This window comes from Myotis yumanensis, unplaced genomic scaffold, assembly GCF_028538775.1.
Source record: "Myotis yumanensis isolate MYYU_CA2020_CCGP unplaced genomic scaffold, mMyoYum1.0.hap1 SCAF_3, whole genome shotgun sequence".
Classification (NCBI taxonomy): Eukaryota; Metazoa; Chordata; class Mammalia; order Chiroptera; family Vespertilionidae; genus Myotis; species Myotis yumanensis.
In genome coordinates, this window is record NW_027223754.1 from 113,767,095 (window position 1) to 113,902,326 (window position 135,232).

At 44.9% G+C, this 135,232-nt stretch overlaps 1 long non-coding RNA gene across 3 annotated transcripts; it reads left to right on the forward strand.

Moving 5' to 3' along the window:
• Window positions 1-25,301: 25,301 nt before the first annotated feature.
• LOC139005216 (uncharacterized) lies at window positions 25,302-116,784 on the forward strand. Of its 3 annotated transcripts, none has more exons than XR_011470646.1 (4): window positions 25,302-25,398; window positions 57,709-57,804; window positions 91,071-91,129; window positions 116,408-116,784. It is a non-coding gene; the product is annotated as an uncharacterized lncRNA (long non-coding RNA). The 3 variants fall into 3 exon arrangements; XR_011470645.1 differs by lacking the exon at window positions 116,408-116,784 and adding an exon at window positions 96,859-96,943; XR_011470647.1 differs by lacking the exons at window positions 91,071-91,129; window positions 116,408-116,784 and adding an exon at window positions 66,995-67,085.
• Window positions 116,785-135,232: the final 18,448 nt, after the last annotated feature.

The window sequence follows — 135,232 nt, forward strand, 5'->3', positions numbered from 1 at the left end:
TGAAGCTCACTGAAGATACAGAACAGGACAAGGCTAAGGGGAGAAAGCAGCTTGTGGTTCCCAGGACCACAACCCTTCTACAGGGCCCCTTGGAAGCTCTTTTCATGGTGGCCCATGGCCTCAGCCCTCAGCCCCATCCTGCTCACTGTGTGCAGAGGCTTGGCCATCACTAAATCTATTTACCTGTTTCTCAGAATGTTGCTCTGTCCTAGCAGAACTTTATAGGAATGTCCCTAAATTAGCCAATGATTCATTGTCATTTTTGTTTCCTAAAATGGTAGCCATTCTTTTTAATACCCTACCAGGAAATTCCTTAGCTCTCTATGCCCACAGCTAACCTAAATCTCACTGGGGACCCCTGCTTAGGGCCTGATGGACCAATCACAGTCTGGCTACTGTCTGGCTACTGGAGGAGATGGGGAAGTGTGGTGGGTGGTCAATATAGGGCAGAGTAACTACAAGGACTCTGGGATCTGACAGGCATGAAATCAGATCTAGGCTCCATCACTTGCTAGCTTTATAGTCTCTCTAAATCCGTACTTTATCTATGAAGTGGGAATAGTAATAGTCCCATCTCATAGGGTGTCTTACAAAGATTATAGAGAAATATAGGGAAGGCAAATGTCCAACGCTACAAGATAGCATATCGTGATTAACACAGTTCTAGCTTTATTATAATGCTACAATAATTATAGTTGTTTTCAGGGGCACAGAATTTGATTCATCATGATATAGTATCATAATTGTTCCTTCCCTGTCCCCTGCTCCTGTTTTCCTGCCCCAGAGCTCCCATTTTTTCAACATATTTATCCATTCCCTTGTTTTATTTTCTATTGTCCTTTTTTAGCGCATGTACTATATTAACAATAGATTGCTTAGTTTGACTTTATAAGAAGAGTACCATGCTCTATGTAGTTCCTGGAACTTATTGTTTCGGCTCAGTGTTATCAACCAGTGTTATACCCACGTTACCAACATTCACCTAAGTTGCTGTAGGTAGCTGGCTCATTCATTTTTCATTGTTATGTAATATTCTGTTATAGAAATATAGTACTGTATAAGTTTAGACTCCTATTTGTGGGCATTTGAGGGATTTTTGGTAAACCGCTTTATTGGGATATAATTCACATACCTATGTACAAGTCACCTATTTAGAGTATACAATTTAATGTTTTGTGTGTGTTTTTTTTTCAGATTTGTATAACCATCACTGTGATCAATTTTAGAACATTTACTTCATCCTAAGAGGAAAGAAACCTTGTATATCTATTAGCAGTTATACACCAGTCTCTCCAATCTCTCAGACCCTAGCAACCAAAAATCTACTTTATGTCTCAATAGATTTGCCTATTCTGAGCATTTCTGATACATGGAGTCATAATATGTGGCCTTTTTTTGACTTGCTTTTTTCATTTAATGTAATATTTTTAAGGTCTATCTATGTTTTAGTGTGCACTGGTACTTCACTTTATTGCCAAATAATATTCCATATTTTACTTATTAATTTATGAGTTTACTAGAGGCCTAGTGCATGAATTCATGCACGAGTGGGGTCCCTTGCCATGGCCTATGGGATTGGGCTGAAACCAGCTCTCCAACATCCCCCAAGAGGTCCCGGATTGTGAGAGGGTGCAGGCCAGGTCAAGGGATCCCACTGGTGCACGATCAGGGCCAGGGAGGGATGCAGGAGGTTGGCCAGCCAGGGAGAGACCATGGGAGGGAGAGCTCCAGGGCGTGTCTGGCCTGTCACACTCAGTCCGGATCAGCTGGACCCCAGCAGCAAGCTAACCTACCAGTCAGAGCATCTACCCCCTGGTGGTCAGTGCACATCATAGGGACTGGTTGACCAGTCAATTTTTTGCCCTCTGGTGGTTAGTGCACCTCATAGTGAGCGGTTGAGCAGCCTTAGCATATCATTAGCATATTACACTTTGATTGGTTGAACTGATGACCAGATGACCAGACACTTAGCATATTAGGCTTTTATTATATTGGGCTGTTTGTTGAAATCTTTTGCTCTTACTAACAGTGTTATTATGAACATTACACCCATTATCTCCTGGGCACACATGCAAAAGTTTCTCTGGCATGTATTCTTGGGGTGGAGCTGTTGAAATATAGGGAAGGCAAATGTCCAACACTACAGGTTAATGAAAATTGCCTCCCAAGTGTTTTAACAGTTTCCATTCCCACAGCAAAATAACCATTGACCTACATCCTTGCTAATATTTGGTATGACCAGAATTGCTAGTTTTTTTAAAGTTTATTTATTTTATTTTGTGTTTTTAAGCAGTCAAACTACTGCTCTGCATTGGACTTGTTGCTGATAATAACATTCTAATAGAGATTCTCCCTCCATAATTATCAGTTGTCCTCTGTAATAGTTGTAGCTTTTACTTCCTGCCTGAACTCCGATGTTACTGTTAATACTAATGTTCTTTCTTCCTTCCCAGATGGGCTCATGTTTCGTCTCCTGGCTGGTCCCCAGTCCCACTCTACCTCTCCCAGGCAGAGAGCAGACAGGCTGTCCTGTGTGCTTGGTCCTGGTAATAAACACCTCACACATACACACATGGACACACAAATGCATTCATACCCCTGGCCTCTGGCCACATCTACATGGGAGGATAACAGCGCAAGAAGCTGATTCAATTGTTCTAACCCAGAGAGGAAAACCTGGCTCTTCACTGGCAAAGGCTCACCCTGCATGCGCTGGGAAAGGAGGGGTCTCGCAGCTTTGCTTTTCTGCCGTTATCCATCCCTCTCCTTTGCCCGATCCATCAAATTCAAGTTGAAATGAATGTAGCTATAATTCCTGTGCACTGAATTCTCTGCAGAATCTCATTTTATTTACTTGCTATCCTTCCCATTAATTAAAGTTCAATAGCATTTTCCCTCCAGAGGGCTCTACAAATAATGTCTACAACAAACACTTCATAGAAAGACTAACGTTGGAGATCAGTGGAGACAATAGAAATAGAAAAGAGAGCACAGAAATTAAAGGGGCAGAGAAGCAGAGGCTTTTATGATGCTGGTGGACAAGGAGATACTCACTGTTTGGATGCTCCTGGAAGAAAGACGCATTGCTCAGCTGAGTGGCTCCCCCAGAGCGAGGGCATGGAAGCTCCTCACCATTTCCCCACACCTTGCCCTGTGCATCTCTCCCATCTGACTGTTCCTGAGTTAAATCCTTTTATAATAAACCAGCCATTTAGTAAGTAAGCTGTTTCCCTAAATTCTATGAAATGTTACAACAACTTAATTGTACCAAGGAAGGGGCCACAGGAACCTCCAGTTTATAGCCAATCAGTAAAAAGCCCAGATGACTACCTGCTCTTGAGATTGGTGTCTGAAGTGGGGGAAGGAAGCCAGTCTTATGGGACTGAGCCCTTTACCTATGGTCTCTCCAGGCCAGGGGTGGGCAAACTTTTTGACTCGAGGGCCACAATGGGTTCTTAAACTGGACCGGAGGGCCGGAACAAAAGCATGGATGGAGTGTTTGTGTGAACTAATATAAATTCAAAGTAAACATCATTACATAAAAGGGTACGGTCTTTTTTTTTTTTTTAGTTTTATTCATTTCAAACGGGCTGGATCCGGTCCGCGGGCCATAGTTTGCCCACGGCTGCTCCAGGCAGATAGTGTCAGACTTGAGATAAACAAGTACGTGCAGCTAGTGTCACATAATTGCTTGGAGTGGGAGGATCCCTGCGTTGAGTGAGCAGAGTGGAGTATTCAGTGAGTACTGAGTAAAGGAAAAGTTTTCCTTTATAAGGGCTCCAGGGAGAGTCTATTTCTTTGAGTCCACATTTCATATTTGTAAACTTTTTCCATATGTGTGGAGATGGTTATATTGTTTTTGTTTTAATTTTTATATCTTTGATTATTTGGGAAACTGAATATTTTTAAAGTGGAAATGCAGCAAAAGATAATGTTGAAATAAGAACAGATTCTTTAATAGCTCTGTTGACCTACAATAAACTGTATATATTGATAGTGTACAACTGGGTAAGTTTTGATACATGGATAGAGCTGTGAAACCATAATTAAGATAATTAACATATCTGTGACCTGATAAACTTTTCTCAGCCCTTACACCCTCTCATTCCCACACCACTCCCCCACCCACTACTCCCCAGGCAACCATTGATCTACTTTCTGTCACTGTAAAGTTAGTTTTCATTTTCAGGTATTTCATATAAAAGAAATGTAGTTTGAACTGTACTTTTCTCTAGCTTGTTTCACTACATGTAACTATTTCACTGTTGTTTCATGGATCGATAGTTCATTGCTTTTCATTGCTGAGCAGTATTCCATGATATGGCTGCACCACCATTTTTTACTCACTCATCCCCTGATGGACATCGGGGTTGTTCCCATTTTTTATATTACTTATAAAATGAACATAAACATGCATGTTCCAGAATGTGTGTGGACACATGGTTTTATTTTTTCCTGGACAAATAGAGTGGCGTGGCTGTGCCACATTCTGTGGTTGTTTCAGGTGGTGAGGTCAATCCCACTATTTCATCGGGGCCAGAAGCCTACTGGAGCATTTTTTGGAGTGCATGTTCTTAAGGCAAGTAAATTGAAGGTAAGGTTCCTGAGCTCTCATGCAGAACACTCAAAAAATGTTTACATTCGTACTTCATCTCTTCTTTGCCTGCACAATTAATGGAATTCCCCTCCTTCCCACTCAAGGATATTCAGCTATTGCCCTTGCAGAGAAATGGGGTTGTTCCCCTTGGAGTAACAGCCTTCAGTCTCAAGGGTTATACAGTCTAGGGGTACGAGTAGTCTGGGCTGGAAGCTTCAGGAAGAGCTCCCCGGGACCTTCAAGCTAGGCTACAAGAGAACAGTTTTGACATGGACCTGTAGTCCTCATTGAAGCCAGCTCTGAGCCTCACTTCTGTCCCCATAAAACTTTTATTTTGTGAGACTATTCTGGATACACAAGTACATATCTGAAACTAGAGAAAATGTCTGGGTTTACTAGTAGGCCTGGCAATGAGGGCAATGTTTAGATTCCAGAAAGTTTTGTCAATTTTGGGGTTGCTTTGGGCCCTTGCCACTGCCCTCCCCTATCCCTTTCAGTGAATTTGTAACCAGTCTAGGAAGGACGTGAGTGCCTTCATCCTACCAACCAGAGACTTTATCTGATGGACCTAAGGTGCAAGGTCCATCACTCTGCCTGCTCAGCGACAGCCTTGCCTCTGTTTCATGGAACGCACTAGCCACCATCACCCATCAATACTTGCCAGACACTGTACAAAGCATGACCTCATTTCAGCCTCACTATATTCTACAACACATAGCTACTATTCCCATTATATAGCTAAGGAAACTAAGGCTCAAAAAGTTTACCCAAGATCATTCCTCTAGTAAATGGCAGAAGCAGGATTTAAAATCCAGCCTAAAGTAATAGCTGCGAATTTCCAAAAATAAATGACAGGCACCAAATCAAAGGCCCAGGAAGCTCAAAGAATACTAGGCAGTAAAAATACCAAAAAACTACACTTAAGTATATCACATTCAAATTGCAGAAAACAAAGACAGAAAGAACATCTTTGAAAAAGCCAGAGGGAGAAAAAAAATCTTACTTTTCGGATCAAGGATAAGAATTATATTCGATAACTCATCAGAATCCATGCAAGCAAGAAGAGAGTAAAATAAAATATTTATCTGATATTAGTACAGCCATTCCTGCTTTCTTTTGATTGTTAGCATAATGTATTTTTTTTCTATCCTTTTATTTTTAACCTGTCCATATTGTTCTATTTGAAGTAAATTTACTATACATAGTAGATAGTTGGGTCAATTTTTTTAATCTACTCTGCCAATTTTTGTCTTTTAATTGATATATTAAGATAATTTATATCTAATGAAATCATTGATATGTTAGTACTTAAACCTGCCATTTGTATAAATTCTTCCAGTATGATCTAGGGGAATATTTTTACAAACTCTTTTGTAACTAGATATTTTGTAGTCCTAAGAAGAAATAAAATCTATGTTGTATCAGTCAGAGTTCTAGGAGGGTGTCTTGTGGCTAAAAAATTTATGTTAAGGAATTGGTTTACACAATTGTGGGGACTGGCAGGTCTGAAATATGTGGGGCAGCCAGCAAGCTGGAAACTCAGGCAGGAGGTAATGTACAGTCATTTAAAAAAAAAGTTTTGTATTGATTTTAGAGAGAGGAAGGGAGAGGGAGGGAGAGGGAGAGAGGGATAGAAACATCAATGATGAGAGAGAATCATTGATTGGCTGCCTCCTGCATGCCCCCAACTGGGGATCGAGCTAGCAACCCGGGCATGTGCCTAGACTGGGAACCATAACCTCCTGGTTTATGGGTCAATGCTCAACCACTAAGCCACACCAGCTGGTGCTACAGTCTTTTTTTTAAACAAGTTATTTAAATTGATTTGAGAGAGAGAGAGAGAGAAACATTGATTTATTGTTCCATTTATTTGTGCATTCATTGGTTGATTCTTGTATGTGCCCTGACCAGGTATCAAACCTGCAATCATTGGCATATCAGGACAGCACTCTAACCAACTGAGTCACCCAGTCAGGGCAAGGCTACTGGCTTGAGACAGAATTCCTTCGTCTCCAGAAAAACCTTTGTTTTTGCTGTTAAGGCCTTCAACTGATTGGATGAGGCACCATCCACATTATCAAGGATATTTACCTTTCCTTAAAGACAACTAATTGTAACTATTAACCAATCTACAAAATGCAGGTATGTCTCATTTTATTGTGCTTCATTTGATTACTGTAGGGCGCGGCTATAGGGTTAAGCCACAGATTGACGGGTTGGCAAAGCCACAAACAAGTCCCAGCTTAGAGGGCACAGTCCTCTTAGCATAATTAGGCTTGACCTTATGATGCTCCCTAGATCCTTCCTAGGAAGCTAATGGGCTGTGGGAGGTGCAGCAAGTGCTGCTAAAACAAGTGAAACTCACAAGAACATTGTAACTATGGCCACCACTACCTTGTTTACCTCTGGCTATAAAATTAAGGCTCAGCTTGCCTCTGGATCTCTCTCTGTGGCCTCAGCCAGGCACAGGAAGATCCACCTAGACCCAGCTTAATCTCTTTGTTTGTCATTTCTTCATCCTTCACCGCCCTCACTCAGGCTTGTGAACCCTTCGCTGAGCTGGCTCGGCCCAGATTGCACTTCACAGATACTGCGTTTTTTTATAAATTGAAGGTAAGACCCTCCAGCAGCAAAAAGATTACAACTCGCTGAAAGCTCAGATGATGGTTAGCATTTTTAGCAATACAGTATTTTAAAATTAAGATATGCACATAGTTTTTTAGACAGAACACTATTTAATCCACACTTACTAGACCACAGAATAGTGTAATGTAACTTTTATATGCACTGGGAAACAAATAATTCCTGGGACTGGCCTTAGTTTGAGATCTGCTTTATTGCAGTGCTCTGGAACTGACACCGGAATATCTTCAAGGTATGCCTGTACCTTCACAGCAACACCTAGGTTAGTGTTTAGTCAAATAATGGGTACTATAAGCTAGCTGACTTGACACATAAAGCTAACCATCACACACTTCATCTTTTTTTTTCGATTTAGCTAAGTGTGGAAGCTTTTTTAGAGGTGAAATCACATCCTCGTTACTAGGACCTAGTAGGTTGTTTTTCTGTTCAACTTAAACAGCAGGCTATTGAATTGTGGGAGGCTTTGACAGTCTCAGGTGTTGACCTAACATTCCATAAAGTAGTGAGGTGGGGCATTTTTTAAAGTCCATAAGGTAAAGCATAACTGAATGGTAATTTGGAATCTGAATCTTGTATTTGATATATCTGGAGCATTTTAATTGCTATTTTATATATCCAAACTACTTTTTTACTACAATTGCTTTTGGGGGGGAAAAACACTCCCTAATCTTGGCTCTCCCAGTCAGAATCCGGTGCTACCTGTGTTGTCTTTTTTAAAGATAGCATAATTTTTTTCTAGTATCTTTATCAGTTTTCTGTAACAAACTGGACACTTATAAGTATGTGATGTGCATGACATCCTATATAATAAAAGGGTAGTATGCAAATTGTCCCCTCGACCAGAGTTCTTCCTAGAGTTCAACCAGGGGGCAGGCTGGCCTGCAGGGGGAAAGGAGGGAGGCCCTGGCAGCAACAGGCAACCAGGGGAAGGGAGGGAGGCCCTGGCTGGCAGCCCGCAGCCAGCAGCTGCTAGGGACCCTACCATTGCATGAATTTTGTGCAATGAGCCTCTAGTTAAATTATAAGTTAGTGGGGCTTTCGAGCAAACAACCTGCCAACATTTGAAAATACTGGTCGTCAATAACCTCTTTTCAAGGTAAGTTTTCTTCTAAATTTCAGTTGAAGAATAACTTGGATAATTGTTTGGAAAAGTAGTACAACTATGTGGCCTTGTGGATTTTAGTGCTTGCATTAGAAATTATGCATATATTGTTCATAATGTCTTTATCATGACAATAAAAAAAAAACAGTGAAGTTTCAGTTATGAAAATATACCCCCCAAAGTTAATAATTTCATTAGGGGAAGTAAGACCTTCTCATTTGAAGCAATTAGAGAATTCAAGAAAAATAAGTGACTAAATGCAAAATATATGCTATGAAAGTGAGAGAAGGGACAGGATGCTGTGGAAGTGAGAGATACATGTCCTGTAGCCGGAGACCTTGTAAAGGGACTCAGAGGAGGTAGAAATTGAGTGAGAATTTGAAAAAAGAATGAAGGCTTTGATTGGGCTGAAAGTGAAAAGAAGGTGTCCCAGGTAGGGTTAATGGCATGGGCAAAGGTGTGGGAGGCAGAGTGTTGGATGGGCAAAAGGAGGTGTGATGGACAAAAGACACACTGCTGGAGGCAGGGCCAACCCACTAAGGAGAGGGCACTGTATTGGTGGTATGACGTGGGTCTCCGGGGAGTAGTGGGGGGATTGATCCACCCCAATCAATTCCTCCACCCAAATTTCACTGGATCTCAATGTCACCAATAGAGGTGTGTAAAGATTTTTCATTCTTCTTGAGATCCCAATAAAATTGCACATAGTACTTAGAGGAGAAATACCCTGGTCATGCCTCAGCTGGGATATTCTCTGAGAAGAAGCTCCAAGGGTTTCTTAGGGTATGGGTGGAGCCAGGAGAAGAAGTGGAAAATTTCAGTTTCCCAGAGTCTACCTTGCTTGACTGCTATGAAGAGGGCTTGGCAGTGAAGACCATTTGGGACTTGAAGATGGACAGGACAAAGAGGGGAGTTGGGATTTAAAAGCATAGTCTGACCCCTGAGTGTAGGAGCAAAGACTAAAGGTGAGAACCACTCTGTGTAAAGTATTTCACTTGGAGCCACAGGGTCTGAGGCATAGAATGGCTTCAATAAACCCCTGTTGAATGAATGGATGAATGAATGATCAGTTCAGGGCAGGTAGATTAGAAAGCAGGCCATTTGCCCCATAGGATCTTGTCATTCTATTACAGGAGCATGTAAATTTTTTAGGTCCAACCCCTTCTGAGGATCTGATCCAGTTTATGGGTTTCTCTCCCTGCCAAATAAACACATTTGCAGTATTATCCATTTCAGAATATTCAGAGCCCTCTTCTGCCCCAGGGACAATCCATGAAACCCTCCAGATCATCTTCAGATATGTAAAGAAATGTTATGAGGAAAAGGAACAAGTCTACAAGTTGGAGGCCAAGAGAGCTGATGTGTGGTTCCCGTTCAAATTCAAGCCTGGAAGCAGGAGAAAACTGATGTCTCGGCTGGAGGACAGTCAGGCAGGCAGTGAATTCTCCTTTCTCAGCCTTTTGTTCTAGGCAGGCCTTCAACTGTTTAGACAAAGCCCTCCAACATTGGGGAGGGCCATCTACTTTACTCAGTTTACTGATTCAAATGTTAATCATATCCAGAAATACCCTCACAGGAACACCCAGAATAATGTTAACCAAATATATGAGCACCCTGTGACCCAGTCAAATTGACACATAAAGTCAACTATCACACTCTTCTTCAAAGGCTGTGGGTTGAATTACTAGAAAGGGGAAATATTCATTTTAGTTAGTCAAAACAGTCTGAAGAAAATTCAGGATAATTTCTCAATAGGCTGTTGTGTCACATTAGACTATTAATAAATCATCTGCCATGTATGAAATAAGCCTGGGCTATAGAAGTCCCTCAGGGGATATGGAGAAGTGAAAAGGAGGAAAGGGGGGCGGGGAGGGCAAGGGTTGAATGCAGCTTTTTAGAGCATCAACCAGACCCATATTTTCTCTATGTACATGGCCATAATTTTTAATTTTTATTTTTAATTACAACTTATATTCAATATTAATTTGTATTGGTTTCAAGTGTACATCATAGTGGTTAGACAATCATATATTTTACATTTCCCTCAAATTTTTAAGTACCCACCTGGCACCATACATCCATACTAATAAAAGGGTAATATGCTAATTAGACTGGGAGACCTTCCAGGAGACCTTCTGGATGTTCTTCCGGACAAAGCCATGGTGGTGGGGCCAAGGCAGAGGCAGTTAGGGGCAATCAGGCCAGCAGGGGAGGACAGTTGGGGGAAGCAGGCTGGTGGGGGGGGGGGCAATTGGGGGCAAGCAGGCCTGCAAGGGAGTAGTTGGGGGCAAGCAGGCTGAAAGTGGGTAGTTGGGGGCAAGCAGGCTGAAAGGGGGGGGCAGGTAAGGGCAAGCAGGCCTGCAAAGGAGTAGTTGGGGGCAAGCAGGCTGCAAGGGGGTAGTTGGGGGCAAGCAGGCTGAAAGGGGGGGCAGTTGGGGGCAAGCAGGCTGAAAGGGGGGGCAGTTGGGGGCAAGCAGGCTGGTGGGGGGGCAGTTGGAAGTGAGCAGGCTGGAAGGGGGGTGGGCAGTTGGAGTTGATCAGGCCGGCAGGCAGAGTGGTTAGGGGCAATCAGGCAGGCAGGAAGGTGAGCGGCTGGAGCCAGCAGTCCCAGATTGTGAGAGGGATGTCCAACTGCCGGTTTAGGCCTGATCCCAAAACTAGCAGTTGGACATCCCCCGAGTGGTTCCAGATTGGAGAGGGTGCAGGCCGGGCTGAGGGACAACCCCCCCCCCCCCCCACATGCACGAATTTCATGCACCAGGCCATTAGTAGTTATTATAAAACTAGAGGCCCAGTGCACAAATTCATGCATGCGTGGGGTCCAGCCGGCCCGGCCCCTATCAGGGCAGATCAGGGCCAGGCCTGTCAGGAGGAGGAGACAGCAGGAGGTTGGCCGGTGAGTCTGCCCTGATCCAGGCCCGATCAGGGCCCAGCCAGCTTTGGGGAGGGGCCAAGGGCGATTGGCCAGTGGATCCCACCTCCAATTGGGGTGGGGGGCTGACTGGGTGGGGCTGGCCCTGGGGAAGGACTGTGGGTGGTGTGCCGGCCACCCCCACCCCCGAATGGGGAAGAGGGGGCCGATTGGGGCCAGTGGCCTGGGGGAGGGGCCATGGGTGGTTGGCTGGCGAGCCCTGCGCCTGATCAGAGTAGGGGGGTTGATTGGGGATGGAGCTGACTCGGGGGAGGGGCTGTGGGCCGCTTGGGGTGGGGCCAGGCAGGGGAAGGGGCTGCAGGAGGTTGGCCAGCCAGCCCCACTCCCTATTGGGGTAAAGGGGGTGATCAGAGGTGGGGTCGGCCAGGGGGAGGGGCTGTGAGAGGTTGGCCAGCTGGCCCCACCCCCTGATCAGGCCAGTTCACTGGTGGCAGTGGCGTCATAGCAACCGGTCGTTCAGGCCGTTGTGGCATTCCGGTCACTGGCTTTTTATATGTATAGACTAGAGGCCCGGTGCACAAAAATTTGTGCACTCGGGGGGGTGGGGATGGGGATCCCCCAGCCCGGCCTGTGTCCTCTTGCAGTCTGGGAACCCTCGGGAGATAACGACCTGCTGGCTTAGGCCTGCTCCTGGGTGGCAGAGGGCAGACCCAATCCCTCAGTGCAGCCCCTGGTCAGGCTCAGAGCAGGGCCAATTGGGGAGTTGGGGCGCCGCCCCGTCATGCACAGAGCAGGGCAGATCGGGAGGTTGTGATGCCACCCTCAGTCATGCTCAGGGTAGGGCCGATTGGGGGGTTGGGGCACTGGCCCCTGTCACACTCAAGGCAGGGTTGATGGGGAGGTTGTGGCGCCACCCCCTGTCACTCACAAAGCAGGGCCCATCAGGGGGGTTGGGGCTCCGTACCTTGTCACACACAGAGCAAGGTCGATCAGGGGGTTGGGGAGCTCCCCGCTGTCACTCACAGAGTAGGGCCGATAGGGGAGTTGGGGCACTGCCACTGTCACATTCGGGGCAGCGCCGATGGAGAGGTTATGGCTCTACCCTGTCACACACAGAGCAGGGCCCATGGGTGGTTGGCTGGCGAGGGCTGGGGCACCACCCCCTGTCACACACAGAGCAGGGCCGATCAGGGGGTTGGGGAGCTCACCCCTGTCAAACACAGAGCCGCAGGGCGATCAGGGGATTGGGGAGCTCCCCCCTATCAGGCACAGAGCAGGGCTGATCAGGGGGTTGGGGCGCCTTCCCCTGTCACGAACAGAGCAGGACGGATAGGCAGGTTGTGGCCCCGCCCCCTGTCACACACAGAGCCGCAGGGTGATCAGGGGGTTTGGGCGCTGCCCCCTGTCACGCTGATCCCAGTGCTGGGAGCCTCGCTGCTCCGCTGATCCCAATGCCGGGAGGCATATTACCCTTTTACTATATAGCATAGAGGCCTGGTGCACGGGTGGGGGCTGGCTGGTTTGCCCTGAAGGGTGTCCTGGATCAAGGTGGGGGTCCCCACTGGGGTACCTGGCCAGTCTGGGTGAGGGGCTGAGGGCTGTTTTCCAGAAGCGGGTGAATGAAGCTCCCAACCGCTCCTTGTTTTCTTTTTTTTTTTTTTATTCTGCGCTAGCTTTAGCTCTGAGGCCTCGCTGCTGAAAACATTGATACAATGTTGCGGTCCGGCTGGCTTTCAGTCCGGCTGGTTTCTGGAGTTTTGTTTAGCTTCTTATTTGCAACATAGTACATAGTTGCTTAGAGTTGCAGCTGAGAGGCTGGCAAGTTAGGCAGGGAACGTTGGAGAACGCAGTCACTGGAGTAAGCAAGCCTCCCTGCTCGCTTCAGTGCATGGCTGCTGGCCGCCATCTTGGCTGACAGTTAATTTGCATAAGGATATGCTGATTAGCCAATGGGAAGGGTAGCGTTCATACGCTAATTACCATGTTTCTCTTTTATTAGTGTAGATTATCCTAGCTAATAAAAGAGAAACATGGTAATTAATCGTAACTTCACTACCCTTCCCATTGGCTAATCAGGGCGATATGCAAATTAACTGCCAACCAAGATGGCGGCCTGCAGCCAGGCAGCTTGAAGCGAACAGGAGGCTTGCTTGCTTCAGTGATGGAGGAAGCCAACGTTCCCCGCCTGCCACCACCGGCCTCTGAGCTTGCAGTTTAAGAAACATTGTTGCAATTATAGAAGCTAAAATAAACCCAGAAACCTGCTTTTAGCCAGCCGGGATCTCAGAGCTGGAGTCACAACAAAGTTTCAAATACAGAAGGTAAACAAAGCCCAGAAACCTGCTTTCAGTAGCCGAGGTCTCAGAGCTTGAGCCGAGCCTCAGAGCTAAAGCTGGCTTTCAGCTCCAGTGAAAGCCATAGAAGGTAAATAAATCCCAGAATTAAAGAAGAAAAAAAAGAAAAAAAGGAGAGGTTGGGAGCTTCAGTCGCCCACCAGCCTGAAAATGGCCCTCAGCCTCTCACCCAGACTGGCCAGGCACCCCAGTGGGGACCCCCACCGTGAAGGGGGTGTGACCAGCTGCAAACAGCCATCATCCCCTCATCCAGGCTGGCCAGGCACCCCAGTGGGGACCCCACCCTGAAGGGGGTGTGACCAGCTGCAAACAGCCATCATCCCCTCATCCAGGCTGGCCAGGCACCCCAGTGGGGGCCCCCACCCTGATCCGGAACACCCTTCAGGGCAAACCAGCCAGCCCCCACCCGTGCACCAGGGCTCTATCCTATATAGTAAAAGGGTAATATGCCTCCCAGCACTGGGATCAGCGGAGCCGCGAGGCCTCACTGCCCCAGTGTCAAGCGGAGCCGCAAGACCTCCCAGCACTGGGATCAGCAGAGCCGCGAGGCCTCCTGGCCCCTGGAGCAGCATGACAGGGGGCAGCGCCCAAACCCCCTGATCGCCCTGCGGCTCTGTGTGTGACACGGGGCGGGGCCACAACCTCTCTATCCGCCCTGCTCTGTTCGTGACAGGGGAAGGCGCCCCAACCCCCTGATCAGCCCTGCTCTGTGCCTGATAGGGGGGAGCTCCCCAACCCCCTGATTGGCCCTGCTCTGTGTGTGACAGGGTATGGCGCCCCAACCCCCCCATGGGCCCTGCTCTGTGTGTGACAGGGGGGAGTGCCCCAACCCCCCAATCGGCCCTACCCTGAGCATGACTGAGGGTGGCGCCGCAACCTCCACATCAGCCTTGCTCTGTGCATGATGGGGGAGCTCCACAACCCCCTGATCGGTCCTGCTCTGTGTGTGACAAGGTACGGAGCCCCAACCCCCCTGATGGGCCCTGTTTTGTGCGTGACAGGGGGCAGCACCCCAACCCCCTGATCGGCTGGCTCTGTATGTGACAGGGGTGGTGGCACAACCCCCTGATCCACCCTGCTCTGTGCATGACAGGGGGCGGTGCCCCAACTCCCCAATCGGCCCTGCTCTGAGCCCGACCAGGGGCTGCACCTAGGGATTGGGCCTGCCCTCTGCCACACAGGAGCGGGCCTAAGCCAGCAGGTCATTATCTCCCAAGGGGTCCCAGACTGTGAGAGGGCACAAGTGGGGCTGAGGGACACCCCCCACCCTGCCTGTGCACAAATTTTTGTGCACTGGGCCTATAGTCCTATCTAATAAAAGAGAAACATACAAATTGACCATAACCCCAACACCCTTCCCATTGGCTAATCAGCATATCCTTATGCAAATTAACTGCCAACCAAGATGGCGGCTGGCAGCCAGTCACTGAAGCGAACAGTAGGCTTGCTTGCTCCAGTGATGGAGGAAGCCAAGGTTCCCCGCCTGCTGCTGCCGGCCTCTGAGGTTGCACTCTAAGAAACAATGTTGCAAGTATAGAAGCTAAACAAACTCTAGAAACCTGCTTTCAGCCAGCAGGGCTTCAGCCAGCAGGACCGCAACAGTGTTTCAATTATAGAACCCAAACAAACCCAGTACCTGCTCTCAGCAGCCGAGGTCTCAGAGCTGCAGCCGAGGTCTCAGAGCTGCAGCCGAGCCTCAGAGCTAAAGCTGGCTTTCAGCTCCAGTGACAGCCATAGAAGGTAAATAAATCCCAGAATAAAAGAAAAAAGAAAAAAAGAAGAGGTTGGGAGCTTCAGTCGCCCACCAGCCTGAAAACGGCCCTCAGCCCCTCACCCAGGCTGGCCAGGCACCCCAGTGGGGACCCCCACCGTAAAGGGGGTGTGACCAGCTGCAAACAGCCATCATCCCCTCATCCAGACTGGCCAGGTATCCCAGTGGGGACCCCCACCCTGAAGCAACAAGATGGCTGCTAATTTGCATACTGAAGGTGGGCGGCAGTGGGCAAGGCTGTCCGCTGTCCCGGGACCCAGATCTGTGACCCTGCTGGGCAGGGGGCAGTGCTTGAGGCTGTCCGCAGTCCAGAACCGGATCTGTAACCCTGCCGGGCAAGGGGCAGTGCTTAAAGCTGTCCACTGTCCCGGGACCTGGATCTGTGACCCTGCCGGGTCGGGGGCAGTGCTTAAAGCTGTCCGTGGTCCGGGACCAGATCTGTGACCCTGCCGGGCAGTGGGCAGTGCTTGAGGCTGTCCTCGGTCTGGGACCCTGATCCGTGACCTGGCGTGTGGGTGGCAGTGCTTGAGGCTGTCCGAGGTCCGGACCCGGATCCGTGACTTGGCAGGCGGGGGCCACCGCGGGAGGCTGTCTGCTGTCCCAGGACCGAATGTGTGACTCTGCCGGGAGGGGGGCAGCTCTTGAGGCTGTCGGCGGTCTGGGACCCAGATCCATGTCCTGGTGGGCAGGGGGCAGCGCTTGACGCTTTCCGTGGTCCCGAGACCCGGATCTGTGACCCTGCTGGGCGGGGGGCAGTGCTTGAGGCTGTCCGCCATCCCGGGACCTGGATCCGTGACCCTTCCCAGTGGGGCGGTGTTGGGGTCAAACCCCAACAGGTCCAGGGATCCCCAAAGGTGTGGACGGAGTTGGCGAAGAATGAATGACATGGAGACTGGTTTCAGTTCATCAGCATAGCGAGGTTCTCCCTCCAGTATCTCCAGCGAAGTTCTGGTTAGGAACTCCAACCAAGTTCTGGTCAGGATCTCCAACCAAGTTCTGGTGCCATGTTCTCTCGCTAGGTTCTCCAGGTTCTCCAGCCAGGTTCAGTCACCAGGTTCTTTAGCCAGGTTCTATCCAGGTTCTTTTGCCATGTTCTGTCTAGGTTCTCCAGTGAAGTTCTGTAGCCAGGTTCTGTCCAGGATCTTTTGCCATGTTCTCTGGCTAGGTTCTGGTTAGGATCTGATGAGGTTCTGATGAGGAGCTGATGAGGAGCTGATGAGGAGCTGATTAGGATCTGATGTGGATCTGATGTGGATCTGATGAGGAGCTGATGAGGAGCTGATGAGGAGCTGATCTTTATTGTCTTGTTACATCCGTATTTATACCAGCCGATTTTAATCCTGTCAATTTCTATTACAAAGGTTAGGGCGTTTCTTATCTCCATTCCAGGGAGTAAAGATTATGTAGCTCAAGCATGATTGTTTGTAGTTAAAGTGATTAACTACCCGCCTGGCACTTAGTTAAGGAGCTTTATCCCCTCCCTAACTTCAGGGGAAAATCCCTACCTGGGAAAACCACCTTTTTCGGAGAGGTGACCTTGGTTAAAACACATAGCGCCAAGAAGGTGAGCAAACATATTAAGAACAATATGCCATATATGCCAGGTCCCTTGAAACAGCAAGGATGGACCGGCTCCCGGCAAATTCCCCCTTTTTTATTTTTTAAATGATAGCGCATGCAAATCAGCGGCCACCTCTCAGATTGGGCTGTTTAAGACTTGGAAGAAGACTGGCAAGCAATGACAGTGAGCATAGCTATAAACATAGTGGATGGAGCGCACAAGGAGCCTTGTTCCTGTAGAAGGTTGATGGCCTCTTTAGTCAAGGGATTTTAGCTGTCCTCAAGTTGGTGGTTTGGTTGTCCTTGTTGAACTGGCTAGCGGGCAGCGTCATTGGCGACAGGCTTCCCGAAGCGTCAGCGAGTTGAAGGGCTGCATCAAAGGGTCCATCAGGGCAGAGTCAGCTGTGTCCTCTGGGTTGGCCGATATGGATGATACCAGGAGGAGGAGGATGAGGAGGAGACGGAGGGTGGTGTGATATAAGGTCGGATTAGACGGTCTGGAATCCACACAGGTAAGTCTGCATCCTGTGGAAATATACAAGCATCTCCTCTCCCCCAGGTTAAAAGTACATCAGGTCCTTTCCAGGCTCCAGTCAGTAAGTGTTTCCATTTGATGAAATAAGTGAGTTTCTGCTAAATGAAAGTTTCTTTTGCTGATTTACTCAGAGTCCTCGGACTTAGCTGAGAGAGTAGCTTCCACTTCTTGATTTTCTACCATCTGTTGGGCCTCACTTGTTAACTTCTTCAGCCGACCCCATGTTGGCACCTCAGTCCCTTCCATAGCTTTCTTTTCTTCTTTTTTCTGTTTTTCAGTCATCGGGGCAACTCTAAGTCTTTGGAACGATGGGACAAGGAGCTTCTCTGGGTCCATTGTGGTGATGCATGTAATGCATTTACTCAATCCAAGGCAGGCATTAAAAAGAAAAACCCCAAGTGCTTTCTTGTATCCATTTTAAGAGTAGGATTGGCACTTTCCTCTATTACCTGAGTCCTGATCTATCACCCCAGGGAGAGTTTGCCAATCCTGCACTTTTCCGGGGTAGAAAGGCTGCAGTGGGGTTAAGGATAAGGCTCCTTGGGCCTACCTTCTCCCATGCCTCTACATTTACCTTTCCGGCACCTTTCCTTCCTCAGAAAAGCATGGACATACCTGTATAAAACATTTCGTCTGACTGGGAGTAACCTTAACTCCTCTGCTAGCAAGCATATATGTTAAAAGATCAATACAGAGTCTTTTTTCTTTAGACTCAGTATGGCACATCTTCTTAATCTAAAGATCAATACAGAGTCTTCTTTCTTTGGACTCAGTATGGCACATCTTCTCAATCTAAGTTCTGTACTATCCACCTTCTTACCCTACTTATCCTCTATAGGGGGGTCTGTAGCACCCTGGTGGAGTCCTATCCATCCCGAGTGTGGGGGTTCTCAATGGGGGGGGGGCTTACCTAGGGGAATCCTGTTCCAGGGGTTCCCAAAGGTGTGGACGGAGTCAGTGAAAACTATCCACCCTCTTCCTACGGTGGAGTCCTATCCGTCCCGAGAGTGGGGCTTACCTAGGGGAATGGGGAGCTTACCTAAGGGTCCCTGTTTGGGCGCCAGATGCTGGGGTCCAACCCCAACAGGTCCAGGGATCCCCAAAGGTGTGGACGGAGTCGGCGAAGAATGAATGACATGGAGACTGGTTTCAGTTCATCAGCATAGCGAGGTTCTCCCTCCAGTATCTCCAGCGAAGTTCTGGTTAGGAACTCCAACCAAGTTCTGGTCAGGATCTCCAACCAAGTTCTGGTGCCATGTTCTCTCGCTAGGTTCTCCAGGTTCTCCAGCCAGGTTCAGTCACCAGGTTCTTTAGCCAGGTTCTATCCAGGTTCTTTTGCCATGTTCTGTCTAGGTTCTCCAGTGAAGTTCTGTAGCCAGGTTCTGTCCAGGATCTTTTGCCATGTTCTCTGGCTAGGTTCTGGTTAGGATCTGATGAGGTTCTGATGAGGTTCTGATGAGGAGCTGATGAGGAGCTGATGAGGAGCTGATGAGGAGCTGATGAGGAGCTGATGAGGAGCTGATCTTTATTGTCTTGTTACATCCATATTTATACCAGCCGATTTTAATCCTGTCAATTTCTATTACAAAGGTTAGGGCGTTTCTTATCTCCATTCCAGGGAGTAAAGATTATGTAGCTCAAGCATGATTGTTTGTAGTTAAAGTGATTAACTACCCGCCTGGCACTTAGTTAAGGAGCTTTATCCCCTCCCTAACTTCAGGGGAAAATCCCTACCTGGGAAAACCACCTTTTTCGGAGAGGTGACCTTGGTTAAAACACATAGCGCCAAGAAGGTGAGCAAACATATTAAGAACAATATGCCATATATGCCAGGTCCCTTGAAACAGCAAGGATGGACCGGCTCCCGGCAGGGCGGCAGCTCGCACAGGGGCGGATCGGCCAGGGTTGGGCAGGGCAGGACGCCTGGCTTCCGCCCAGCCCCAGTCACTCTGGGCAGGTGAGCAGCGCAGAGAGCCTCTGGACAGGGGAGGCAGGCCGGCGGAGGGTGGCCTGTACTCCCCACATGGCAGTGGTGACAGCTGTGAGCGCCCCAAGCGGAGCTTGTAGGCTGAGCTGAAGTAGAGCCTGCAGGCCATCAATGCCCAGGAGTGGCTGGGCAAGATCCGCCTCCTGGCCCAGAAGGTGCAGGATCTCAGGGACAGCCACCGTGGCGGGCCAGACTGATGTCTTCCTGGCCGCACCATGGGGGTTTGCGGATCTGCAAAGCCAGAGGCCTCTGGTGTGCACATCCCCCGCTGGCGTGCGAACATCCCCCAGCACACTGTCACCCTCCAACGCCTGCAACAGTTGCAAACCAAGGCGTGCACAAGTTCCCCCCGCCTCTCCACCGCACTTCCATCAACCCGGCATGCCTAACACCCCCCCAGGATGTGCACACATCCCCTCTGATGCGCTCACGTCCTTTGGAGAGTGTCTGGGTGTTCTGGGTGCTGAGGGTGGGCGCCTGTGAGATGACAGTGAGAGGGCGGAGTGGTGATGCCCTGTTCCCACGGAGGCCAGTGCAGCTATGAAATCACCTCGGGGGGGTTAATGCAGGTGCTGAGGCGGGAGCAGATGCAGATAGACACACCTGGTGGGCACAGATGGCCCTCGCTGAGGTGCCTTCGGTCAGCGTTCAAGATCAAGAACCCAGAGGTGGAGAGGAATTCCGTCCTCTCAGTGAAACAGTGGGATAGTCGGGGCGACTGTAGAGGAGGAATGTGCACTTTGGGTGCCAGCACCCATGAGCAAAGGCTGCCCTGACTGAGCCTCGCTTGCTTGGGGCCTAGCTCACTCCTGCCAGGCAACGGGTATCAGGACATGCTTTTCTGAATTAATGAGAGAAAATGTTGATTCTCCTGCTGCCCACGAAGGTGGAAAGTGAAATGGGGAGACATGTGGGGAGTGAGCGAGGTTCCCTGTCTGGGGGTTCCAAATCTGCTGTTGGTTTATTTCACCGCTGACGAGAGATATACAGGAGGAGAAAGGCAGGTCCCTTCACATGCCTCTCATTTTCTACCCCTGAGCCTGCAGACCCCACCCAGCTGATTAGCCAATGGGCTAATGTATACACACTTTCTCTGGTTTTCTCCTGTTCCAGCCAATCTTCCCTTTGTTCTACATGGAAAGCTATTCTCTGAAGCACCTGACTCCAGCATGTATACACACTTTGAATACCTACTAATTCTAATGGTTTTAAGCATAAGAAAGAAACAACAATGGAGCTGTTATCTGTTAAAAGTGTGGGCACAAACAGGTAGTTGGACATTCCCTGAGGGGTCTCAGATTAGAGAGGGTGAAGGCCAGACTAAGGCCCCCCCCCCCCCCCCCCAGTGCACGAATTTCGTGCGCCAGGCTACTAGTTGACTATGTTCCCTATGCTGTTCTCCATATCCCCATGACTATTTTGCAATGTGTGTGGTTGGGTTGCTCTGTTTTAAGTCCCAGTGAGCTGGAGTATCTGATCTGGACCATCAACCTCTTTGTGATGTTTTTTTTTAAACCAGGAACCCAGATCTTCAGGCAAGTTTAAGTGGTCCCAGTGTTCTCACACTTGGCTGCTCACCTGGAGAGTTAAAACAGACTGATTCCAAAAGTCTTGTGTCCATATGAAACTTGTTGAGGTTGGTACCTGTTCTGTGGTTTGGAGGAGAATGTCCCTTTCTTGGGAAGTACATACTGAGGTATTAAGAGAGAGCGAGAGCTAGAGAAAGAGAAATGATAAAGCAAATAGGTTAAAATGTTCACAGTCGGTGTAAAGGACAGGTAGATATTCTTTGACTTAGTCTTAGACTTGCAACTTTTCAAGAAGTTTGAAATTATTTCCAAATAAAAGTTAACAAAAATTTTTTTTTAAATATATTTTATTGATTTTTTACAGAGAGGAAGGGAGAGGGATAGAGAGCCAGAAACATCAATGAGAGAGAAACACTGATCAGCTGCCTCCTGCACGCCCCCCACTGGGGATGTGCCCGCAACCAAGGTACATGCCCTTGACCGGAATCGAACCCGGGACCCCTGAGTCCGCAGGCTGACACTCTATCCACTGAGCCAAACCGGTTCTGGCAACAAAAATTTTTAAAATCCAAATCCCCCAGTTTCAGAGTGTTCAATGTGTCGGCAGTTCTGCAAAGTCCTGGGTGACACCGCAGTGCCCCAGGCCCCGGCGGATAGAGGGGCCCACACCTCCTCTCCAGGCTGCCAGGAACCGGCTTGGTGCCCACTGGGGAAAGGACACAGTGAGAGGTAAGCATCCTCTTTAGAGACCTTTGCCACTTTGGGGGTGTGCAGTGCAGCTGCCACATACTTGTCACCTCCTGTTTCCTGTGGGCTCACACACTGTGTGTGACATCTGCCATTTTCTAACTGCTCAGCTGCTTGGGCTGCCTTTATCAGAGGTGGCTTTGCTGGGAAGCCCCGACAGAGGTGACCAGGGTCAGTGATCCTGTAACACCGAGACAATGGCTGGGTGGGGCGTGCAGGCTCAGGGGTAGAAAATGAGAGGCATGTGAAGGGACCTGCCTTTCTCCTCCTGGACAGCAGTTAGAGAATGAGCTGGGGGAGAGGGGTGAGCTCAGGTGGTGACTTGAGAAGTAGCCCCGGGGGACCCATGTTCCAACTGTATACTTTAGCTGAGAGCTGACTTGTCCTTCCCACTTTCAATTACCAGAAAAGCAGCATTGTCTAATCTATCCATCACTTCCTTTCACCGTCCCTTGAGACCAGTGACATGCATTTGTGAGGTGAGAGGGCAGTCTGGGCTGCATAACAGAGCCTTACTCTGAATGCCATTAGAAGCCCTAGAGGCAGCTCACCTGGAGCTCATTAATGCCTCTTAAAATCAAGGTGGCAGGTGTAGCTGGCTCAGATTCTGTGTGTGGTCCACTAAGGGCCTCCAGATCTTTGTTGGCCCTGTGTCTTCCTCAGCCCCTCAGTGGTAAGCTTGCAAGATTCCATTTTTGTGTCTGGAAGACTTGGAGGCACTGTCTTTACAGGACGGACTCTCCCTGCTCTGTGACCTGGGGCAGGACCCAGCAAATGACAATCAGGCTCCTAGAGGGTGGGGAGGCCCTGCTTCTGTTTCACTTTTTTTTTTTTAACCACAGGGTAGGCAACCAGTAAGTGATTATATTGGACCAGAGCAAACCTGGGAGCAGGCAGTGACAGTACATCAACCAGATATCAGGAGGGAACAGAGGTGGGGGTACTGGGAGCAGAGCAGCAAGGCAGACCCAGGCAGCAGATCAACAGAGGAATGGACAGATCTGAACTGTGTGAGGCAGGTCCTGTGTCCCTACCAGTCAAGTGCCACCAATAGTGCTCAGCACCCACCCCAGCAAAGCAGGGTGGTGGGGACACTCTGAGGAATCAAAGACAAATGGAACATTAAAACCTTCACACAGAACTGGGTGACATAAGTACTGAGAACTATGGAGCAGTTAGCACAGGACAGGGAAGGGACTGGGCAGGGCTGAGATGAGGTTGGGGCTTAGATGGCATCTCAGAGTAGGTTCGGGTGCAGTGGGGGAGTGGGGCTTTGCCTGTTGTCAGAGCAAAGCTCTAGACTTGACAAAGGAGACCTGGACCGATCTCCTGCACTGGCAGGTAGAACTGGCACAATCATTCAGGGCGTCTGCCTCTTCCCCTTACATGACTTCCAAGAATGATACAGCTTGAGATCTGGGGCTCTCACTGCTACAAAACCACCTTCTTTTTACTCTCCCGCAGGTTCACTCAAATACCACTCCAGGCTTGGTTGGGGAAGTGAGGAGTTGGTCCAGGTCCCTAACATATTGCAAGGGCACAGGCCATGAGATGGGGTGAAATTTTAGGAGGCAGCTTAGCAGCTCAACTCATTTGGGAGTGTCTGGATCTGGCTCTTCCAGGTAGGGCAGCTGCTGGCTCAGGATGGCTCTGATAGCCTGAGGATGAAGAAAAGCGCAGCAAAGCCAGGAGGCCAGAAGCAAACCTCTCTTTGCCCCTTCCCCTTAACCTCCTCCTCTTCCCCCTCCTCCTCCCCCTCCTCCTCCTCTTCCTCCTCTTCCTCCTCCTCTTCCTCCTCCTTCTCCTCCTCCTCTTCCTCCTCCTCTTCCCCCTCCCCCACCCCTCCTCCTCCTCCTCCTCCTCTTCCTCCTCCTCTTCCCCCTCTTCTTCCTCCTCCTCCTCCTCCTCCTCCTCCTTCTCCTTCTCCTCCTTCTCCTTTTCCTTCTTCCTTCTCTTTGCATTAGAAATGCACTTGAAAGCCCTTCTAATTCAAAACGTGTCAGCCCCTTCATTCCTATTTTGGGTCCATGGCTCATATTTTAGTTGTTTGTACATCTTAAAGGGTTGCAAATTAACCTTATTTCTCATGTGCATTCCATCACTGTAGCAAACTATCTTTGGGGGAAATGAAACCATGAGCACAATTCTTGGCTAGGGGAGCAGAAGAGCTGTGAGAGGCCAGCCTTCTGAGGTAGAGAAGAGTAGCACCACCCCAATAGAAGGAACAGAAGGTGGGGGATGGGGCAAGACTGGGAGTTGCACTGGGAGGAGGGGAGGCCAAGGTTTGCAGGCTGTGTACACACTTCCTATCTCAAGTCCAGGTGTCAAGAACAGAGGTGGGACCATCCCTGTGACTGGGTGAGCACTGGGCTCAGTGGGAAACTGGGACCATGGAGGGGGTGGTGGGTGGGTGGCCATGTCTGTCTCAGGACTGTCTTCCAAGATGGGAGAAGCAGCACCTCTTCTATGCCCCGGGCATTTGACACTGGATTATTATTACCTGTGACACGGCCTTCAATAACTTTGTGCATGTTGGCAGGTCTATGAGCTCCTTGGGGACAGGGACAGAGTGTGTTTTTCTTTTCTGAATCTCCCAGTGCTCAGGAGAGCGTTGAACCTGTATAAGGCACTCAATAAAATAAGCAAAATGAAGCACTTGCTGAACTGTTTCACCTTGAATGTGATGCACCTCCAACAATGTTTAGAGCTTTGCAGTAAAGGGTCCGAGCAAGGCGGGGAGGACTCACCGCTGTCCAGGCTTGCTAAAAGTGAGATGGAAAAAAGAAAAGACCAAAAAGCAGTTTGTTCTTGCTCTCTGGGATTAGTACTGAGTACCTTCATCGTCATTCATTTGTTTGTGGTATATTTAAGGACAATATATAGAAAAAAATCCCCATCTTGCTTCATTTCTCCAAGTCACTGGTGACTGTTCTGGCTCTGGTTCCACTGTGAGCAATATTCTATTTTCTTCTCAATTCTGGAAGCAGTGCAGGAGTCCTGAACTGTGGGGTGGGGGTTGGAGGGGCCACCCTCTCACACACTTCCCCCGGAAAATCCCTCTCTCGTGATACGTACTATACCTGACTGAATGTTCATTTAGGGTAAGGTTATTCTGCCCTTCGCTGGCCTCTGCTCTCTAAAATGGACTGGAATATTTAAAGCAGAGATGCCTCACAGGAATGGGTAGGTTGATAGAGCAGTCTTAATAAAGCTTCCTTCTGCCGGTTATTTTCCCAAGGTGTTAAAGCCCAGGCATGGTTTGATCTTGTTTTTTATGCTATTGATCTTTCCGCTTAGCAGCATCCTGCTCAGAGAGAATTGGACTCCCATTGTCGTCTGATTTCCTCCTCACGAGCTGAGCTGTTCCATTGGGCAAATCTCACAGGGCAATAGCGCTGCTCTCATCAAACCTTCTCTGCTCCACTGTCTCTGATGTGGAGTAGAAACCTAAGCTGCTAGTCCCCAACGCAGCAGGAGCAGAAAGCAGCAGAGTGAAATACCAACCACACCCTTTGCATACGACTTCTCTAACGTAAGCACAGGCCATGTTATGAATAATAAAATCATAGCTTTGTAATTCTCTTTCTCTCAGCAGCACAGAGAGTTTGCCAGCACGATCACACCAAGCCCTGCGATATTTCTCTCAAGCAGGCACGAAACCCTCTCTGGAGTCTCCTCTGGCCCCCATTTAAAGAGCGGAGGTAAGGATTGCATTGCACCTCAGCCCTCCTGTCTCCGCAGTTTGGGCTGGACCTTGCCCGGTTCATTCTTCATGTTGCCTCTATACAAAATACACCGTGTGGGTGGGGATAATTAGGCAACATTAAGTAGCTTGCTTTACCAATTGAGAAAGAGGAAGCGAAACATTCCCAGGAATGCATCTCAGAGGGATCAAATATGTCGCAGACACTAACTGCGTCTTGGCCATCTGCGCCTCTGCTCCGGTCCCCTTTGCACTTGGGCTACCCCAGCGTCAGTGTCTGCCATGTGGGCAGGATCCAGCTGGTGACATTCAATCCATCACTGGCCTCCAGCATCAGGGGACACTTCCCTGGGGACGCAGGCAGCTGGACAGCAGTGGCTCCCACAGATCAATAGGCAAACTTGCCTATTTTCCAGCAAGTTTCAGACAGAACTTAGTGACTAAGAAGTTTAGTTCCTCTTTTTTGTTATTTCTCACTTCCTCTTCCTTTCCTATCCACGGCGCCCTTCCTTCCAGCCTTTTATGACTTTAATTGTTCTTTGAGCTCTGCTGGACCTACCTACTTTATGCTTTCTCTTCTCAACTCCGTCCTTTCCATTTCTCTCATCACTTTCTTGGCATTCTTGTCTACATATATAATAGAGGAGGGCCCAATTTTTTAGTAACAAGATGACCCAATTTACAATCAGATTTTCTGTCGTGTGTTCTCAGTGACCCTTGCAAATCTCTCCCTATTTGCTGACCTGTACAAAACCCCTGGTGAGGAGGTGGCAGGTACAGAGAGAATGAGTCTCTGAACATGTGATAGTCAGAACAATTCCTCTTTATACTCTTCATAACAATGGCTTTGGTCAAGTCAAGTGTGAATGGTGTTTGTACATATTTTACTTTTTTGGCTTAAAAAAGTAGTTAAATCTTGGATCAGATCCTGTCAGGACTACTCAGCCTTCCTGGGCATGCCATGTGTTTGTGTTTATTCTTGTTATCAGGACATACTTTCTATCAAAGACATACCAAAGCACAGAAGACCTCCAATAGAGGTCTTTTGAAAGTGGTGTCCATTTGCTATCTCAGTATATCTCAATTGGTCATTTAAGAAAGAAACCTTCTTTCTGTTTAACTGATACTAGGTATTCAACCCTCACTGCCATTACTCCCCCGCCCACTGACACAGGAGGACAGTGTCCGGAAGCAGGGGCGTTACTGGTCTTGTTTATGTGTAGCCCAGCCCTAGCACGGTGCCTGGCACAAATAGGGTTCAATGAACATTTGTTGAGTAAATGAGCAAGCAAGTACGTCAACAGAGGTTGTCATGGAAGGTGCTAGAGGACCATATGCTGGAGTCAGGTGCTTCAGAGAATAGCTTTCCATGTAGAACAAAGGGAAGATTCGCTGGAACAACAGGAGAAAACCAAAGAAAGTCAAAATCATTGTGGTCTTGCCCAGATCCTTCAACCTACCAATCATCCAAAACATGCATTTCTGTTTAGTATACAAAATATTTATTGCAGTTTTTACTCTGCCAGATACTATGCTAAACTCCTGTGATAACAAAATAAATAGGGCATGTCCCCATCTTCAAAGAGTTCTTGGTGTAGCAAGGAAGCAAACAATCTTTTAAAGTTAAAATGTTCTACTCCCATGTACTGAACTGAACCAATGTACATATTTTTTTAATCTGATGAACCACCCTGGCCAGAGTGGCTCAGTTGGTTGGAGCATCATCCCATGCACAGAAAGGTGGTGGGTTCGATTCCTAGTCAGGAAACACCCTGGTTGCAAGTTCAATCCTTGGTTGGGGTGCGTACGGGAGGTAATGGACTGATGTTTCTCACATCTCTCTCTCAATAAAAATAAATAAATAAAACTAAAAAGATGAAAATCTGATGAAGCAGTCAATTTGAATTACCATTCTGTGTGTGTGTCTGTTTCCTGCATGTTCGCACTGGCATAGCACAAGGACAGCAGACCATTCTCACAGTCAGTGCCTGGAGGAAACACTCTATTTGGGTTGAGTTCATATGTCCTTCTTTTCTTCAATTGTTTGCTCTTGAGTTTTGCGTTTGTCAGCATCCTTTCTCCCTAGCTGCACCTAGCATCTTTGATGGGAGTTGTCACCAATAACCTAGCAACCCCTCATTCATATTTGTCACAGAAAGAGCACTCATTACATAAAGACCTGGCCAGTCTCACTCTCTGACCCCATTGTTACTTTAGAAAAAGGTCCCTTGTCTACAACTCTCTCTGAGAAACATGCTGGGACGTAAACTAATGCGTCTGGAATGGCCCGTCTGTTGACAGCACGCTAATCAATGAGCTCATGTATTTGTGTTCCATTTCCTGCCCTGGCTACCAGTGGTTCTTAGCAGATTGTAGGTCTGGCCCATCACAGAAACCTGGAATCTTAGAGATGGGTATGATAAGAGAAAACTTGGTTTTCCTATATTAAACTACAGCAGGCCGGAGAATAGGGGGGAGCATCAAGGGAGGTTAACCGGTTAACAGCTGTGGGCAAAAACAAAAGACTGTTTACATTCCTGAGTGGATGTTGAAACTTTGAATGAAGTTCCAGGTGGCCATTTCCATTAGCTAGAGAGAGCAGCCAACCATCAGAGGCCACTGCATCCCGCTTAAGTGTAAACTTGTCACACTGTGGCCTATAGCCAATTAAAAAATAACAAGTGCTTCTTCCTTTTGGACTGTGCACCTATCCCAGGTCCCAGCCCCTATCCCAGGTCCCAGCACCTATCCCAGGTCCCAGCACCTATCCCAGGTCCCAGCCCCTATCCCAGGTCCCAGCACCTATCCCAGGCCCCAGCACCTATCCCAGGTCCCAGCCCCTATCCCAGGTCCCAGCCCCTATCCCAGGTCCCAGCACCTATCCCAGGTCCCAGCCCCTATCCCAGAGTTGTCCCTGCCTCACCTTTTCCCATCCCACCCTTAGCCAATGTAAAGGCTTTCAAAACAACTTTCTTCTCCAAACTCATTGTATAAAAGAGCCCCATCAATCCCAGGACGGCAGACGTGTTCATCTTTTCCACCCGGCCCTGCTGGTGGCTCAGACTGTGTGCCCCAGGACCCGTCCTTTACTGGCTAGCGTGCGGCTAAATAAACCCTTTCTCTCAGAAAAGCCTTCAGCCGTGAAGCTTTATGCTTAACAAATAAGACCTTAGACAGCTAACATCTGCCTGATGCTAGAACTCTTTCCTCGCCGCCCCAACAAATGGCCATGTAACTTGTGTCCCGTTGGAGGACAAAGAGCTGTCTGTGTCTGGAGAGTGCCATTTCCAATACCGAGCCCTTTGGTTTGTGAGAAATCTGTTTTTAGAAAGCTGATTTCTTACATTGAGCTAAAAATCACCTCCTTCCTACTTCCTTCGTATTTACTTCCTTCTGCCCTCCCCTCGACATTTCCTCACTCTTTGCTCCTATTCTTTTACTAAAATAAATCCCAGGCATTACTTCTTCCTCACAACTATAATATTTGAAGATAATACTTCTTAGTTTTCTCCCCACCAAGGTAAACACTCAGAGCCTTCCAACATTTTATGTCTGGTGTTGTTTCTAAAGCCCTCAGCATCTACACCCTTCTCTAGATACATGTTATACATCTTACATTGCCTTGAATTGAACACATCTTTCAATTGTGCTTTGACCAATGTATATTATTATGATTACCTATTATTTGACACTATGTTTCCAATTAATGCAGCCTATAACTATAATAGCTTTTTAAAGCAACCGCATCACACTAGAAAATCTCCAGGTATTTTGAAAAAAGAAACTGCAGTGAAACCAGGTTTTCCCCGTTACGCCATTGTGTAATCAATTTCCGGACCTAAGTGTGTTGGCACAACATCTGCTCTATTGACACAGAGTGTTGTTTTCTTCAATGCTTCCAAAGCTCGTTTTGTCTTATTCCTCTAACCCCAGCCCTTCCTCTCTCCCCATACTTGCCAACAAGAATGTGAGGTCTCCAGCATCAGTGGTCCCACCTGGACTCAGATGACATTTCTGCTTCTTTTTAAATTTCACCTCATGCCATGCACAGACTGTGAGAAAAGTCAATTTCTAATTGCTTGTTGGGTGGCTGAATGAATGCATCGTATGAGGCTTTACCATCAACAGTTCCTTCCCAGAACAGCTCAATGTCACCATTTAATGCAGAATCTCCTCGCATGTTTTATGTCCTACTGTTTAGATGACGATGGGTTTATTCTGGTCATAGAAACCCCCATACTTTCTGGAAGACTGGGGAGGAATTTTCTCTCTTTAAAGGAAGGGCTGGCTGACAATGCTTATCATTATAATTTGGTTCCTAGAGCTGCTCTTTAAGCACCAGGATAGGAATATTATCATTCCAATATGTTGGCATAAGAAAAGATGGAGAGAAAAACACACTGAGCATAATGATAGCCTGAGGCACCAGCAATTTATATCCTATGGTGAGAACCATCTCTGTGAGTGCGTTTGTCTTGCTCAAGACCCACCAAGCTTTGAGAAAATATTTTCAAGTCATCTAAGCCAGCAAATATTGCTCCAAGAGAGGGGAGGGTGGGCAGAGTTTATTCTCCATCCGCATATCCATAATTGTCAGAGCAGTTCTTTTTTGAATATCATGTGGCTTCTAATACCACCACCCATGGCAGCGCCATTGAGCAAGCTGGTATTACAGATATTTTAGTGAGTTCTGGAATCTGCTCCAGCCACTGGTGACTCTAAACTGAAAATATTTTCAAGGAAAGGCTGGTAATTACTGGGTGGAGCAATGTTTATGCTCATATGAACCTTTGCCCAGGTTAGAACCAGGCTGCCCAAGTTATTCCCCTTCGCCGCCTAAAACTAGCATGGTGGTCTGCACAATGAGGCCACTTGTCTTCAGAAATCTGCAAGGGCTGTGCCTTATCTAGAAATGAAAAGGCAACAGGGAGTTTCTTAAACAAACAGAGAAGAAATTGTCAGAGAGCAAGAAAATAGATGCAGTTAGCTCTCAAAAGAAATAAAAAACATAAACGGGAGATGATTTTTCATTTTACTCTCTACTGTGCAGGCCATTCCGAACCTTGAGGTGGGAATTCTCAACATCTTGGCCAGTTGGGATGGGCAAAGGGAGCTTAATTTCCTCTTCTATGAAATTTGCCCAAACCTTAGAGTCGAGAAGACATGTGTAACATCAAGGGATATTGAATCACTAACTTGGAGTAAGGCTTACGCTGTCCATGCCTCAATATTTTTATTAAAAAGAAAGCAGGGAGTTTAATAAAAATGTAATGCTGCCTCCTGCCCTTCAGTGCCCTTTAGACACTATGGAAACTATTGGGGCATGCCGGGTTAAGTTGCAAGAAAAGAAAGCTGCAGGAGGGGTTTGGGACTCCTGTGTGTTTTGAAACAGCCACCACCTCTCTGTGAACTGCGTGGTTGACTATGTATCCTATGCTCTGGAGAGACCATGTTTACTTATAGTGGTTGAAGAGATACTATAAGCTTCAAGTCAGCTAGATGTGGGTTCAAATCACAGACACACCACTTACTAGCTATGAAATGGTAAGCAACACACTTAAGCCTTCTGGGCCTTGGTTTTTCACACTATAAGAAGGTGATGATAATATCTCCCAAGTCTGCTGTGAGAAATAAGCCAATTAATGCCTATTAAGTGCTCAATACAAAACCTGGCACACAGTAACATAATAAAATGCTTTCTAAAATGTTATTATTTTTAGAGTAGGAGCTGAGATACAATATAGTTTTGGCAGCATGAAGCTAAGCCCAGACCTGAATGTATTTAGTGAGATCTACTACGTTGTCAACCCTGCACTGTGCATCATGCAGTGTACGAAGGGAAAAGCACTCCAGCATCAACAGCTTTCCTCTGGGTTTTCTGTGTTCACGGAGTGCTGTTCATCAGGAAATTGAAGGTATAAACAGACTCCCCTTTTTGGGACTACGATGAAATACTCAGCATGGGTCATTCAAACCTAACACAATATCATATTTGTGTTATTGCTTTCAAAATCCTCCAGCTCTAAAACATTTTTATAAGAGCCGTGGCAAGAAAGATCTGTCTTTGAATATTCCTTTTCTCCCTGATCTTGTGTACCCACTTTCTGGAGAGCTACTGAGCTGCCCAGTGCAAGGACGTGCTGTGGGGCAGCAGTGAGTAAAAGCAGAAAGAAAGATCTAAATATTCCACACGCCAATTGTTCGCCTCTGAGAGGGTGGAGAGCATGAGGCTGTGACGACCAATAGGGCCACAGCATACGGACTCCTGAAGGTTCTTGTGTCTGTTTGGGAGCTAAAGAAGTCTGGTAGTTTGGAGCAAATTATGGGTGGTTTTTAATTTTGTTTTGAGTTACTGAGTAAATTATTAAGAGGAACTGAAAAGAGAATTATACATGAGACTGGATTGTGGGGGAGGCCCGGCAAAGGGGGGTGGGGTGGGGCGGCTGTGTAGATCAATGCAGAGTATCTGAGAGAAAGAGAGAAGCCGAGACAGAGACAGACAGAGATCCCTCGCAGGAACCCAGATCTGGGCCCTTTAGGACAGGGGTGGGGAACCTTTCTCCTGCCAAGGGCCATTTGGATATTTATAACATCATTCACAGGCCGTACAAAATTATCAGCTTAAAAATTAGCCTGCTATATTTAGTCAAACATTTACTAACTCACCCCTAATGCCTTGGCAGGGCCAGACCAAATGATTTTGCGGACCTTCTGTGGCCCGAGGGCCGGATGTTCCCCACCCCTGCTTTAGGACATAAGGCCAAAGTGGTTAATGTTGGGATGAAAGAGCAAGGGAAAGGAATCTAATATCTCACTTCCTTTAATAGTTAGAGCTTTTTTCCCCCTAGACATAGGACACACTCTAATGAGTTCATCCTGAGTTGCAAACACCCTGTTTTCTGTGGGCATATGGACTGTAGACCTGGGTGGGGCTGACACTCACCCACTTGCCAGCCCTGGGTATGTCAGATGGTGGAGCTCTAGTGGCTCCTCGCTCCAAAGGAACATTTGGAGTCTCCAAAGTCGGGCCCTCAGAGAGCACCAGACCCCTTCCTCTGGACCGGGTCAGTGGGGCAGGGACACAGGTCTTTGCAAGTCCAAGCCTATAATGTCCATGGTCAGGATGACACTCATTGAGAGAACACTAATAGTCTAACTCAGCAACTGAAAATGACACCCATAACTTACCTCTAGTTTCCAGATCTCCCTTAGCTCTCAAAACAGTTACTTTTGGCTTCAGAAATGTCTGCAGGCCAGTCTTGGTGTTTACCCCTTCCTGCCTGTGAGTCTGCCCTCTGAGCTGCCTCCTGCCGGGGAAGGATGGGGAAGATGGGAAAGGCCTGCTTTCCCTCCGCAGTGGCCTCCAGGGACCTGTCCTCTGTTAGCTGCTGTGTGGGCCGAGGCAGGGTGGGCCCAACATGTGGAAATGTAAAGGACGGTGCCTCTGGGGTGTGATGCCTGTTTCCTTTCAAGGCGAGTTTCATTTGGACTAAAAACAAGAGTACTTCTCTCCTTTCCTGCTCCCACTTTAAATTTAGGGCTGTGGGGTCTTCAGTCCTCAGCTGTGGATGTGGGAGGATGTCGTAGGAGCCACGGGCCCAGGAGGGAGAAGTGGCCAGCCTGTCCTCTCTGCCTGGAGGCTGACCACGATTTTGATCGGGACACAGCACAGAGGTGTCTGAGGACCTGGCAGGCCAGTGTGGAGAATTTCACTTACAAGCTGGATCAGGAGGTCTCCGGAGAGAAAACCCAGTGCTCCTGACCGTGGAAGAGAACGGGAGGAAGCCCCCTCCCCACCTGTTTCCCATCTGAAGCTGGACCTGCAAGGAATGGGGCGCAGGTAGAATGACAAAGATGAGCCAGACATATTCAGAGTTCCAGGCCACAGCACGTAAGAAGCAGAGCCAAGCCAACACGAAGGGAAGGGAGACCGTCTGAGTGGTTCTGAGGAATCCCTCCTCTGGGTGGGCTCGCAGCAGCTGCTCTCTGCACAGGGCGCCAGGCTGCTCTTACTGGTGCCCTTGGTCTGCTTGCTGGAGTGACCTGTCCAGAGCACACCACTGCGTCTCCACTGGCTGGGAATAAGATGGGTCGGTTAATCCTTAGACAAACCATGATGGGTCTGTGGGCTGACCCGCAACACATCCCTAGGGGGAGATACGAGCTAAGCCCTGAGCACAGCCCCGTCCGACACAGTGGGCATCGCCAACACTGCCCTCCCACCTGCAGGAGAGACCTGTTCCCAGGTGTCTGTACAGTGAGTTCACTGCCTCGCTGTGCAGGAGCGCGGTTTTAACACAAGGCAAATGGTTTGTCTGTTGGGCAGTTGTTCACCACATGCTTCCAAACATGGCCCTAGACGTGATGACCCTCAGGGACAGGCCAGGATGTGGCTGTGGAAACACACTGACCCAGACACAACGGGAGAGGCGCACGAGGCCTCTCCTGAGGGCAGGGCCTCGCAGGGGAGAGCAGGGAGCTGTGTGGCTTTGACCAGTCAGTTCTCATGCCTCTCCTTGTGTGAATGCCTCGTGGAGCTGATGTGCTGGTGTTTAGAGATCTGGGTAGTTTTCCCACAGTGAGATGTCACCTCATGCCTGTGAGAATGGCTAGCAACAAAAAGACAAAGGATGTGCACTGTTGGTGGGAATATAAATTGATGCAGAGGATGTGCACTATAGAAAACAGTATGGAGGTGCCTCAAAAAATTAACAACAGGATCACCGTATGATCCAGCAGTACCATTTCTGGGCATTTATCTGAAGGAGACAATACACTCTCCTGAAAAGGTATCAGCACCCATGTTCATTGCAGCATTATTTACAATATGGAAACAACATAAGTGTTTACTATGGATGAGAAAGAAGTGATATGCATGTATGTATATATGTATGTATGTAGGGAATGGGCAAAGTAGGTTTGCAACTGTTTATATGGAAAATACAGTAATCTATAATAATAAAAGGGTAATACGCTAATTAAACTGGACATCTTCCGGACACCCTTCCTGATGAAGCCAGGGCTGGAGGAAAGCCAATCAGGTCCTGGGTGCCTGCGGGTGGCCCGGGGAAGGGAAGCCCGGGTGCCAGGTGCCAGAGGGAAGCCGGTGCTGGCAGCTGAGGGAAGAAAGGCCTACTCTTGCACGAATTTTTGTGCATCGGGCCTCTAGTTAATAAATAAGTAATAATACAAGAATAGACTCTGTTTCACTCACTCACAACTGTAAATCTACTTTTTCTCACCCCTGTATGTATACACACAATGGAATATAATTCAGCCATAAGAAAGAAATCCTTTCATTTGCGACAACATGGATTGGAGGGCATTATGTTAAGTGAAATAATACGTCAGACAGGGAAAGACAAATACTACATGATCTCACCTATGTGGAATCTATAAGAACTGAAGGCATAGAAACAGAGGACATTGGTGGGTGCTTGAGGCAGAGGTTGGGGGGCAGAGAGGGAAATGGGTGAAGCCCAACTTAGAACCACAGTTCTCTCAACCACTTAAGAGCTGACTGCAACATCACTGGACACCAGCCATGGAACTCCCCTGCAGCCACTCCCAAGAGGGGCTCCGCCACTACTTCTGTTCTGAGTTCATCATTTTTTCTTTCCATATTTTACTTCATTTTGTCTGCCCATAACAGTAACACATAGTTATCACAGAAAATTTAGAAAATAAAATATAAAGAAACAAAGAAAAACCCTCACTGTTTCCAAAAAGCCAGCTTCCTCCTGGATTTCCCTGCCCCATCGGACCCTCTCCCTTCTCCTTGGCCAGCCTCCCTGCTCTTAATCCTTGTTAGCAGAAGAGTTCTCCATTAGCATTTTCAGGTCTTTCTATCCTAGGGGGCAAATATTAGCATACAAATTAGCATATTACAACCCAATTACTTTTCAATCACAAGCAATCCCAACCAGATTGGGGGTATTCTTAATTTGCATAAATTTGGCAAAGGGGTAAGAGGCACAGTGAGAAGCTGTGGGGTCTGATGTGTCTCCAGGTGAACACAGCCGGCCTTGTGTGGAGAGGAACGTGGCTTGGAAACAAGTAGAAAGAAGATGTAATAGGAGCATGAGGCCATTTAACAGCAAAGGAACCGTGCCCAGCACTCTGCCCCAGGTGAGCCCTGTTCTGCCCAGACAGAGAGACACGAACCATTTGATTTCTCAGGCTCCCTTCCAGCCCCCGCCTCCTAGGCGGCAGTGTGGCTTCAGGGCAATAGCGTTTACTGAAGGGGTTCAGTGGAGAGCGGCCATTTGCTGGCACTGTCTTCTCTGTATGTGAAGTTCACCCAGGCAGCCTGCCCAGGTCAAGTGGACATGCTAATAACTTTCGAGACTCTTCACCCCCAGCCTCCCAGGAAGCCGTGTGGCTCCCAGGACGATATGTTCTAAATAAAATCTCTGGGCAGATGGCCGTAAGTGGACTAGCACATGGATGGATGGTCAATGTAACAGAATAATTGAATGGCTGCCACCCCAAACAGGCATGTTGTTTAATCACCCTAAGATCTCAAGACTCTACTGTAAATCTACTACATGGAAAGAGCTATAGTAGGTGCTGCTAATCACAACCACCATTTTATGGATCAGCAGGAAAATGAGTTCAAGAAAATTCCTATTGAGGAATTAGAATCTAGGTATAGACAGCAGGATTTCCTCAGAGAAGCAAAATGGATTTTCCAGTGTTAACCCAGTGTTGGATAGCTACAGGTTTTCACCCCACCCCTATTCACCTTGAAACAGCACGATGCACCGAATTATATTCCCAAAGAGAAAACCAACTTCAAGAACTATTTGTGAGCACTGTGTGTTTGACTGAACACTGTTAGGGGGAAGCAGAGAAATTTATAGAGCACAACACACTCATTTCACATAAAATTTCTTATTGGAGATCTTTCACTTTTTTTTGTTTGTTCTTGGCATTAAGTATTTCCTCTTAAGTTGCTCATTGATTTAACCACCTTTGCCTGGGTTCAAACTCTGTTCCAGCACTGTGCTGAGAGCTCCTGATGTGGGAGCCAGATCCATGAGGGGCAGGACCAGAGGAGGGTGGAAGTTGCTGGAGGGGCTGGTGAAGGTGTGGACCTGTGTGGAAGGCTGGACCTGTGTGGAAGGCTGGACCTGTGTGGAAGGCGGGGCCTTGTGGAAGGCAGGACCTGGGTGGAAGGTGGGCCCTGGGTGGAAGGCGGGACCTGGGTGGAAGGCGGGGCCTGGGTGGAAGGTGGGGCCTGGGTGGAAGGCGGGACCTGGGTGGAAGGCGGGGCCTGGGTGGAAGGCGGGACCTGGGTGGAAGGCGGGGCCTGGGTGGAAGGCGGGACCTGGGTGGAAGGCGGGGCCTGGGTGGAAGGCGTGCACAGCAGAGGAGGGGCTTGCAGCAGGATGCCAGACTAACAAGAGCTGGGACCTTGCATACATTCTGAAGGTGCTTTGCCTTGGTCTGTAGGAAACAGGAAGCCAACAGAAGGTTTACTTATTGATCCGATTTCCATCTACATTTTTTTGTCCTGGCCTCCATATACTCAGGAAACACATGACTAGCATCCTCCTGCAAGAAACCTGCAATATGTTTGAGAACAATGACATTCCAGCAGTTGATCTTTTTTTGTTAGGCTAAATGGTCCTGATTCTTTAACCTTTCCTCATGGGACCTCTTTTCCATCTGCATTCTCTCTCTTCACGTGTGTCACTCTTTCTGGACTGTCTCAGGCTCTTCCCTATTTCTCAAACGGATAATAATCAAGATGGCATGCGATTTCATAAGTGTTCGACAGGAAAGCATAACAACGCGACTATTTCTCCTTTTCTCACGTCCAATTTTTTTTTTTTTTTAACACATTCTAGAATCAAGGTGGGATATTTCCCCCACGGTAACATGGTACAGTTGGCATGTTGGCCAGCTTGGCATTACTGTGGTACCCAGGCCCCTCTCCCATATTTCTACCTGCGCATCTCCAGCCGCCTTCCCATCAACCGGCACAGTTTGGTCACCGTGTACTGCTTGCATTTACCCCTAATTACTACTAACCACGAACCATTTTGTTTTCATCATCTTAGCTTACATTTTACTTTAAATCATAAGTCCTGGACCTCTTGCCTTCTACCCCCATCCCCAGTAACCTGGTCCTAAAAAATAAAGCGCTGGATTTGTTCTCATGAGTTGAACAGCACGTTGGCTAAACGCCTTCGAAATGGCTGACAACAAGCTCTGGCGCCCTGCATTTGCGTGTGAATCGCCAGTGTCAGCCTACTTTCTGACCGTGTGTCGTCCCTCTTTATAGACTCCTGTCACTTTGCATTTCTTAGGGAATATTCTGCTTTTGGGGTCTTTTTTGAAATGTTGCTGTCAGGACTTCTGGAGTTATTTTGAACCTTTCAAAGATCATGACCTCAGAATCTCTTGATTCAGAATTTTCCATGATCCCTAAAATGATTAATATTAAATTGTTGCTTTGGCAAGGCTATCTTTTTATTTTAATTGAGAAAAATAAATTTCCTTCCTTCCTGGTGTAAATTGAGTTTATCTCATTTACCCTTGTTGGGAAGTTGTGATGGTGCTAATTAAATTAAGGGTTTCACACTGATTTGGAGGCCCTTACCAAGAGATGTCCTCAGAGACTGGTGAGCAAGCTCAGGAGAGATGGAGAGTTAACAGTGATGCGAAGACAGAAATATGTGTAAGCAGCCATTAGGTTAAGGAAATTGGTTTGCATATGAATTTTAACTATGAATTGTGAATTTTTTACCATGTAATGTTCAATTGTGAGGAATTCAGAAAAGATGCTGCCATTTTTTTTTTTCAATTCTAACTAGAGAAAGGTGGAAAAGGAAAGAGCACACGGGTGTTTTTCTCCCTTTAAAAAAAAAAGGCGTAGCAAAGAGGGAGAGAGTTATAGGAAAAGCTAAGAGACTTGTCCCCAGGAAAATTCATTCACTAGAGATCACATTAAATAGAGGATTAAACTTCGCAAAGCGCCTCTGCATTTGTGGCACGGGAGCCCCGCAGGTGTCCGTGGAGGAGCAGCACTGGGCCTACTGTGGAGGGACTGGGGCAGAGAGGGCTGAGGGAGGGTGTCTCAGGGTCCTGAGGTGGTAGCAGAACTGGAAATGCCTTGTTGCCAGTACCACCTTCACTCAGCACCATTACCCTACCTGCGCCCCCCCCCCCCCCCCCCCGCACCTTACCTCATCCCCTCAGTTAATTCAAATAGAGCACCTGGCTTATGATGAGCACTCAGAAATGTCACTATTATGATGAAGAAAGGCAGGTATTGGGCAGGTTCACAAATGAACATGGCAACTCTTCTGTCCGCTAAGAACCCACTGGCTGAGCGCTGCCCTGAGGACCTGGGCACTGAACACACATGCAGGTGAGGGATCCCAAGGACCAGAAAGTCACAGGTGGGGCTGGGAGTTGGGCCGGGTCCCGTGTCTCCACCAGAAGCCTCCGGTAGCAGAAGGGAGGAAACCCTAAAAAGGGGGGGTCACTAAAATGAGGACTCAGGGGAAGACAAGCTTGACTCAGCCACTGGCACCTTTGTGTCCACTGGCACCAACAACTGGCTCCCTGCCTGTGACTATTCACATTTAGGGGGATTTGTGAGGGTGGGGAAGGTCTGCGCACAGCCAGGAGGACAGGGGAGCTGTTCCCTGGCTGAGTTGGGCTGGGTAATTAGAGAACGTGGATTCTGGTGCCCAATCGGTAGACGTGCCTGTTGTGCTGAGACAGGTTCACAGGACAGCAGGTGCATCTGTAGCGAGAGCTAACCGATTGGATGAGGCAGTTCTCACGTAAGGAGGTGAAGTATCAAACTTCCTGGGCCCCTCCCATCTGCCTTGTATCTGTCAGCTGTAGGGAAGGGCAAACATGGAATCCCCAAGCGATGCCACACACACTTCAGTACCCTAGCGAGGAAGCAACCAATATTGTCCTTTGCCTAAGGAAAAAACAGCCAAAACAGAGCATCCCAGAGCTGAGCTTGTAGACCATGTTATAAATATATACATATATATTTATATTTAAATTTTTTACACAAAGAATAATTTTCAATTTCATATATCTAAGCAAGGCCTAGGAGGCAGACCTACCAGATGCTCCCAGGACAGTCCTTCGTCCCCAGATATGTCCCTCCATCGGACTCTGCCATTCCAGACCTAAAGGGGTGGAGAGCTTTGCTGACAAGCCTCACGGGTCTGTTTCAGTACGTGAGGCTCTTATAGAGAAGACGTGGTCTGGACCACGGCTATTTCATTATTGCTGTCAATTTTCAGAATGTCTCCTGGGCTGGTGACATATGGTTAGATAATGAAGAGTTGTTGGTGAAATGCTTCAGGTATGGTTAGAGAAAAAGAAAGAAAGAAAAGAAACACACTATGGGATGGGGTGAGAGAGTGATGGGAGGGTGGAGACTGGGCAACTCTGATTTTTAGCCTACGGGGAAAAAAAGGAAAAAAATATAGTATAACTCATCTAAAGTGAGGCAGATTGGGTTCTAAATAACAGCACTTAACTCAGTAAAAGCTGTAATTCAAACAGCTCTCAACACAGAGTAGAATAGTATCACGTGTGAGACAGAACACAACTGAGCTAGGAAGTGCCCATCTTTATGGGGCTAACAGGCTAATAGTGGTATTGAAAGTAGGGAAGGCTCTTTAACTGCACTCAGAAAGTTAGAGGAATAAAATACTTCCCAAAGTGTGGCTCAGCGGTTATAGTTGGCCTGCAGAGGAAAGAGAAGAAAAGCTACACTTGTGTGCTTTATTGAAACAATTTCTGCCCTTGTTAGTGGAGTTATTTTGAGCATGTTAGAGACCAATAGTTCATTAGAAAGGGGACAGAGGATAGCAAAAATGCTAAGAAGAGAGGAGAATTACAGTGAGTAGGGTAGGGGGAAGGATTCTGGAGTACATAGGTGGGGGGCCTTGAGAGTCCATGAGCAGGAGTGAAAGAAACCACTAGAAGAATGCCAGATTCATTTGTTCTTTCAGCAAATATTTACTCTTTGTTGGCCCAGTAGTAGACCCAGTGGACACAGCATGAAACAAGCAGGGGGTGTCTTTGCCCTCATGGCACCCACATTCTAGGGAGGTGGCTGGCGAGGAGGGAGCAGGACTTCATGAACATTCCATTCTGCCTGTCTGCTGAGTTTGAGGATCCCAGCTTCCTAATTTAGTCCCTGCTGCTGCTTCTGGTCATCCCTTGATCCTTCTATCTGGGAGGCCATGAGTGAAGCAGGCAATTAGGACAACAGAAGGGGTGGGGAACTGAGTTCCAGCCACCAATGTCATCTTCTACTTAGACCTTAGGTCTTCCTCTCCCTTTCTTTTGAGAGGTTCATTAAAGCTGACCCACTTTCCTGGCCTACACACATTGGCCAAACCCTGAAAGGTTTGTTTCATAGCCCAAAACAATGTCTGACATCATAAGCACAGTACTGAAGGAAGCTGAGCCAGCACGCAAGGTGTACAGTGGAGGGGGGGTGGTGGTGGTGGTTGACAGTCCAAGACCTCCAGTGGATGCCTAAAACTGCAGCTATTACCAAACCCTATATATACTATGCTTGTCATACACACCTTTTCACTTAAAGGAAGCACTTCACAGCTTCTCTGCAGCATTTCTGAATTGCCAGCGTCACTGCTGCTGTGCTTTGGGGCCATTACTAAGTAAAATAAGGGTCACTTGAGCACAAGCACTGCAATACCACGACGGTGGACCTGACCACTGAGACGGTTACTAGGTGGCCAATGGGTGGAGTGTATGCAGCATGGAACATGGAACAAAGAGATGACTTATGTCCCAAACAGGATGAGCGGGCTGGTGCGAGATTGCATCATACTACTCAGAACAGTATGCAATTCAGAACGTATGAATTGTTTATTTCTGAAATTTTCCTTTTAATATTTTGGACCCTGGTTAAGAGTGGGTAAATGAAACCACAGAAAGCAAAACCTCTGAGAAGGGGGCGTGCTACTATATTGTATTTAATGCCAATCAGAACCTCATGCTGGTGATGAGAACATTTCACCCAGGCCAGGAAGCTGCTGCAGGGCAGTTTCTAAGTCCTGCCCTCCACACCTTGACCTTAACGGGATGCTCCTAGCCTTCAAGGGGAGGCTGTCTCACACCTGCTAGGTGCCCCAGCCTCTCTCTGTACCCACCGCCCACTGGGTGAGCTGGCCCTCTATCAGGAGGCTCTCCGCCTCTGCTGTGCTTTTGTCATCCTTCCCTGAAGCTTCCCTATTCGGGAAGGCTTTGATAGAGTGAAAACGTGACCAGCTCCCCAAACAGGCAGTTCTGAGAAGATATCTGCTTCCGGTCTGCTCCTGCTGCGCCAGGTCCAGCCGAAACGCTCGGATTAGAGCTTGACAGCCCATTGTTGAAAAACTGCAGTGGGGCCCATTTATAAGCACAAAAATGAGAAATCCCAGCATGGGAAGCCTGCTTTTATTTTTACCATTTCAGAGTTGACACCTCCAAACACCTATAAAATTGGCTGCTGCCCAGAAAAGGAACAAGCAGAACTTTGGGCTGTGGGTGACACCACTCACATAGTGGAAGGTGGTTTGGGGTCAAAGCATGGGCTGGAGAGAATGCTTGGTTCTCACTGCTCGGTCTTGGACATAAAGAAAAACAGCATGAGTTGTCAAACCCCATAGGAACCCTTGGGGGCACCTATGTAGGCTGGGGCACCTCCAGTGTCCTCTGTGCCACCACCAGCTTTGCCGTGTCATCGAGCTTAGTGTGTGCAGTGTGTCCATTCCTGGCTTTGGTGTTTGGCTCGCGGCATGTAGGCTTCACAGCTAGGCTCCAGCCTGGCTGGCTCATGACTCTCACTGTCACCAGGCACCCAGTCCAAGGGCTTTTCTCTGCCTTTCTTTACCCGTACCCTGTTCTCAGGCAGGCTGCTGCGCACCAGCGCTCTTCTGCTGCCTCCTCTACTGCCACTGGGCCACTTGTTCATCCCAGACAAATGTTCAAGAGGCATTCTGCTCTCCAGCTGAATGGCACACTCCTGTATTTAGCCACATTGTGTAATATGTGACAATAATACTTTGTACTCAAGGTGCACCTTTTATCAGAGGGACTCCATGCACTCTGCACACATCTTCAGCACAACACCCCTGGTGGAAGGAACATGCCAAGTTGTGATCTCAGGTTCCTAGCTGGAGAGACTGAGGCTGAGGAGAGGGGCGTGGCCCGGGTCTCCCAATGAGTCAGGAGCCAGCAAAGGACCATGCTCTGATCCCTAGGTTTTTTTTTTTTTTCTTTCTTCTTTTATTTCTGTTTGTTTTTTATTGTCTAAAGTTTTACATATGTCTCCCCCTTCCCCGATTGAACCCCACCCCTAAGCCATTCCCACCCCGAGCAAGCCCCTACCGCCCCAGTGGTCATGTTCATTGGCCATGCTAATATGCATGCATACACGTCCTTTGGCTGCTCCCTAACCTCTCCCACTCCCCTGCCATTTGTCTCTGGATCTATTTTTGTTCATCAAATTATGTTGATCATTATATCCCACATATGAGTGAGATCATGTGATATTTATCTTTCTCCGACTGGATTATTTCACTTAGCATAATGCTCTCCAGTTCCATCCATGCGGTTGCAAATGGTAAAAGTTCCTTCTTTTTTATAGCAGCGTAGTATTCCATTGTGTAGATGTACCACAGTTTTCCAATCCACTCATCTGCTGATGGGCACTTAGGTTGTTTCCAAATCTTATCTATTGTAAATTGTGCTGCTATGAACATAGGGATGCATATATCCTTTCTGATTGGTGTTTCTGGTTTCTTGGGATATAATCATAGAAATAGGATTACTGGATAAAATGGGAGTTCCATTTTCAACTTTTTGTGGAAACTCCATACTGTCTTCCACAGTGACTGTACCAGTCTGCATTCCCACCAGCAGTGCACAAGGGTTCCTTTTTTTCCACATCCTCACCAGCACTTGTCGTTTGTTGATTTGTTGATGATAGCCATTCTACAGGTGTGAGATGGTACCTCGTTGTTTTGATTTGCATGTCTCAGATGATTAGTGACTGAACATGTTTTCATATGTCTCTCAGCCTTCTGTATGTCCTCTTTTGAAAAGTGTCTATTTAGATCCTTTGCCCATTTTTTGATTGGATCATTTATCTTCCTTGTGTTAAGTTGTATGAGTTCTCTGTAAATTTTGGAGATCAAACCCTTATTGGAAATATCATTGGCAAATATGTTCTCCCATGCAGTGGGCTTTCTTATTGTTTTGTTGATGGTTTCTTTTGCTGTGCAGAAGCTTTTTATTTTGATGTAGTCTGATTTGTTTATTTTCTCCTTAGTCTCCTTTGACCTAGGAACTTGTGTCAGTAAAGATATCGCTATGACATATGTCTGCTATTTTGCTGCCTATGGAGTCTTGTAGGATTTTTATGGTTTCCCATCTTACATTTAAGTCCTTTAGCCATTTTGAGTTTGTTTTTGTGTATGGTGTAAGTTGGTGATCTAGTTTCATTTTTTTTGCATGTATCTGACCACATTTCCCAGCACCATTTATTGACGAGACTGTCTTGACTCCATTGTATGCTCCTGCCTCCTTTGGCAAATATTAATTGAGCATAGTGGCTTGGGTCCATTTCTGGGTTCTCTGTTCTGCTCTATTGGTTTATATGTCTGTTCTTGTGCCAGTACCAGGCACTTTTGAGAACTGCGGCTTTGTAGTATAGCTTGAAATCTGGTATTGTGATCCCTCCAACTTTGTTCTTCTTTCTCAGGATTGCTATGGCTATTTGGGGTCTTTTTTTTTATTCCAGATGAATTTTTGGAGTTTGTTCTAGATCTTAGAAATATGCTGTTGATATTTTAATGGGGATTGCATTGAATCTGTAGATTACTTTGGGTAGTATGGGCATTTTAATTATGTTGATTCTACCAATCCATGAACATGGTATGTTCTTCCATTTATTTATGTCTTCCTCTATCTCTTTTTTCAATGCACTGTAGTTTTCTGTCTTTTACCTCCTTAGTTAAGTTTATTCCTAAGTATCTTAATTTTTTTGTTGCAATGGTAAATGGGATTGTTTTTTTTAGTTTCACTTTCTGTGAGTTCATTATTGGTGTATAAAAAAGCCATAGATTTCTGGGTGTTAATTTTGTGTTTTGTGCTACATTGCCGAATTCACTTATTAGATCTAGTAGATTTTTGGTGGAGTCTTTGGGATTTTTTATGTACAGTATCATGTCATCTGCGAATAAGGACAGTTTTACTTCTTCTTTTCCAATTTGGATGCCTGTTTTTTCTTATTCATGTCTGATTGCTATGGCTAGCACTTCCAATACTATATCAAACAAGAGTGATGAAAGTGGGCATCTCTGTCTTGTTCCCGTTCTTAGGGGAAATGAGTTTAGTTTGGCACATTGAGTATGATGTTGGCTGTAGGTTTGTCATATATGGTTTTTATTATGTTGAGGTATTATTATCCTTCTATCCCACTTTGCTGAGAGTTTTTATCAAGAAAGGGTGTTGGATTTTGTCAAATGCTTTTTCTGCATCTATTGATATGATTATGTGATATTTGTCTCTCAATTTTTTTATGTGATGTATCACATTTATTGATTTGCGGATATTGTACCATCCTTGCATCCCTGGAATAAATCCCACTTGGTCATGGTGTATGATCTTTCTAATGTAATGATGGATTCAATTTGCTAAAATTTTGTTAAGGATTTTAGCATCTATGTTCATCAAGGATATTGGCCTGTAGTTCTCTTGTGTGTGTGTGTGTGTGTGAGTGTGTGTGTGTGTGTGGTGTCTTTATCTGGTTTTGGAATTAGGGTAATTCTGGCTTCATAGAAAGAGCTTGGAAGTGTGCCTTTCTCTTGAATATTTTGGAATAGTCTGAGGAAGATAGGTTTTAGTTCTTCTTTGAATGCTTGGTAGAACTCCCCTGTAAAACCGTCCGGACCAGGGCTTTTGTTTGCTAGAAGATTTTTTATCATTGCTTCAAATTCATCGGTGGTTATCAGCCTATTCAGGTATTTTTATTCTTCCTGATTGAGTTTTGGGAGCTTGTATTTTCTAAGAATATGTCCATTTGTCTAGGTTGTCCATTTTGTTGGAGTACAGTTGTTCATAGTATTTTTCCATAATCCTTTGTATTTCTGTGGGATCGGTTGTTACTTCACCTCTTTCATTTCTGATTTTGTTTATTTGGGTCCTCTCTCTTTGCTTCTTGGTGAGCCTGGCAGGTCCTGCGCCTTCTCACAGAGCAGATAGAAGGAACAGCTGAATCAAATAACACCCACCCAGAATTGGCAAATTAAACACAGCTGGTGGGCAATCCATGGCTGGAAAGGTCAGAGATCGCCTAGAGAGAGTCAACGCAAGAGAGAGAGAGAGCTCCATAACCAGACACCCTGACCGCGTATTCAGCCGCCACCTTGTCTCCCCTGGACAAACTTTTTAGACACTCATGCCATGGAGGCTGGAGTCTTGGTGTTCATGGGTTCACAGCTGAGGCAGCTGGTCCCTGGGCATTTCGGTTGTAGGGTCCCAGGAGGTATCCGAGGTCTCCCCTGTTGAAGGTAAGGCTGGGCTTACTATCACAGCCACTATCTCCTTCAAAATGGCACAGTTTCTGCGGCAGAGCTGGCCACTCCAGGAGAGATTTCAGCAGTATTAGAGGCTGCCCGGCCAGGGGAGCCTGGTCTGCCAGTCCCCAACAGTCCTGTGGAATATAACTGTCCCTCACTCACAAATGCAGACACTCCCCGCATGTCCACACACTCTCCTTTCGCTCTCTCACTCACACACTATCTTGCAGCCTGCCATCTCATCGGCTGCCATCTTGGATATCCTGCGCCCTAGGTTTTTATCAGACTTTCTGCTTCCTGAACTTTTAGAGCCTGCAGCTCTCCCAAAGCTGGTCCTCTCCTCCCAGCACAGCATTCCTCTGCTCACACAGACATTCCTGTGCCTAGACACACTTGTCACTTGGCTTAAAACCCACCCATGCATCTCAATAGAAATGCAGAAATGTTATCTTTGCTGTGGCCAGTGTTTGGCTCATGGTGGTACCTCAATGCTTGGAAGAGACATTTCCACCCAAATCCACACCTTGGCTGACTCAGGAAGTTGTGAGGAACCAAGAGAAAGTGTTCCAGAACTCTCTATAAAGGAGTTAGCCCAAATTCCATCTCTTTATAACAATGAGTGGCTGATCAGATGCTCTAGTCAAGGAAGTGGCTGTACACAGCCAGTCCTGGGGTGAGAGTCATAAGGCTGGGGGAGAGGCGGCCTCCAGGTAGGTTGCTCAGGCATTTCTTAAACACAAGCAGGATCTATCTTCTGAGAAAGAGCAAACCACATTATATATTGGGCGTTCAAAACTAATTGCCCTTTTTTGGTTTGTTCTATCATCACTGATAATTGACAATCCCATTGTAGGAGATTCAGTGGTGTGCCGACAGTTCTCACAGCTGAACAAAAACAGAAATGGCAGAAAGCAATGTTGACCAGAATGGGCTTTGGCTATGGAGTGTTCCATGTTAGGGTAGGATAGTTCTATGGGTAAAGATGCAAGCTTTGTGTTCCCAAAGATGACCACACCATTGGTCTTTAACCCAGTCTCTGACACATGGTTTCTAAACCCCTATAAATTCCTAAATAATAAGAGTATTAGGAAGATCTTTTTTTTCTAAAGCGGTGACTCCAAGTGGGCTCCTGGGTGGCTCCTTGATGGGGTCTGGTCACCAAAAAGACTAAGCCACAATTGGAAACTTGAAATTTTCATCCCTACACACCATCATTCAGAGACCCATGAGTGAGGGGGGTGGGGGAAGGCTAGAAATGGACTTAATAATTGATCTACATGACGAAGCCTCCATCAAATCCCAATAGTACTGGGTTGCTGGAAAGGTGATTCACCCCAGCTCCATGGGAACAGAATGTCCTTCCCTCAGGACACTCCCAGGCCTTACCCCATGCATCTCTTCATTTGGATGTTCATCTGTATCCTTATCATACCCTTTAATAAACTGGTAAACTTAAAAAAAAGATGACCATACCAATATATGGGTGACCCTTGAACAACGTGGGTTTGAACTACATGGGTTCACATATATATGGAGTTTTTCAATAAATACAGTTGACCTTTTGTATCCTTGGGCTTTGCATCCATGAATTCAACCAAACGTGGATGGAATATAATATTTTTGCATCCCCAACCATGGATTCCCAACCTGGGATCAAAAATAGTGTTTCAGTTGATTGAATCTGAGGACATGAAGGGCCAAATAAAAGTAAAGTATAAAGTTATACGAGAACTTTCAACTGCACGGTGGTGGGTATCCATAAATCCCTATGTTGTTCAAGGGTCAACTACATACCCCATTGCACAAGTGATAATTATCTACTTCATGAAGAGCCAGAGTCTATGTCCTCTCCCCTAGAACCCAGGCTGATACTTATAGCTTCCTCAACCACTAGAACATGTGAAGGTGATGGGTGTAGCTTCCATGGCTAGGGCACAGAAGCAGTGCGGCTTTGGTCAGGTGCCTTGGATTGCTCCCTCTGAGAAAACCACGCCCAGAGGATACTGAGCAGCCCTGCAGGGAAGTGCATGTAGAGAAGAGCTAAGTGTCCCCCTTCCCGCCTATAGCTGCTTCCCTAGCATGTGAGAGGACCATCTTAAGAGCAGGCTGAATAGCCCTATCAAGTCTTTGGATGACTGTAACCCCAGCCAACTTATGATTGCAACCACATGAAAGACCCTAAGGGAGAGCTGCCAGGCTGAGTCCTTCCCAAATTCCCAATCAAAAGAAGCAGAAATTATTACTGTTTTTTAAGCCACTATGTTTGGGGGGTGATTTGTTATATAGCAGTAGATAACTGAAACACCATGGAAAGATTCTAAGCAGAAGGATGCTATGAGAGATCTAGGCAGGGGAAAATCAATGAGGCCACTATTTATAGAATAGAGCAAGATTCAGAGGCAGGATGACCAGTTATGGAAAATGGCGATAATCATACCTACTTTGTCGAGGCTTTATAGGTATTCTTTAAGATAGCAGATGGAAAGTGCCTAAAAGTGCCTTACTCTGAGAAGAGACTCCGTAAGTAGCTATTATTTCTGTTATCACAAGGTAGACTGGTCAAAGGTGTTATGACAGGCAGGGGTAGGAGACGTAGACAGGGGAGAGCCATTTTTTAAGGTGGATATGTATGCCTCTCTTCCATTTATATGCTCCTTGCTCTGGACTCTATATCGTTTAGAATAAAGTCTGGCTGAAAAAACAGAAAACCCCAAATAACAGTGGCCTCGGTAAGACAAATGTTTAGGTTTCTCTGCTGTAAACAGTTCAGAGATGGTTCAATGACTCTAGGGTGACCCAGGATCCTTATGATTTTTGCTTTGCTGTATTTAGCTTCCCTTCTCAAGGTCCTCTCGTGGTTCAAAATGGCTACGGGAGTACCATCCATTACATCTGAATTCCAGCCACTGGGGAAAAAGAAAGGACAAAGAAAGGAAAAAGAAAAGCATGCCCCTTCCATTTAAGGACATTTACTAGAAGACACACCAGTTCCACTTGCATCCCACTGATCAGAATTATCTGTAAGGCCCATCTATCTGTAAGGAATAGGGAAGCCAGGGAACGTATATAGTCTTTTTAAAAAATATATATTTTTTTATTGATTTCAGAGAGGAAGGGAGAGGGGAGAGAGAGAGATAGAAACATCAGTGATGGGAGAGAATCATTGATCGGCTGCCTCCTGCACATCCCCAGTGGGGACTGAGTCCACAGCCCGGGCATGTGCCCTTGACTGGAAACGAACCTGAGACCCTTCAGTCCACAGGCCAACACTCTATCCACTGAGCCAAACCAGCTAGGGCTATATATAGTCTTTATAAGGAGCAACCAATTGCACAATTATAAACTGGGGATATGTTATTAAGAAAAGGAGAATGTATATTGGAGAAACAATAAGCAATCAGTCACAAATGCCAAACCCCCTGTATTTTCATACTCAGCAACTGAAAATGCCATGTTTCCAGCACAAATCTAGGTAGAGGTTTGTATCAGATACTGTTCATTAGATTCTCTCCTTCTTGCATCTCTAAGATCTTTGGCCACTTTTCCCATCACAGCCAGTACTGTAAAACTGCCCCTATTGGTGGTCAAAACACCAATGGTATTCTTTTTAGAATTAGAACAATAATTCTAAAATTTATATGGAACCAAAGAAGACCATGAATAGCCAAAGCAATCGTGAGAAAGAACAAAGTAAGAAATATCATGATCCCTGATTTAAACTATACTACAAAGCTATAATAATCAAAATAGCATGGTATTGGTACCAAAACAGACACATAGATAAATGCAACAGAGTAGAGAGCCCAGAAATAAATCCACACTCATATGGTCAATTAATTTATAGCAAAGGAGACAAGAATATACAATGGAGAAATGGCAGTCTCTTCAATAAGTGGTGTTAGAAAACTAAATAGACACATGCCAACAAAAAAAAAAAAAAGAAAAAAAGAAAGAAAGTAGACCACTCTTTTACACCATATTAATAAAATAAGTTCAAAGTAGTTTTAAGACTGAAATGTCAGACCTGAAACCATAAACCCCTAGAAGAAAACATATGTGGTAAACTTTTTGACATCTGTCTTAGCAATATCTTTTTGGGTATGTTTCTTAGGGCAAGGACAGCAAAAGCAAAAATAAACAAATGAGACTACATCAAACTAAAAAGCTTCTGCATCAACAAAATTAAAAGACAACCTACTGAATGAGAGAAGATATTCACAAATGATATATCCAATACAGGAGTAATATCCAAGATATATTAGGAATTCATACAACTCAACATAAAAAATCCAATTAAAAAAATGGGCAGAATACATGAATAGAAATCTTTCTAAAAATATACAGATGCAAACAGGTGTTCAATGTCTCTAATCATCAGAGATACGCAAATTTAAATTACAAAGATATCACCTCACACCTGTCAGAATGGCTATCATCAATAAATCAACAAACAACAACCTGGTGAGGATGTGGGAAAAAAGTAACCCACTTACACTGTTGGTAAGATTGTAAAATGGTGTAGCCACTATAAAAAACTGTATGGAGGTTCCTCAAAATATTAAAAATAGAATTACCATATGAACCAGCAATTCAAATTCTGAAGAAAATAAAAACACTAATTCAAAGAGATACCTGCACCCCTATGCTCATTTCAGCATTATTTAGAATAACCAAGATATGGAAACATAGGTGTCCATCAATAGACGAGTGGGATAAAAAAGCTGTGGTTCATATACAATGTGTCCCTAAAAAATGTATACATACTTTAACATCTGATAGCTCAATTTTGAAAATGAAATGTATTTTAATAAACACTGCCTTTATAATTATTCAAAGTGTGTGAATACATTTTTTGAACACACTATATGTAATGAAATATTACTCAGCCATAAAAAAGAACAAAATCTTGCCATCTGTGACAATATGGCCCTAAAGAGTATTATGTTAAGTGAAATAAGTCAGACAAAGAACGATTTCACTTATATGTGGAATCTAAAAAAAAAAGAGAACAAACAAGCCAGATTCAAAAATAGAGAACAAACTGATGGTTGCCAGAGGGAGAGAGTATGAGGATATGGGTGAAAGGTAAAGAGAAATAAGAGGTAAAATCTTCTATTATAAAATAAACTAGAGGCCCGGTGCACGAAATTCGTGCACTGGGGATGGGTGGGGGGTCCCTTAGCCCAGCATGTGCCCTCTTGCAGTCCAGGGCCCCTCCCTTGTTACTGCCCACCTGCTTGCTGCTTCCTACGGCTTGGCTTGCTGCTCCTTAGTTCTGCCACGAAGGCCTTGGGTCTGCTGGGTGCCGGGCCTGCGGGTTTGTGTCTCTGATACCCCCAGCAGCCCCAGCACCAAGGTGGCGGGCCTTGGGGCTGCTGGGTACAGGCCCCCCATTGCATGTTTGTGTCTTCTATCAGGCCCCCAGCAGCCCCAGCAGCCCCAGCACCACCTAAATAACTTAAGGGAAACGTTATTTAGTCTTCTTTTAAAAGCAATCTAGTTTAAAAATGAGTTGCAGTTAAGACAGAACAAAGAACATGGTACCTAAGAGTGAGATAGACTGACAGAGGAGAGGCTGGGCACTGGTCAGGGGCTTACATGCCAACTGTTCTCCACCTGGGAAATGATGTAAAATCGGTTTCTTTAGTTTTCTGCTTAATGGTCTTCTCCAGCACTGAGTTCAGGGGAGCCCCCTTCCAGGCCGTAGGCTGCTACTTAGAGTCGAAATTTTCGCCATAGGCCTCTGCCTAGGAAAGGACCTCTGCACCCCCAGGGTGCATGAACACACAGGGCTTCCATCAGGCTCCTCAGATCCCCGGGCGGGAGGCCTCTCGGCTCCGCTGATCCCGGGGCCGGGAGGCCCCTCGGCTCCGCTGATCCCGGGGCCGGGAGGCCCCTCCGCTCCGCTGATCCTGGGCCGGGAGGCCCCTCGGCTCCGGTGATCCCGGGGCCGGGAGGCCTCAAGGCTCCGCTGATCCCGGGGCCGGGAGGCCCCTCGGCTCCGCTGATCCCAGGGCCGGGAGGCCCCTCCGCTCCGCTGATCCTGGGCCGGGAGGCCCCTCGGCCCCGCTGATCCCGGGGCCGGGAGGCCCCTCGGCCCCGCTGATCCCCGGGCCGGGAGGCCTCTCGGCCCCGCTGATCTGGGCGGCCGGGAGGCCTCTCCGCCCGTTGATCCGGGCGGCCGGGAGGCCTCTCGGCCCCGTAGATCCCGGGGCCCGGAGGCCCCTTGGCCCCGCTGATCCCGGGGCCGGGAGGCCCCTCGGCCCCGCTGATCCCGGGGCCGGGAGGCCCCTTGGCCCCGCTGATCCCGGGGCCGGGAGGCCTCTCGGCCCGTTGATCCGGGGGGCCGGGAGGCCTCTCGGCCCCGTTGATCCCGGGGCCGGGAGGCCCCTCGGCTCCGATGATCCCGGGGCCGGGAGGCCTCAAGGCTCCGATGATCCCGGGGCCGGGAGGCCCCTCGGCCCCGCTGATCCCGGGGCCGGGAGGCCCCTCGGCCCCGCTGATCCCGAGGCCGGGAGGCCCCTCGGCCCTGTTGATCAGGGCGGCCGGGAGGCCTCTCGGCCCCGTTGATCCCGGGGCCGGGAGGCCCCTCGGCTCTGCTGATCCCGGCGCCGGGAGGCCCCTCGGCTCCGATGATCCCGGGGCCGGGAGGCCCCTCGGCTCCGCTGATCCCGGGGCCGGGAGGCCTCAAGGCCCCGCTGATCCCGGGGGGCCGGGAGGCCCCTCGGCCCCGCTGATCCCGGGGCCGGGAGGCCCCTCGGCCCCGCTGATCCCGGGCCGGGAGGCCCCTCGGCTCCGCTGATCCCGGGGCCGGGAGGCCCCTGGCTCCGCTGATTCCGGGGCCGGGAGGCCTCTCGGCCCCGCTGATCGGGGCGGCCGGGAGGCCTCTCGGCCCGTTGATCCGGGCGGCCGGGAGGCCTCTCGGCCCCGTTGATCCCGGGGCCGGGAGGCCCCTCGGCTCCGCTGATCCCGGGGCCGGGAGGCCCCTCGGCTCCGCTGATCCCGGGGCCGGGAGGCCCCTCGGCTCCGATGATCCCGGGGCCGGGAGGCCCCTGGGCTCCGATGATCCCGGGGCCGGGAGGCCTCAAGGCTACGCTGTTCCCGGGGCCGGGAGGCCCCTCGGCCCCGCTGATCCCGGGGCCGGGAGGCCCCTTGGCCCCGCTGATCCCGGGGCCGGGAGGCCTCTCGGCCCCGCTGATCGGGGCGGCCGGGAGGCCTCTCGCCCCGATCCGGGGGGCCGGGAGGCCTCTCGGCCCCGTTGATCCCGGGGCCGGGAGGCCCCTCGGCCCCGATGATCCCGGGGCCGGGAGGCCCCTCGGCCCCGATGATCCCGGGGCCGGGAGGCCCCTCGGCCCCGATGATCCCGGGGCCGGGAGGCCCCTCGGCCCTGTTGATCAGGGCGGCCGGGAGGCCTCTCGGCCCCGTTGATCCCGGGGCCGGGAGGCCCCTCGGCTCTGCTGATCCCGGCGCCGGGAGGCCCCTCGGCCCTGTTGATCAGGGCGGCCGGGAGGCCCCTCGGCTCCGATGATCCCGGGGCCGGGAGGCCCCTCGGCTCCGCTGATCCCGGGGCCGGGAGGCCCCTCGGCCCCGCTGATCCCGGGGCCGGGAGGCCTCAAGGCTCCGCTGATCCCGGGGCCGGGAGGCCCCTCGGCCCCGCTGATCCCGGGGCCGGGAGGCCCCTCGGCCCCGCTGATCCCGGGGCCGGGAGGCCCCTCGGCCCCGCTGATCCCGGGGCCGGGAGGCCCCTCGGCCCCGCTGATCCCGGGGCCGGGAGGCCCCTCGGCCCCGCTGATCCCGGGGCCGGGAGGCCCCTCGGCCCCGCTGATCCCGGGGCCGGGAGGCCCCTCGGCTCCGATGATCCCGGGGCCGGGAGGCCCCTCGGCTCCGATGATCCCGGGGCCGGGAGGCCTCAAGGCTCCGCTGATCCTGGGGCCGGGAGGCCTCAAGGCTCCGCTGATCCCGGGGCCGGGAGGCCCCTCGGCTCTGCTGATCCCGGCGCCGGGAGGCCCCTCGGCCCTGTTGATCAGGGCGGCCGGGAGGCCCCTCGGCTCCGATGATCCCGGGGCCGGGAGGCCCCTCGGCTCCGATGATCCCGGGGCCGGGAGGCCCCTCGGCTCCGATGATCCCGGGGCCGGGAGGCCCCTCGGCTCCGCTGATCCCGGGGCCGGGAGGCCCCTCGGCCCCGCTGATCCCGGGGCCGGGAGGCCTCAAGGCTCCGCTGATCCCGGGGCCGGGAGGCCCCTCGGCCCCGCTGATCCCGGGGCCGGGAGGCCCCTCGGCTCCGCTGATCCCGGGGCCGGGAGGCCCCTCGGCCCCGCTGATCCCGGGGCCGGGAGGCCCCTCGGCCCCGCTGATCCCGGGGCCGGGAGGCCCCTCGGCTCCGCTGATCCCGGGGCCGGGAGGCCCCTCGGCTCCGATGATCCCGGGGCCGGGAGGCCCCTCGGCTCCGATGATCCCGGGGCCGGGAGGCCTCAAGGCTCCGCTGATCCTGGGGCCGGGAGGCCTCAAGGCTCCGCTGATCCCGGGGCCGGGAGGCCCCTCTGCCCCGCTGATCCCGGGGCCGGGAGGCCCCTCGGCCCGCTGATCCCGGGGCCGGGAGGCCTCAAGGCTCCGCTGATTCCAGGGCTGGGAGGCCCCTCTGCCCCGCTGATCCCGGGGCGGGAGGCCCCTCGGCCCTGTTGATCGGGGCGGCCGGGAGGCCTCTTGGCCCCGTTGATCCCGGGGCCGGGAGGCCTCTTGGCCCCGTTGATCCCGGGCCAGGAGGCCTCAAGGCTCCGCTGATTCCAGGGCTGGGAGGCCCCTCTGCCCCGCTGATCCCGGGCGGGAGGCCCCTTGGCCCTGTTGATCGGGGCGGCCGGGAGGCCTCTCGGCCCCGCTGATCGGGCGGCCGGGAGGCCTCTCGGCCCTGCTGATCTGGCGGCCGGGAGGCCTCTCGGCCCGTTGATCCGGGCGGCTGGGAGGCCTCTCGGCCCCGTTGATCCCAGGGCCGGGAGGCCCCTCGGCTCCGCTGATCCCGGGGCGGGAGGCCCCTCGGCTCCGCTGATCCCGGCCTGGCTGCCGCCGCCATCTTGGCTGACAGTTAATTTGCATATACTCACTGATTAGCCAATGAAAAGGGTAGCGGTCGTCCACCAATTACCATGTTTCTCTTTTATTAGTGTAGATAAGCCATGGAGATGCAGTGTACATCACAAGGAATATAGTCAATAATCTATAATAATAAAAGGGTAATATGCTAATTAGACTGGACAGCTGGATGACCTTGTGGATGTCCTTCTGGACAACCTTCTGGATGAAGCCGGGGCTGTGAGGGCCGAGCCCCTTACATGAATTTCATGCATTGGGCTTCTAGTGTTGTAATAACTTTGCATGGTGACAGATGGTTACTAGACTTAGTGTAGTGATTAGATAAATTTCTAATCACTATGTTGTACACCTGAAACTAATATTATATGTCAACTATCTCTCTATATAAAAGTGTAATATGCAAATAGACCGGATGGCAGAATGACCAGACACTATGACACGCACTGACCACCAGGGGGCAGACATTCAACCCAGGAGCTGCCTCTAGCCTGCAGGCCCTCATCACCCAATCTGGGCCTGCCGGCTAACCTCTCAGTCCCTCCTCCTGGCCAGCAGGCTCCAATTGCCTGATGGGGAATGGGGAACCGGGGGCGGGTGGTGGTGGAAGCAGGTGGCGCCAAGCCAAGGCAGGTGCGGGCCCCACCCATCACTCCACACACACAGAGTGACTGTCAGTGGGGGGCGGGGCTGACTGCTGGCAGCTGGGGAAGATGGCCCTGATCGCAGGCCAGGCCTAGGGACCCTACCCGTGCACAGATTTCCTGCACCAGGCTTCTAGTACTTTAATAAAATAATAATAAAATTAAATTAACCATGAAAATGAAATAAAACTAAGAAAAAAATGGCCCTGCAAGATCAAATAACCAGTTGATCTTGACAAGAAGTTGGGGCCAACTCAGCTGGGCACCCTCTTATTGGCTCTCCTTCTTCCCTGCCTCTAATGCCCTGTTCTCCCGCTCTTCTCTCCTTGGGATCGCGCTCATAATGGAGTAGTAAGCACATGATCTTGCCTCAGGCTCTGTTTACCAGGGAAGCCAGACTAAGGCAAAGCCAGTATGCCAATGGATATCTCCCCTCCATATACACTCTCCACCCTTCTCTTTCCCATTTCCTAGCCAGCAGGGGCCTGAGTGTATCTGTCTTGGGAATATGTAAGGAACTATAACAGAACAGAAGCCAGTCTTCTAGCAGGTGCAAGTGCATCCCTGCTTTGTCTAATGCTTCCCAAACTTTTCATCCCAGGTAAATTCAATGTCCTAACTTTAACAAGGTTTCTGGTTATATCGATTAACAAAATAGTTTTGGAAATTAAAAACTGGTTATCTTTCATCAGCTCTTTTTTTTTTTTTTTTTTTGTTAATCCTTACCTGAGGATATTTTTTCCACTGAATTTTAGGGAGACTGGAAGGGAAGGAGGGAGGGAGAAAGAGAATGAGAGAAACATCAATGTGAGAGACACATTGATTGGTTGCCTCTCGCACGTGCCCCAACTGGGGTTGGAGATCAAACCTGCAACCTAGGTATGTGCCCTTGATTAGGAATCAAACCTTCAACACTTTGCTTTCTGGAGAGTAGCCCAACTTAATGTAACTTGAGGGACCAGTTATCTCCAATCTCTATGACCCTCATGGAGGAGACCCTACTGTTTGCAGCCACCAAAGTGATATAGAACAGTGGTCTGTGGTCTGTGGACCACTGGTGGCCCGTGAGGTCCGAAAGGTTGGCGACTGCTGGTTTAAGGAAACTTTTGGAGCAGTGGTCGCCAACCGGTGGTCCGTGGACCACTGGTGGTCTGTGAGGTTCAAAAGTTTGGTGGCCACTGATATAAAAAATCCAGGTCTGTTCTAACTTGGAAGTTCAAAATCCAATTCAGCAATGGCCATGCTTCTGGGAGTGCAACAGCCCACAGTTGTTTTGATGTTGTAATCACCCCTTCTCTCCCTTCTGCAAAGGCACCATAACATCTTACTAAAAAGGTTTGAGGGATTTAACGTTGTTTTAAGAATATTTAAAACAAATTCTTTAAACCCACTGACAAAATTGAAACAACCCTGGGGCTTGTGAGATATAAATTGAGGATCATGAACTCTTTTAAAAAGGTACCATCTTTCTCTAAATTTTTCATTATCTGATTTATTTATTTATTTTTATAATATATTTTTATTGATTTCAGAGAGGAAGGGAGAGAGAGATAGAAACATCAATGATGAGAGACAATCATTGATCAGCTGCCTCCTGCACACCCCTTACTGGGGATCGAGCCCACAACCCAGGCACGTGCCCTGACCGGGAATCGAACCCAGGACCCTTCAGTCCAAAGGCTGGTGCTCTATCCACTGAGAAAAACTGGCTAGGACATCATTATCTGATTTATACAACTCTATTTCACAATAAACTAGATTTTTTTTCTCTGAAAATTTGTTTTCTTAAGTCAGAATAACCAAATCTAATTCTACCTGTAGTTCTGCAGCTTGTGAATTCATTCTGTCATCCTTTTAAACTGGCCACCATAGTATTAATTCAACAAGCCATTCCCTAAGACAATGTCCCATGGTTATACCTTTTGACTTAGCTGCATTAAAATTTAAGGAAATATTCAAACTTTTGAATAAAGCATTCATTTTAGTTCTTTCTTCTTCCAGATGTAAGAGTTCCTGGCTACCTCCTGAATTACTCCTATCTTCCAAAGCTGACATCTGATTACATGTCATTTGAAGAAGCACAGTTATTCCAAGAAGGTATGAACTGCTCCTAAATTATGGCTTTTCTAAACACTCACAATATTACGATGACTTCCAGGTTAGAGTTTTACCCAATCACGCTTGGTCAGTCATGGCATATTCAGAACACGTATTGTAAACAAAAAGTTCCACCCAGCTGCCAGCGGAGGGTGTGCCTCACAGGACTGGCATCAGGTTCACCTCAGGCAGCCGGCATTGAGAAAGAACAGGGTAAAGCCACGTCATCAAGGTCAATAGGTGAATTCTAGCTCTGACTTTTAAAATTATTATTAGAAAAATATATGTTTTCTTTCCTCCTCCCTTGATTCCCCCTTTGCTGCTGTTTTCCTACACCTGAAAAAAATGTATTTGGTCTTTACTACGCCTACATTCAAAACATAGTCTTGCAACTCAGCCAAATTTTCTGCTGAGCCAGCCAGTGGCAACAAACACCAGGGCTCACAGCAACCATAAACGTGTGTGTGTGCATGTGTTTATGGGTAGGTGGGTTGTGTGTGTGTGTGTGTGTGTGCCAATGCAATGCAAACTTCCTAAAACACAACCCACATCCCCACCCCTGCACAAGGAACTGGATAAACAAACTCCACACAGAGCCCAAGGAAAGGAATTGGGTCTAGATTTAAACCTGCGCTCACAGGTTTTCATTCTCTGATCATGAAAGGAGGTTGCATTAATTGAATATTATGCTTCAGGCTTCAGTATGTGATTCCTCTTTATTACTTCCAGTTTTCCTGCTTTATGGGAAGGACGGGCTTCTCTATGTTTAATGAGAGCCAGAGATTTGGGAATTCCTGACAGTTGGGTCCTAACTAGTCAAGTACAGTTTCCATGACACAGAGAGTTTGAAAGGAAGCATTTTGGCCATTCTCGTGTCAGAAGCCAGAGCCTGGGACAGAGCAGACTATGGAGGTGTGGTTTTGTTGTTGGTCTTTGGGAGAAAGAGTTGTGAAATCCCAGGCTAACCCCTGAGCAAAAATGACGGTGGTGATCTCTGCTCCACCAGCCTCTCGCTCATAGCAGCAGCATTCACTTCCTTATCTGTAAAACGAAGGTGTTGAACTTGAGTGCTGGCTCACCCACTATGTGACTCTACAAAGTTTGTTAGTATTTGGTCGGTGTTACTGGAACGCCAGGTTAATAAACAACTTGGCGGCTTAGCATTGGAAATGCTTGTGGCACAGCTAAGGAAGATGCTAGAGGATTCATAGAGGAGAGGGGGACATCATTGGATAAATTGATTTGTTTAACACAAGAAGAGTAAATCCCAAGCAAAATTCTGAAGTACCAGAGTTTATGACCAGTTCCTGCATAATCCTTTTTCCTTATCAATCTGAGGAAAGGATTTAAAATTAGTGTCTTCCGCCCAGCCGATGTGCTCAGTGGTTGAGCATCGACCTATGAATCAGGAGGTCATAGATCAATTTCTAATCAGGGGACATGCCTGGGTTGCGGGCTCGATCCCCATTGTGGGGCATGTAGGAGGCAACTGATGAATGATTCTCTTTCATCATTAATGTTTCTATCTCTCTCTCTCTCTCCCCCTTCCTCTCTGAAATCAATAAATATATAATTTTTAAAAACAACCAAAACCAATGTATTTCAATTAAGATGGGGTTGAGAGTCATGTTTTTTTCATCAAAGGCATATGGGCACTTAAGTCTTATTTTCAATTGTGGAATGAAAGGCTCCCCCCCCCCCCACCACCCCCGTGCCCCCCAGCAGGAATTGCGGTCATAAATGAGGGGCTCAGTGAGTGTATCTGTTTAGCAAGCAGCTTCAAGGTTCTCAAATCTGATTTTCTTATTTCTGGTGTTGAGGCTTTGCAGCTTTTAGAAGTCTCATCTCTCTCTGTCTCTCTCTCTCTCCCTCTCTCAGCTGATAGCCTATGTTTTTGCTCAAAAAAACAACACATCCATGCTTTCTGTGGCCACATCATGCCGAGTGCAACTAGGAATACCTGTCCTGAGCCCCTCAGTGAGATGGCTCCTTCTGAAGAAGGGCCCTCCTCCCAGAAGACAGGTGCCAGGAACCCTGGTGGTCAGAAGGCGGCTCTCTCTCACCCTGGTGAGCCCGGGGCTGGCGTTGGAATAGCAGGGTATTATGAGTAAGCAGGGCTCTCCTCTCTGTTTGTTTGCATTCCATCTGATGAGATGGCTGGCAAACCCCTCCATTGTCTCAGCTGCGTGGTGAGCACACTAGCCACAGGCTCTAATGTGCTCAGAGGTGATGTGTGGGGCTCACAGAAGCATCACCTGCCTCCAGTCAGGAATTCATCTGTCCCAGTGGCACCCAGAATATGAGGGAAAGATTTCATAATCCGCCCCAACCGCTCCCAAAGGAATTTCCTTCTTCCTTTAATAGGCAGGTGGAGGGGAGCAGGAAAGACATGGCAGCACTAGGCACTGGACATTTTAAACAAAGAGAGGCTTCTTGTAAAACAGAGAAGGAAAGTCTTTGAATCACTATTGGATATGGCAGTCCAGGCTGATAAACCCAATAAAAGAGAGGAGAGCTATGGTCACCAGCAGGGGGCGCTGGACTGCTCTCGGCTCCAGGGACAAAGAGAGTAGTAAATAGGATCCTTGGGTTTCTAGCCCAGGAAGGACGTCAGACTAGTTCTGACTCAGGTGCTGCTGTTGTTGAAAGGTGCTGATTAGAGGAGTGTCTAAGACTAGAGAAATACTAAATCAGGCGGGGGCACTTAGCTGGCCACGTGGTGCCATAATCATGCACTTAGTGAGATTGTGCCTATGCCCTGAGCCATTTCCTGATATAAAATAAATATTTGAGTTGGAAGAGCTGAGTAAAGCTGCAGAATGTTCTGTAGATTCTTCACATTTTCTCGACTGCTACTGGAAGCCTTAGAGAGTCTTTTCAACACAAGAACCTTGTTGCCATAGGTAGTTTGCACTGAGAGCCAGGGACTTCATACATTAAGAATGTTCTCCCTGGCTAGCTTGCTGTCTCCACTTGCTCTTCTGTTTCATTTGTGTAATTAGTGCCTAGACAGAATTTTCAAAAGTGTGCCACTCAAAATTGAAGGGCCAGGGGATTATGGCCCAGGGACAGTCTCCTTCCCAGCCCCTTAGGTCATTCTGATGCTAGCCTGATAATCTCCAGCTCAGAAATGGGAGTGAGCAAATACATGGCTATTGCAAGGTTCAGGTACTAGTCCTATCTCTGCCACAGGCATGATATATAATCTGGGCAATTTATTTAAACTCTCTAGGCATTAGTTTCCTGACATATAAAAATTATGTCTAAGGTCCCATCCAACTAAACTTATACTTAAATATGTCTGGACTGACCCCAGGGCACTTTTGGGTTGTAGGAACAGTTCAAAGTCTGATCTGGAGTGTGAGTCCTCTGGGGGTGGGTGTGCTATGTCCTCTACCTAAGCCATAACTCAGGCTCGGGGCGAATGGAGCCAGTCCTCAGCACCACCTCAACATTTCACAGCCCTTTCATGCAGATTTTTAAGTCATACTCCTGGATCTACTAGAAAAACAACAACAATCACCAAAACCATCCAGATCCACTATGGGGACAGGGAAATCCTTCAGAGCAATTGCTTCCTTCACAGCTGTCATTTACTATCAGATTTCCATTTTCCGAAGCCCACATCTCTAGAACACATTGTCTCTCCCTCCTCAGAGATCAATTTTCCTCTGCCTTTTGGCATTATCTGCCATGTCTCAAATTTAATCAGCCTTTTCTCCCTCTGTCTTGGCAGTATAACCACTGAGTTCGACTCTTACTCTGAAGTTACATGAGTCCTGTATTTCAAAGAGGGAACTGAGTCAGCAGGACAGGACTGACTAAGCACTCCCAGATTGGGCACAGTGGGTCCAATTCTCCAATTCTTAGTTTGACGTAACTCCCATTGAAATTCAATGCCCAGTAACAGCTACAAGCTTTATATATATAATTATGAACAAAGGTTTTTAAAAGGCTAGAGGGTAAGAAATAGGAATCTGTATCTCTGTATCAGCAATTACCCTGTGCTTATTACTATAATAGCCCAATTGTCCATGGTTTCTCTGCTTAGCTGGCACAGGCAGCCTGTTCCCTCTTGTGCCCTCTCCTAGGCCCTGCTCACTCATTGCTAATGGAACCTAGTCCCTTCCCATAATGAGTTAGAGGGGAGCATGGGAAATGGAGGGTTGAAAAGATTTTATGTGCTAATCATCCCCTATGACTCGGCATTCTTTGTGCTTTCTTTACTTAGTTTGATGCAGTAAGTTATCTTAAACAAACACTTCACTATTTTGGAAATAAAAAGGGATACCAAGAGGTATTCAAATGCTGAGTCATCATGGGTGCTTGGCGAGATTTAGAGAACAAGGGGAAATGGACAACTCTGAGTATTAACAGTGGGATATTCTGGAGATTGGTTCCCCCAAGATTGCAGCTCTTTGCTCCAGAAATAAGAGCTGGAAGGGCATGTGACAGAAATGATAAACTCTCTAATAGTTCTCATCCCTGGCTCTACATGAGAAACAACTTGGGGAATAAAAATTAATGACAGCTGGGCCCCACCAGTTGAAACAGAATTTGTAGAAGGTAGAATCCAGGCATCAGTATTTTAAAGTCTCCCTAGATGGGCCCTCGCTGGGTAGCTCTAGAGTGTTGTCCCTATATGCCAAGGTTTCAGGTTCAATCCCCGGTCAGAACACATATAAGAATCAGCCAATGAATGCTTAAATAAGTAGAACAACACATTGATGTTTCTCTCTCTCTCTCTCTCTCTCTCTCTCTCTCTCTCATAAATAAATAAATAAATAAATAAATAAATAAAGGCTCCCCAGTTGATGTTGATACACAAGGAGGGCTAAAACACCAAAGTATAGAAAGGACTATTTACTTCACTAAATACAAAAGTTGGGAGATACCCAAACACTGAAAAGAAATCATTTTAGTATTAAATAAGTAAGGTACTGTTGCTATAATATTGATAGTAGTAGCAATGAACACTTAACTGTGTGCCAAACTGTGCACTAAGCACTTGATTTGCTAGGCTCTCTTCATTGAAAGATACATATTATTACCCCATTTTATAGATAAAGACACCAAAGCTTAGGGAGATGCAAGCCAACATACCTCATGAGATCTACTATGTGAAAGGAAGATGTGCCTAGGTAGCATGAAAAATGCAAAGACAAGATATAGACCTGACCCTTAAGGTCCTATCTTCCAGTAGAGGAGCAAAGACATATATACAAATGACTAAGAGTCCGAATGTGCCAACTGTCAGAGGTACAAAGTGTGATAGAACCACAGAAGCGCAAGAGAGGGAGAGAGAGGATTAGGAAAGGCTTCACAGAGGAGTTAAACTGAGCTTTGAAGAATGAGCCCTGGATGCTATAGGCAGTGCTGGCTGGGGGGTTGTGGCAGGAAGAGGAGATATCTCGGGGAAAAAGCACAGTGCACAGAAATCTAAGAAAGCATCTGAGAATTGGCAACTAGCCCAGTCTGATTAAGGTTAAAAAAAAGAAGCACTATATGGTGAGGAAGGTGAGTTGCCCTGAATTATGGGATCTTAAATGGGATCTAGGAGGCCACAGGGCACCCCTGCAGGCGTCTGAGCAGGATGTGTGATGGCACAGTGTTTCAGGAGGAGCCAGGCCAGCTGGGGCCTTCAGGAGCCTTGGAAAGTTCCTCTACAGCAGTGGTTCTCAACCTTCTGGCCCTTTAAATACAGTTCCTCATGTTGTGACCCAACCATAAAATTATTTTCGTTGCTACTTCATAACTGTAACGTTGCTACTGTTATGAATTGTCATGTAAATATCTGATATGCAGGATGGTCTTAGGCGACCCCTGTGAAAGGGTCGTTCAACCGCCAAAGGGGTCGCGACCCACAGGTTGAGAACTGCTGCTCTACAGGGAAGTGAAGCAGGCCCAAGCCTCTGGGCTGTCTGTGGATTGAAGGAGGAACAAATGCCAAAGAACCATGGGAAGGTGTTTAGCATACAGCCCTGTTTTATCTTGCTGGCGTTCAGCGATTCTACACCCTTCCTCAAAACCATGTTATTATCAGGAACCACACCCTACTAGGTCGGAAAACATCAGGTACTGATGTGTCCTGCATGCTTTGTTAGCTGTGGTTGTTGTTATAGGTGTTTACTGTGAAAGAGAGGGAGGGCAGCTGTCTTCTCCATATAGTTTGACTCCTGTTGCTCATGTATTTATTTAGATATTGTATGTTTTCTCAATGTCTATTAAGATTCATGATAGTCAATTTTCCCTTCGAGGAAGAAAATTAGAACATGGATGTTGGCTAGGTGTGACTTCCTCATGTTTCCAGAAGGCAGAGCTTTTCAAACTTTCCACTGGGGAACTTCCATTGGGAATTCAAATTATGGGGGTGTGGCAAATTGTGAACAACTAAAAAAAATAAATTTCTTTGCATTTTATGTTTTATATTAAAATTTTATGTAAATTCTGCATTCCCATAACATATCCATCCCTTCCTGTTACTCTGCACCAGGTTAACACTGGCTCTGTGGCGCTCTGGCTCACCTCCCTTTAACAAGAGGCCTTGGTGATTGTTCCAACTAAAATGGAACAATTGATTTAGACACGGGTCACACAAAAACTGACTTTAAGTTGTCTATTTCACTATGATCAAAGAAAACAACTTACTTTTTTTTTTTTACTGTATAGGTTAGCCATTGGCAAATGTTAACATATGTCATACTAACCAATTGATGAGAAAATGCTCTTCAATTAAGGATCCTTTCATTTACAACAAGGTCCATAGAGTAGATCAATATTAAAGTTTAAGTATCAACTTTTCCATGTTGCAAAATCTACATGTGGGCAAACTGAGAAGGAAAATGGAGTTTTGGAGAGAAGAGGAGGCCTTGGTCATTTGACTGATATAGGTTGATAGCAGGAAACTCCTTGATTGATTATCCTTGTGAAAATTGGGTACGGTCTGTAGAGCTACATCCTCATACACAATACCACCACTTGTTCCAAAGGCTATGAGTTCCCAAGTCTGTTTTAAGTTATTCCTCTCCTGCCCAAGGTCTGGCTTTCTTTTAAATCTTCAGCTTCTGATCACTAACACAATCTTTTCAACCTACATTTTTTATTATTTTCCTTCTTTGGGCCTTTTACAGCTCATTCACTTTTATTGTATCTTGATGAAGGAGCTAAGAGATCCTTTCATTTACAACATCTTCCCATCCATTTGTCACTTTTTGGGTTTTTTTCCAGAGATATTGCCTCTTTGATGGAGTATTAATGTCAGGTTTTCCCCTAATTCCCAACCATTTTTTCACTTGGATTGAATTGGGACCTTTCTTCTCACCAGTTCTTGGCTGCTGGCTCACTTGTCTGTGGCAAGGTTGTATGTGGCAGGGCTAACCTTACTTGGGGATACTGGCTCCTCAATAACAGAGCCTTCCTGCCTGGGAGCCTCAAAGGCTCTTTCTGCCCCAGACCTGCTCTGGGGCACTTCACCTGACACTAATACTCCTCTTCCAATGATTACGTAGCACAGGAACCACCATGATTGGTAATGGTTTAGCATTTAGAATGGCTTAAGTAATGGCAATGGAATGGTAATGATTCATTCTAAATACCCTTCTTCATGTCTCAAATGCCAGCCCATCCATTTTCTTTCCTGCTCAAGCTAAGTTACTGCAGATATAATACATTAGTCACTTTTTAAATATTTCTTGATTTTGATATGCCTCTATCAGAGAACTGTAGTCACAGAAACACTCAAACATGAGCCACGGAGAAAAAAAATTATGGCAACTTCCCAACTCTATATATCCTACCATCCACTTCCTGTTTACTGTTCAAGACTGGATGAACCTGTATGTGCTATTGCCCAGGGCACATTAGAGTCACCCAAACCCCAGATAGGTGACTATTTGCTATGGAGGGGAAGGAATTGCTAACACAGACCTTGGGGACAAGTTTAGGACCACCACCTTCCAGGATTAGTATGTCCTGCCCCCTGTTGGGAAGCAGCTGGAAGGAAGGCAAAAGAGAAAGTACACCAGGATTGCAAATGTAGTCTCTGAAGTTTACAGCAAAGGAAATGTCACTCAAGACAGTTATCTGCTAGAATTTCCTGAACATAATAAACTGTCCTGAAATGGACACTTTCACGGGGTCACTTTAGGGACAGTTAAAGCTGTAGTTGGATCTGTTATCTGACATTAGGGTTGGTATAGAAGAATGGTTGAGGAGAGGGGTTGGAAGCAGGAAGGAAATTGGTGATGTCTTAGAAGAGGGACTTAGGGTACGGGAGAAGGGAAAAAGAAATAAACTCTTCAATTCAAAGTCCTAAGTGGTGGATGGTTTGGGTCTGATTCTGTGCCCTGGCCAAGCCCTTCAATTCCTTGCAGGAGGGCAGAAGCTATTCCAGCAGCAGCTCTCGCACTGGCCCAACCTGAAACAAGAGCAGGGAGTTTCAGGGCATCATGCTGACATCAGAGAGGAGCAACGGAACAGATCCTGCCCAGTAGGACTTTCTCCAGACTGTTCCCCACCAACTCCCAGAGTTCCTACTGATTGCAGTTGAAAATAATTACCCAAGATATGATGGGGAAAAGGCTGCCTTATTTATACTGTAACTGCCCACCATGGGCTTTTCTAGAAAGCAACTTCAAAGCTTTCTACCCAACAACGAAAAATTGTGAATGATCATTTCTTTCCAAAAATAAATGCAATTTCGTAAGGAATTTATCCAAACTAATGAAGCTTTGTTTCTGAGTTCCATGCCTGTGCTGGATGAACCAGTTAAATGAATCACATAGGGAGAGCCATTTAGAACAGGCCCGTTGAACACTCTATGAAAAGGGGCCTGGCGTGATATTATACCAAGATTGTCTTGGGTAGCCAGGCCTTCTCTGGCACTTGTCAGAATGATTCACCATTCTTTACATGTGAATGGGATTTCTTGTCTTGATCACAGTTAACAGTAATTCATTTCAACATAATACCATATATATACATCAATGGTGACATCAGATTTGAGCCCTTTATGTCTGAAAAGAAGCACTGATGCCTCTCTTTGGAGGTCCTGTTTGGATAATGAAGCAGCCCTAGGCTGCTTTGGGCTTTCATAGAATCACTTAATCCATACTCATTGAAATCTACTATGTGGCAGATGCTATGCTGGTACTAGAGATACTCAAATTAGTAACTCAGTCTTTTCTCATAGGGAGCTGAGAATCTGGTGGGAAAAATAAGACTGACCTGCTTGCCATGTAGGTGAGAGTCATGAATTGGAAGGCACAACAAATACCAACTCTGAAATGGTACGTTTTTTAAAGAAGCAGACCTGGCTTGAGTTATAGCAAACCGAGTACATTAGTTTCCTATTGCTTTTATAACAAACTAGAGGCCCAGTGCACAAAATTTGTGCATGGGGGGCAGTCCCCTCAGCCCAGCCTACACCCTCTCCAATCTGGGACCCCTCAGGGGATCATCGGGCCTAAACCAGCAGTCGGACATCCCTCTCACAATCCTGGACTGCTGGCTCTTAATTGCTCATGTGCCTGCCTGCCTGGTCGCCCCTAACTTCCCCCCACTGCCAACCTGATTGCCCCCAACTGCCCCCCTGCTAGCCTGGTTGCCCCTAACTGCCCCCTCCTACCCCTCCCCGCTGGCCTGGTTGCCTCTTACTGTCCTCCCTGACAGCCTGGTTGCCCTGAACTGCCCCCTCCCTGCCAGCCTGGTCACCCCCAACTGCCCCCTACCAACCTAGATGCCCCTCACTGCCCCCTGTGTCAGTCTAATCACCCCCAACTGCCCCCCTGCCGGCCTGGTTGCCCCATGCAGCCTGTTGTTCAGTCATTTGGTCATCCCTCACTAACCCTCCTGCTGGCCTGGTCATAGGCAGCCATCTTGTGAGGGTGTGAGGGTTAATTTGCATATCACCTCTTTATTATATAAGATTATCACAACATTGGGAGCTTAAAGCAACAGAAATTTATTATCTTATAGTTCCAAAGGTTGTAATTCCAACATGGGTCTCAATGGGCAAAAATCAAGGTGTTGGCAGGGCAGTGTCCCTTTTCTGGAGGCTCTAAGAGAGAATCCATCTTCTTGCCCTTTCCAGCTTCCAGGGGTGGCCCACAGCCTTAGCTTATGGCTCCCTTCCTTCATCTTCAAAGCCAGCAATGTCACATTTCTCTGACCACCTTTCCATAGTCATGCCTCTCTCTGATCATAGCTAGGAAAGGTTTTCCCTTTTTAAGAATTCCTCTGGTTAGATTAAGCCTGCAGGATAAACAAGGCTGCTTTTACCATCTCAAGGCCTTGAACTTAATAACATCCACAAAGTAAACTAACTTAGTCATAGGTTCTAGGGGTTGAGGCATGGACATTTTGGGGACCACTGTTCTGCCTCCCACACCGAGGACAGACTTGGCATCATGCTTAGGGTACATATTTATTTGGATTTCTTTTGCGTTTTTGTTTTTCAAACCATTATCCCTTGGAGATACTGACATATATGAAAACACCATTTTCTGTGGTGGTAGATGCAGGGATGTACTGGGTGGAGCCAAGGGGAGGGTTGTTTTAAACTGTCTTGATGGAATGTGGAGTTTGAAAAAGATAACCCAATTTTAGACTTATATTTGAAAGAAAAATTTTAAGAGGTCAGACTCTTGCTCTCATAATGCAAAACACAGAAGGAAAAGCTCAACCACAAGCACCCCATCCCTCCTTGGCCGGAGGAGCTAAACAGAGAAAATGTATGGCCTCTGTCATCTGTGATGGGAGCGGGGCCAGAAGGGTTGGGGTGCTTCTCTGGGGGTGATATTAGACTCTAAAAGGGGATTGAAACGCACTGAGGAAGGCCAGGATAAAAGCCTTTTAACTGGTCTCCCACCCCCAAACTCTCCCCAATCAAACTCATTTTCCAATTTCTCCACTTAGTTGTGTGCACCTATGAAGAGCCCTCTGCTAAAGTGCCCTATTCATGGCTAGGCTCCCAGTTGATTTTGGCAATGCCGGCTCAGTTCAGAGCCTCAGAAAACGTTTGTTGAATGAATGAAATAAATTGAATGATTATTCTTTGTCATTTATGCTCAGAAAAATGCCATGGCTCCCTATTTATTATCCACTGAATAAAATCCACTTGTTTCAAACATGCTCCCCTCCCCCCCCACCACCACCACCAATTCCTTTGCTTTAGCTCTGTGTCCCCACGTCCCTCTCTTTTTCAAGCCTGTATAAGTTTGCTAGGGCTGCCATATCAAGTACCACAGAATCGGGGGCTTAAACAACATAAATTGATTTTCTCACAGTTCCAGAGGCTGGAAGTTAGATATCATGGTATCAGCAAGGGTGATTTCTTCTGAGGCCTTTCCTTGGCTTGTAGCTGTTTGTCTTCTGTCTGTGTCTTCACATAATCAGCCCTCTGCATCTGTCTTTGTCCAGATTTGCTCTTTCCATAAGTTCACCAGTCAGGTTGAATTAAGGCATAGCAGCCTTGTCTTAACTTAATCACTTCTTTAAAGGCCTCATCTACAATTACAGCCACATCCTAAGACACATGGATTTGGGAAAACACAATTCAGCCCATATCAAAGGCCCATCTCAGTACTTTCTCTATCATATCCCTGATTTCTCTCTTTTCCGCATCGTCCTCCTTCCATCTTCTCTCCATCAATGTTTTCCCAGCTTGTACAACACACATTCCAGTACACACAGATATCCTAGAAACCATCTCTTTGCTCTGAACAGCCATGGCAATAAATATTTTTCTCCTAGTACTCACCACTTTTACTTTGCATAATATTCCCTTCTGTTATATTTTATCCTGTTTTGTACTCTCTTGTCTCATTATACAGGGTGGGGCAAAAGTAGGTTTCCAGTTGTGAATATATGTGAAACACCGAGTTTATTCTTGTATTATTATTTGTTATTGAATAATTATAAACCTACTTTTGCCCCACCTTGTGTGTATTATATGTGTAATTTCCTCATCCAAAATGTAAGCTCTTCCTGGACATGGTTTGATACAGTTGAACATAGTAAATGTTCAATAAATATCTGATGAATAAACAAAGATGGTGGAAGATAACTATGAAGTAGTCACTTGAGAATGAGATGAGTTAAGTATATTACAGATGAATTTATTTATCACTTATTTATCTTTGAGGTAAAGGAACCAAAATTATGTGCAAGTTTGTGATTAATAAATGCTTTCTGACAAGACTAATGTTCATACCAGAAAAGCTGACTTGTTCCCATAGCATCATCACTCAGAATGGCTCAGAGACGAGGGATGTGAGTGTCATTGCTGAGTACCAGTTTTGGATCTAGGCTGCCTGAGTTTGATCTTGACTCTGTGACCCTGAAAAACCTGCATAACTTCTCTGTGTCTCAGTTTCCCCATCTATGAGGAATAGTTAAAAGAAATTTTAAAAATTCTAAATGTCACCTCATAGTCTCTTGTGATACTTGGAATAGTGCCTGGCACATGGTCAACACTTGGTAAATGTTAGCTATTATTATCGCCAGTAATCTCAAACGTTTTTAAAGTGCTATTCCTTCGGCCACTCAATGGAGATCATTATATTTTGGTGCATAAATATGAAAATTTCTTCAAAAACATGACACTTCTAACCCAGGACCCAAAATTAGCACTGGATATAATTCTCTTCTCTGCATTTCTGGACATTATATGATGAAGGCAGGTAGAACTTGTTCGTGTCATGGTTAGGCCTTTGTGAAATGTGACAGCCAAGTCCTTAAATATTTCTAGAAATGTCAGAACACACTAGAAGCAGCTGTGCTTGACAGTTCAAGGGCTAATTAATGCCAAACCCTGCTTCTTAGGTTGCCTCATTCACAATTCTTGGTCACTTATTTTCCTAAGTCTTATTTAAAAATGTCTTCTTGCAGTTTCATAGAAGGTGAGAATGCCTTGCGCAACATCAGTGGGGAAGGGGTCTCCAACAGGCCTGTGGAGGTACAGGGAGTTGTAGGTGTGCAGGGTCTGACCTTGAACTGAATGGGGAACTGAGCCATGTGCAGGACACCTGCAGGAAGTCATCCGGCCCAGCATTGAGTTTTTCTGTCTCAGAGGATGCTTCCTTCTCCCCCCACCCACCCCCCACTCCCCTAACTGTCTCAAATGAGAGCATTTTCTAAGGTCCCACTCTTTAGTGCAAAAGCCTCATTAAAAACAACAACAAAAAAAATATGCTAAGTTAAATAAGCCAGACACAAAAGGATAAATATTGTACGATTCCACTAGACTAGGCTATTTCATAGGGACAACGTGGATTAGAGGTTACCAGGAGCTGGAGGAGTGGCAGTGGGGAGTTACTGCTTCACGGGTACAGAGTTTCTGTTGGAGGTAATGTGATAATAGGGTTTTAAAAATAGATAGTGGTTATAGTAGCACAACATTCTGAATGTAATTAATGACACTGATTGTATGCTTAGAAATGGTTAAAATGGGAAATTTTATGTTATATATATTTTAGCCCAATTAAAAAAAAAAGTTGAGAGGCAAAATAAAAAGTGATTGTCCCCACGCCATAGTTCACACAGGACTGTCCATGCGCAGACTCTGCTGTGCACAAGCAGCACCAAATATAAGTAGCTCAGAGAACACGAGATACTTGCTGCCCAGCCTCTGAGCCATTGCACATGCTGTTCCTTCTACCTGAAAGGCCCTCTCCTTCCTGTCTCTCTGGAAACTCGTGTCATCTTTAGAATTTACAAGTCAGTTGTCCCTTCTCTCCCTGGCTTCTCTGACCCCCTCCTTTTCCCTTCCAGGATGAGCTGGTTACTTCTCCTTGGTGCCACACATTCTATTGTGATTTATTTTCTTTTTAAAAATATGGTCAAAACACACACAGTAGAATTTAACCATTTGAGTGTACATTTCTGCCTGTTTTAATAAATACACTTAGTACCATAACCAACACCAACACAGCTGCATTCCCTCCACAAACCCCAGCCCCTGACAACTATTCTGTTGTTGGTTCCTCTAGTTCGGCCTTCTCCAGAATGTTGTATGTATGAAATCTATACAGCACGTATCATGGTCTATTGTGATGATTTTTTATTTCTGTATCTTTCCTTTGTTCTAGACCTGAGTTCCTAATATCAGGGACCTTGCCTTATTCCTCTTTTCCGGAACCAAGCAAAGCATGTGGTCCATGGGACTGCCCTGTGCCTGTTGGTGAAATAAACGGATGAAAACATGATGTTTTACCCTGTTTCTAATAGTAACAAGCTGAGCATGGTGTCCTTGGCTGGGGGATAATGGGAGGTTCCAGGCAGGAGCAGAAGCAGCTGGTAGCAAAACAGTCATAACCAGAAACCTCGAAAGGAGGTGGAGTCAGCCCAGCCCTTCCTTCCAGGTGACTGACAGGGAGCAGAATGCGGTGAGGAAATTGGCACCTGGCTACCTGGTGATCACTGGTTACCCCTGAGCCAACCCCAAAAGGCCACACCCAGCAGCTGTGGCTCTAGACTGGGCGTTCTGGTCCTGACCCAGGGCACCTCCTGTTGCAGGGCACCTGCAGGACTCCAAGTCAGCCAGCCTCAGAGCAGCCCAGAGGGATCCAACCCGCACTCCTCCTGGATGTAATGGACAACAGCCTGGTGGGGGCAGAGAACACCAGGCTGGGGCGTGGGCCCCTCAGAACCAGCTACACCCTCCCCCATTCTTACCTGCCCCACCCACCCCCTACAGTCACACACAGGATCTTTTGCTTGCTCTAAGACCAACCTGAATCTGAGGGGAAAAGGCATGACAAGTGGCCATTTGAGTTACTATTTTTCACTGTGGTTTTCTGTTTGCCCTCCTTAATAGGAGCTAAATATGGCCTCAATAGGAGCTAAAGTCCTGTGTTCTTGTTATTCTCTTTTCTTCCATGCTTTATTAAATCTTTTATTCGGTCTTCATTCGCACCTCCTTGAAGGCGGGACATAATCAAATCCTCAGGTCTTTTTGGAAGCATATCCGTTATTAAAAGAGAGATCATATAAGAGAAGGGCCAAGTGGTTAACAGTAAATAAATACCTGTTAAATAATGGATTCAATACTTCGTGATCAACAAGTATAGATCATCGAAGCTAACTACATCTTTCTCAGTCCTCAGTTCGGAATGATTGCTGCCTCTAGATCACGTTCTGGTGCAGAGATGGGAAGGAACAATTTACTCCTTATGATACTTGTCATTTCAGTTAAATAATTAATGGGCAAGAGGTAGACACTTATAGTTAAAACTAGAGGCCTGGTGCACAAAATTCATGCACAAGTAGGAATCAGGGCCAATTGGGGCTTTCTGGCTGCTGGCCAGGGTCTTCCTTCATTTTGTGCCACCCCCTGGTGGTCAGCACACATCATAGTGAGTGATCAGAACCCTCCAGTTTCCTAGTTGAACTCCTGAGGGGACACTTTGCATTTTAGCCTTTTATATATATATAGACTAGAGGCCCAGTGCATGAAATTTGTGCAAGGGTAGGGTCCCTAGCAGCTGCCGGATGCCAGCCAGGGCCTCCCTTTCCTGGCTGCCGCAGGCCACCACTGCCAGCCTAGGCAGGGCCGGCCAGGGGGAGGGGCCGTGAGCAGTTGGCCAGCCCCATCCCCTGGTTGAACTCCCAGTCAAAGTCCTGGTTGAGGGGACAAATTGTATAATAGGTTTTATATAGGATGCCCTTTGGAAAATATGGCATGGATGCTAAATCTATTTCTTATTATTGCAACAATTGAGAATAGCTTTTAAAATCACTTTTTCTTTTTCTGTAGAAGTGAAATTAAAAAAAAAAAGTCTTATGATTGGTCAGAAGACTGTTTTCCAGGCTTTTCACATTTGGAGTGACATTTCCTTTAAAATTTGTATCCCTTGCTTCATCAACCGCACAGACGTGTTTTGACTCTCTCTTTAATCTTTCTGCATTGTTTAGTCTGCAGAAATGAGGAAGTGAATTGCCCCTAAGATGTGCTAGTGGTCTTGATCTGGCTGTGGTCCCAGAGGCGCTGCCCGCACGTGACTACAATGGTGGCAGAGAACCAGTGACCAGGCCACTGATCCAGGTCCTCATCTCAGAACCATACCACTTCATAGCAATGCATTATGCACATTAGATTTAATGTATCAATCCCACAAACATGGACATAAATCCCACAGCCACAGTCCTTGAAAGCTCCTTAGGGGGTGAAGGCATGTACCAACAATCACTTGAGCCAAAGGAAACAGGTGAAGACACAGGGCCACTGCCTCTCCAGAAGCCTGAAACCATCAAATGTCTGCAGGCACCTCCTGGTGTGACACAGGAGGCTGCAAAGGGGTCTCTAGGCCCGCCACCACCCACGGTGCAGAGGCTCTCACATCAAGGGTGGTCAGCATGAGACTTGGAAAGAAAACAGGTTGCACAGGTTACTTCCAACCAAATGGGAATCCTGGTTCCACTCTGGACTGGCTATGTTCCACAGTTGTGACCTCTCTGAACTTTTTCTAGAATAAAGACTAATATTCCCTGCCTCCCAGGATGCTCAAAAGTATTCATCGAAGTATTATATATAAAGATTTCACAAAGCACGTAGAAGGCACAATTTCTTTTCCTCCCCCTGCCCACCTCTGAAGAACAAAGGCCTGCCAAAGCTGGCTGTGTTACAAGGTGGTGCAATGCAGAACACCACTGTCAGACAGCAGAGGAAGCACATTTCAACAGGAACAGGAAGTCAGGAAAAGTCTGGAATGTGGCACATGAGACTTGTGCTGGAGTTTGGAGATAAGCAGGGTAATGGTTGTACCTAGGGGCTCACTAAGATAGGGGAGAAGGCCAAAGAGATACAAAGGCATTAAAAATCACCCTGGTCTCACATCTTGGTCTCCAGCAGCCCTGCATCTAATACGGCCCCTAAAGCTGGGACCGGGTGAGGCCACCTTGCTAGCAGAGCTCTTGTCTCCTTGACCAGTCCTGCACTGGCCAGGCACAGGGCTTGACTTCTCCCCTTGCTCCTCTTTGAGACTGTTAGGCCTAAAACACTCCCAGCCAGATGTCCCAGGGGTTCACTGAGAGAAAATCTGTGTACATAGGAACAAAAGGCTATAAGAATAGGCAAATGGAAGTTTGTGGAAGTAGTCATTCATCAGGCCCCGGAATCTAATTTGAAAAGCCATCTGCCTTAGCCTTCCATCAGGATGCAGAGCAGGAGCAGAGAATGGCCTCATAGGTACAACTCCTCCACCCTGGATAACAGACCAGCAGATGGTGACAAGGCAGGAGGCATGAGTGGAATGAGAGAGCAGCCACTCTGACCAACACAGGGCAAGGGGCCTGGCTTCAGATCCATTTCATTACGGCTCCCACTGCCCTCAGGGGGCCTCATTTCTCAATGTCAGGTCAAGTGAGCATCTTCACTCTGCTCCCTCTTTGCTTTGTGCTTTTGGCTGCTCAACTTGAACGCTAAGCCAATCATCGAAATGTCTTCATGTCTCCAGAATGACTCTGTGGGTTATTTGTTGCACCAAGGAGACTTGCCTTATGCAGGAACCAGAAAACACCTAAGTGGGTGACTCTGTCATCTCAATCACAGAGCTCGAGGGTCATGATTTCACTTCAATTTACCCCAAACTCAGATTTAATCACGATAAGCCAAATAACTGTATGACTGATGGTCTCTCTACCTCATTCAATCACACATCTGGTAACACAACATCTGTAAAGGTTGCCAGGGTTTTTTGTTTGTTTGTTTGTTTGTTTTTGAATTAACAATTCTGAATGGCTTGGAGATAGTCTCAATAAGATACTGATTTTCCTGGGGAAATTTTCTTCTGATGGTCGATATTGAGCTTGAAGCCTTCAGACATATGCAACTTTGAAAAATTTTTTTCACCTGCAGCCACAGTTTTGTTTGTTTTACTCTGACAGTTCTGAGTGTTTATTACATTAGCTTGAGGAAATTTGCCACTAATTTCTACACTTATGTACTCAGTCATTTCATCCTAAGACCTAATGTGAGACCCCCACCACCTCTGACTACAGCTCTGGAAGCAAGAGATGAGAGATGCAGTCAGTGTCATTGGGCACAGCTCCAGAATGGCTTCTCTTTTCAGGGGCCACTATAGTTCTCCAGATAAGTACCAGCATGAGGCTAATGACTAAGCTGCCACTGTCACCTCCCAGACACCCTTACATTTGATAACATGCAGCTAGTTAAATGAGAGGCCACAGATACATGCTCTTCATTCCACACACCAAGAGTAAATCAGTGAAGTTCTATAAAATATTCAAAAAATTAAGAAATCCAGATGCAAAGTCAATTCAGCCAATATGAGCCTTCCCAGACCTTTAGCTGTTGGTCCAGAGCCAAGTGAAACTATAGGATTCCTGTAAATCTGTTGTACTTGGACAGCCCTGAGCACACCCCCTGTATATATCATGTGATTTGGTTTGGGGTGTGCCACTGCCCAGGGAAGCCAGACTGCGTATTACTGGTAAATGTGTTTGGGAGCAATAATGAATCCAATGGAGGACTGAGGTCTGGGTTTGAGGGAACAACCCTCAAAGCCAGTGAGACAGATGGGCCAGGCTGGTCAAATGTAGTTTGGCTATAGTTTCCAATAGATATCTTTTTGTTGTTGTTGTTTTTCTTCATTTTCAGTGTTAATGGTATGCTTCATGTCGGCTTACAGAAAGGAAAGGGCAGCAGGGCATATTGGGAAAGCTTTTGGGGGGACATGGGCAGTGCTGATGCTCGTCCCCACGTGCCTCCCCCAGCTGGGCTGGCACCTCTCCAAGAATCTGTTGGCTTTGTTTCTAAGTGAGTACCACATGTTTGAAAAGTGGCTTTGAAGATGAGCTTTCTCCAGTCCATTTGTTATACCACTTATTGTCAGAGCATAGTAAGTAGTCTTTTGGGGTTGACTTGTGTTTCCCAAAAAGATATGTTCAAATCCTCACCGCGGGTACCTGTGAATCTCATTTTATTTGCAACTCAGATCTTGGGAGGTGTAATCAAGTTAAGATGAAGTCATACTGGATTAGGGTGGGCCCTAATCCAATGACTGGTGTACTTATTACAAAAGCAAAATTTGGACCCAGATAGAGAAAAGGCCACAGGACAACAAAGGTTTGGAAGAGAGAGATTGAAGTGATGTGTCTACAAGCCAAGGAACACCAAGCATTGCTGGCAGCTGCCAGAGCTAGGAAAGAGGCATGGAATGGAGCCTCCAGAAGGAACCAAACCTGCCATTCTGTTGAAGGAAACTTTGGTCTTCCAGAAGATCAAGTCTTTGATCTTGAACTTTCAGCCTCCAGAACTATGAAAGAATAGATTTCTGCCATTTAAACCCCAGTCTGTGGCATCACATTATGGCAGCCTGAGAGGACTAATAGAATGGTCATTTCACACACAGGCCAACATAACTAGGATAAGCTTTATTGGAGCCTCTACATGTCAAGGAGCATAATTTGGTCTCAATGATGGCAAAGTTTATTTGTTTTTTTAATAGGACTAGTGTCTTCAAAATTTTTTACTGGGTGTTTTTGGAATGCTCTTAAAAAGATTAAGCAATGCACGTGCATACAAATATATATTCATCCACTAAGTTGTGTTTTTTAAAAATATATCTGTGGAGCCCTAACTGGTTTGGCTCAGTGGATAGAGTGTCAGCCTGCTGACTGAAGGGTCCCAGGTTCGATTCCAGTTAAGGGCATGCACCTTGGTTGCGGGCACATCCCCAGTAGGGGGTGTGCAGGAGGCCGCTGATCAATGTTTCTCACTCATTGATGTTTCTAACTCTCTATTCCTCTCCCTTCCTCTCTGTAGAAAATCAATAAAATATTATATATATATATATATATATATATATATATATATCTGTGGAGACATTTAAAAAGGCGGCAGAGTAAGTGAATGCTACATAGACACGCTCCCAGGACCAAACTGGAATTACCACTAAAATACAACAAAAAATCATCCAGAATAATTAACTGAAGACTAGCTGGAGAAAACCCTGATAACCAAGGACAGAAAGTGGAGACTGCATAGAGACTGGTAGGAAGAGAGAAAAAGCTGGCAGGGCTCCCAAAGACAGCAGGTAAAGTTCTGGAGAGATATCTAAGTTGTCAGGGGTTGCCTCTGAGAACTCTGAGGTTTAATTCCCAAGCTGAGCCCTCAGCAGAGAGCACCAGAGCTGAGAAACATGCCCATATAACATCTGGCTGTGAAAAGCAGCAGGGTTGCTGTCTGCCAGGGAGAGATGGCTGGAAATGCAGTCACACTCTTAAAAAGCCAACACACAAAATTTTATGTACAGCCACTCAGCTTGGGCTCTGGCAAAGGTAGGGCAGAGTGGACTGGAGCTATGAGAGCAGAAGTCAGGGTTGGGGGTTGGGGGTTTAGAGCTTGGAAGGAAGACACCCGTTTCCTGTGCTGAGTCATTCCCCCATGCTGAGGAGCTCAGCTTTCAAAGGCAGACCTTGGCTATCCAGGCAATTTTTGCCTGGGGGGCAGACAGTTGCCCCAACCTGTTGCAAAACCCCTTGCCCCACCCTGTGGAGTTTCTAAGGCCCATTAAGAAACTGAGATTAACAATTAGCTTCTAAGAAGCAATTACCCCACACTGTTGGAAAACCTCTCCTCACACCTGTGGACAATTGTCTGAGGGCTACTCAAGACTGAATCCAATCAGTCTGCAGACAAAAGTGGGTATCTGGAGGATTTGAGTCTTTGCCTGATCCACTTAGTCAGAAACAGCTTTTGACACTGTCCTGCACCAAATATTTGGAGTCATAGGAGATCTACCTAATACATAGTCACAAATGCAAAAAGGCAGCAAAAATGGGGAGACAAAAAACAACCCCCAAATGAAAGAACAAGGGAATTCTCCAAAAGAAGAGATAAATGAAATAGAGATAAGAAATTTATTTGATATAGAGTTCAGAATAATGATGGCAAAAATGCTTAACAGAATGATAAAAGATACAGTAAATATGAAAAAAGAACAGTCAGAAATAAAGAATGGCATCGCATTAATAAAAAACACATTAGAAGGAATACACAGCAGATTAGGGGAAGCTGAGGATCAGATCAGTGAGTTAGAAGACAGGGTTGAAAATAATCACTCAATCAGAGAACCAAAAAGAAAAACACAAAAAATAGGAGGACAGCCTAAGGGAGATGTGGGACAAAATGAAATGTAACAATCTATACACATAAAAGCCTAAGCGACTGGCCAACCAGCTGACTTGCTGGTAGTTATGATGTGCACTGACCACCAGGGAGCAGATGCTCAACACAGGAGCTGCCGAGCAACAGCAACTTTGCAGAGTGCCCTCTCACACTCCGGGACCTCTCAGCCCAATGCTGGACTGCCAGTTTCGCCCTGATCCCTGCAGGCCAGGCCAAGGGACCCCCACATGCCTAAGGGCCCCCACTCACTCCACAGATGATCCAGGTACAGTTCGGCTGGGGAGGGGTCATGGGAGGTTGGCTCCAGGGCATGTCTGGCTGTCAGGCCAGTCCCGCCCCACCAGCCTCCTTCTAATTAATTTACTTTCAAAGTGCACAAATCCATGCACTGGGCCTCTAGTATTCACATAATGGGGATACCAGAAATGGAAGAAAGTGAGCAAGGGATAAACAACATGTTTGAAGAAATAATAGCAGAAAACTTCCCTAACTTGGTAAAGGAAAAAGTCACACAAGTTCAGAAGGCACAGAGTCCAAAGCAAGAAGAACCCAAACAGGCCCATGCCCAGACAAACCAAAATTAAAATGCCAAATATTAAAGACAAAGAGTAAAAATTAAAGGCAGCAAGAGTAAAGCAATTTGTGATCTACAAAGGAGCTTCCATAAAGCTGTAAGGTGACTTCTCATCAGAAAGTCTACAGGCCAGAAAGGAATGGCATGAAGTGTTCAAGGTAATGAAAAGCAAGGATCTGAAACCAAGATTACTACATCCAGCAAGGCTATCATTCAAAATAGATGGGGAAATAAAGAGCTTCCCAGAAAACAAAAAAGGCTAAAGGAGTTTATCACCATAAGCCAACATTGCTAGAAGTGCTAAAAGAAATGCTTTAATGAGAAGAAAAAATATAGAGAGAAGCCTAGACATACAGAATTAAAATGGCAATAAATAAGTACCTATCAATAATAACCTTAAATGAAAATGGATTAAATGCTCCAATCAAAACACATAGGGTAGCTCAGTGGTCAGCAAAATGCAGCTCGAGAGCCACATGCGACTCTTATGCCCCTTGAATGTGGCTCTTCCACAAAATATCGACTTCTACGCATAGGCCACGAAGTTTCAATTGCACTGTATGTGCGCGCCCGCATGTGGTATTTTGTGGAAAAGCCACACTCAAGGGGCCAAAGAGCTGCATGTGGCTCGCTAGCCGCAGTTTGCCAACCACTGGGGTAGCTGAATGGATACAAAAATATGACCCAACTATATGTTGTCTACAAGAGACCCACCTCAGAACAAATGACTCACACAGGATGAGAGTGAAGGGATGGAAAAAAAATTTCCATGCAAATGGAAAAGAAAGAAAAGCTGGAGTAGCAATACTCATATCTGACAAAATAGACTTCAAAATGAAGGCCATCACAAGAGACAACAAAAGTCACTACATAATACTAAAGGGATTGACTGAAAGGAACACCAAAATATATAAAAAAAACTTCCAGAGGACTTTAGGGAGAGATCAATAACAATACAGTAATAGTAGGGTAATTTAACACCCTGCTGACTTCACTGGATAGATCTTCCAGACAAAAAACTAACAAGGAAACAGTGACTCTAAAAGACACACTGGGTTAGATGGATTTAATTGACATTTATAGAACATTTCACCCCAAAGCAGCAAAATATACATTCTTCTCAAGTGCACATGGTTCATTCACAAAGATAGACCACATGTTAGGACGCAAAACAAGTCTTTACAAGTTTAAGACCATTGAAATCATATCAAACATCTTCTTATATCACAGTGGAATAAAATTAGAAATCAACTACAATAAAATCACCCAAAGATATTCAAACACATGGAGGCTAAATAGCATCTTATTAGACAACTAGAGGCCCAGTGCACAAAATTTGTGCACAGGTGTGGTCCTTAGGCCTGGCCGGCAATCGAAGTGCAAGCGTCTGGCATGGAAGGGCAGGTCCCAGCTGACTTCTGGGCCCTGGGCAGCACCTGGGCCCCCGGGGCCTCCACATGTCTCCCTCCGCCTGAGTCACAGCACCTGAGTCCCCACACGAAGATACAGTAAGCGTGGCTGGACACTGAGAGCCAGGGTACAGTGTGGGCTTCTGGGCTGCCCAGCAGCGCCACATGGAAGCTGGGCAGGCAGCGCGCTCTCTCCCAGCTGGCCTCACAGACCGGCTCCTGCAGGAACCTACAGTGAGCCCGACTGGCCTCTGCGGTCCTGGAAGCTGCAGCCCTGCTCACCTGGAAGCCCATTGGAGCTGGCAGCACCTCCACTGCTGCCTATTGCCAGTGCCTCATCACCAACAGCTGCCATGCTCTGCACCGCCCCCTGGTGGTCAGTGCACTTCACAGTGAGGGGTGGAACTCCTGGTCGAGGGGACAATTTGCATATTAGGCTTTTATTATATAGGATATCTTCCATTGATTTCAGAGAAGAAGAGAGAGGGAGAGAGATAGAAACATCAATGATGAGAGAGGATCATGGATCGACTGCCTCCTGGACGCCCCACACTGAAGATCGAGACCACAACCTGGGCATGTGCCCTGACAGGTAGTCAAACCTTGACCTCCTGAGTCATAGGTCAATGTTCAACCACTGAGCCACACCCGCCGGGCTCTTGTTCTCATTTTAAAGGAGAGAGAATTAACACTCCAGAGGTTGACTTGGTCAAAACAGCCAAGTTACTCAGTGGCAGAGTCGGGGAGAGGGAGGAGGACCAGGTCTAAACACGCACTCATGAGGCCTCTGTGTTAATTGGTTCAGCCAGAGGGGCAGGTGGACAGACACTGTCTCTGGCTCTTCAAGTGGCATTTCCTCGAGGCCCTCAGATTCCCCACATGACCCCTCACCCTCCCTACCTGCCATTGGAGCTGAGGAGGCTGGAGGATGGGAAGGGACATCCACAGTTCGCCTGGGAGGGGGAGTGGGAAGGAGAGGGAGGGGCAGATCTGGGAGCACCACAGACCCCGGGTGGGAGTTAGAGGCAGCGATCTGGATGCTGGTCGACCTGTCCCAGCATCTCAGGAGCATTTTTTTTTTTCTCCAGAAGCATCGCAAGCATTGCCTTAGGCTGCAGGACTAGGGGCTGGTCTCGGCCGTTCTGATCTGTGGTGCGGGATCCTCTCTGTCCTGGAAACTGGAGCTGGGGATTGGAGTCAGACCACCTGGGCAAGCCCTTTGCATTGGACCCTGAGCCCTTTTGTGTCACAGGTGACCCCGGTTCCAAACACAGCTGATCTGTGTATCCATAAGAGGGCTTCATTTTCCTAGTTTTCAACGTTTGTTTTCTATAATACTGTTTTGGTTTTTTGTGTGCCAAAAATAAAACCATTTGCTTGTTTCCAATAAGTACTTGTCATCACTGAAGAGAGTTTGGTGGAGGGAGGGACTTGGAGGGATTAGGGCAGCCAAACGGGAATGACCCACCTCCTGGACGTCAGGGTGGGCGGCTGGTCGTGAACATTCCATGTCCCTCGTGTGGAGCTCAAACTAAGGTCTGGGTTTTACAATCAGACCCTCAAAACAAACAGGATCTGACCCCATGGCACCTGCCGACAGCTTCTGGAGACCCTGCCTTCCCAGGGACCCCGCTGAGCATGGAGCCTCCTCACCTCTCACCCCGCCACACACATCGTTCCTCATGCTTTGGCTTCCCTCCAGCACACCCCAAAGCCGCCACCTGGACTGCCAGTTTCCACCATCTCTGCATCGCCCTGGGGGAGGGTGCTGTCACCTCCTTCTGTCTCCCTGCTTCCTCTTCCCCCTCAGTCTGCTCCTGACACAGAAGCCAGCGGGTCCTCACCTACAGCCCTGGTGCCTCCTTCTGCACTCAGGGGATGCCAGGTTCTCATGGGCCCTCGATCCCTGCAGGATGTGCCCCCCTACCCAGCCTTGACCCCCTTCCACTCGGCCTCTTGCTCATCCTGGTGCCCTTCCGTGGGCTGTCCCCTCTGCCCGATGCCCTTCTCCAGGCGTCTGCCTGCTCTCTGACCAGTTTCCCTCAGTGAGCCTCCCTTTGCCCCTCCCCTCGCAGAGCCCTTATGTGGCTTCATTCCCATGTTTTCATGGTGCCCATACCCTCTAACGGATGTACCTCACGTCTGTCCGAGACTGTTTCCTCCCCACATCCCCATCCTCTGCTGGCAGAATGCAAGCTCAGTAGGACGGGGCGGCTGGCTCCCTGCTGCTCTGCAAGCACCCGGGCACGCCTAGGAAACTGCGGCTGCTTAGTCAGTGATACAGGTTGAGTAAGATGCTCAGGGACTTTTTGCCAAACCTTCAAAGAAGAACTAACACCTATACTCCTCAAACAATTACAAAAATCCAAAAGGAAGGAACACTACCAAGCTCTTTTTATGAGACCAGCATTATCCTAATTCCAAAACCAGATAAAGACACTACAAAGAAAGATAAGTATAGGCCAAAATGATGAACATAATATGATAAATCCTCAACAAACTATTAGAAAACTGGATCCAGCAATATATTTAAAAGATCATACACCATGACCAAGTGGGATTTATTCCAGGGATGCAAGGCGGGTACAATATTCACAAATCAATAAATGTGATGCCTCACATAAACAAATTGAAAGACAAAAATCACATGATCATATCAATAGACACAGAGAAAGCATTCGACAAAATCCAACACCCTTTTTTGATAAAAAACTTTCAGCAAAGTGGGAAGAGAGGGAGCATATCTCAACATGATACAGGCCATACATGACAAATCTACAGCGAACATCATACTCATTGGGCAAAAACTAAAACCATTTCCCCTAAGAACCGGAACAAGAAAGGGATGCCCACTTTCACCACTCTTATTCAACATAGTACTGGAAGTCTTAGCCACAGTGATCAGATAAGAAGAAATAAAAGGCATCCAAATTGGAAAAGAAAAAGTAAAACTGTCATTATTCACAGATGACATGATATTGTACGTAGAAAAACCTAAAGACTCCACCAAAAAAACTACTAGATTTAATAAATGAACTTGGCAATGTAGCAGGATACAAAATCAACACCCCAAAATCGATGGCTTTTTTATACACTAATAATGAACTCTCAGAAAGAGAAACTAAATAAACAATCTCATTTACCATTGGAACAAAGAAATTAAGATACTTAGGAATAAACCTCACCAAGAAGGTAAAATACTTGTACTCAGAAAACTACAGGATTTTGAAAAAAGAGATAGAGGGAGATATAAACAAGTGGAAGAACATACCATGTTCATGGATTGGTAAAATTAACATCATTAAAATGTCCATACTACAAAAGGCAATGTATAGATTCAATGCAATCCCTATTAAAATGCCAATGGCATATTTCACAGGTCTAGAACAAATACTCCAAAAATTTATATGGAACCAAAAAAGATCTCTAATTCCCGCAGCAATCTTGAAAAAGAAGAACAAAGTTGGAGGAGTCACAATACCAGATATTGAGTTGCACTACAAAGCCACTGTAATCAAAACAGCCTGGAACTGGCACAAGAACAGGCAGATAGATTAATGGAACAGAACAGAGAAACCAGAAATCAACCCAAGACATTACACTCAATTAATATTTGACAAAGGAGGCAAGAACATACAATTGAGTCAAGAAAGTCTTTCAATAAATGGTGTTGAGAAAATTGGACTGATACATGCAAAAAAAATGAAACTAGACCATCAACTTATACCATACACAGGAATAAACTCAAAATGGATAAAAGACGTAAATGTAAGTCATGAAACCATAAAAATCCTAGAAGAAACTATAGGCAGCAAACTCTCAGACATCACACGTAGTAATATGTTTACGGATACACCTCCTAGCACAAAGGAAACTAAAAGAAAATAAACAAATGGGGCTACATCAAAATATAAACTTCTCCACAGCAAAAGAAACCATCAACAAAATGAAAAGGGAACCCACTGTATGGGAAAACATATTTGGCAATGATACATCTGATAAAGGGTTAATATCCAAAATATATAAGGAACTCATACAACTTAACAAAAGGAGGACAATCCAATTAAAAAATGGGCAAAGGGCCTAAATAGACACTTATCCAAAGTGGATATACAGATGGCTAAGAGACATATGAAAAAATGCTCAAAGTCATGGATCATCAGAGAGACGTAAATTAAAATGATAATGAGGTATCACTCACAGCTGTCAAAATACATACCAACAGCAAATCAACAAATGATAAGTGCTGGTGAGGATGTGTAGAAAAGAGAACCCTAGTATACTGCTGGTGGGAAAGCAGCCATTATGAAAAACAGCATGGAGTTTCCTCAAAAAACTGAATATGGAGCTGCCATTTGACTCAGTGATCCCACTCCTAGGAATATATCCAAAGAAACCTGAGCCCTAGCCAGTTTGGCTCAGTGGATAAAGCATCAACCTGTGGACTGAAGGGTCCCGGGTTCGATTCCAGTCAAGGGCACATGCTGGGTTGTGGGCTCGATCCCCAGTGTGGGGCATACAGAAGGCCAATCAATGATTCTCTCTCATCATTGATGCTTCTATCTCTCTCTCCCTCTCCCTTCCTCTCTGAAATCAATAATAATATGTAAAAAAATTTTTTAAAAGAAATCTGAAACAGCAATCAGAAAGAAAGTATGCACCCCTATGTTCATAGCAGTGCAGTTTACAATAGCTAAGATCTGGAAACAGCCAAGTGCCTATCAGTAGACGAATGAATAAAAAAAGCTGTGGTTATTTATACCATGGAATACTATGCAGCAGTAAAAAAAGAAGGATCTCTTACCCTTTGAGACAGCATGGAGGGACCTGGAGATTGTTATGCTAAGTGAAATAAGCCAGTCAGAGAAAGACAAGTATCACATGATCTCACTCATATGTGAAAAGAAATATAAAGTGTGCATCTCAGCATATTATGTTTAGACTTAAACTTGAGACAATAAAAGTGCAAAATTAATAGAGAAAAATAAAAATATATATCTGTGAGTTTGTTATTTTAGCAAATGAAATAAATAATTTCTATATTTCTGCAAAAAAGTGACCCATGTTTACATTTTTAGCATCATATTAATCAGTGACAGTGTGGAGTTACTGCATCCTCTAAGAGTGCAACCAATCCCCAGCCAGCGCTCTGTGCTATCAGAAATGTCTGCTTATCAGCTCTGGATGGAGAATGAAATTATCCTCTGACAGAATTAATGAGGCACCATTTTACTTAAAGGCAATCTGAAGAAGAGTTAGAGGGTTAACACTTTGATTCAAATCTTCTGGAAATTACACATTGTTACCCATAACAGAGGACACACCCATCTATCTTAATTTATGCTGACAACTATTTGGTGATCTGTGTAAATGAATACTCACCAAACTTGATAAGTTGGGCCTCAAGTTGATTTTATTTTAGACTTATTATCAGGCTGAAGGATTCATTTTTAACTGATAATTCTGATTTTTACAATCATGATGTGATTTTCATTGGCTCATTGGAATAGCCTTGGAGTTAGGCACTGAATAGGATTCAATGCTGCCTTTTGCACTTTCTTTCCTACCATTGTTTCATTTGGGATTTGGGGGTTTGTTTTGTTTTCTGCCTATAACCAATCTAAAGAAGAATCAAAGGGCCCAGCCAGTGTGGTTCAGTGGTTGAGCATCTACCTGTAAACCAGGAGGTCACAGTTCGATTTCCTGTTAGGGGACATGCCTGAGTTGTGGGCTCTATCCCCAGTAAGGGGCATGCAGGAGGCAGACAATCAAAGATTCTCTCTCATCTTTGATGTTTCTGTCTCTCTCTCTCCCTCTCCTTTCCTCTCTGAAATCAATAAAAATATATTTTAAAAAATAAGAATCAAAGGGAGATTTTAAAAATAATTCTATAAGAGTTTATATTATCAATGGGAAATATACATAATGTTTTTAAATGAAAAATGTAGAATACAAAATCAGCTTATGATTCTAAGTAAGCATATTTTTAATCAGCTTTTTTAAATTGTAAAGTTTTAAATTTGCTTTATCAAAACAATTTTTAAACTAGATAGAGAGGACTTCTGGCATCTTCACACCTGAGAACTTTATGTGCCCTGAGATTAACAAGAGAGACTGAGCTACCCTTCACAGTTCAATTGCCCGAGCAGAATGAAAAGGATAGTCTTAAATAGCCTTCCTTTTCTGTAGAAAGTGTGTTTTGCAGAAGATATAGATACATATTAATCACATATATATTAAACACAAAAAAATCCTGAGCTTAGAAACTGAACTGAAAAAGTAATACACAAAATGTCAATGTCAGCAGAGTTCTTTTTGGGGTGATGGGAATATGAGTGATTTGTCCCTTTTTTCTACTCTTCTATATCTTATATAGAAATATATTGTTCTTTTCCAATGGTAATACATAATATAATTAATTCTTAAAATGATCTAAGAGCAAAGCTGATGCTATGAAACATGCCCACAGACAGCTGGGAAACAACCATGGTTGATGGAACCTGCTGTTACACTGTTGTCAAGGATGAGGAGTGGCCCAATTTGGTTGAAAAATGGTCCTACCAAGGCCAAAAGACAGGCCAGCAGCAGCAGGTGCTCCAGGTGAAGTCCCAGCTGGCCAATGGCCCAAGACCAGCTTTCTCAAGGCTGAAGTGTCATGATGTCCAATCTGGCACCATTCTTGTCCCATCAAACTCATTTTGTCTTTAATCCTGCCTGATTTGATGTGTTCAAATGAAATGCTGAGAATTTTCAGAGCAGAGAAAGCAATGAAGAGTCTGGCTCCTCAATCTGTCCATCTGGATAGACACACTCTGAATCCAGAAAACTTCTAGCACCTTCACAGTTGAGAACTTCATGTGCCCTGACATTAGTGAGAGAAACGAACTACTTATCATAGAGTATTTGACCTGGCAAAATGAAAAAGATTATTTTCAAATCAAAAAACAATAGCCTTCATTTATATTATTGAGTGCTTATAATATGTGGAAGAAGCTCATTATAAAAAGTGTGTTTGGCAGAGGATATACCTATAGGATGAAAATATCAATCCTAGCAATATCAGAGACCCTGCTAGGAACTTTCATTCATTCATTCATTCATTCATTCATTCCCCATTCATTCACTCAAGCAATCATTAATATCAACTGTGTGCACAAATCCTTAAAGCAACGGTTCTCAAAGAATGGGCCCTGGAACCAGCAGCATTGACATCATCTGAGAACTTGTTAGAAATGCCAATACTCAAACTCAACCCCACAACTATTGAATTACAGTCTCTGGAGTCTAGCAATCTGTGTTATAATAAACTCTCTACATGATTCCTATGGCTGCTAAAGTTTAAAGACCACTGTTCTTGTGTATGGATGTATTGGTTGAGGAGGAATTACTGATAAGCATTTTAATTAAAAGACAAGAATAATGTGTGGAAGGGGTTCATTGTTCCAGATAAGCACACTTATGGGGGCTTTTCAAAAGCTATTTCCTTGCATTGAATGCCTGATTCTGTGTATATTTGTATGAAATTTAGTGATATCACTCTCAGGATGTCAGAAAATATGTGGTTTTCTCAGTCCAATATGGTATTGATTTGAAGTATTCTTTTCAATTAACTTCTAGAATAAGACAAAGGATCCAAATTAAAAATATCTTTATTCTTTCTTGCTGATGTTCTCTGATCAGAATGTCTTTGTTTGTGCTTTTCTGAAATGGCTATATGCCAGTCCTCATGGCCCAGACTAGGTTTGTCAAAAGGTATCCTGGAAACCCTAAATGGCTATCAAAGATGTCATTTGATAGGTTCTTGATCTACATAACTCACTTAGAGCAAACAGTTCCTACCTACTACAATGACACACACTTCTCTTTTCCTCTTCCCTTCTTTCTTCCTCACTGCATCATCCTTAGCCAAGACAGTAGTAATTCTGCAAAGTAGACCTCTGATCAAACTGAACAGGCCTGGACACAGCTGTGTGGGAAGCAAGGATGCCTGGGATGGAAGCCACTGCCAGGATCTCCTGGGTGCAAAGGATTTGTTCTTCTGTGCAATCAGTTGTGTCTAGCATGTTTTCTGCTTCTCTGGAAAGAGGTGTCCAAAGGGGCTGGCTAAGCAGTTAGCACAGCTACACAGAGACAGCTGGCTACTTACTTCATTACCTCATAAGGAATTTTTGATCCTGTCCAAAGCCCTGTTTGGGATAGAAGGTGTACACACAATTCATTTGAGGCTGTTTTTGTTGCTTCTTTGGTGGACATCCTTGTTACAGGATGAACTCAACTGGAGGACTGAGGATCTGTTTCCACTGACTAATGTACATATTTAATTTAAATCCCATCACAGGAGAACCTAATACCTAAGACTAGTCACAACAGAAAATAATATAACAACTTCCATTTATTCAGTGTTTACAATGTGCTAGGCATTATGCTGTTTCTTGATTTAACCAGGGGTCCTCAAACTACGGCCCGCGGGCCACATGCGGCCAGCCGAAAACATTTATCCAGCCCGCCGGGTGTTTTTGCCGCCGCTGCCTGTCCTGCTTAGCAGCCGACTCATCCCAGGCCCGCAGTGCGCATGTGTGGAATGTCTGAGGGACAGTGAACTGGCCCTGTTTAAAAAGTTTGAGGACCTCTGACTTAAGTTCACAGCAACTCTCTAGGTTTTACTACCTTTTTGTAGCTATGGAAACTACAACTAAGAAAGGTTAATTTGTTCAGGATTTACAGCAAGTGAGGTGTAGGAATGAGGTTTGGATTCAGCTCTGATTGACCCCCTCATTCGATGGGTCCTCTCTGATGTGCCTATAGTAAAGGAACAGAACTATGACAGTTCATTCAGCTGAAGAACACACTGATTCCGATTCCATCATCTATAAATGTGCCTTGGCCAGGGCTCAGATGAAGCTGTCTAGTTAGTGACTGCACTACTGAGATTTCTTAATTGAAGGGGAATTCACCAAATATATGATAGATTCCAGAGCTGGTAAATAAGTTTCATCCTACTAATTCTGATTGTTAGTGGGTACCTGGACTGCTGTGTTGAGAAAAAGTCTGAGGCCATATGTAAGGCCAAGGGCCAGGAGTGCTTTAATGTTTGAGGAATATGAGGCCTGGCCTCAAGCCACTGGAGGCAATTCCAATAAATCTCTTGCAGCATACTTCCCATCTTTGGTGCATCCTGGTGGGTGTCAGGAGTCTTAAAATGTAGGCTCATACCTTGAATTTAAAGCAAATGAATTTAAGTCATAATTATCATAGAAAATTAAGTATTATGAAGATGGGCTCAGTAAAATGTGGTGGTGTTTACAGTTCTATGTAGCATTGGGACAATGGAACACCACAGTAGATGAGATTGGAATTAATGATACAGTAGTGCCTCATTTTTAGGAAGACTAATTTTGAAAACCTGAACTCATCCTATCTAATAATAGACAAACATGGTAATTGACCATACCTCCACTACGCCTCCCATTGGCTAATCAGCATGATATGCAAATTAACCACCAACAAAGATGGTGACTAATTTGCATACTGCAGGCAGGGCAGGTCAGCACCATCCCACCTACCCCACTGCCATCCAGGCCTGCTATTTGCCACCCAGGGTGGTGGGGCGGGACAGCACCATCCCGCGTGCCCTGCCGCCATCCAGGCCTGCTATCTGCGATCCGGGGCGGCCAGGCAGGGCAGCAGCGATCCGCTGGCCTGCCCGGGGGGCCTGTGTGCGACCTGACCCAGGGCAGCGGTGCAGGACAGCGTGGCTCCTCTGTCACCCCAGCTTCCTCATCACAGCTCCCTTGGGGGCCTAAGTCTTTAGTCGGACATCCCCCAAGGGCTCCCTGGCTGCCAGAAGGTTGTCTGACTGCAAGCTTAGGCCTGATCCCCCAGGGAGTGGGCCTAAGTCGACAGGTGGACATCCCCCAAGGGGTCCTGGACTACAAATGGGCGCAAGCCGGGCTGAGGGACGCCCCCTGAGTGCACAAATTTTTGTGCACCGGGCCTCTAGTAAAATTATAAATAAGGATCTCAATTATACAAAAGAATTGTTGAAATGCTTTATTTTTTTATCTTAACAAAATTTAATTTTTTAATTTTTAGTATTTTTATTTCTAAAAATTCCTTATTTTTGATATTATTACAGATTTACACCTGATTCCCATGATGCCCAGGCCTTCACCATCCTATTGTTTGTGTCCATAGGTAAGGCATGTATGTATATGTTCTTTGATTAATCTCTTCCCTCTGTGATTTATCAATCTGTTCCATATTTCCATGCTTCTGGTTTTATTTTCTTCATAAGTTTATTTTGTTCATTAGATTCCTTGTTTGTTTGTTTGTTTTGATTTTTAGATTCACTTGTTGATAGCTATGTATTTATTGCCATTTTATTATTCATATTTCTTCTTCTTCTTCTTCTTCTTCTTCTTCTTCTTCTTCTTCTTCTTCTTCTTCCTCTTCTTCTTCTTTCTTCAAGAATACCCTTCAACATTTCATGGTTTTGTGGTAATGAACTTCTTTTGCTTTTTCTTATCTATGAAGCTCTTTATCTAACCTTCAATTCTAAAGATAGCTGTGCTGGGTAGAGTAATCTTGTTTGTAGGTCTTTGCTATTTATCACTTTGAATATTTATTGCCAATACCTTCTGGCCTGCAAAGTTTCTGTTGAGAAGTCAGCTGGAAGTTGTATGGGTTACCTTGTAGGTAACTAACTGCTTTCTTCTTGCTGCTTTTAAGATTCTCTCTTTATCTTTAACCTTTGGCATTTTAATAATGATGTCTCTTGGTGTGGGCCTCTTTGGGTTCCTATTGTTTGGGATTCTCTGTGCTTTCTGGACTTGTAAGTCTATTTCTTTCACCAGGTAGGGGAATTTTTCTGACATTATTTCTTCAACTAGGTTTTCAATATCTTGCTTTCACTCTTCTTCTTTGGGCATCCCCATAATGCAAATGTTGGTATGCTTGAAGTTGTCCCAGAGGCTCTTTACATTATCTTCATTTTTTTTCTTTTTGCTCTTCTGATTGGGTGTTTTTTGCTTCCTCATTTTCCAAGTTGCTAATTTGATTCTTGGCATCCTCTATTCTACTGTTGATTCCTTGTAAATTAGTCTTCATTTCAGTTAGTATATGCTTAATTTATGGCTGGTTCTTTTTCATATCTTTGATGTTCTCACTAATTTCCTTAAAATTCTCACTGAGATCCTTGAAATTCTCACTAAGTCCCTTGAAGTTCTCATTAAGATTTTTGAGCATCCTTATAACCATTGTTTTGAACTCTGTATCCAGTAGTTTGCTTGCTTCCATTTAATTTAGTTCTTTTTCTGTTCTTTCATTTGTGACATGTTTCTTTGTCTCCACATTTTGGCTGCTTCCCTGTTCGTTTCTATGTATTAGGTAAAGCTGCTATGTCTCCTGGAATTGGTAGAGTGGCCATGTGTAGTAGGTGTCCTGTAGGACCCTGTGGCTCAGCCTCCCTGATCACCTAAACTAGGCACTCTAGATGCACCCCTGTGTGGGCTGTGTGCATTGTCTTGTTGTAGTTGAGCCTGATTGCTGTTGGTGTTGCTGGGAGGAATTGACCCCCAGGTCAATTGACTGTGATGACCAGCTGCCACTACAGTGGAACATCTGCACGCCTGCTATGCTGCAAACACCCCTATGGAGCAGGACTTGCTTCAGTAGGGCCTTGGTGCTCACTGACTCTGCTCCTTGAGTGTGTTGTTTGTGGATATGTAGGGTTGTAATCTGGCATGGACTGAAGCTATCCCCTGGGTACACTGACTCTGGGGACCACCCTGGAGGTGCAAAGTCAGCCACTGCCTGTGCTCTGTACCCATCAGGAACTACAGAGCCATCTGTAGATGGCTGCTACTTGTGTTTTCCTTGGAAGTTGCCAGGAGAGGCCAAGCTGTGGAACCAGGCATGCTGCTGCTACTGCCTGGTCTGGTGTCTCTTACTGAGAGGAAAGGGACACACTGACACCAGCTACTACTTGTGTGGGAGATTTTAGGAAAGTCTTCAGCTTGAGCCAGGACCGGCATTCATATGGAATAGCCACTGCAAACAGCTTAGGTGGGGCTGCAAATTGGGTGGGCAGGATCTCAGGGAATCACCAGGGTAGAGCGAACAATGTAAGCCAGGCTGATGGAAACTCAGATATGGCACCTGTTAGTCAGCTCTGTGATGGGGGAGGCCTCAGCATAAGAACAATGACCTCTGCTAGCATTTTTGTCTCGGGGAAAGCTGCCCTGGAGTTCTTGCCCTGGTGCCAGACAATCCAGGTCCTCCCAGTATGTCTCTTCCCAAACCACTGCCCCAGCACTGGAGTTCAGAAGGAGCAAGTCCAGGGAAGTTCATGCACTAGCCCTTTAAGAGGAACTGCTTGGGACTCCAGCCACCTCTATGTCACTCAGACACAATCCCTCCCGGTTTTTAGAGCCCAAAGTTACAGGGGCTTCACTTCACAGCACTGGAACCCTGGGCTAAGGTGTCTGGTGTGGGCTGGGACCCCTTGTTCCTCACAGGAGTTCTCTGCAGCCAAGATATCCCTCCCAATTAAAAAAAATCACACGTGGGTGTTGGACCTGCCCATTCCATGCCTCTGCCCTTCCTACCTTTCTCAATGTACTTTTTTCTTTACTTCTCTAGTTGCAGGACTTCCATTCAGCCAGATTTCAGGGAGTTCTGAATGATGGCTGTTCCGTGTTTTAGTTGTAATTTTGGAGTGGCTGTGGGAGGCAGTGAATACCAGCATTTACCTATGCCACCATCTTGGTTTTCTCTCAGGGATGCTTTTAAATAGTAGCACTCCACCACCATATATACATATCTAAGACTTGCCAGGGATGGTTTAGAATCCCCTCTGTGATGGAAGAGGGAGGTGGGCAAGGAGCTTCACTGTTGAGACATTCCTTATTGATGAGCAGTCAGAAATGAGCATTTATAAAACTAATGCTGGAGGATTAGATAAGGGGAATTGTGATTCAATGCCTCAAAATTTAACGAGTGTGACTTTTCAAGAACACAACTATTGAAGAAAGGCTTAGCTATCAACATTCTTGAAGAGAAAGAATGTCAGTGTGAGCAAAGATCTTTGTACCAAATCCTCGCAGTCTATCCAGTTAGACTGATTTTTCACAAGTGCTCAGATAAGATGAAGCTATGTCCTCAGTGTAATTCAGCATCTCCAGGATGCATTGACACACATGGAGCAAACTTGTCTCTGGAATCAAATCAGCACCTGAGGGACCTTTATGCCAAGAGTGACCCAGGTGGAGGCTATCCCAAGACCACTGGGACCGCCTTGATCCACATGGGGCCATAGTCTGAGACAGGCTCTCGGGAACCAGACTAGAATTGGATGCTATCTATACAAGCATGCTGGAATTAATAAGAATTTGTGCAATTTTGCCCAGAATACTGCAAAAAATCACTCCATTTTCTGTTCTGGCTATTGAATACTTTCAACTATTAAAATTATGCAAGAGTCTCTGTTCACTGATTAAAGCAATTATTTCATCTTGAGAACAGCTTGCACATTCAAAATAATTTGGGGTACTGTTTATATTTAATGAGTTTTCAAAGTACATCTGCAGTATACTTTACTACCAGAAAAGAAGACCAATGGCACACAATCAGAATTTGAATGCATGTAAAGCTAACTTGACATTTTACATATCATTTAAAAAGTAATTGTCTTCTGGTAACTGTGGTGTTCCATAACATCCTGGATGTACCCAGTGGGTCACCGAAGTCATCCTTTGAACCAGCCCCATGCAGGGACCTTCACTATATCATCATGGTCCTTTCTTGCCAGGCACAAGAAAGCTGATGATAACCTGATAAAGGAAGAAGAAAATTTATTTATTTAACTAAGAATTTAGTGTAAAGATAGTTTATGATTGCCATCAGAATGTGATCATTTTGTATCCTTCCTGCTCATGGCCCTCAGCCCAAACAATATATCACTGATATTTCAGCTTCATGATAAGGATGCAAATGGTTATATACATAAGCTTTTCCCCAAGTTATTCCTCAATCTTTTGATACTTATGATACATCTAAGATCATCAGCTCAGCAGAATCTATAATATTAAAGAGTTATGATTAGAACTAGAGGCCTGGTGCACAAAATTTGTGCACGGGGGTGGGGGATCCCTCAGCCCTGCCTGCACCCTCTGCAATTTGGGACCCCTACACCTTTTTCTTATCTAGCTAACCTCTTCACATTTAAAAAAATTAACTGAAATACCACCTACTCTAGGAAATCCTCTTTGAACAAATCCCTTTACAATCTGTATTAAGTATTTTCATAGTATATCATTCTTTTTCTTTAACAGCAACTTAGAGTGGATGCAATGTGCTTCTCATTCTTACATCTGAATTTTTTCTTCTTGCTCTTGTAATAGCAAAGCTTATCCAATTTACATTTGCCCTTCAAGGGCTTATATTTGGTTCAGTTTCTAGTTGGCTCCCTGCTTTTATTTTTAAGCAATAAATTTGGGTTGTGATAGTAAGCCTCACTTGTAATCAAGCCTGTAGGTCTCCCTATCTGAATATTTCTATAATACCTATCACTTTAGCATACCAGAGATTGTGTTCATTTATAGAAAATAACAATAAATGTCACTTGATCATTTGCTCTTCTAGTAATATTTTATAGCAAGATGTATTATTCTAGTAATTTAACTATTACAAACTGAGGCGTGCAGAAATGAATCACATTGAACAATAAAGAATGACTCAAATATCAAAGCATAGTACACTTAGAGTCTCCCTTGTCCTGTGCCTCAGATATCATAGCATATTACACAGTTCACATGGAACTCAGTTTCCTTTAAAATAGGAAGGGATCCCATTCTCATGAAGCAGCTACTTCCACACATATTTTTTTTTATTTAATTCACAGCACATACTCTTTGTACTAATTGTTGGAAAATCATCCTAGCAATTGCCTCTGTTCCTCTCTGTATTTGTTGCCTTAGATTCTGATGTCATTACTACTCTTTATCATCCACTCACTCTAATAAGATTGTGAATTATTTAAGGACAGAGATCATGACTTGAACTTGTGTGTTCCCTGTCATGGTGCCTAGATAAATACTCAAATGCCATCCAGTCCAAATGACTGTCATGAGAGAGGCCCACCATTGCTGGAGACCTCTGATTTTTATTTAAGGGACCTCACTTGTTCTGCGCCTTTACAGAGGGGTGAGTAGTGGCTGAGGGAATTTGAGGAAACCCAGACAGAATTCTCCTCCTAAAAGATTTTGCTAAGCTGGCGCCTGGGACCACTGGGCATTTGTCCAATTAAAACCCAGACACACAGCAATAACAAAGGCACTGGTCTCCTACTGCTAATGCCTAGGGATCAAACCCCAGCCTGCAAGAACTCACCCCCGCAGTCAGGACTGGGCCGCTGGGTGGACCTGGGCTGGTGATCCTAACTCTGGGGAGAGGGAGACTTCCCGTGGCTGCAGGATAGAGGCCTCGGTCTCTGCGCCACCCGCCCAAACAGGTCCATAGCAGGCTGGTTAGCAGAGTGGCTTTTTCACTTGGGATCGCGGGGAGGCATGGCCTGGCCTGTTCACCCCATGATGGGTGCCGGGTTGGGGGGCATGGACCCAGGCCACCACTTGGTGCTGGTGCACACGCAAGTGGCCCCAGGGCAAGAACATCCACTTGGTGCCTGCGCCCGTAGGCCTGGAGTGGACAGGGGCATTCTGGGACCCTGGCTGCTCAGGGCCTATGCTCAGGCCTACAGGCTAGGAGTGGCCTGGGTCCATAGGATGTTTCTGGGACCCAGGCTGCTCGGCGCCTGCATATGCAAATTAACCCGCCATCTTTGTTGGGTTAATTTGCATATTCTCCTGATTGGCTGATGAGCGTGGAGGAGGGACGGTCAATTTACATGTTTCTCTTTTATTATATAGGATTACTTCATTCCTGCTGATTGTCATAGGGCTCCAAGAGATGGCATCTTGACTATTATTCTAATCCCTTAAATTGAAAGGAGTTGTATTTTAATAAATTTTTGAAAAGGGAGTCATAAATATACGTGTTTGTGTTTGGTTTCTGAGAAAGCTTCATAAAATAATAAAACTCAAATTATTAATGTATTAACTGAACTTTATGTTTTCATTTCAATTTTTTCTTGAGCATCTGACAACCATATAACAAGATTTTCCAGCTTTGTTCAAGTACTATGCAATAGGTTACTAATCAGGTAACAACTTAAATCTACCCTAACACCCTGGTTGTCCAGGTTGTGTGGTCAAGCCTGACCATTCCTGAAACATGTTGAATGATGGTGAATGACTCTTTTGTAAAATTTCATGGACTCCAATAGGCCCTAATTTATCACATTCGGTTCATTGGTGATCATGTGACAGATGATTAATGAAGTTTGGAGTGAGTTCAAATGTTACTCTCCCCTAACAAATAAGTAATTGTCCTAAGGGTCGATGATAAACATTCACTACACTAGAGAGTAAGCTTCAAGTAATTTTTGTATTTAAATATATAATTTATAATCGGATGTAATTATTTAATATAATTTAATTTATATTAAATTTTAAGTATTTAGTATATCAATGCTCTCTCATATATGTAATATATTACATATTATTATAATACTAGAGGCCCAGTGCATGAAAATTTATGCACTCGGGCAGGGGGGGCGTGGTCCCTCAGCCCAGCCTGCACCCTCTCTCAGTTGGGAACCCTCAGAGGATGTCCGACTGACAGCTTAGGCCTGTTCCCATGGGAAGTGGGCCTAAGCTGCAGTCTGGCCTCCCTCTGTGGGAGGCAACAGGGTGGGCCAATCAGGTGATGGCCAGCTAGCCCTGCCCCCTTTCCCCCCCAATCGCCCCTCCACTGCCGCTGGTTGCTGCTGCCCCCCGATCGCCGTCCCCTCCCTCTTCCTGCTGGCATGCACCTTATCTGGCCTGGTGCTGCCTGCTCACTGGCCCCACTCCCAACCAACATATCAATTTGCATATTATGCTTTTATTATATAGGATAAGTATCTAAATACCAGTTCCTTAATATGAGTTATCATAGAATAGTTTCATGAAGATAAAACCAATGATCTATTTATAGTAATGACAGTTAATCTTTTCAGAGCAAAGAAAATTTGAATTAATTTAAGTCAAAAACAAAACAAAAAAGAGTTTATTTTCTCTTTAAAATTCAATCAATAAATATAACACACAAAAGATTGGTAGTAGAATTTTGTGGTGTTTGCTATTTAGTATATAACAAGGCTGATATAGCTAAAATAATTTAAATATGTAATCCAAAATCTGTCACCTGATGGTATATAAGTTCTTGGTTTTCATCACACTTCCTTTGGAGCACCTAAGTTTTCAATTGTGTTGTTGATGCTGTCAGTTCAGTGATATTTGTGGCATACATCGGGACTGAGAATGGGAGAAGGAAAAGGATAATGAGTTTAAACAAACTTGGCATCAATGATAACCATAGATCTTAGAAAAATGTCTTCTTTGTCAAGAAAAGTGAAGTATTAAACTGTGACTAGATCTCATACAGAGTGTTGAAAATCAACCTGATATGGGACAGTGCAGCTACAATCAGTTGGGAAACTGAGAAGGTTGCTACTACCAAGAGCAGTATGGGTTCAGAGTCAACTTGAGCAATATGCCATCAGCCAGATCTAAGGTCATGGTCACAGGCAACATTAGACCATTTGAACAGACAATGTACAGTGATCCCTTATGAAAACTTCACATAAACCACATAAAGCAGAGGTACCAAGACTGGTTTTGAACAATTGCTTCCATATTCATGGGGCTTAAGAAAGTTAGGAGCATCCTGTTCTGATCCAAAAATACTTTTCTTCTCCTTATTTACAACATACTTTTTATTGATTATATTTCTTATGCTGAACTCTACATCCCCATGACTATTCTGTAACAACCAATTTGTACAGTAGGGCCTTGACTTACGAGTGTCCCGACTAACGAGTTTTTCGAGATATGAGCCGTCTCTCGGCCGATTTTTTGCTTTGAGTTGCGAGCTAAAATTCGGGTTATGAGCCAGCTTCAGATACCCCACTGCTAGTTGGCGCAGCGAACATCATAGTGAACGCCACAACATCAGCCCACCATCACGTGTCTCACTTGTTCACTGTTGATTTGACATACGAGTAATTTGAGTTACGAGCTCCATCATGGAACGAATTAAACTCATAAGTCAAGGCCCCACTGTACTTTCTAATCCCTTCACGTTTTTCACCCACCCCCCACTTATCTGGCAACTGTCAATATGTTCTCTGTATCTATGAGTGCTTCTGTTCTGCTTGTTTGTTTATTTTGTTTTTTAGATTCCATTGTTGATAGGCATGTATTTATTGCCATTTTATTGTTCATATTTTAATCCTTTTTTCCCCTTCTTCTAAAAGAATACCTTTTAACATTTCATATAATACTGGTTTGATGGTGATGAATTCCTTTAGCTTTTTCTTATCTATGAAGCTCTTTATCTATCCTTTGATTCTAAATAATAGCTTTGCTGGGTAGAGTATTCTTGATTGTAGGTCCTTGTTTTCATAACTTTGAATATTTCTTGCCACTCCCTCTGGCCTGAAAAGTTTCTGTTGAGAAGTCAGCTGACAGTCTTATGGGAGCTCCCTTGTAGATAACTAACTGCTTTCTTCTTGCTGCTTTTAAGATTCTCTCTTTAATCTTTAACCTTTGGCATTTTAATAATGATGTGTCTTGGTGTGGGCCTCTTTGGGTTCCTCTTGTTTGGGACTCTCTGTGCTTTCTGGACTTGTAAGTCTATTTCTTTCACCAGGTAGGGGAACTTTTCTGTCATTATTTTTCCAAATAGGTTTTCAATTTCTTGCTCGCTCTCTCTCTTATCCTTCCAGTAGCCTCATTATACAAATGTTGGTATGTTTGAAGTTGTCCCAGATCTCCTAATGCTATTTTCTCTTTTTTGGATGCTTTTTTCTTTTGGTTTTTTGTTTGTTTGTTTGTTTTTAATTAGGTGTTTTACTCTTTCCTTATTCTCCAAATCTCTGATTTGATCCTATACTTCATCTGCTCCACTGATGATTCCCTGTAATATTTTTTTTCATTTCAGTTAATGTATTCTTCATTTATGGCTGTTTCTTTTTTATGTTTTCTAATTCTGTTTTTATGTTCCCTGTCTCTTTGTTGAAGTTCTCACTGAGATAATTGAGCATCCTTCTAACCAGTGTTTTGAAGTCTGCATCTAGTAGATTGCTTGTCTCTATTTTGTTGCATTCTTTCTCTGGAATTTTGTTCTGCTCTTTCACTTGGGACATGTTTCTTTGTCTCCTCACTTTGGCCACATCCCTGTGTTGGTTTCTATGTATTAGGTAAAGCTTCTATCGCTCCAGGCTTGGTAGAGTGGCCTTATGTAGTAGATGTTCTGGAGGCTCCAGTGGCATGGCCTCCCCGCTAACCTGAGCTGAGAACTCTAGGTAATGACCCTGTGTGGTTTGTGTCCACCCACCTGTTGTAGATGAGCCTTGAGTAATGTTGGCATGACAATGGAAAGGACTTACCCCCAGGCCAATGGGTGGTAGAGACTAGCTGTGACCATTGACCACCACTGGCCACTGTGGAGGATCACCTGTGCAGGAGCTCATCTCTCAGAGCAGGACTTACTTCACTGGGGCTCTGGGGTCCACTGAGTCTTCCCTTTCAGTGTGTTGCTTGTGGAGGTTGTTGGGTGGTGCTTTGATGTGGTCTAAAGCCGTCCACTGGGTGAACTGGCTTTGGGATCTGCTGGGGGTGCAAGCCAAGATCAGCTGCTACCTCTGTTCTGCCCAGGGCCACCAGGCATGATCTACAAAGTGATCTGAAGATGGCTGCTATTTGTGCTGGGCTTGGAGGTGTCAGGGAGAGGACTAGCTGTGAACCAAGGCTGTCTGCTGATTGGGCCTACGGCCACTTAGCAAGAGATACAGGGTACATTGAGGCCAGATGCTGCTTGTTTGAGAGATTTTATCAAAGTCTAAAGCATGAGAAAAAAGAGGCCATTTGTATGGTAAATCCACTAGAAATAGCTTGGGTAGGCCTGAAAGTTGGGTGGGAAGAGGTCTCAGGGAATCATCAGGATAGGGTAAAACAATGTGAGCCAGATTGTTGGAGTCTCTGATATGCTACCTGCCTGCCAGCTCTGTGTGTAGGGGGAGTGTCTCAGAAAAGGAACAATGGCCTCTGCCAATACTTTGTTTGGGAAGAAAGCTGTCCTCCCCAGCTCTCACTCTGATGTCAGATAATTCAGTTCCTTTCTGTATGTCCCTGGTTCCTTTCAAGCTGCTGCCCCAGTGCTGGAGCTCAAAGGGAATGAATCTGAGTAAGTACCTGCATAGGCCTTTTAAGAGGACATGTGTGGTTTTTACAGACAGAAATTATGGGGACTTCTCTTTCTGGCACTGGACTAGAGGTGCTTAGTGTGGGGCTGGAAACCAATTTTTACCTGCTACATGTGGATGTGGGACAAGTCAGTTCCATGTCTCTGCCCCTCCTACCAATCTTGATGTGGCTTTTTCTTTAAATCCTTAGTTGTAGGAAATCCATTCAGCTAGATTCCAGGCAGTTCTAAATTATGGTTTAGTTTAGTTGTAATTTTGATGTTGATTTTCAACAAAATTAAAGCAACACTGGAAAGAGACTGATGAGCAATTAATATTTCATCCCTTATTATTGGCATTCTCAAAGATTCATTTGAATTCTTTGTCTTTCAAGAGTGGAAAAGAGCTTCTCAAAAATGTAAGATTTTTAAAAATACATATGAAGGTGAAGGATAGACTGAGACAGGATGTACTTATTGCCTTGGTGAAGGACATAGATTATGTCTATACAAGACCAACCATATGGTAGAAAAGAACAAATTAAGCCTGCCAGATGTTTTATCTACATAATACGAAAAACTTCTTTGATTGAATTTTTCACTTTCATTTGTGTGTTTGATGTTGAAAAAAAAGTCACAGATAGAAGAATATGAGAAGAAAATGAAAGGTGTGCAAAATTACAGCATCAGAAATGCTTTTTGATGATAATAAAGTTTCTCTTTAATGTTTAAAGTTTTCTTTCAAGCAAGATGTAATGGATTTTATATTTATACTAGAGGCCCAGTGCACGAAATTCATGCACAGAGGCAGGGGTGTCCCTCAGCCCAGCCTGCACCCTCTCCAATCTGGGACTCCTTGGTGGATGTTCAACTGCCTCTCACAATCCAGGACTGCTGGCTCCTAACCACTCACCTGCCTGCCTGCCTGATCACCCCTAACCACCTCTGCTTGCCTGCCTGATCACCCCAACTGCTCCCCTACCAGCCTAATTGCCCCTAACTGCTCCCCTGCTGGCCTGATCGTCCCTAACCGCCTTTGCCTTGCCCAGCACCTGGGACCCAGGATTCCCTCCTCCAGCTGGTCACAGGCACCTAGAACCTGGGCTTCCCTCCCTCTGGCCGGCCACAGGCACCCAGGACCCGGGCCAGTGTCGCCGGGGCCGGCTGCAGCCTCAGGGGACCATGGGTGTGCGGCTTCACCTGGGCTGCAGCCGCAGGCACCTGAGACTGTGGGATGGGCAACTTGTCTCTCTCCCATGTCAGAGCTTGGCTGGTCCCCATTCCTCTCTCCCCAGTGTTGAGTGTCTGAGCAATTCCGGCACAAGAGCATGAGGGCACGAGGGTGTGACAACCATTTGCATATTAGCTCTTTATTATATAGGATAGGATAGGATAGGATAGGATAGGATAGGATAGGATAAGATATATATTACCATGTTTTTGGCCTTTAGGAGCTGTTGATCTCTATGCCTAAAAACCAAAGAGGAGAGAGCTACAGACTGAATTTTCAAATGTCCTCATCATAATCCTGGTGGTTATCTTATAAAATAAGCCAGTAAACCAAAGCAGAATCTAATCCAGGGAAGCTAAGATTAAGGGGAAAAGATCATGAAGTCAGAGGAAATGCATGTATCACAGTCAGCAGAAGTAGGAAAATAGAGACATACAACTCTGATAGCCTGAAAAGGTCAGTTGATTGGAGACCACCTTTCTGTAGAGAAATTTGGATGCCAGCCTTGGGAACATGTATTTATTTTTCTAGGCCCTGAGGAGCCATTCAATATTTATTTTTAATTGTTTTGTTTATTAGTTGCCAACAACAGAATCCACTCTGCTAATCCAAGCTGAAGGAAAATTTATCAAACAATGTTAGTAGCCCTAACTGGTTTGGCTCAGGGGATAGAGCGTTGGCCTGCGGACTCAAGGGTCCCAAGTTCGATTCCGGTCAAGGGCATGTACCTTGGTTGCGGGCACATCCCCAGTGGGGGGTGTGCAGGAGGCAGCTGATCGATGTTTCTCTCTCATCGATGTTTCTAACTCTCTATCCCTCTCCCTTCCTCTCTGTGAAAAATCAATAAAATACATTAAAAAAAAAGCAACAATGTTAGTAGCTTATAGAATTTTTAGGTGAACCAAATAGCAAGTGCAGCTAGATAACAGGAAAACACACACCACCAACACTCTCTGAGTTTCCAGAAACTGCCCATACTGCCTTTGACAGAACAATGCAGCCACCTCCATAGGTTACTCACTTTTGGTTCCACTTCTCTTGTGAAACCTGAGGTGCCCAAGATTCATTGAGCTGAAATCATAAACCTGAGCCTTAGCTGCAAGCAACTTTGGGAGAGGAGGTTTCTACTTTACGAAGGCATTGACCCAAAGTATGCAAGGACATACAATGATATTGGGCAGTCACTAATGACAAATATCAACTACAGGAATGAGATGATGGTAGCTTAGCTTTAGGAAAATTAATTCAGCATGATTTATGTAGAAGTACAAGAGTGGGAAAAGGCTGGATGTGAAAAAAACAAATTAGGAGCCTATTGCAATTGTCAAAGGAAGCAGTGATAAGATGTTTCACTATAATGCTAGTGGTAGAAACATAAGCAAGAAGGAAGATTCTGGAATCACTAAAGAGATAGAATTGACTACATTTACCAACGATAGTGGATATCATCAACAGAAGAGGAGGTGCCATTCTGAAAAGGAAGGTTGAGTCCAGTCTGGGACACATTCAATTTTGGGAAAAACAAGATACACCCAGGTGGACAAATCCAGTGGGCAACTGGAAAGATAAATCTGGGGCTCTAGAGAGAAGTATCCAGACACAGGTATTAGTCATTACAGAGAGATGATAATTGAAAGAATAGGACTCAGAGAGTATAGTTCAGTTAGTGTTTTTATTCTTTTTGAAATTGTTGAGTTTTTGTGTTGTTCTTGTGTGTGTGTGTGTTTGTTTGGTTTGTTTTTTTGGGGGGGTGGGGGTGGGGTAGGTAATTTCTAATTGTCTACTAAAGTGACTTAAGGAGACCTTAACTGAGAGCTTTTCTCCCCTAGCATAAAAGAAAGTTTTACTCTTATTCAAGTAACATCTTCTTTTCTCTTGGGAGGAATGTAGCATCAGTTATATAGTTCTCCATATAACTATGTCCTGGGGTCCAGGTGACAGGGTGTATCATGAATGAGGAAAGACAAGCCTTGTTTTTATGGTAGTCATTTTTCACCTGGTATGAGAAAAAAACTAATTACACACTGGTAGATCAAGAATACACATCACAAAAGAGAAAGTTTCTGATTCTCTAACCTGAACAAGTCTCTGTGAGAAAAGGGGGGCTTGTTTCCAAGAATGTAAGTACTATAGAGCTTGCAGCACGGGGCCTCACTGTCCCACATTTCCACTTCCAGTCTCCTAACAACAAGGCCTTCTCTGAGGCTCAGAGAAAGAGACCCTCTGCAGAGTGAATGGGAGGCTTGTTGCCCACAAAGAGTAAACTAAGTTGGGACCAGCATTTTCTTTTAAATCAAGGGACACTTTTGTTTTGAAGGACAAAACTGTCTCAGAGCAGCCTGAGCTGCCCCGTGGGGAAGGAGCTCGGCCTCCTGCTCCACTCTGATCAGACTGCAGGGCCCCTGGCACAGGCCAGAATCAGGGTCACCAACACCCCTGGAAGGATCCTGAAATGGGAGCCAATTACCTGCTCATGTCAACTTGGACACCATGTCACCAGTGCCCTCCTTCCTTCTGAGAATTCACCTTCTGATGTGGAATCCTCTGAGAAGATGCCAGAGAGAGATGGACCTACATATTCAAATGGATGCCCTGCTACAGAACCAACCCTCCCAACATTGCCGTTTGTTTTCTAAAGTGGAGGAGGATCTGCAGTTGCTCAGTGGGGAGAGACCCACTGACACCTGGTCACTGAGACTAGTGGTGCTGCTTCTCTGTGCACACCATCCTTTTCTCATCATGTTGAATAGTAAATGGTTGAGTCAATCTTGAGAACTCCATCTTCCCTAGAGTGCTGGAAGAAGAAGGGTGTCATTATTTAATACTAGAGGCCTGGTACATGAAATTGGTGCTTGGGTGGGGTCCCTCCACCTGGCCGGCTATTGAGGCCAATCAGGACTGGTGTCTAGAGAGGGAACACGGGTGGGACCACGGAGGGACCTCGGGAGGGCTCCAGGGCATGTCCGGCCCTGACTCGCCCAGTCCTGATCAGCTGGACCCCAACAGCAAGCTAACCTACTGGTCAGAGCATCTGCCCCCTAGTGGTCAGTGCATGTCATAGCAACTGGTCGGTTGACCGCTCGGTCAGACACTTAAGATATTAGGCTTTTACATATATATATAGAGAGAGAGAGATTGTAACCCACAGTGTAGAATGCTCTACACACACTTTCCTTCCAGCCCCTGGTCTTGGAGACCTCATGTCCTTCTAAGGCTCTGTTCACCCACTTCAGCTGCCACATGAAGCAAATTGCATCATGTGCATGGAAACCCTTTGCAGGCTCCATGGGTGTGTCTTAACTTTGCTGCAGTTCTGATTACCCCAAAATAAGGAGAGACCCCCTCATTATCAGGTAACACCATTGTGGTAAGACCCCTGCTCAGCCTACTGCTGTAGTTTTAAATAGGTCATAGGTTGCCCTAGATGGTTTGGCTCAGTCGATAGAGCCACAGCCTGCGGACTGAAGGGTCCTGGGTTTAATTCTGGTCAAGGGTACATTCCTGGGTTGCTGGCTCAATCCCCAATAGGGTCATGTGGGAGGCAACAGATCGATTCTCTCTCATCATTGATGTTTCTATCTCTCTCTCCCTCTGCCTGTTTCTCTGAAATCAATAAAAATATATTAATAAAAATGAATAGGCCATGAATCAAGCATCGCTGCTCTTCATCCATCCAGTCCCCTCACACCTTCTTTTGTCTTTACCCCCCCTCGCCCCCGCCACCCCCCCAACACATGCACACTCCACTGGGGTCTGTAAAATGGGGTCAGGATTTCTACTTCAACCAAGGGTGGCGCTTCTGCATGGCTCTGCTTCCCCACCCATCTCTGTCCCCAGTCCTCTGAGGTCTCTCCCTCCCTCCCCTCCATCTAACTTGGTAGGCCCTGTTCTGCCCCGTGCTCCTGTGACCTCCTGTTAGCAGCCTCCCCCTTTCTCCTCTGGGGGCAGAGCTCCCCAAAGGTTTGATGGGTAAAGGGGAACAGGAGGGAGGGAAGTGGAGCCTGTCTCCTGGGAGAGACACTGGGCTCATCGGCTGCCCACACCCAGCAGCTTTTCTAGGCCCCTGTGCAGCTTCACCCACCGTCCCTCACTGCCTTCCACTTCCTTTCAAGTTTTGGACTCAGTTTCTCTGACTCATCCCCGAACCGTCTCTACTGCTTCCCCGGGAAGTCCAAGGCCACCCCTTGGCCTTGGGCAGGTATGCCTGGCCAGTTTCCCCATAATGGTGCTACCCACTCTCCTGGAGTAGTCACTGAAACTTAACAAATAAAAAGAAGCAGCTCTGAAAATTATAGATTGCACACTGAGAATGCCACAGGCTGCGAAAGGCTGCGCAGTCCACAGCTTGTGGATCACATGTGGCAGCCTCCCACTCCACCCAGTCCCTCCTGGCTCCCACCTCTGCCCGCCTCTGCCCCTGGCTTGGGCCAAACCCTGGGAGCTTCCTGATGGCTCTCACCTCACACCTCACTTTCCAGTCCAGCCCACCAGCACCCGCAGCAAGCTAACCTACTGGTCGGAGCATCTGCCCCCCCCGCCCCCCGTCTCCCCCTCCCCCCCCCCCCCCCCCCCGGTGGTCAGTGCACATCATAGCAACTGGTTGAGTGGTCGAAATCCCAGCAGATCTCAGGTCAAGGGGACAATTTGCATCTTAGGCTTTTATTATATAAGATGTTGGGCACCACAAATGTGTATTACTCTAAACAGTAACTGACATTGTTCCTAAGACAGAAAGAGTCCTTCATGAGACAGCTCAAGCAGGGCAAACGTGGGGGTTTCCTTCAGGAGGTTGGAGGACTGAGAGAGTTCAGGATGGCATCTCAGCTCTGGTTAGACTCAAATGTTGCACTGTCTCTTGGAGGGGCATTCTGCTGCCAAAGTTTTACAGATGGTTCTAGATGTAGCAACAGATAATTAAAGGAAAAGCACAATTTACACTGCATGGCAGAGTTTACACTTCTCAAGTGTTGACCTGGGTTGTGGGATGTCAGCTCTAGAGGACGTGGGACACTCACAAAGGCTGTCTTGGAGGAGCTGGAAGACAAAGGAAGAAGTGCTGTGACTCAGGCCTCAACACAGAAGGCCAGCAGTAATGCATGGGGCAGGTCGCCAGGAATAAGCCAGTCAGTGGTGTGAATCAGTGTGGATACTTTCCTTCCAAATGGGGGCACATTCTCAGGCCTTTCTGGGGGCCTTTAGGGACCCTAATAGTGATTGCATTAACATGTTGACCTCATGGTGTTCCAGGGCACTGGGGGCTGAGATGGTGCTTCCATCAACAGAGCCCTAGGGGAGAAAAAAATGTGATGTTTGCCACAGAAACCTTCATCCCCCCATTAGGGCAGTAAATCCAAGGTCAGCTTTTCTACCCCTTAGGCCAGGGGCCCTCATACTTTTTAAACAGGGGGCCAGTTCACTGTCCCTCAGACCGTTGGAGGGCCGGACTATAGTTTAAAAAAAACTATGAACAAATTCCTATGCACACTGCACATATCTTATTTTGAAGTAAAAAAAACAAAACGGGAACAAATACAATATTTGTATTTGCATGTGGCCCGCGGGCCATAGTTTGAGGACCCCTGCCTTAGGCACTAAGCTACAGGAAGCAAGTGCAAAAGATTTTATCTGCCTCATTTTCCTGAAAATAATGGAATGTATCTCAGACATGCTTGGTTGCATCCTCAGAGGAAAGCTAAGATTGCAAAAGGGACCAAAGGTATCAGAAGACAGGAGTGAGAAGTCTGATTTGTCAGTTTGATCATTGATTATCTAGGAGGAAAAGAAAAAGGAAGGTCTGGGGACTCTAGGACAGAGCTCCAGGATGGTAACCCCCAGCTGCTCCTTGTCTCACACCAGCCAATATACAACAAAGATGTCCTTTACTCACCAGCTATGAGCCAATTTCCCTTCATGGGTGGTCTGACCCACTGGAGGTGGAGGTGGAGAGATTAAGACAAAGGATAAGATAAAAGAGCCCACTGACATTTCATCTTATCATGCATGGAGGATGGTCCAGTTCTCACTGGGCTTCAGAGAAATCTTGGTGGTCCCCGGCTGCTCCTGAGGATTTTCTTCTTTCCAGGACTGGCTGGAAGCCCCACCTTCATACTTGTCCTTCTTCCTCTGTTGACATCCGTAGAAGTGTTTACAGACCACAGACCATGTTCCTGTTAACCCTCATTAGAGCCCAGGCACTAGTAATTATTGTCCTCACATTCTCAGGGCAGAACCTGAGGTCCAGAGAGGTTAACAGACTTGTTCAACATCATTCCATCCAAAGAAAAAAAAATCCTAGGATCTAGCATTTACTGAGCATTTTTTACTTCCAGCTAAGAGCTTTACTTGGCTTTATGATTTCATCATCATAACAGCTCAAGGATATTATTGTCCCCAGTTTACAGAAGGGAAGCTGAGGCACAGAGAGTAGGCATGCATCTTGCCCTTGGGCTCAGCATTTGTGGGATGTCAGTATTTATCAGGGAAACCGGGCAGTCTGGCCCCAGAGCCCTGGCTCTTCACCCCAGGGTGTGCAACAACCAGAATCCTGGTGAAGACAGAATTTGAATGCATGTCCTAGACCACCTTTTCCAGTACACAGGGAATCTTGTGGAAATGCAGGTTCTGATCCCACAGGTTTAAGATATGGCCATGGTTCTGCATTTTTTAAGAAGCTCTCAGATGACATTGATGTTGTTGGCTTGCCAACCCAGTGTGAGTAATGGTCTTCTGTATCACAGCCATTTTTTATTGTTACCTGACCACCAACATCCATTCATTTATCTGATTGCCACAGCCATTGCTCCCCTCCCCCCCATACAAGCCACTGCCATACCTAAACCTAAATGTACCTTGTTCTTCCAATCTGACCCATTCTATGACTGCATCATTAGGACAATAGCCCTTTACCAAGAATGAATATAGTAATCATTGGGGAGCTATTTGAACATAAACACATTTCCCCTCAATCGCAGACACTGATTCAGAACATCAGGAGGGCGGGGCGGGGCGGGGTTGCACACTGATTCCTAGCGCTTTGTAGTGTAAATCAATCCATCCTTTCTCTTAGGCTTTCAATTTACCCATTACCTATGTAATTTACAGAAACAGGCTAGCAAACCTTGAGCACTTGTTCTTTCTGATCACACCTGGTTAGGTCAACTTCTCTGCCAATCACATTGTGTACATGCACAGGATTGGTTCTTCTGCCTCCACTCCACCCCCAGGGACACAACTTCTTAATCAAAGATATTATTCTCTCGCCACAGGTCAGCTTAGCTAATGGGCATAAATCTGAGTCTTTCTGGGAGGGATCAGAATCACTTCTGATCTCACAAGCATAAGACTGAAGGAGCAGAGATGTTATTCTCTCTCCCCTCAATCTCTGAGCCCAGTTTTCTAGCTGTTCTGGGCCTTGGCTGAGAAATCAGAACTCTTCAAGAAGAATCCATTCACTATAATGAGTTTCAAAGATCACCTCTCTCTATGATTAAGTTTCCCTGACTTTTTTTTTTTTTTTCCTGCAGTGCCAAAGAAAGCCTCACATTGAGGAGAACTAGAAAGGCATGATTCAGGGATGTCAAATGCTCTCAGGATTCCTTCTTGCAAAATCTTTGTTAATTGTACCCAGTATCTATAGTGATAAATTTAAAGAGACATGAAACAGCAGGATCCCAAAGACACTGGACTATTGTATTGTCCCATTAAGTGGAAACAATGGGGAGAGTCTTGAGCCTATCTCCAGGGCAACAGAAAATACCAGTCACAGTCAGATGGACTTTCTGATGAATTTTTAAAAATAGAGTTTTATATACTTTGTTAATTTAAGGATGGGAAAGTTAACACATAAGGATTTATGTAAAATTACAAACCAAAAATGTATCTTCGATTTAATCCTAAATTTTCTCTTTAGGTGTTTTTTTTTTTTTAGACAAAATAAAATTTCTCCCATCAGGAGAAAGACACCATGGAAAACCCAGAAACAACATATTAGCAAAAAATTGTTTTATTTAAAAATCTATTTTAGCATTGAAGTATGAGAAGATCAATTGGTAACATACTGTAGTCTGCTCACATGCTGACGTGTGGTCTTAAAATCTCTGCAAAAGAAACCATCAGCAAAACAACATGAAAGCCCACTTCATGACCAACATTCTTTCAACTGTATATATTGCAAGGTCCTAATCTCATCTTTTGTATGCTTACTTGTTACTATAAAATAGGAGTAAAATGGATGGGCAGCAGACACAACTATTACAACCTTTCATATATATTAAGACAAAACCCTTGCAGAGAACACTAAAAGCCATAAAACACTAAAAGCTATAAAATTAGAACATATAAGTTTTTATAAAAAAAAAAAAGAAAAAAACATCAAATTGGTCATATTGACCCTAGTATTTAAAATTTTCACTTATCCTGCTAATTGCAAAATCTTAGAATAGGACATGGAAAGTGGGGAATATATTAATGTGACCATAAGAACCTGAATTTTTTTAGACCATAACTTTAAGGTAACTTTGTGCTTTTAGTTTTAATGCATAAAATGAAGAAACAGAGCAGAGTGAAAAACGCTGGCATTATAATACTCATGGTGACAAAGTCCATGAAGACTTTGACATTAATATCTGACAGAGTTAAAAAAGGACCGGCTCAGGCCCGGCAGGCGTGGCTCAGTGGTTGAGCATCCACCTATGAACCAGGAGGTCACGGTTCAATTCCCTGTCAGGGCATATGCTCGGGTTGCTGGCTCGATCCTCAGTGTGGAGTGTGCAGGAGGCAGCTGATCAATGATTCTCTCTCATCACAGATATTTCTATCTTTCTCTCCCTCTCACTTCCTCTCTGAAATCAATTTAAAAAATTATATATATATATAGAGGACCAGCTCAGTCCTTACCTTCTGCTGATATTTGATTGGGGATAATTAAACCACCATCAAGCTTCCAGAGAATAAAAGAGACATTTTCTCAAGTGAAAAAAAGTCCTTCTCTAAGTTCTGCCCAAATCATACCCTAGACACATGGAGAGAACTTCTCTTTAAAACTGGGATTAGTGAAGGTTTAATTGTGTGTAGCCAATCTTTCATTTGCTTTCACCCCAATGGTTAACATAGTATCCTGGCCCAATTCTCTGTCTCCAAGTGTTTCTGAGAGTTTTGTGCTCCCTGTGCTCCTGGAAAAGCCTAGTTGAATTTTAGGGGGCAGCTGTGGTAGTGTTTCTTTTCTTCAGGCTCCTTGGTGTCCTGCCTTATCCTCCCCCACAGAGTGTCACATCTTCAGGCCAGTGCCTGGTGGCCATGCCCGTGAGTGCTGTGGCTCCTCAGGCACCCTGCCAGATCTGATGGCTGCTCCAGTCTTCCATCTCACTGACAGGAATCATAGGCTTCCAGCCAGTACTGCCTATCAAATCAATAGAAATGCTGAGACATGACTGAACCCGAGCAGCTGAACCATCATAGGTGGGAGCTGGAATCCAGTGGCAGACTCTTGTTTCCCAGTGTTCTTTCTCTCACTATTCCATAGTAATAAAATCCATAATTTTTGTAATACAAAATAAAGGCGACGCTTTCTGGCTTCTCCGGCAGTTAAGTGTAAGAACACATGCCTAAGCTCTGGCCAAAGAGATATGAGTGAAAATGGAAGAGAGGGGTCTAGCCTTCTTTTCTCCCTTCTTTCTGTTGGTGGGAATGTCGATGCGATGGCTGGAGCTCTAGCAGCAATCATATGCCTTGAGATGGCCTGGAGAATGAAAACTATACATGCAAAAACAATCAAACAAACAAAAAAGAGTTTGGGTTCTTTTGACACTATCTAGTCAAATCTAGCTCAGAAGTAATTGTCTCCAGACTTACAGAACATAAGACAAAAATAATATTCTTTCTTGCTCCAGTCACTGTTATATGTTTTATCAGCCAAATTTGATTCTAACTATATGCTACAATTATAGAGCTAGCCATAGTCAAACAGTGACCAGGTGAATTGGTTTCATCTTCTGGGCTCTCTTTCATGATTCTTCCCCTAGAGCCCACTGTCCTCTGATGCCCTCTGTCTGCCTCCACACTAATGCCCTCCATTGAAGTGTCCATGCTCTGCAATTTTTCTAATCACTTTTCTATATGGACATACCAATCCTACATCCTACCTGCTCTGTGATATGGCAGGTGACTGAATAGGTAATGTGATAATGAAATGTATACTATGTTTTTATTCTAATAGAGCAGTGGTTCTCAACCTGTGGGTCACGACCCCTTTGGCGGTTGAACGATCCTTTCACAGGGGTCACCTAAGACCATCCTGCATATCAGATATTTACATTACAATTCATAACAGTAGCAACGTTACAGTTATGAAGTAGCAACGAAAATAATTTTATGGTTGGGTCACAACATGAGAAACTGTATTTAAAGGGCCAAAAGGTTGAGAACCACTGTAATAGAGCATTCTAGTGGGGGTTAGGGTGACCAGACCACAGGAATAACTAACATAGGTCTTCTAGCAGATAACTATGGCAAGTATTTTCAGGCAGGCAGGCTTTTAGACATTTGATATAAGAAATATAGTTCTGCAAACTGTCAGGCAGCTCCAAGTTCATCCATAGCATGTCAGATTCAATTAGTATTCTGAGATACTTAACTTTCTCCTTATATTGCTTACTTGTATAAAACTTGTATCCTATATAATAAAAGCCTAATATGCAAATCTACTAAATGATGGAATAATTGGCAGAACAACCAGTCACTATGATGCACACTGACCACCAGGGGGTAGATGCTCAATGCAGGAGCTGCCCCCAGCCTGCAGGCCCCAGGCCAGCCAAGGAAGGTGCCAGCAGGAGGGCCCCTGATCGCCCTGCCAGTTGCCCCACAGATTGGCCTTGATCTCCTGCCAGACCTAGGAACCCTACCCATGCATGAATTTTGTGCACCAGGCTTCTAGTTCAAAATAAGATACATGGGGGCTGGGTGAGAAAAAATGTGAAAGTTAACACTTTAAAACATTTCAAGTTTTCAGAAACGATATTCTTTTGATTTTTCTATCATTGAAATTAGAAACAGTGTTTGAAAAAGGCCCCTACATTTAACACAACAATGTTTGGTGAAAAGTCTTTGGTTCCCCCCAAAATCTCCATCAGCTAGTCCTCTACCATGCAAATAAGCATGCAATTTAAGGAAAAAAAGATGTGCACCATATGGAAACACCACTTTTGGACAAGTCCCTGGCTCCAGTTCTTCCAACAAAATTGCCATCCCAATGCCTTAGATTTGGAAATTACGGGGCTACCATTGATTAACACAATATTATGCTTTTTGCTTCCTTGAACCATCAAATACAAATTACTAATTACTTATGAAAAAGTAATGATTTGTTGTTATTTCAATAGCTTATATATTAATAGGCTTTTCTCTAACTTTGCATAAGTCAGAGCTTGCTAACAGTCAGGGAAATATATAAAGAGGAAATACAGGAGACCTCTTGAGTCATCAAATACTGCCTGAATAAACATCCACTTTTCCTTAGCCACCACTGGTATCACTTCCACTAAAAATACAGTAATTTGAGCTTGTGTCCTGGACCCCAAAGGAACAGCTTATGACAGACATGTAATTGTAAACCAACTTCCTTGAAGATAGCAGTGCCTTGAAATGAAAGGCTGGCCTTGGAAAGTAGGCAAGCAAGTAACCTCATGGTAACCTCTTATCTTTCCTTTCAGCGCCTCTTATCTTACCATCCTCTTCCTCCTCCCTCTCTTTTTCATCTCACTGCTATTTACAATTGTCCTCTGGCAGGAAATAAGTTTTAAAAACAAACAAACAAAAAAACTATCAAAATATCTTGTTACTCATAATTATTTTTTAAAAATCTTGTTACTTTCCCCTTTTAAGAAATGTCCCTTTACTATATAATTGCTGTTGTTATTTTGGGGTGTGTGTGTGTGTGTTTTCTAAGCCTTCGCCCCCTAAGCTCACCAAGTTGGAGATCAAAGACCAGGACACAGAGTTCAGGGGCAGAAGCACACTTCTGGACTGACTTGCACTCTCCCAGGCATGTAAGGGAGTATAGTCATCTGGAGACATGACTGACACAAGTAACTGGTAGTCTTCTTGTGGGAGGCGAGACAATGAATAAAACAATTAGAAAACAATGTCAATTGAAGATAACTAACAACGATGTCATGTTTGAAGTCAGTCCTTGAAATAACAATGTACATGCCTAAAAATAGAGCTCAGGTGAGTAAGGAACTAGGTGGGTGGAGAGGTGTAAGAACTGGAAAGATCCAGTCAGGGCAAGGTGAGCCTACCCAACTTCAGAGGGAGCTCTCAGAACTTCTGAAGGCTATTGTTTGGGCCAGAACTTGATACGATTAAGGTCTTTGCAAAGTTTCAATATTGAGGCATTCAGTACTGGTTAAAAGGAAATGGACTCTTATGTATGTTCCTTCTTACTGCTCTACGAGTGGGAAAGCCACTCAGGTTACTGCGAGGGAATGACCCTTAACTCTCTTCTGTACCCACCTGTAAGAGTGCATGGGTTTTCTTCTTCAGTAAAACCCTTTGAGGTACAAGGAGAGGAAAGAACGACAAACACTTCCACTAAAAAGCTATTAGAGGGAAATAAGTGAAAATGAAATGAGGTTTTAATCTTATTTCTAAACCACATTATGCATATATAATGTCTAATCTTTTTGTAAAATGAGTAATAATTTAGATGTACTGCACTCAATATTTAATTACCCATGAGTTCAACATAAATTTCTCTTTTTGCAAATGTAAAATTCTTGCTATTAGAAGAAAAATCCAGTCTAAGGTGAATAAAATTTTGCTTCTAATTCTAGGTATAAATAAAGCTTCCCTTTAAACATGGTTTAAATGGTTGGGTTCATCAATTTATGACTTTGTGTTCATTGAGATAGAGAGAAAATGTCCAGCATACTGACTGGCCAGAGTATGGAGTGCTCAATAAATGTTAATTTATTATTTTTAATAAAGCTGTGTAATTAAGCTATAATCTGCAGTAATGCAAATTTATTATTTCAAATTTTTCATTAACATGGCCCATGTTTTTCCACTTAGATGAGTTTAAATGTACAATGGGAACTATATGAAAATGTTCAGTTTTTTAATTATACTGGACCCTCCCTAATACCCTTATCTCAAGGTTTTGTATTAGAACTAATTCTCCCTTGTGTACTTTGGTAGACATATTATCTCAGTCATGATCTCCATTTGCAACTTATCATTATCTCACCAGTCAAACAGGTCTTCATGGACAGACAAAACCATTCTGCTTCTCCAAAGTGGGGACCTTTTAGTGCATGTGGTGGATGTCTGTATGTCATTCATTTTTAAAGAAACTACTTCCAACCTAGTTGATTTCTGTAATGGTTTTAACAGCTGTTATCTTTCCAACTTTCTTTAATGATTGGTTAGCATCTTTGGCCATATGCAAGAGATTGCTGGCTCTCACTACAAATTAAATGTAGGTAAACCAAATTATTTTAAATGCAATAGAGCTTTCAAACAAATCCTCCAGTTGCTCCTTTGCAAAGTGAAGGATTCTTTCACAAAGCCAATAATCACTTCCTAATGCATGGGTTTTGCAAATCTGGAATTTAATACATCAGATTTGTTAAAAACAGATAACCCTTCTTTATTTGCTTCTCTAAGGGTTGGTCTGTTGGCTTAATTTTAATTGAAAGAATAAAATAATCAAGACCAGATTGCTCCAATCATGTTTTGGGTTGGGTAGGGTTGACAACTAATGTGTAAAGAGCAATTTGGTATAAATGGGATGGGATGGAAGGTATTGGAGTGGGCTGGGGGGACTGTGCCCTCAGATCAATAAGTTTAAGATCCTAGCAGAGCTAAAGTTTGTATACCTTATATTTCCTTTTTAAATTTATCAGGCTCTTTGCAAGATTGCATCCTACAAAAATAAACAAACAAAAACGCAGTATTTCACAACTGATTCTGTACAAGGAGTGGTAGCAACAGAAGAGGATGGATGACTCCAGCACAGAGACATGTAGGCTGAACAAGGAAATGCCTGAGCTGATGTTGTAAAACAAAACCATGTGGAAAAGGACAGTGAGTTGGAGAAGTATGTTTTCCTAACCTGAAGAATAGAAAACTAAAAATAAGACCTCCTTCCTATCAAGAAAGGCTGGCCGTGCTGTCCTTTAAGATTCTCCTTTTTGCCCCTCACTCACATGCTTCTGTCTGGTGTGGCCGCCATCCAATCCTCCAGGGAGAAAAAGAATCTTGCTTTGTCCCTGCCAGACCTTCCAAGCAAATGCAGCCTTTTGTTTCAGAGCTCTTTCACCTTCACAAAATGCTGAGACAGTTTCTGCAAATCAGAGGAAATCTGATGGTGGGAGGGGGAGCAGGTTTGCAGAAAAAGAACTTACCTTCCTGCAACCAAGGCAGGATACATTTCAAGTCACCCCCCTGGGATAAAGGCTGACATGTAGGTGGTCTACCCTGCATGCTTTCAGGCCTCCTTTCAGGAACTCTGTGCCAAGCTATGTAGGGATTAAGGAGAAAAAAATCTATCCCACTTAAATGCTTTGCCTCTCTAGCTGTCTAAATTTTTCTCGAGATTTTTAGCTGAATGCTCTTCAGGGTGATGCATTTTCAAAAGGAAACCTCCAATTCTGACTGCTCCGCTCAGTCAACCTCTTTGAACTTCCTTTTCCAGTTCTCTGAATCCTGAGTGTGCCTTTCTGCTTGACATTGAGCACGAGGGCATTTCAGGGGATCAATCAAAGATAATAAAAGAGCTCTGAGCTTATATAGTTTAAAAGAATGCTGTTTTCAGAAATTGTGAACAAGAGCACCATTATAAAATTTTAATTATTTCTATGAATGCATTACAAATTCCTCCATCACTAGAATGTAATAACTAAAAACGATCTTATAATGAAATGTAAATGAATTTCATTCCATGAAAATGAGACTTTAAAGTTAGCCAGGCAAACAATGGCATTTTTTTTCCTGTTGGCTCCTCAAACCTGCTGTTCCATCAAAACACAGAGGAATGTGTTCCCATCATGTAGGACATAATCCTATATAATAAAAGGGTAATATGCAAATTGTCCCCTCAACTGAGAGTTCGACCAGAGTTCGACCAGGGTGTGGGGCCAGCCGGCCAACCTCCCACGTCCCCTCCCCGTGGCCGGCCAGACCCAATTGGCCCTGGGGCAGGCTGGCCAGACTACCTGTACACAGATTTGTGCATTGAGCCTCTAGTATTAACATAACTTTCACCTTAGTTCCAAGACCCTAATTATGTAATATTCTAGGGTAAGTCCAACTACTTCAAGGATGTTGGAAACCCCTCGCCAAAAATAACTTTAAAAAAATGTAACATACATTTCTATACCTCAATCAAAAAAGTAGACAGGGGTTGTGAATAATTTTTGGAGGTGGAAGAATTAATCACCAATTATATAAATGTATTTGTTCTTTGTCAATTGCCAAGAACCCATAGGCCTGCACTCTGAAGGATGCTCGATTGAGCTTTGAAGAGTGAAAGGTAAAAAAGTAAATAAACATTTATATACATTTAACTTTGACTATTTAAGGGTTAGTTATACAATTTAGGAACCTTTTCTTTTTCTTCCTGATTATACCTGGACCTTGGGCAATTGTTCCTTAGTATCTTCCCATGATGCTGGGTTCAGCAAAAGAGAAGATATAAGCATATTCAACTGTTCTTGCTCAGCTAAAAATATTAATGTGTTGTGTCATGGCCTTATGATGAAACAATATGCAGCCACTAACTAATATATTTACAAAAAGTTGTGATGTTTGCAAAGTGTTTACAACCATGAGAAATAAAGGCAAGATTTCAAACTATATATACAAATATATTTTTTAATGTAGAAAATATTTTTTTTAATGTAGAAAACAAGACTAATGGGAGGAGGGAGGAGTTAGTGTTATGGGTGGAATTTGTCAGGCTTTGTGTCTTTTTCACACTTTTCCTTTTTTTCTCCTCTGGTTTTCTTTTCCACATTTCTATTAAGGATATATTACTTTTGTGTTTGTGATTTTACACAAAGTTTTAAAAGACACATTTGTTTCTATGCCTTTTTTGGCCACAGTCATTCTTTTTTGTTGTTGTTGTTAATCCTCACCTGAGGACATTTTCCCATTGATTTTTAGAGAGAGTGGAAGGGAGGGGGAGAGACAGAGAGAGAGAGAGAGAGAGAGAGAGAGAGAGAGAGACTGATGTGAGAGAGGCACATTGATTGGTTGCCTTCCGCATGTGACTGGAATCAAGCATCTAACCCACGCCCTTCAATCTGGAGGCTGACACCCTATCCACTGAACCAAACTGGGTAGGGCCACAGTCGTTTCTAATTAATCCTCTTGTTGGTTTTGCAAAGGTTAGAATTAAAGATGCCCCTTAGGTATTGGTATAAACAGAATCCAAAAGACAGTTGTAGTCCTGACCCAGTTTCACAGAGAGTGTGGATCAGAGGCTAATTTAGACGGGGTCTGTCCAGATGCAGTACGTAATAGAGTGCATATATATCTCTTAAATGGCCCTCATGATTATTAAGGATTACCTTTGAATGGGTAAACAAAGGATACTTTTTTTTCCTCTAGGAAAAATTAGATGGCTTAGAGGTGAACAACAGCTTAAAGGGGAAACAGGCAGAAAACAGAGAATAGTTCCAGAAGAGACTTGGTCTTTATTTCAGTAGAAGCTGAGCATCAGAAGAGACCTCTTTTTTGAGGTCACAGAAATTTAACTGGGAGCTCTGCCAAAACTGGGACCAGAGTTGAGGACCCAGCAGAAGCCCTGCTCTGGCACTCAGGAAGACCAGTTGGCTTGCAGGAGTTGGGCAGCAATCAGGATGACGGTAGATGGAAACAAACAGTCCTGTCTTGTGAGGCTGGACAGAGCTGTCCACATCATGGGGGGTGGAGTCACCTGAACCAAACCAGATTCTATTTTATTACCTCTGACCACCTGCCCATGGACAATTGCACCCCTGTCAATTATTATCTGGAAGAAAATTGTTTCCATCACCACACTTGGCAAAGACTGGCCTGCGTGTGTACTAGTATTGCTGGCATGATGATGATGACCTCCCAGGAAGAAAAATACAGGGAGGATGATAGATCTTTGGCCAAGGACAGAAAGAAGAATTCCAAGCTCTTAGGAGATAAAAGCAAGGACACGGAGGTCTGTGCTGTGGCAGCATACTCCAGGACATGGCTGCCACAAGCAGCAACACTAATTAAACTGACATTCCTTATTGCCACTGTTGAAGCTCCTTAGAACATTTTGGCATGTAAGTTTGTCCCTGGATTATTATCACTGTCTTTTTTGTAATCCTTTCCCTTATATGACTTCTGTGGTTGCTGTAGGGGGTCATTTTGGCTAGTCCTGTCGACTCTACCTTAAAACATATCCAGACTCATCAATTCTTCTTACCTAGTTTACGGTAAAAATCTCTAAATGTATCTCCCTGCTTCTCCTCAAGCCTCTATCTAACACAAGACCCAGTTCTCCATATAGGAGCTAGAGGGATTTATATAAAACTTAAGTGAAATGTTGACAATGTTTTGCTTAAATCCTCCATGTTCCCCCTGCATTAACATCAAGCCACACTCTTTGCTAGACTTTCAAAAACCTACACAAACTACTTATATCTGGCTTCTCTGATTTCATCCTTTGCCAGCTCTCCCATGTATACCAAGCTCTAGCTCCAGCAATCTTCTCTTTGTCTCTACATCTCACCAAGCCTGGCTCCATCTCAGGGTCTTGCCACTTGCTGGTCCCTCTGCTTGGACAACTCTTACCTCTACTCTTTTATTATTTTTATTTTTTTGTTTGATTTCATCACAGATATTTTTTAAGACTAAATGTTTTCAAATATAATTACCATTCACAAATATTATGTAAAATGATAATATTTTGCTAGGCAAAGTGACCATAGTGCTTTGCAAGCACGTTGAATTCTGTAAGGCTACACAATGAGGTTGGGAGCAACAGCAATCTTGACTAGGAAAGAACATAGCTGAGTGAACCCTCCCCCCAAGAGGCCTCTTAGTAACTTGACCAAAGTCCAGAGTCTGGCTTTCACTTTTCCCTCTACTTTTTATGTTGTTTTTCTTCTTGCCATTAGGACTGAACACAAATGTTTTTCTTCAGAGAGGCCTTCTCAACTGAGCTAACCTCCCTTCCTGTCACTTAGTTCCATCTCCCTGTGTCATTTTATTCCTAGCTCTTAATGCAATCTGAATTAGCTTCATATATATATATGAAGTCATATATATACATATATATATAATTAGTTGTTATATTAGGTTTATGAGTTGCCATAATTAGTACCAAAGACTGGGTGGCTTAAACAACAGACATTACTTTTTCTGGTTTTATTGAGATGTACAGCATTATATAAGTTTAAGGTATACAATATAATGATTTGACTTAAATATATCATCAACAGAAATTAATTTTTTCACAGTTCTTGAGGCTGGATGTCCAAGATCAAGGTGTGGACAGGTTTGGTTTCTTCTGAGGCCTCTTTTCTTGGCTTGTAGTTGGCTGCCTCCTCACATGGCCATCCTACTATGCAAACATCCCTCCTATCTCTCTGTATGTTCTAATTTCTTCTTAGGAAATCACCAGTCAGATTACAATGGGGCCCCACTCTAATGGCCCCATTTTTAACTTATTCACTTCTGTAAAGGGTCCTCTCTCCAAATACAGTCACATTCTGATAGGGTTAGGACTTCAACATTGAAATTTTGAGAGGAACACAATTATTTATTTGCTTCTTTTGCTTACCCATTTATATTTGTCTGCCCATACTAGAATTTCATTATCACAAGAGCAGGACTTTGTCTTTTGCTCACAGCCCTGATGCTACCACCATGTCATTTCAGGGGAAGTGCTAAGTGTTTGCATAAAGCAATGATCAGTCGGTGGTTTTGCATCATTTTTATTACCTTTTCCCAATCTATTCCATTTCTCTGAAAGATTTTTATCTCCTAAACTGCACTTATTAATAGATTCTAATTTATTAATAGTTTTTATTAAATAGATTCTCCCATGAGATAGTTAATGTCATCACCTTCTAGTCCAAATATAATAAATCTGACATTTGAGTCCCATGAGCAGCTCATCAGTCATAAATATACAATTTCTATTAACCTTTTTAAAGTGTTGAAAGTATCTCAAGGATTTCTTCCTCCTCTCTGCCCCATCACCATCTTTTCAGATCCCTGGCATGAAGAAACCCAAGCTGGAAACCTCCTGGATCAATCCTTATGTATTTTGGCACTCCAAGTCTCTCAGATTTTATGAGGCACTAGAAAATGTTGGCTGAACAAGACCTCAAAATGTCACCTTTCTCTCAGGACCATATTTTTCTTTACTTGTCTGTGTGGGTCAAGTGAATTCCAGACCCACCACCAGTCAGGTTAGCTGAGCTGAAAGCAAAGGCTGAAAGGAAACTATCTGCTTTAGCTAGATAATCCATGGGGAATTGTCCATTAAGAATGATCTGTTCCAAATGTAGGTCCCTTGATGTGAAAGCTTTGTCATATCTTACAGTTAACAAAAAATTTTTACAGAATGAAAACAAACATACCCATGGTACTATCAATAAAGGGTAAAGAGGGAGCCAGGTCAAAGACAAACCAACCCACTAAAGCATGGGTTTCACCAGGCAGCTGTTCTGAGAACCACAGCACACTCCTCAAAATAAAGGTACCAACGATTGATAATCAAGAATTTTAATTTTACACTTAACCTCATAAGAATCATTGCAAATTCAATTTCTTCGTAAACTGGAGACTTCACATATTTGATTTGCCACAGGAACTAGGACAAAATAGCACATGCACATGTGAAAAGAACACGCACAATCTCAAGTATAATTGGAGTTTAAATACAGTATTTGGAAGGAAAAAACACCTCCAATGACAGCAAAACCCTCCCCCCAAATAGTTTTATAATTGTTTTATATATTCCAAAGGAATCAACTTATTCAGAGTAAACTGGTCTGTTAATTTAATGGCCATATGGTATCAGCTCCAAAGAACCTCCAGGTGGGGGGTAAAGCTCATTCAAGCTTCCAGCACTCACCCTTCACTTTGTCTAACCAATAATATTAGTGGTGTGAGTTGCTTTTAAATAAATGGTAAATTTTTATTTTTATTTATTTTACTATTTCATGATGCAGAGCTACCTGTAATTATATTTGCACAGAAAGTAGGAACACCCTTCCAAGAATAAGACAAACCCAAGAGTGGATTTGATGAGAAAATTATATCTTTAAAAGAAAGTAAACTCTAGGACCAGCATTTTAAGCCAATACTTATTTCTAGGTTTCTAAAGTTACTTATCTGTTTTTGCTATTTTGGAAAGAAAAGTGTATATGCATGAGCTAAGAAGGGTGACACTTATGTTCTATCTAACTCATGAGCTCTTTTCTGCCTCTGTAATCTTGGACATAATATAACCTCATGAGTTGTCTTAAAGATTGCATAAAGCAAAGTATAGAAAGCCCTATGATGCCTAACACATGGAAGTCACCAGAAAATTCCATATTCTTTGCCCCTGGTGCTACTTGATTAAAGCCATACGCAGTCTGAAAACTTACAAGAGCTTCACAAATCCATTCATGTCCATGATTTTGTAATTGCTGAATCCCCCTTGGGAAAGTTAGCTAAACAGCCCAGGAATAATTTACAAATGCAAAAGTTGAGAGCTAGGAGGACATAGAAAGGGTCAAGGACACTTGCCCTGGACTCCTCCTCGGGAAGAAGCAGGAACCCATCAGGGGGTTGCTGCCATCCTCTGCCTCTTGCCCTGGGCATGGCATCTGTGTTGACTGGTCCTGTTTTTCCATTCACCTACTGTTTGGCAAACTCTATGTCTGGGTGTACTGCCTCTGTCTCTTCCATTTCTCTTCCGTTTATGTTTGACCTGTATTCTATGTAGCACGTCAAAGTATTTTGGATGAAGTGTGTTCTGAGCTCCCTAGGATTTAGGGAAAAGACAACTTTGCTGAAAAAATCATGAATAATGGAAATTGCTGGGGATCACCATTCAAATCTTCAGACTACCACCTGTATGTTGAGAAAAATCAAGTACATCTTTGTTCAAATTTCTGGAGTGTTTTTGAAGTTTTACAAAATAAAGCATTTGGGGTAAATCCCTCGTCTTAGATTCTCTCTGATTAGGAAGTAACCTATTTTCTCAACTTTGAAGCTGGTTTAGAACTCATCTGTGTTTTCATTTTCACACTCAATCTGAGTATTTGTGTTTAAAGATATATGGCAAGACAAAAATTCCACTAAACGAAATTGTGAAATGTTCTCTGGGACTTTACCAGATGTAATAAGATTACTGTACTTCTCTCTTCCACAGAATCTTGATCTCACAGAAACACGTATATTCCTACATTAATGTCACTTGGGCATAAGATCAGGGATGGGAAAGTGACAGAGGAAAAATAAATAGTAGGAAACATACAGAGGGACACGTCACAAAATCTTAGCCACAAAGACAAAATAGAAAATCCCTCCCCACATATCCATAGAATTTTGAAACCACCAGAAGGGCTCATATCCAGGAGCTAGTTAACAGTTGTGTCTACAAGTCAGAAACATGAAAATCCCCACTGGCTCTATTTTCCTGGCTTACCCAAGACAATTAGAGGAATCTTGCAAGGCAATATTTTCCCAACAGAGAATGCTAGGAGACTCCTAAAAGATGTGGAGTCCAGCTCTGGAACCTTCCCAGTTTCTTCAGTTTAACAACTCAGCATTTATTGAGCAACTACTATGTACTGGACTCTGATAACATGCCAGGTAAGGTTAAGATTTTAGACATTTGTGCATGAAACGTCCTTTAAGTGAGAAGAACCTGGAACCATCTGTCCCCTAGCTCTTCACTAGGCTGACTCCCTTTTTTCACTCAGGTCTCAGTTCAAATGCCTTCTTTTCCAATACTTCTCTAACCATTCATTCTAGAGCTGCCTCCAGCCTCCTGCCCCTTCACTTTTTATTTTATTACTCCATTTTAGTTTTATTTCCTTTAAAGATTTATGACAATGTAAAATGATCTTGTATATTCATTTCTTTAATTGTGGAGTTTATGGGCCATCTTCCCAACTAAAATACAAGCTACATGAGAGCTGGGCCTTTCCTGTCTTATCTGTGCACTCACCAGGTGTCTGACACAGAGTATGCAAATGGAGGCAAAAGCAGAGTATATATCTACCAAAGAAGTATCATTCCAATGATACACATGGCTGTCCCCAGAGTCGTCCACTGGTCCCTCTGAAGCTGGCACTATGATTGTTTGGGTAGGGTCACAGACTACTTTGGGAGGACACCGAGTTTCTAAGGATCAGTAGCACTAGCCAGGTGATGACTCAGGAAAAAGAGACACCAGGTGGGAGGACAAGCTCATACAAAAGCATGGATGCCAGAAAGAATTTACCAAATTCTCAGGTTTGCAAGTTTTTTGTTGTAACTAAAGCAGGCATTTAAGGGTGAAAACAGGTCAAAAAAATAAGTGAGAGAAGGCACAGGTGAAATACCATGTGAGACAAACTAAAGTATTGGGGGTATAATTGAGAGATTTTTAAGCAAGGAGACAAAAAATATACTGGTGATGATCAATCAGTGGCTTCTGAGTGAGTGAAACCTAGGTCCAAGTCCCAGTTCCACTACTTACAAGCTATATGACCTGCTGCCTGTGCCATCTCTATAACAGGCATAGAACCCACCACCTCACATGTTTGTTGTGATGCAAAGTTATTGTGCCCTGTGCTAGACACATAAAAGTGTGCAATTGCTTTTAACTCTGATGATGATTAGAACGACGTGATTCATTTATACATCTTAGAAAGAGTCTTCTAGAAACAGTGCAGAATAGATGTAATAAGCTTTCAGATTTCATGACCTGAAAAACATTTTTTAAACTTTATTCAGGTAGAGTTAATGCATAATAAACTGCTCATTTAAAGTATACAGTTTGATTAAAAAAATTTAAGAATATTTGGAGACAAATATAGAAGGCTAGTTTGTAAAAAAGAAAAATATTGATGATGACCTACTATCAACTGCTTCAAAAGCAATTATTTCAACACCATAAAAGCAGGAAGAGCATTCTCTCCAAAGGGTGAACATTTACATTGGGGGAGAAATTGCTTTATGAAAATTCAGAACATTATTTTTAACACTTTTTCATAGATCTCTGAGAACTCATCGTGCACTGGTGTGTCGGAACCTCTGATATTCAAATTTTATTATGGAGTATGAGCCTAGATGTGGGGAGGCTAACTGGGTGGCAGTTGATTCCAGGAAAACTTGTGAAGAGATGAACTAAGGTTGTAGGAATGGGGGCAGAAATGTGGGTGATGGTTTAAAAAAACACTAAGAGGGTAGAATCAGTAGGGCTTGGGTATTGAGTGAGGGATTAGGGAAAAGTCAAGGATAGGTCATGGGGAGAAGGAGGCACAACATGGGAGGGGAGGAGGTTTGGTGGAGAAGCAGGTGGTGCTTTGGTTTGTAATGAGTTAACTTTGGAGTTGCTGTGAGACATTCCAGAAGAGAGGTCTAACAGGACTGCTGGGATGGATGGAGCTGGAGTCCTGGGAAGCAGTCTAAATTTGAGATATAAAAGTGAACACCATCAGTTCAGTAGGGCATTTGAAGCCACTGGAGTAGAGGGTGTGCAGAGCAGAGAGGAGAGCAAAGGTGAGAGAAAGAAGAGCCATTGGTATTCTTTATTCCCTTCCCTCCAGGGAATTTTAATGAGCAGTCAGGCAGAGAAGCACTGTTGGAGGGAGCAGGTAAGATATTAAACTTTGTTAGGAACACCTCATGTTTATAGAGGGATTTAGAGGTTACAAAGTTCTTTTGCATATATAGTTTTTTATTAAATGTTTTCAATCATCCCCTGAGGTAGAAAGTATACCTAGGTAAGGAAACAGGATAAAATCAATAATTAAGAATCAGATGTAGTACAGAAGCTAGTGAAAAAGATGGAAAGGAAGCAAAGAGGTAGTTGGAAAACTTGGAAAGAGGGATATTGTAGAAGCAGTTTTTAAAAAAATATAATGATAGTGAGCATTTCTAGAGTGACATATCTATTAGGCATTGTGCTAAGTGTTTTGCAACTATTTCATTAGGCCCTGACAACAACTCCATGAAGAAGTTACTATTATTAACCATATTTTACACTTGAGATGCTCCCAATTTACACAGATTAAGTAAACTTGCTCACAATGCTATGAGTGGTGGAGTTGGAATCCAATCCCATGAGGTCTGACTCCAGACCTATCCAAGAGCAAGAGAGTGGCCAGTAGTGCCAAGGACTCTGAGAATTGATTGAGGATGACCAGGCTTAAAATGTGTCCATGGCATTTGGCAGTTAAAAATCTTAGCTTAAGAGTTTGAGTGAAGTGTGAGGGACAGAGTGGGTAAGGCTTTCCTATCCACTCATCCATGTGTGGTTGGGATAATTGTGCATCGCACAACTCCAATTATGACAGGAGTCACTCCTCTGGAGCTGTGAGGTATACAACCAGCACAGCCTTATGCAGAGTCCTGAGTGGAGGTTAAGTGGATTTTATGGGACATGGTCCCCTATACTTTAAAGAAGCTGATGTTCAGGGAGAAACAAGACGGGGTAAGAGATAGAAAAGAGCACTGAGAAATGAGCCCGTATTTTTGTTTGTTGTTTTAAAATATGGGAGTGATTTGACATATTTTCATAATAAAGAGAAATTTGCCTGGGGTCATCCCAGCTTTTCTGAGGAATTATTTATTTTTTATTTTTTTTTTAATCCTCGCCTGATGATATTTTTCCATTGATTTTTTAGGGAGAGTGGAAGAGAGAGGAAAACATTGATGTGAGAGAGATACACCAATTGGTTGCCTCCTGCAGGAGCCCCAACCAGGCCCGGGCTGGGGAGGAGCCTGTAACCAAGGTATGTGCTCTTGACCAGAAAGGAACCGGGGACCCTTTGGTCCATAGGCCAACACTCTATCCATTAGGCAACACTGGCTAGGGCTGAGGAATTATTTAGAGTGCTCCTTTTCCTTTGACTTTTCCTGGTTAGGACGGCATATTATATGGTCACCCTAAATAGAAGAACTTCGGGACAGGAGAGGCAGAAGAAGTAAGAGAGAGAAGGACAGTGTTTGTTGCAACAAGGTTCTGAGACAGAAGGAGTGGCTCCTAGGCAGGTAAGAGAGCTGAATCTTGGAAGGAGGTTGCTAGGGCTTCCCCTAAAGCAGGAGGGTGATGAGATAAAAATAAGTGTGGATGCTAATGAGTTAGGGACTGGATACAAATTTGTGAGATATCTTACTTGACTCCTTTTTTGGCCGGTATGGCTCAGTTGGTTGGTGTGCTGTCCCATATACCAGAAGGTGGCAGGTTCAATTCCAGGTTAGGGCACATACCCAGGTTATTCCTTTTCTCTGTGAAGTAAGAGGCCATGAGGTCACAGTTTAGAGTTCAAATTCCATGTTCAATTCACTTTACATTATTAGCCATGAGGCGAACAACCTTTTCATAAATTCTACAACCTTTGCATAAACATGGTTCCTTTGGTCTCCATAAAAAAGGTAGAAGAATGGAGAAAGATTTGAGCTGAGCATAAACAAATAGCTGAAAACACATGCCTGAAGAGAAGTTGGTTTAGTCCTGTCACTATCACATATGAAAATGTTAGCATAGCAGGAAAATAGTGTGAGACAGACCTACACAAGTAACAGGCGAAGCATCCACCACTGTATCCCACTTCATTATAATTATAATAGTAGCTTATTATTGAGAGCTTATTTTGTCCAAGAAAGAGTTTTGTTTTAAATGTGTATATCTTAGTGTAATATTCTAAATATACTCAACTTTTCTGAGTTGTTTTTTTTATGAGAAAATTGAGTAAGTCATCCAGTTTTACTCATATAGTAATTTAAATCCAGGGCCCACATTCATAACTAATATGGTATTCCCCTCCCCTTCTCTTTCACTAGAATCTGTTGATTTAAGTTCATTTCAGGTTTTCTCTTTTAAGTCAAAGGTTGTCATTGTGATAAATTAATCATGTCTGAGTCCCCCCACAAAAGATGATACAGTAATCTGATCTGAAAGCTCCTGGCATGGTGGACTAGATGCCCAGGCAAAGAGAGCAGTTGGCTCTCTTCCTGCTGTTACCCTTACGAGACTGTTAGGCAGCTCCCCTGTGAAATCTCTAACAGGCATGCTGGAGAAGGCAACAGCTAACTGGATTATTCAGTTTAGGGAACAAGGCCATGAAATTCAACCATATAGGCAGTTGCCCAATAAGGCCTGGCTTAAGTACTGAATCAGCATCAACAGAAGCCACTCTCCAACTGTGGTGACTTCCCTGTCAATGTGAAACATTGCAAGGCTTCAAGAGCAAGCACAAGGTTTTGGAGAAATCTCTCCTTGATTCCTTATTCGGCTCTTAAATGTTAATATAATGCATAATATGTTTATTGATAAACAGTAAAGTTAGTCCCTTGGTGAATAGAAAAACACAATTTGAACAATGTGAAGTAATGATGGATCAATCAATCAATAAAAAAACTAGTATAAAAATGATTATGGTGAAGGTTATTAAGGTTGAAGAAACAGAATTTATAGTTCATGCCACAAGATTAGTGCTAAGGAGAATTCTTTTGCCTCCACTTATATAATGCTTATATAATTGTGTGTGGGGTTTTTTTTATTTAATTGGGTTGAATTTTATTACTCTGGGTATTCAAATTTTTTTTCTTTCATTGACTAACCCTATTATGGTGAGACAATAAAAACCAATAATATTGATTGTGTTTTAGAATATCTATTTGATAATACAATATATACAGTGGGGCCTTGACTTACGAGTTTAATTCGTTCTGAGACCGAGCTCATTAAGGAGCTCGTTAAGGAGCTCGTTAACTCAAAGTACTCTATCAACTCAATGCAAAAAATCGGCCAAGAGACAGCTGGTATCTCAAAAAAACTCGTTAGTCGGGACACTCATAAGTCAAGGCCCCACTGTATATTTATTTGGGATATTTGTCATTTTTGAGATAAAATTATGTAATAATTCAACAATTTCATAAAGCCAGTAGGAATAATTCTGTCTTTTTGTTTCTTAGAACATTTTAGATGCAACTCATTCTCATGTACACTTGAAAATTGCAGAGAAAACGTGGCTGTTTCTCAAGAAGTTTCTATTTCCTCATTTGTTCAAAAAGAGGGAGATGACATCATGTGTAAATTCCTTCCAGCTTGAGCATTGGCTGACTCAAAAGTGTCAGCAAAAGTGGGGTCAGGTCATGAAGGAAGGCATTATGGGATGCCAGCAAGAGGCAAACACAAAAGTTATTACTTTTCTGATGGCCTATGAATTTAAATTGCAAAACGTCCATTGTTGAATATTTGCACACACAAAAATTGCTTAAAACTTGTTACCATTAAAAATATAACTCTTATTTTTTTCAAAAATGAACTCCTTTTCACATAAAAATAGTTTTCTTTTCCATTCCTTAATTTAGTCATGGGAAAACAAATGTGCAAAGCCTTGAATATCATTTTTGTGCTCATGAAACACACTTCTAGATCTGAACATAATAATGCAAGATAATTCCTGACTTTACAGAATCACAGAACTGGGAAAAACTTTAAAAGATTCATCTCTATAATGCACTATTGGCAAGGTTTCTTGGGTGTTATTAATTCACTATGCTAAGCTTTGGGGAAACAAAGACCCTTAAAACTCCATGGCCATGACAGCAAGTTTAGATTTTTAGAATTTCTATATCATTGATATTACTTTTTACTTTAAAAATAAAAGAGAAAATACATACTGGGTTGAATATATTATGCAGTAGAGTGATTAATAGTCCTCCTTGGTTTTGTAGAAGTTTGTTGGTAGGAGAGGAGATAGTGGGACGAGCTCTGTATTAGGAGTCAGCTTGCTCTCCTATTAAACTGGTAGCTGCCTGATCTGTAAAATGAAAATTTGGGATTTGATCATCTCCAAGACCCCTGAAGCACTTTTAAATTATCTGAATCTAAGAGGTTGTACAGATGACAACTAATTCCCAAAATATAGACAAAATATACTGTTGGAATTCAGAGACCGTTTTCCATCCTTCTATCAAAGCAAATCTTATCACAACATTCCCCAGTTTAAAACCTTTTAGTGGCTTCCATTTGCTGTCAGAGTAAATCCAAACTAATTTGCAAAACCTAAATTGCAAAGTCCTTAGTGATTGGCCTCTAGTTTCTCTCTCCTGACCTTTTCTTATCCTACTCCTGCCCCACTCCCATGCAGCATTCTGAATTTCAGCCACTTCCCCTCCCTGTACTCTTTCCCTCTAGTCTAGGTTTTGGCCCACCTGTTCTCTCTTCCTGACCATGCCATTGAATTGTGCACCTAAGAACATACAAGATAGTAAATTTTATATTATGCATATTTTACCATAATTTCAAAAATAAAAAATAAATTCACCCATTTAGCATGTTCAATTCAATGGTTTTCAGTATATTTATAGAATTGTGCAACCATCATCAAAATCTAATTTTAGAATAATTTCATCACTCCCCCTCAAACACACACACACACACACACACACACACACACACTCACACACACACACACACAAAACACCCATATAGTCATAGTAGTCACTTGGGGGGAGATATTTGTAACAGGCCATGGTTGTCATGTGATAGTCTTCTGGGACTTGACACTCAGAGACTTAGAAATGACTTTAGAGATTTAGTTCAACTCCTCAGATAAAAGAATGGGGGCTCAGGGAGGTTGTGTGTTGGCAAAGGTCACACAGCTGATCTGTAAGACCCAGGTCTTTTGATTTCCTGTGAAGTTGCTTTTCCTAATACAAAAATGCTGAGTCATTTGCTTCCTTTAGATTGATGCTGACAATAGATTAATGTGATTAAGAAGATGCTATTGGATTTAGAGATCAAAGGGAACCAAGATGGTGGATAGTTAAATGCAGGTACCCAACACCTCCCACAACCACATCAAAATTACAACTAAAATACAGAAAACCATCATTCAGAACAGCCTGAATCTGGCTGAATAAAAGTCCTATAACTGGAGAAGTAAATAAAAAAGAACATTGAGACTGGTAGGAAGGGTGAAGGCATTGAACAGGCTGGACGGAAACCAGCCTGTAATGTTTTTATAATCAGGAGTGATTTCTTTGCTGCAGAGATCTTCCATGAGAAGCAAGGGGTCGCAGACACACACCAGATTCCCAGCCCAGTGTCCCAGAGCTGGGAAGAGTAACTTCATGCTGTAAAAACCAGTGGGGATTATGACTGAGTGACACAGAGGGTGCTAGAGACCCAGGCAATTCCTCTTAAAGGGCCTGTGCACAAACTTACACAGTCTGCTTTCTCTGAGCTCCAGAGTCAGGCAGTGACTTTGGGGGATCCAGGACATACAGGAAGGGATTGGATTGTCTAGCATCAAGGCAGGAAATCGGGGACAGCTTTCTCCCAGATAGGAGTGCTCACAGAAGTCATTGTTCCTGTGCTGGGACCTCACCCATTGCACAGTTGACTGGAAGCCATATATGAGCTTCCATCAATGTGTCCCACACTGTCCCCTCCACCCTGATGATTCCCTGAGACCCCGTCCCATCTAATTTGCAGCCTCACCCTTTGCTGTTTGCAGTGGCTTTTACATATGAATGGCCTGTCCAGGCTCAGGTTTCAGACTTTGCTAAAATCACTCAAACGAGCAGCAGCTGGCATCAACATGCCCCAAACCTATCAATGAAAGGCCCAATACCTGGCACTAGCATCAGCCTGCCTTGCTTCACAACTGAGCCTCCCCTAGGCACTTCCAAGCCCAATATAAGTAGCAGCTATCTGCAGATCTCTCTGTAGCTCCTGCCAGGTGGCCCCAGGCAGTGGCTGACTTTGCATCTTCCAGAAATCCCAGAGCCAGTGTACCAGTGGGCAGCTTCAGGCCATACTAGATTACAACTCTACACATCCACAAGCTACACACTCGAGGGTCAGACTCAGTGAGCACCACAGCTCCAATGAAGCAAATCCTGCTCCATAGGGATGTCTCCTACACAGCATGTGTGCAGCTATTTCACTGTAGTCACAGCTGGTCCTCACAGCTAATTGGCCTGGAGGTCAATTCCTCCCAGCAACACCAATAGCAATCAACTACATCAAGACTGTGCACACAACCCAGGTAACTGGAAAGCTGAGCCACTAGACCAGGGGTGGGCAAACTTTTTGACTCGAGGGCCACAATTGGTTCTTAAACTGGACCGGAGGGCCAGAATAAAAGCATGGATGGAGTGTTTGTGTGAACTAATATAAATTCAAAGTAAACATCATTACATAAAAGGGTATGGTCTTTTTTTTTTTTTTTTTAGTTTTATTCATTTCAAACAGGCTGGATCCGGCCCGCGGGCCGTAGTTTGCCCACGGCTGCACTAGACCCTACAGGACACCTACTACACAAGGCCACTCTACCAATTCCAGGAGACATAGCAACTCTACCTAAGGCATAGAAATAAACACAGGGTAGCAGCAAAAATGAGGAGACAAAGAAACATGTCACAACTGAAAGAAATGGATGCAAGCAATCTACTGGATACAGAGCTCAAAACAATGGTCATAAGGTTATTCAAGGGACTTAATGAGAGCTAAATTAAGTCATTAATTTATCTCTTAATTTATGACCAGATAAAATGGTCATAAGGCTATTCAAGGGACTTAGTGAGACTTTTGAGGATCTTAATGTGAATTTCAAAGACATGAAAAAGGATCAGTCAGAAATTAAGCATACACTAACTGAAATAAAGAATAATTTACAGGGAATCAACGGTAGAGTAGAGGATTATAAGAATCAAATCAATGATTTGGAATATGCAGAAGCAAAAACACACCCAATCAGCCCTAGCTGGTTTAGCTCAGTGGATAGAGCATTGACCTGCAGACTGAAGGGTCCTGGGTTCAGTTCTGGTCAAGGGCACATGCCCAGCTTGTGGGCTCGATCCCCAGTGCAGGGCATGCAGGAGGCAGCTGATCAATGATTCTCTCTCATCATTGATGTTTCTATCTCTCCCTCCCTTTCCCTCTGAAATCAATAAAAATATATTAAAAAGTAAAACACCCAATCAGAAGAGCAAAAAGAAAAAGAATCCAAAAATATGAAGGTAGTGTAAGGAGCCTCTGGGACAACTTTAAGTGTACCAACATTCGAATTATGTTGGTGCCAGAAGGAGAGGGGAGAGGGCAGGATATTGAAAACCTACTTGAAGAAATCATGACAGAAAATTTCCCCTACCTGGTGAAAGAAATAAACTTACAAGTCCAGGAAGCACAGAGAGTCCCAAACAAGTGGAACCCAAAGAGGCCCACACCAAGACAAATCACAATTAAAATGCCAACGTTTAAAGACAAAGAGAGAATCTTAAAGGCAGCACAAAGAAAGCAGTTAGTTACTTAAAAGGGAATGCCCATACAACTATTAGCTGATTTCTCAGCAGAAACTTTGCAGGCCAGAAGGGATTGGCAAGAAATATTCAAAGTGATGAATAGCAAGGACCTACAACCAAGATTACTCAATCCAGAAAAGCTATCTATAATAATAAAAGCATAATATGCAAATTGACCGAAAGGGCGAACAGTGGAATGACCACACTATGACACCCACTGGTGCCAGGCCAGCCAAGGCGGTGTGATGTGATTGGTTGGGGACCCCACCCATCACCCCATGATTGCCCCACAGAGGGAGGCCCAGGCCACTGACCGGCAGGCTGTGATGAGTGAGCAGGGCCTCCCTCTGTAGAGCGCAATCGATTGCCCCAACAAGGGAGGCCCAGGCTAGCCAGCAGCAGCACTGTGGCAGGTAGGAGGGGCCTCCCTCTTTGGGGTGACCCATCGCGGAGCCCTGGTGTGGGCAGGGGCTCCCAGACTGTGAGAGGGTGCAGGCCGGGCTGAGGTTCCCCCCCGCCCCAGTGCACAAATTTTGTGCACCGGGCCTCTAGTCATTTATAATTGAAGGCCAGATAAAGCCCTTCCCAGACAAGAAAAAGCTAAAGAAGTTCATCACCACCAAATCAGTATTACATGAAATGTTAAAGGGTATTCTTCAAGAAGAGGAAGAAAAAGAAGAAAAAAAGTTTAAAAATATGAACAATAAAATGGCAATAAATACATATCTATCAACAATTGAATCTAAAAATAAAATAAATAGATAAGAAATGTAATGAACAATATAAACTGATAGATAAAATAGAATCAGAGTCATGGAAACATGGAACAGACTGACAAATCTCAGAAGGAAGGGAGATCTAGAGGAGATTAACCAATGATCTTATATGCATATATGCATTACCTAATGACACAGACAATATGGTGGTGAAGGCCTGGGGTAGGGTGGGAACTGGGTGGAGAGGGGCAATGTGGGGAATAAAAGGGGACATCTGTAATACTCTCAACAATAAAGATTTAAAAAAGAAAGAAGATGCCACTCTTCCCTGCTGTGGACAACTGTGCTCTTTCTGCAGCCTCCTGGCTCACCCATTTGAGTCTGGAGGCAGAGAGTAAAGATAAGAGAATCTACATTGTGTTTAATAATGCTCTCATGCCCTAATTCAGTGAATGAATAGTTACAATAAGTTTTACTGAGAAAAATGTCTCAGCCATTTTATAAGAGTGATTGGAAACA